Source organism: Ictalurus furcatus, chromosome 22 (genome assembly GCF_023375685.1).
Source record: "Ictalurus furcatus strain D&B chromosome 22, Billie_1.0, whole genome shotgun sequence".
Taxonomy (NCBI): Eukaryota; Metazoa; Chordata; class Actinopteri; order Siluriformes; family Ictaluridae; genus Ictalurus; species Ictalurus furcatus.
Genome location: NC_071276.1, coordinates 4,443,500 through 4,579,473, shown reverse-complemented (window position 1 = coordinate 4,579,473; position 135,974 = coordinate 4,443,500). Strand labels below are relative to the sequence as shown.

The 135,974-nt window shown below is 40.0% G+C and overlaps 4 protein-coding genes across 8 annotated transcripts in view; 3 read left to right on the top strand and 1 right to left on the bottom strand.

Moving 5' to 3' along the window:
* The first annotated feature begins 39,067 nt into the window (after positions 1–39,067).
* Positions 39,068–50,290, top strand: carnmt1 (carnosine N-methyltransferase 1). 3 transcript variants are annotated; one of them, XM_053610512.1, is made up of 9 exons: positions 39,191–39,279; positions 40,167–40,222; positions 40,697–40,907; positions 41,053–41,219; positions 41,756–41,896; positions 42,352–42,530; positions 42,814–42,927; positions 46,916–47,019; positions 47,115–50,289. In XM_053610512.1, exons 3-9 carry the CDS (start codon positions 40,812–40,814, stop codon positions 47,307–47,309), a joined length of 996 nt encoding a protein of 331 aa, XP_053466487.1. In that variant the 5' UTR covers positions 39,191–39,279; positions 40,167–40,222; positions 40,697–40,811; the 3' UTR covers positions 47,310–50,289. The 3 variants fall into 3 exon arrangements, with proteins under 3 accessions (XP_053466485.1, XP_053466487.1, XP_053466488.1); XM_053610510.1 differs by lacking the exon at positions 40,167–40,222 and having other exon boundaries at positions 39,068–39,279; positions 47,115–50,290; XM_053610513.1 differs by lacking the exon at positions 39,191–39,279 and having other exon boundaries at positions 40,171–40,222; positions 47,115–50,290.
* A 1,428-nt stretch (positions 50,291–51,718) lies between these two features.
* On the top strand, positions 51,719–56,734 carry wu:fa19b12 (uncharacterized protein LOC560551 homolog). 2 transcript variants are annotated; one of them, XM_053653773.1, is made up of 2 exons: positions 51,719–52,397; positions 55,178–56,734. In XM_053653773.1, exons 1-2 carry the CDS (start codon positions 51,966–51,968, stop codon positions 55,337–55,339), a joined length of 594 nt encoding a protein of 197 aa, XP_053509748.1. In that variant the 5' UTR covers positions 51,719–51,965; the 3' UTR covers positions 55,340–56,734. The 2 variants fall into 2 exon arrangements, with proteins under 2 accessions (XP_053509748.1, XP_053509749.1); XM_053653774.1 differs by having other exon boundaries at positions 51,724–52,373.
* A 6-nt stretch (positions 56,735–56,740) lies between these two features.
* trpm6 (transient receptor potential cation channel, subfamily M, member 6) lies at positions 56,741–95,451 on the top strand. Its single transcript, XM_053653766.1, has 40 exons — positions 56,741–57,281; positions 59,387–59,566; positions 63,408–63,487; positions 63,594–63,632; positions 63,806–63,980; positions 64,072–64,285; positions 64,836–64,960; positions 65,387–65,558; positions 67,004–67,178; positions 69,066–69,189; positions 71,147–71,219; positions 71,345–71,436; positions 71,519–71,653; positions 72,149–72,205; positions 72,380–72,520; positions 73,509–73,616; positions 75,439–75,704; positions 75,955–76,183; positions 77,002–77,157; positions 77,525–77,650; positions 77,954–78,082; positions 79,514–79,765; positions 81,131–81,305; positions 82,026–82,140; positions 82,683–82,876; positions 85,040–85,172; positions 87,315–88,180; positions 89,548–89,624; positions 89,739–89,847; positions 89,962–90,008; positions 90,217–90,281; positions 90,447–90,472; positions 90,578–90,628; positions 90,755–90,820; positions 91,074–91,363; positions 92,358–92,440; positions 92,647–92,852; positions 92,954–93,005; positions 93,846–93,955; positions 94,609–95,451. Exons 1-40 carry the CDS (start codon positions 57,279–57,281, stop codon positions 94,668–94,670), a joined length of 5,778 nt encoding a protein of 1,925 aa, XP_053509741.1. The 5' UTR covers positions 56,741–57,278; the 3' UTR covers positions 94,671–95,451.
* Positions 95,452–100,159: 4,708 nt separating this feature from the next.
* rorb (RAR-related orphan receptor B) overlaps positions 100,160–135,974 on the bottom strand; it is a 39,473-nt gene continuing 3,658 nt past the window's right edge. Inside the window, exons 2-10 of one of the 2 annotated variants that reach the window (XM_053653768.1) lie at positions 115,167–115,252; positions 112,603–112,744; positions 111,294–111,683; positions 109,792–109,913; positions 105,396–105,528; positions 104,724–104,831; positions 104,509–104,619; positions 103,859–103,971; positions 100,160–102,993 (exon numbers count right to left, since the gene is read on the bottom strand). In XM_053653768.1, the coding sequence (XP_053509743.1) occupies positions 102,835–102,993; positions 103,859–103,971; positions 104,509–104,619; positions 104,724–104,831; positions 105,396–105,528; positions 109,792–109,913; positions 111,294–111,683; positions 112,603–112,744; positions 115,167–115,252 (1,364 nt within the window). In that variant the 3' untranslated portion in view covers positions 100,160–102,834. Of the gene's footprint in view, positions 102,994–103,858; positions 103,972–104,508; positions 104,620–104,723; positions 104,832–105,395; positions 105,529–109,791; positions 109,914–111,293; positions 111,684–112,602; positions 112,745–115,166; positions 115,615–135,974 lie in introns of those variants that run through there. The other variant, XM_053653767.1, reaches the window with a different exon arrangement.

Here is a 135,974-nt window from a genome sequence, read left to right as displayed (position 1 = left end):
ATAGGAATTCACAGGTCAGAGTTCACCAAGCTTGGAACGCAGTGAAATGCAAAAACGTCTTCACATGAAGCTTGCGTTTCCAGTCTCCAGCATTCACTTGCGTATGAAAGCTTCTTCACAAAGCAATCTGGTGTAAAATGATTTAAAGTATTTTTGGGGCACATTTCCTTCAAAAACTGCTTCACTGCATCTTCAGTGGATCTGATGCATGAAGACTCTTATGATCATTCTTACAGCCGACAACAGAACACTTACAAAGCTGAGACATTCTTCTTATCACTGTAGCTGCTCCAGCGCGGACTGAGTGTAGCTCACTCAGAGGAGGATCTATGCTAATAGGGCAGAGTCCCTGGGCGGGGCTTGTTCCAATGTTACATCACATTAGGGCAAAAATGAAAAGGGCTCCTTTTGAGACACTGTTTATGATTTATTGGGAATATAAAAAAAGGAGTGGGTAGATTTTTTACCATTGTAGAGTGGTTGTGTACACACAATGCAGACACAGATTTATGTTCAAACACCATTTAAAAGTGAATTTTGCATAATAGGTCTTCTTTAAGATTGTGAGAGGTTATGACAGGTAAGACAGTGAGCGAGGTAACAGTGAAAGAAATACAATTGTACCCTTTTACATTTTTAGACCTTCAGGGTCTGTGAGATGGATTGGATTGCAGTACATATGGTCACGAGCTGCTGCTTTCGGTTAGTGAAGATGAATGAAAATATGTTTTCTTTTTTATAGAGAAACATTTTAAAATGATTGTGATAATTTGCACCATTATTCTTTTTAAAAGGACACCCCTACAAACTCATTTATTCTTTCATTTTTACTTCTGCTTATTCTGGCAGCCACAGATTCTCTTCCTGTGGGATCCCCCAAGCCATCTGTGAAATATAATCTCTCTAGAGAATCATAGGTCTGCCTGGGGGGTCTCTGTCCTGTGGGACATGCTTTATATAGTTCTACCAGGGGATGACCTTGTAAGATGCCCAAATCACCTCAACTGGCTGCTCTTGATTTGGAGGAGCAGCATCTCTAAGACTCCAAGATAATCCTGGACTGCTGAGATCTCATGGAGAGTAACTCAAGAGAGTACTGCTTCACAACCATAAACCTGTAAAGTGACTATAACACTGCTGCCATTGGCTTGATGTGTTTGTTAACTCACACAAGTCAACACTTCCCCACACTTGCTCAGCAGAGATTGTCCATGGCCTCATCTCCTCCTCAGAACATCTTTGAGGTAAAAAAAATTTTTTTCCGTTGTCCGGCTAAACTCCTCCCATGCCTGAGCTTTTGCTTCTGCATCTGCTATTGCTCCAGCCCTGCTTGCTCTTTAAACAAGTTAGGAGAGCACTATATGAGCATTGATTGGAAGTCCTTCTTCAGCTTGACAGCTTCCAATCACCAGTGGTGTCCACCAAGGCATTGTAACATTATCACCATGGCAAGCACTGTTCCAGCCACATCTTCTTGTTGCTGCCTTTATGATTGAGCATTTGCATGTGGTCCAATCAGACTAAATGTTCCCAACCGTATTTCATACATATGAGGGAGCCTTTTGTACGTTGCTGTTAATATGTCTTTCACTCAAACATTTGCCACTTCAGAGCAACCTAGAAGGCTAACCAGGTAAAGCTGGCCAGTTCCCTCTGCAATTAATCCAATTCACCACCAAGTGGTGATCAGTTGACAGCTTTGGCACTCTCTTTACTTTAGTGCCCAACACATTTGGCCTCAAGTATGATGATATAATCACCAAATCTATCATTGAACTTTGGTCCACAGTGCTTTGATGAATCTTTTGTTTTTTTTAAAAAAAAGTTTGCTATTGACAAACCATGACTTGCACAGAGGTCTAACATTTCACTGTATGCCTTCAGATTTGGGAGGCTGCTCCTCCCAATCACAGTCTTCCTAGTATCTCCATAATTCCCCTGATGAGCAAAAGTCCACCACTGGCACTATGGAGTCAGTAGAAGGTACCATCCAGGGACTGATGAGTATCCCCACACCTGCCTGAGGTTTATCTCCTGTGGGAACTCCTTGAAGTATAAGAGAGACCTCCTCCAATCAATACATTGACTACCAGAACCCTTACTGTGTGTGGATGTAAGGCGGACTACATGCAACCCTTTCACCGTGACAAGGTCTCGGTCCATGAAGGGAACCCCCTAAACATGCGCATAATTTTCATCTGACTTCACACACACACACATTAGTACTCTTTATTGGTGATCATTGTAAACCAGGGCTTCATTCTGATATGCAAACCTTTGTACTCAATTGTATGTTTTTGCACACAGTTTAAGCAAAGTATCAAAAGTATCATCTTTATCAAATAACAATCACCAACCAAACACGAAAGAGACTCATTTTGTGTGTAAAATGGTTCCCTGCCCCTTATTCACAACCAACTACAGAGTGCATCATGGGTATTCTGTATCCTCTAGGGTACAGAATTTGGACGGTAACCTGTTGCAGTGAAACAAGTTCTCTGGATATTGTCCACTATGTTTTTAGACATGGCTACAAAATAACAAGGCTCCCATAACAGTGCACTAAATAGAGAATAGGGTGAGATTTTGTTACATTATGCAACATTTTCTTGTCATTGTTTACTGCATCTTCTCTTTATCAATATGCTCAGAGAAAAGAAAAGAAGCTCCACTTGTATGAGCATTACAATGGTGTAGATGAGTGTATGAAGGAGGAGGCAAGCCAATTTGGCCGATACATCAAATAAAACAGTGAACACAAGCTAATCTATTGAAGGTGAACAAAAAGTCTGTGCATGAGGTAGCAGAGATAGAGATATAAAGCCCTGGAGAATGCTTTGGCACACAGAAAATGTTTACTCTGCTGAGGTGGAACAGAACAGGAAGCTGGAGACAAATGGTTTGGCACTGGGACACAAAGCTGAATAGGGCTGTGTGTGTGTGTGATTTCAGCAGTGCTGTTTGATCAGTGTGTACCTGTGTTTGAGTGAGTACTAAACTCATATAGCTGCATTAAATTTCTGTGAGCAGAACCAACCTCTTCTCATTAAGTCTTATACCTGTTACAGCACATATGTTCCAATCTCATTCACTCTCACTCTCTCTCTCACACACAAACCTAATCTCTCAAGCAAACATCAGTTATGACAAGACATTTGGGTTGTGTAAATCACTGCCTTCATACACTTAGCTGACTTTTGTAGTTATGAATCAATATAGAATTATACAGTATAAATATGCACAGGGCTCATTGGTATAAAGTGACTAGCAAGCTAAGGACTCCATCTCTTTCAAGGTGAAAAAACATCTAAGGGTCCTGGTGTTTTTTCTTGTTTGTTTGTTTGTTCAAGAAAATTGCTAGCAAGGCTACCATGTGGTGAAAAAGAAAAGTGTTCTCTCTATCATTCTGAGATTGCAAGTTTGAATCCTGCCAACTCCACAGCCAGGAACCAAGGGAGCAAAGCTGGCCAATTGGAGGGATACCAGCCAATTGTGGCCATCTGTGAGCTCATGTATGTGGAAGAGGGTAAATGGTGTTTCCCTCCAAGTGTGTTACACTAACCTGTGATGCAGCTTGAGTAGCAGTTTGAAAAAAAAATGCAGTTGGTTAGCTTTACATGTCTCAGAGGAAGCATGAATCAGCCTTCAACCTTCCCAATTGGTAGCTGGTGCATGATGGGGGCGAGCTGGGTAGAGGCTGGGAATTGGCAAGGGTACAATTCAGGGAGAAAATGTGGGCTATAGAGCCTTTTGGGCTTATGATCTACTGGATCATGTGATGCATACAGTACACTGTAATCATGATAACATTACTACCAGTCCCAGTGTCACGATTTTCCCTTGAGACAGCGCTGCAGCTTGCAGCGTGCTCGGAAAGCCGGAGTGCGCGTGTGCACGAGCCAGGTGCGCGAGCGCTCAGCAAACGCACACTTTTCGATTGTTGGTGACTGTGACTTTGTTTACCATGGACACGTGCGTTTGTTTTGATTATGTTCTGTCTCCGCCCCGTTTAGTCATTGGTTGTTGTCCGAAGGTGTCTACATTGGTTTCAGCTGTCTGTATTTACCCATGATTACGTTTGTGATATAAACCCCTCGTTCCCTGTGCACTTTGCGCAGTATTGAGTATAACACTTTACCTAGCCCTCGTTGCCTCGTTGCCTCATTGCGCTTCCCGCCTAGCCCAGTTAATGCCTGTTTGCAAATGGCCCGACCCATTGCCTGTTTTTGACTACGTCTCTGTATCACGTTTTGGATTTGTCTGCCTGCCTCCTTAATAAAATGCCTTTATCTGCATTTGCATCCGTACTCAACTCCATTAGATCCTGGAACGTTACACCTAGCCAGTACCAGCTAACTGACTAGCCAACTTACTATCTAGATTAACTGCATCCCCAATTTTGAAAAAGTTGGGACAGTATGAAAAATGCTAATAAAAATAAAGAGGAGTGAACTGGAAATGTACTTTGACTTGTATATAAACATAAAATGTATAAAGACAAGGTATTTGAGGTTTTACCTAATCAACTGCATAGTTTTTTGAAGATAAATGTTTATTTTGAAGTTCATGCATGCAACATGTTCCAAAAATAGTTGGGACAGGGGCGATTTAGGACTAATAGCGATGTAGAAGTTGAAATAAGAAGGTGATGTGAAACAGGTGAGGCAATCGTCTAATCATAGTATATAAGAAGCCTCCAAAAAAAGCCTAGTCCTTCAAGGATGGGTTGAGGCTCGCCAGTCTGCCAACAGATGCATCAGCGAATAATCCAACACTTTGAGAACAACATCCCCCAAAGACAAATAGGTAGGATTTTGGGGGATTTAATCTTCTACAGTGCACAATATAATTAAAAGATTCAAGGAATCTGGTCACATCTCGGTGCGTAAAGGGTGAGGCTGAAAACCACTTCTGAATGCGCTTGATCTCCGATCCCTCAGAGGTCACTGTCTTAAAAACCGTCATGAGTCTATAATGGATATCCTGACATGGGCTCGGGAATACTTTGGTAAACCTTTGTCAGTCGACGCCATTCGCCGCTGCATCCACAGATGCAAGTTAAGGCTTTATTGTTGCTGAGTTTTCCGGGTTATTCCGTATCCCAGTTTTTAGTCTTCTACCTGCTACTCTGTCATACAACTGATAGAGCTTATAGAATTACTTCCTCTTACCTTCTCAGCAGGTGGAGTCTCGTGCCGCTGGGCTCGAGAACCCTTGAAGTCCTTTCTCTTTCTCTGAAGAAGTTGGTAACAAAAGGAATTCACTCTTAAAGTAAGGTATACGAATCATCCTTTATATGGACTTCGGTTTATTAAAGAACAAAAGGATTACAAATATCTTAACTCAGAATATAAAGAGAAATAAAGAACAACCGTAGACTACGCAGAGTCTGATAATGGTTTTCTTTTTAGAAGAAATTAAAATGAGTAAGTCTTCACCCGAGGAAATGGCAACTAAACACTTGCCTTTCCTTGATATTTATAAATTTTTTGAGTGTGGTCCTGTGCGCTAAGGTCCAGGTTACTGCACAAAACCACCATGCCTTCTTTAAGGTCACAGATTGGGGTTGCATGTTCTAGCTTTGAAGTTACCTGTAGAGAAACATGATGCATACCCTTATTTGGGCTTAACAGAGAGACACACTGGACAGGAGATTTTGGTATAGAGCTCTAATTTTGAAGTTGTGTGCAGAAAACAAGATGTATGCTTTTACTTGGTCTGTTTCAGTTTTATTTCTAGGCGCCCTGGCGCCTTTTCTAATTCATCTACGTGTGTATGCAGAAAACAGGATGCATGCTTTTACTTGGTCCATCTCAGTTTTATTTCTAAGCGCCCTAGCGCCTTTTTTAATTCATCTACATGTTTAGTAAAGGCAGAGGGTCTGGGTTCTGTATTACAATCACGAGTGGCTCTTTTTATTTCTTCTGTGTACCTTTGCCCATATCTCTGATTTAGTTGCCTAATGCCTTCGACTATCCTGTATTTAGCACGGTCCTTCAATCTCTCAGCTTCAGCTCTCATTTGATTCAAAACACCTAATATGCTATCACATTCTTTCTCTAAACGTTCATGTTTTAATATCAGCTTTTCAGTTCTCTTCACATCCAGCGTGTCGAGTTGTAAATCTCGCAGGTCTTGCTGGAGGGGCTGAACATTAAGAACAGATTTCTTAGCGGCCCCCGAACCAGAAGATTTTCCAGTCCGTCTTCGTTGCTGGGTACTTAGGGAACGGCTTGAGCCCTTTCTTTTTCTTGGCCCTCTTTTTCTCCTGACGCGGTTGTGTTTCCCCTGGCTGTCAAGGTTGAGGTTCTTTACATACTTTAATCATAACTCAGTTAAATCATAATCACATAACATAATACATCAGCTTGTATTTTACACTTAAGCAAGAAATAACGGTAGGGCTGAGGCTACATAATCCTGAGATCTAAATCTCGTACAACACTATGCAAAGCAGAAGCCATACATCAACACTGTCCAGAAGCTCTGCCCACTTCTCTGGGCTCGGTCTCATCTGAGATGTTTTGTGGTCCGACGAGTCAACATTTCAAATAGTTTTTGGACAAAACAGCCGTCTTGTTCTCCAGGCCAAAGAGGAAAAGAACCATCCAAGCTGTTATCAGTGTCAGGTCCAAAAGCCAACATCTGCCATGGTATGGGGGCGTGTCAGGGGCGTGTCGTGTTTGCATGGGTAACTTGCACATCTGTGAGGGCAGCATTAATGCAGAAAGATATGTACACATTTTGCAGCAACATGTGCTGCCATCCAGAGCAGAACACCAAACCACATTCTGCCTGGATTACAAGAGCATGGTTGTGTAAATAGAGAGTGCAGGTGCTAGCATGGCCTGCCTGCAGTCCTGACCTGTCTCCCACTGAGAATGTGTGGCGCATTATGAAGCGCAAAATAAGGCATGCATAATGGATGAATGGGGGAAAATTCCGCTTGCTAAACTTAACCAACTAGTGTCTTCACTCAGCGTCCAAACGCTTAATAAGTGTTATTAAAAGAAAAGTTGATGTTACACAGAGGTAAACAGTCGACTGTCCCAACTTTTTTCGAGTGTGTTACAGTCATCAGATTTGAAATTATTGTATATTTTAAAAAATAAATTAAATTCACAAAGTTAAGCATCAAATAATGTGTTCATAATGAGTTTTGTATATAGTACAGGGTGAATTGAATTTTAAAATTACTAATTTTGTTTTTTTTGCATTTTCCATACCATCCCAACTTTTTCAGAATTGGGGTTGTAGAATTATTACTAGCAGTAATACAGTAAATATTAAATAAAGATCTGGCAACAAGGGGGTTTGCTTTCACTGTAGCTGTGGAGGAAGAAAATCAAGAGAATTTAAGCTGCGCATGCGACTTGATGGTACACAACCACAATTAAAGTCAGATGTCACATTGCAACATTCGGCTGAATATTCCCCAAAAATGTTTTCACTTATATTACAATGTTAATGTTATGGAATATTGGGGGTTTTTTTGTTTTGTTTTTTTTTGCTTGCCACTGAGCTGCAACCTGATTGGTCAGAAGGTTAAAAAAGTGCTTGATGTCACTTTTCTGACATGTTTAACTAGTTAATCTCTGGACATGTGTCCAACTTTGGAAGCTTCGCTATAAACAAAAATGCGAAAAAAAAAACCCAAACAAACAAAAAAAACACTGGTTGCGTTTGGAATTCAGTGTAAAATGTGAGCTGTCTGGTTAAGGTTTAAATTTGGGGGCATTGTTTTCAAACTATATAGGCGGGGGCCTGCTTTGTTTTTGCTGTCTTTGTGGAAACCAACTGATTGTTGGAGAATGTGGAACAACTTGTAAACATCCGAATGTTTGTTTGGTTAGTGGTTGGTCAAGGTCAGGGTTTAGGCAAATTCATGCCAGTGTTTAACTACAGTATAATTCAGTGGTATGTAAACTGAGACTGTGTGTGTGTGTGTGTGTGTGTGTGTGTGTGTGTGTGTGCTGTTTGAGTTCCCTTTTCAGAGGTAGTGAACCTGCTCCAGCCCCCAGCTTGGTCTGATATTGTACACCTGAAAGTGAATTACACACACACACACACACACACACACACACACACACACACACACACAAACAATATAAGGTTCATTTTCCACAGGAAACCGGGAGGTCATACGGGGGGGTTGGGCAGGGGTCAAGTCACACCGTGTCCTCAGACCTCATCTCTGACCTTACACCTCCCTGTCAGGCATAGGAGCCAGAGAAGATCAATTACCTGATCCACCCATTGTGACAGAAAGATAACTGGCTTAACCCATTACATTCACTTTGACAATACGTGCACAATAAGTCACTTACAATACGTGCAAACCTTTTGGAATCTGTAACGATACATAATCTGAAAGACAAGAGGACAAGTCTTTTGTCTACACTTGACTCTTCTACACCTGTATAGTGTAATGATTTATAATCCCACTATCCGGTGTCGGTTCCTTTTTAGTTTGGTTTCTCTCAAAGTTTCTTCCTCATGCCATCTCAGGGAGTTTTTTTCCCCCCCTTGCCACTGCAATCTCTGGCTTGCTCATCAAACACATCCAGATTTCTGTAAGACAATGCTAATTGTTAAAGTCACTATACAAATAAATTGAATTAATAAGGACGAGGAGTTTTTTTCCTGTAGACTAAGCAGAGTTTGTGTTTATGACTATGCATATATTTTCACATAAGTTAATAGTACAGTGTAAAATCATTCTTTGTCTTTGTTATTTTAATATTCCCATATGCATATTGCAACTGTGACACAAGGGCTCTTGGTTTCTTATTCTTTATCCAGTAAAAATATGTATTTATTTAATATATTACATATAAGGTCAGAATAAAAAAAATCTAGTTTATAATAGACATGCCAGGTGCCTGTACTGAACTGTGCACATTGAAGGACCAAATTTCCACAGATGTACGTCGCTGACATCTAGTGGTAAACACACACAAGTCACTGCAACCTACCTTCAGCACCTTCACCACAGGCACTCCAAGCAAAAGTACAGCATCAGGATGGATCAGAGAGAGAGAGAGAGAGAGAGAGAGAGAGAGAGAGAGAGAGAGAGATCATTATGTACATTGTGATCAGACTGCAAACAGAAATCTTGCTCTACCTTCAAATGAACAAAATAATTACTTTGCATTGCATTTTATAAAATCTATTTAAAATTATTTTAAAATCAGCAAGGCAAGCATGTACTGTATCTGTGCTTCACATTGTTGAATTTACAGCTACTGAATTTCACCTTCCCAAATGCACTTGACTGCTTGTGCTTTTATGTCAGTAGTGGTGTAAACCTTGGAGTTCTGGCATGGAAACCTTCTGCATTAAGTACACACCTTACTGTGCTCACTGAAACCTCAGTGCCTGTTGCCACCAAGACTTGCTGCAGATCTTTTGCAGTCACTCAAGGGTTTTTCACAACCTGCCTTCTCAGAAATCTGGTTGCAGTCACTGATTGCTTCCTTTCGCTTCCCCATCCAGGTATTTCATACATTTTCTGCCCCTAGCCAGGTCAAGTATTTCATGTGTTCCAGCTCAAGCACACCTGGTGCAACTAATGAAGCCCTTGATTAGTTGCATGAGGTGTGCTTGAGACAACACCTGGTTTGCATATTTGTGCTGTTGGGAGGGATTCTATTCAGGGGGTTGAATGATTTTGAAACTGGAGAAGTCACTATAAGTTGCAGTTTCAGTTGAATTTGGGGAAACCACTTACTTTTATTTGATTTGTTAATTGCAAACAGCTGAAAGTCTGTAAATTTTGACAGTAAACCTGATTTGCAATGGGGGCTGAATAATTTTTTATTGCAACTGTACTATATTGTTAAAATGGGGCCAAAACACAGATTTATGCAGTCCTTTGCCCCTGTTGAACTTGTTGCAATAGCAAAGTCACCAAAAATAGAAAATGTTAGATTTAGATAGAATTGATTAGTCTTGTGTTATAATGTGTAAAATGCAAATTTCCAATAAAAATTCTATGAGTATTCTCTTAACTGCAAAAAAAAAAAAAAAATTTTTTTTGATTAGTCTTAAACACTAATCCACAAATACATTACAACACAGTGAAATTCTTCTTTTTTTCCCCCGCATATCCCAGCATGTCAGGAAGTTGGGGTCAGAGCGCAGGGTCAGCCATGATACAGCGCCCCTAGAGTAGAGAGGGTTAAGGGCCTTGCTCAAGAGCCCAACAGTGGCAGCTCGGCAGTGCTGGGGCACCTTCCGATCAGAAACCCAGAGCCTCAACCACCAAGCCACCACTGCCCCATTAGAATCCCATTAGTTTTATTACCTGGTGAGTGAAATCTTTATTTTCACTATGTCAAGTGTTCTGCAAAAAGTGCTTACAAATGGAGTATTAATGATGATCAGTCTTATTATCACAGACAGTCTGTGGTGCGTGACTGCATTTTTTTTTTTTGCCATCTGGCCTCCAACAGCAGAAAGTTTGGAAACCCATGTCTAAAACAAAAAGGAAAAGGATTGTGATACATTCTTATTTACCAATAGTAAATAAAGTAAACTAACCGGCATGTTATAAGTTGAGATTTCAGTGTCTCTGTTTCAATTTGCATTATCATATCCTCATAAATTCTTTTATACCATGGCTAATTCAGACAAAATCAAATATTTACACCCATTTGAACACAATATATGTAAAACACCATGCTTTGTTATGGAGTTTACATGTTGGCATGTTATCTGTCCGTTTTAGACCCAGTTATCTTATACAATAACCATGCATGTCAGTGTCAATATAGTGACAGAAGGTGAAGCAACTGCTACAAACATCCTTGCATTAGCGCTGGGACGGGGTTGTGGGGGAAGGTAACGTAATATCCATATAAAATCTGCCAGAGAAAGTTGTGTGTAGTTTAGGCTTCGATTACAACAATATCTTTTTTATACAATGACATTCTTAAATTAAATCGTATGAACTTGTACATCATGAATTTGTGAGCTGAGCATGACCAGTCCAATAAACGTAATGAGTATATGCACGTGGTGCGTCGGCCAGCCGTGGTCCTACTGTGGTCCCTTTCAGACCAGGTAGAATTAAAATTAAATAGTGACCTAAAAATTATTAAACATCTTGAACACTGAATAGTCAATATGGTGTACATACATTTAGATATTTTTTTGTTTTAGAATCATATATCACATCATGTCATATAATTTATCATACAAACATTTTATACTGTTTACTGGGACAAAGCCAGGACAGGACAAAACACTGTCTTATAGTGTCCTCTGAAAATATTGGAACAGCAAGGCCAATTCTATTCTTTTTGCTATACACTGAAGAAATTTGAGTTTGAGATCAACAGATGAATATGGGACGACAGCTCAGTACTTCAGCTTTCATTTCCCGATGTTTACATATGTGTAAAACTCTTAATATTTGGTTGCATATCCCTTGTACGCAATAACGGCATCAAGCATATGACTCACTGACATCACCAAACTGTTGCATTCTTCTTTTGTGATGCTTTTTGTACTGCAGTGTCTTTCAGTTGTTTGTTTTGGGGGGTTTCTCCCTTCAGTCTCCTCTTGAGGAGGTGAAATGCTGCTCATTTGGGTTAAGGTCTTGTGTCTAACTTGGCCAGTATAAAACCTTCTACCTGATGAAGTCCTTTGTTGAGTTGGCAGTGTGTTTCAGATCATTGTCTTGCTGCATGATAAAGTTCCTCAAAATTAGTTTGGACTCATGGCTTGACTGTGGTCTTATGCTGAAGCAAGACTGGACAAAAATGTTTTAAGTGGTTTACATGCACACTTTTCATTAATTATTGTGCTTAACATCTTTTGCCAGTAATAGAAATATAGGAAATACTGAACACCTCAATTATCCAGTAATTTACAATTATAAGATCAAATATAAGGAAATAGATCACAGTTAATAGTAAGATACCATTTTGTGACTGAAAAAGGGTAGAAATGATATTTCGTGTGAATGCCCTCCTGTACTGAAGTCAATTCACTGTAGCATTTTTAAGAAATATGAATTTGTATATGGAGGTCAGTATAGTGACTAAAGCTGCAATACCTAATATATATACTCAGCAAAACAAGAAATATCCTCTCACATTCAAATGCTTTTATTTCCAAGAAATTTCAACAAATAAATATTTGTATTAACATAAAAACATTCAACAACTGAGAAATAAACTAACAAGTTTTACAGACATTTGATGAACGAAATGGAATAGTGAGTTACTGAACAAAGAGGGGGTCAATATTTAAAATAACATTCAGTATCTGGTGGCCACCAGCTGCTTTAAGTACTACAGTGCATCTCATCCTCATGGACTGCACCAGATTTGTCAGTTCTTGCTGTGAGATGTTACTCCACTCTTCCACCAAGGCATTTGCAAGTTCTCGATCATGTCTGAGGGGGACACACACTTACATGTAATTTTCCAATCAGCTGTCCTTCCTGTTTCCCTGTAGCACTGTCTTAGGTGTCTAACATTACAGACATCGCAGTTTATTGCTCTGGTCACATCTGCAGTCCTCATGCCTCCCTGCAACAGGCCTATGGCATGTTCATGCAGGGGAGCAGGAACCCTAGGCATCTTTCTTCTGGTGTTTTTCATAGTCAGTAGAAAAGTCTTTTTAGTGTCCTAAGTTCTTGTAACTGTGAACTTAATTGCCTACCACCTGTTAGTGTCTTAAGGACTGTTCCACAGGCGCATGTGCAATAATTGTTTAAAGATCTGTAAAGCTTATTTGGATTTTGCAAAATTATCTTTAAACTACGTCTCCTGAAAAAGGGACTTTTTTTTTGCTGAGTACAGTGTATAATATAATACAGTATATAAATTGATGTATATGCACTGTATACGTATACAGTGCCCCCCAAAAATAGTGTATTTGGACTTTTAAGCCACACTTCACTGCATTAGAAAACAACATGTCAAACCAAACCATTTCCAAAATCGATTGTTTAAAAATATTTTTGTAATAGATATACTGTCCAAGATTAGACAAAAAGGTATTTGGACACTCAACAGTGGCTTCATTAAAGATCACAGTTACAATGGTTTAGTATTCTGCAGGTAGCTTCTGCCTAAAGAGTAGACTATCACCATCCTCATTACGTTATTCTTATGCGGATTCAGGTGTGTCATCAATATGTTACTCAGTTGTTATTATTCATATGCTCAGTGATTAGGTTTAGGTTTTACAGTGTACTGAAAATTTTGATAAATATGCAAGGGGAAATAAAGAAAATACTTTGCAAAAAATATTGATGTCCTTAACTTCAGGCTGATAAAATTTTCAGTTTGTTTTATTTATTTTAGCGAGCTGATAGAGAGTGTCCAGATCCAGATCTAGACGGGCACCTAGACACACAGAAGCGGTATTAGGCGGATATTGACGAATTGGATTCACACTTTAAGATCTTTTAAGAGTAACACACTATGGTTTATTAGTCAAAAAGTCAAAAAGAAGTATAAGAGCTGAGGAGTGCAAACACACACACTCTCGTACAGTCAAGGGCAGGCATGTAGACATAACACACACACACACTCTCTGTCTCTCTCTCTCACACACACATAACATTATAACTTTATAAGAATAATAAAAAGGAGTATTAAGATATTATAAGCGTAATATCTTATAATAATAAAATATATACTCTTTATAAAATACTCTTTATAAAAAGTAGTAGGATATGTAGGATAGTAGAAGGGTAATATAATGATATTATTCTTGTCTTGCAAGGAAGGCCTTAATTTTAAGAGAAAACCATGAGGAGCCATTTATAAGGGTAGCTGAGTCAAGCTGACCCCGAGAGATAAGAGTGAGACCAAGGTCTCTCTAAATTGTTTTGTCTCTCTCCACTTTTGAACCTAATTGTAAATTGGAAAGGCCTCTTTCAGAACCTAATGGTAAATTGGAAAGGCCTCTTTCAAAACCTAATGGTAATGTAGATGAGCTCTTTTTTAACCCTATTGGTATTGATATCATAGTCTTTCTGAAATATATTGATTATCTACTGTGTAAATACAGTATAAATACTGGAGCTTGAGCTCCGGGTGTCAGATCACTTCTGAGAATTCTCATCGGTGTGGATCTCGTGTGGTGGAACGGAACCAATAAATCTGGACCCTTGCTTCTTCTCACTCACGGCTGGCGTCTCTTTTCTATCTCCAACTGGGTTCGGAGATGTGAGTATTTGCTTCTATGTTGAATTTTAAGTGTTTTTGGGTAATAGGCTAAATTTGAGCCAGGATTTGGCCACCCAGATGGGACTGGGCTAAGACCCGTACGTCTGTAATCTCTCCCATGGGACTTCACTCTCTAAGGCAACAGATAGGCCGTGTAGGAAAAAGGCACTGCAGACGCCTGTTATTTCAAAGCTCTGTTTTAGTGATCTGTTGTCACGAGTGGGAAGCCCCGGGGTGGGAAGAAAGACTAAGTTGGTCTCCAAAAGAACCTTGAGTGAGTGAGAAAAGGTAAGAGAAGTGTGAACTGATATGTGATTGTATAAGGGTTATGTATAAGGTGTATAAGGTTGTTTAATGAAATTGTATATGTGTTGTGTGAGTGAAAGTCCTGCAATACCGCTGGTTAAAAATTCCAGGGCTGGATAGGAAGCAGGTGGATATGAGGCCTCAAACCCCAGATACCGGCTACTAGAGGTGGTGGCTGCATTGGTGGGGACCCCTAATACCGCTGGATTGAGTCTAGGTCTGGATAGAGAAGGGTATAAATCCTGGGCCCAGGTCTGGGTCACGCAACTCAGGGAAAGGACCCGTCAAGAGAAGCGTGCCCGGTGTATGAATGTGTATTAACAAATGTGTGTGTGATAATATAGATAGGTGTAACAGTGTGTGAATATAATATTGGTGTGAGAGCTTGCATGTGTGTGTGATAAACTCCAAAAATTAGTTTTGGAGAGAAGTGTGAGTGAGTGTGTGTTCTTTTCTGTGCAGGCCTGCTTCTGTGTGAAAGGAAAAAAAAAAGAAAAAAAAAAAACTATGTGTGTGCTCTTCAGATTGAGATGGGTAACACAGAACGTTGTGCGATATTTCTGCTTTTTCATTGAATGTTTTTAATTTGGTACAGACTTTGTGTGAGTCCATTTGGACCTTTCATTTATATTCCATAAATTAAGTTATAATAAAGGGTTTCTCTTTTATGATGTGTGAGCAGAGAGATAAAAAAAGGAATAGTTTTCTGTAGGCCTAAAAGGAGGTCTTAGCCCAGATTATAGAATACATGGTTTGGTTTGTCATTCACACATACAGCCTTATAATCTCAATAGCTCAATTGTAGTCAGCTTGCTCTTTCAGCAGCCTTTGGCTTGTGGATCGTTCTATGAGAGATAAAAAGTAGTCGACACAGAGTGTTTCTTTTTTGTCTATATTGCTCATTTCATTCAGTACCTTGTCTATAAATCCTGCAGAGATGTTAGGTATAATATTTGTAGTATTTTAGTAACTATTGTTATATAACTTGAAGTTAGTAAGTTATAAAAAATTGTGTCAACAATTATGGTAATTAAGTACATAACACTTAAATTCCTTTTAAATAATGTGGAAAATCTAGTTGGAACAACATGATTTTTATGAGTAATCAAGTTAAAAACTTGTGTTTATTATACAGATTATTAAATGAGTTTTAATTGAATACATTTGACTGTAGAGGAAAAGGTGATTTCTCCAACTCAGTGTGGTTCGCTGGTTGAAATTAATTTAAAGTTGATGTTACACCACGGCCAGCAGAGGGCGCTGTGGCACGGCTCCGGACTGGTCACATGACTGTTTTGTTTTCATTCGCTTTCTGCCTGGAGTTCTAGTTTCTGTTTTGAGTTTGTGCTTGATTTAACCCAGGTGTATTTGGTTTTGATTAATTATGTTGGGTATTTAAACCCCTCGGGTCTATGCGCACGTTGCGCGATATTATTTGTAGTTAGAATACCTGTGTGAGAAGGATCAGTCTGAACGGTGTAGCGTCTATGTTTAGCATGCTAAGCGGTCTTTGTTTTCATGTCCTGCTTTCTGCCTCGACTCTAGTCCCATGTTTTCTCGTTAACTCTGGATAGACCGCGTTCCCGTGTTTGTTTGTTTGTGTCATTGATTTATTAATAAAGACAGTGCTCCTGCACTTACTTCCTGTCTCTCCCTCTGTTTCGTAACCGTTGTCATAACTCAAAAATGATTGGTGTTTTGCAAAACAGTCTGTGTGGTTCGCCTGAAAGAGTTTTATGTGTGTTTATTGTTTGTTTAGTATTATGGTGTTACTGTGTGTGTTCCAAGTTATGAGGGAGGGTCTCCGTCCGGCCGGCTCCTCAGTCTCCTGGCATGACACCAGACTGGATTGAGACTGTGTTGGGCGGATTGTATACAGTTCCATATTTAGATTGTGTACACTGCTGCTCAGAAGCATGCGCGCCGGAGCTCCAAATCATTCTTTTAATTTTAATTTGAATTCCGTGTGTTTCCCTGTTTGGAAACTGAATGAAAGTGTTTTGAGTTCCATGATGACGTTCATCTAAAACACAGAGCGCGCAAGAGAGGGAGAGAGCGCGTGCGAGAGATTTTTTTCCCCTTTTTACTTCCCCTTTTTACAATCTTTTAGTTATCAAATTTCACACTACACATTAAAGTCAAGGTGACTCTCTCTCTCTCTCTCTCTCTCTCTCTCTCTCTCTCTCTCTCTATATATATATATATATATATATATATGCTTAAACATATTTCTGTTAAAATTAAAATCAATCAGTATTTTTTGATGTTATCAGTCCGGAGAGAACTTCAATGGCAGTTTATGTGTTGTGCCACGTTGTTTCTTCTGCACAGGCATATCGACATCTTTGCCTGACTAATGATAAAATTGATCAGCTGACATTTGAACCTGTTCCTTGTGAGTGATGTACTTAACAAATTAATTTTTTTAAAAAACCCTGAAAAGTAAAACAGACCCGAGGTTACAGTCTCTACCTGATCACAAGGACCAATGTGGTCCGTATCAGGCTAGGTCACATCCTCCCTGTTGAGATAATGTTGAGCCTAATCATTTGGTTTTAGAGAGCACTGTACCTTCACAGCAGTAATAAATGTAAGTAAGTCCAGTGAACTGACTCGCTAACAAGAGCTGGAATAACCATAACTAATTTGTGTATCTGTGATTCCTATACGGGTACGTGTCTATACATTGTTAAGCAGTGTAAGTGTGAGTTCTTCTGGAGTGTGGTATTCATGTTGCATAATGATGAATAATTTCTGCATATTTTCTCTTTAAATGCTGGTTATGTCCAGTGATGAGTAATTAGTAAGATCAGATGGCAGTAGTAGTCTGCACATTTTAAACTCTCTGTAAGGTGTTGTACGCCTGTTACAGATGTGATATCTGAGTCCGTAACATTAGAATAAGGTGGTGATTACTTAATGTGGAATTCGGGTTTTGCAGGGAGTACGAGTATCTGGATTAGGCAGCCTTGCATAATGGTTCCTTTTGCTGACATGTTGTGCTGATGTGAGTTTGTGAGTTAGTTTAATTACAGTCTGTTTGCAACAGTGTAGTTTGAAGTGATTTGTTTCTTTTCTGAATCGTAGATTGGTGAATAGAATAAAGTAGTTGTGTAAATATACAAATATATATATATATGTGTGTGTGTATATGTATATATATACTATACGGTGTGCTATGGATATGTCATACGAAGTATACGAGTTAGTATACGAGTTGCAATATTTAAATAATACAAAGCAGTGGTCACAAACTCGAGGAATGGAGCATATACTGCACAGTGAATTGATAAATCGTTATACGGTAGCTGTGACTGAGCTGAGAACTGGATGCAGGTGTGTGTGATCTGGGAATTGCAGTCCATGGCAGCCAGCCATGTTTGTGGACCGCAGTGCAGGATGGGAAATGTGGTTTGTGACATGAGTAGATTTAACACTACCTTAATATGGTCAAATACGGTTTAAATGAAATGGATACATTTATAGGAGGAATCTTATGCCTCTTTTTATTAGTTCTGTATTATTGGGATTATCACTCGTTAGCACAGGTGGGATATTAATATGTTAGGTTAGTGTACACCACAAATAGTCCTAGACTAAAGGAATTTTGTTTTCCTTTCTCAATATCCTTCTGGTGAATGAAAATCAGGAAGGGATAAGAATGTATCTTCGCCAGTTGGGTTTGTATTTTTAAAGTCAACAGACTAGAACTCTTTTACAGATTAACTAAACATGAGAGTGGAATACCCCTTTATGAGAGGTGCTATTCGTTTGATTAGAGAAGTTGAGATTACTTTATTAATTTTTAAATGATTTGATAGACCAACATTATTTGATCTCTGCAGCAATATTTCCTGATCCACTGTGTCGAGAGCCTTTTATAAATCGACAGACAGGGAAGTGCAGAAGGTACCGTGACATTGTTTTAGGACTTTCAAAACAGCGGTTGTGCTGATATGTTTATATGACCTTAGACTTTTTGCAGACTGATAACATGTCTTTGCAAACTGATAACATAGAAATGGCTTTCTAAAAGGGACATAGGACAGGAGGCTTTGGGATTTGACTGTAATGATCTAATATATTGGGATTTCCCTGGTTTAATAAGAAAAAAGTTGATTTCCAAATTTCTGGTATAACCCCGTTGTCTAATGAAAGATTAAAATGATAAGTTAAAAGAGATGAAATAATATCAGCTGCTAAAATTCAAAAATACAGATTCCACACAATCAGGGTTTTGTGATTTGTTTATATCGAACAATTTGAGTGCTCTGTAGACATCAGAAGTCTTGATACGTTAAAAACTGAACTCCTCATTTTGAATTGTTTTTGAATGGCTTTCTGCATTATTAAAATCAGTGTACAGTAAATCACTTGATAAGTATTCACCGTTTTAATAGGCCTAGATCTGGGGCATAAATTGAACATTTAATGATGGGTTTTGCAGTTGTGTTCCCAGTTGTCTGTCTCCGGTTTCCAAAGTGGGCAGTGATGATGCCACCCCTCATCCTGAACGCGCTAACATACCTGGCACATTATGGGCTACATAAGGTTGAAGCACGGCAAGTAACATATACACTGTAATAAGCTAAAGTGAAGTATAGTCATCCTGTGTCCTGTAAACAATATCCTCGATCCTCAGAAAAGGATGAAGGAACATGCCCACTTAGTCTAGCATTATTACAGCAAGCTGTAATACCAACTGCGATAAGTTCTGCAATACAACCAACCCACCCAGTAACCAATGTTTAAGGCTGGAAGAGGATGGTATTTTACACAAAAGTTACGCAGTCAACTAACTAGTCATCCCAGTAGCTCCATTATTTATAGTATGTTGTATATAGAATATATATATAAGATGTCCCAACTGTAACCCATTCCATTCCACGTGATATTATTATTGATCAACGCTTTTTCCAAGTGACTGCATGTGAAAGCTCGAGGCCGTTACTCCCCTTAACATTCCTAGATCAGTAGTACACCTGGAAGCGTCTCCTTCGGGGGCTGTGGGCTCCCCTGCGGTGTACTCCTCTGAGGTCATAGACTCCCTTGCACGCTCCCAAGGCCGACAGGACATGATTGGGGTCATCCTCCGCCCCATAAAAGCACAACAAATGTTCCTGGACGTTATCAAGTATGGTCTGCAGTGGATCACTGATTGCTCTCTACAGGACAAAATCCTGAGATCTGGGTGTTCTTTGGACAAGCCTGACATTGAATGGACTTATGCTCTGCACCTGTACTATGGCTGGCAAACATCAACAAAGACTTTATCTTATATGTGGCGGGGGGGGGGGGGGGCTCTGGGGGGCGCTGGGGGGGTCCCGGCTCAGGAGTGTGGGGCGCTTACAGGGCTGTAGTTTATGTATTGAAAACATTGGATTTGGTGGCACAAGGATTGCCAGCACTGTGCGTGCCGCCACTGGAGATGCTCTCTTAGTGCAGATCACTGGGAAAATTGCTCTCACACATCGATCTTACATTCATCACACCAGGTCATTTCTATTTTGAAAGAACAGGATATGGGGATATGGGGTTAATCTATGTGCCACCCAAAATGAAATTCTTAAACCTATTAGTGTGCCTAACACACCAACTGTAGTGTTGTAGTGCCTAATTAATTCTGTGGAGCCAGTCACTGAGAACACTCACGATTGCCTAGGCAAAATTCATATTTCCTGGGGCTTAAAAGTTTTGGGTCTGAAATTTCACAAACATTATGAACACCCTGTTCTGCCCAAGTGGTTGGATTAAAAGCTAGCACTACAGAGTGCAACCTGGTTAAGGGTAGAATTGCTAATATATAAATATATAGATAAATACTGACGTTTAGGCCCATGGATTGTGTCGTCTGTTTGGAATTGTTTGAATGCAATGCGGTTTTAGAAAAAGCGTTGGAATGCCACTTACCGAGCAAATAGTTTAACTGAATTCTAATTGTACCTTCTGCACTTTGCACTGTATGAATTTCAGATGCCCATGGTTTTAACCAGTGTGTGAGGGGGAAGGTAGAGGAATGATCTCTGTACTTACAGGCAACGGTGGAGGATAATCTGAGTGTGATATTTGTGCTCGAAAATTTCTTTCTTGACCAGGGATAGGTCCTTGGCATACCATCTCAAGTTAACGTAATTTGTGCTGATACTAAATATATTTTGGTAGATGCTCTACCTCTTGCACTAATGACCTATCGCATGCAGACTAACAGCAATATGTATCTAACACCGCATGAAATGCTTATGGGTCGACCCATGTCTGTGTCTGTTCCTTATGAAGGACTGTCACTGGAGTAATTGCAGATGGATCAAAAACATATATGAGACAACTAACTGTTATGTATGAAGCTATCTATTCACAGGAAAAGAGCTGGGTGCATTGTCATGGGTGAGGCGGTACCACCTCAACGGGGGGAGGTGTTCACCCGGAGGAGGGAGACCAGGAGCTGAAGCTGACTACGAGAACTACAAGGCAGCAGCGGACTACAAGAACATGCGACCCCCGATCCCCGGAGGATGCTCGATCCTCAGCAGCCACTTGCCAGTATCCCTTTGTCAGGTCCAGGGTGGATATGAAGCGGGCCCTCCCCAGCCGTTCCACTAGGTCGTCCACTTGAGGGAGGGGATAGCTGTCAAATTCTGAGACCTGGTTCAGCTTCCGGAAGTCATTGCACAGCCGCATACTTCCATCGGGTTTCAGAACGACCATGATGGGGTTGGACCAGGGGCTATTGGACTCTTCGATTATGTTGTCTCGCAGCATTTGGCCAACCTCCTCCTCTATAGCCTGACACAACTGGTGCACCACGAAATTAAGACCCCGCCGGGAGTAGCGGTGCAGCAGCTATCAGCGGTGCAGCAGCTCATCAATCAATGAGTCAGGGTTTAAAAGCAGTGACTGATTTTTACTTCAGGTGATGAGACAGAGACTGCTGATGTGGATGATGTTGATAATCAAAGCGATAATGAACATTTCATATTGTAACCCTACAATTCCGTATAACCTGTTTTTTTTCCTACTCAATTAGAATACATATATTTCTTAATTTGGGGCACACAGTGGCTTAGTGGTTAGTACGTTCGCCTCACAGGTCCGGGGTTCGATTCCCGCCAGGGCCATGTGTGTGCGGAGTTTGCATGTTCTCCCTGTGCTGCGGGGTTTCCTCCAGGTACTCCGATTTCCTCCCCCAGTCCAAAGACATGCATGGTAGGCTGATTGGTGTGTCTAAAGTGTCCATAGTGTATGAATGGGTGTGTGTGAGTGTGTATGTGATTGTGCCCTGCGATGGACTGGCACCCTGTCCAGGGTGTACCTCGCCTGGTGCTCAATGCTCCCTGGGAGTGGCTCCAGGTTCCCCCGCGACCCTGAAGAAGGAGTCAGCGGTAGAAGATGGATGGATGTTATTTCTTAATTTCATTAAAAAAAGTTTTGACTCTATATGACCCACTCTACCGTTTTGGCTTTCCTCGTGTACACTTTGGCATCTGAGACCAAAAAAACCTGAGTAGCTGATGGCGAAATCACAGTACGGTTTAGCCAATCAGGGAAGGGCTTCACAAAGAAAAAGTGTTGTAACTTGTCACATCCAAATCTAACTACACATCACAGAAACACCCAATGATGGCTAACAAAGAAAGGCATGATGGGATGAGTGGACACGCAGTGTACCTCACTTTGAGATGTTTACTGGCTTTGAGACTGAATTAAGTTTCAAACACTGTGATTAGTAAAGCCAACTCCACTTATTACTCCTTACTATACTATAAGATCTGCTTAATTTATTTGCAAATCCAATATGTGTGTGTGTGTGTGACTCAAATATACACCATATACATATACAGTAGCCCCGAAAAGTATTTGGATATGCTGTTCAATATTAGACAAAAAAGTATATGGACACTCAACCGTGGCTTCATTAAATATCACAGTTAAAGTGGTTTAATGCAGGTAGCTTCTGCCTAAAGAATAGATAATCACATCATCATTATGTTCTTCTTATGCAGATTCAGGTGTGTCATCAACATGTTGCTCAGTGCACTTTATCCAGTGTCTCCCAGAAGAGGATGAATTCAGAGGCTTGTTCCCCCTGAAAGTTTAGGTTTTACAGTGTACTGTGAATATTTGGATGAATAAAATGCTTTGTAAAAAATAGTGATGTCCTTAACTTCAGGCTGATAAAAAAGTTCCAGTATATAGACAAAAAATTTTTTTTGAAGAAATGTGAACACAAGTGACTAAAATGTATCTAAGATATTGTGAAATTTATTTCTGAAATTTATTTTGGTGGCTGAAATCAACAGCAAATTAGGCTTTTGTAATTTTTTGTTCTAAACTTTTTAACTCCATAGAATTAAATGGTCTAAATGAAGTCAGTGCAATTAGGATAGACAAATGGAAAGATCACATAACAGAGATGAATTAGAAATGACTGTACTACACATTCAGAATTGCAATGAATTACTGACACCTTTCTGAAATGTCAATAAAATATTGATCATGGTATTAAGATGTGAGTTATTTGTGAACCTCATAGTAAAGTGTTAGCAATACAGCTTCCGGATGTGTGTTTTATATATGTACTTTTATTTTTTGATTAGTGGATCCAGTCTTCATCATGAACACCTGGTTGTTTAGTTTCACCCCTTCCAACCACCGGGGCAGTGATTAACACCTGAATATTCTCTTGTGTACGTATGCTGAGACCTTTACCAAAAAAGTCATATGACCTCAACCACATAGTACTTAGTACGTAAAAATTACTACGTACCGAGAACGCTTGTACGGTTCGGAGCTACAGTGGGGGAAACAAGTACTGAACACGTCAACATTTTTTTTAGTAAATATATTTCCAGTGAGGTTATTCACATGTAATTTTCACCAGACATCAGTTGTAGCGAGTTTAGCCAGCAGTGGGCGGAGCACAGACAGACACGAGACCATTTAAGTGGTAAACGAAGTGAATTTATTTACTGAGCGTGAAAGTGTGTGCATGCGCTAGTGGCCCCTAGGGGGAAAGTGCTCGAGTGCCGGGGTCATTCGTGGGCGGTAGGTGCCGCGCTGGAGGTTTTCCGAGTGCCTGGAGTCGGGTTCGGTCCTTCAGCCTCGTCACGGAGACAGCCAAGGGGTGGAGCCTTCGGTCATGTTCGAGCTTCTCTGCAAAAAACACAACAGACATTAGTCAGAGCATCGGGAAAGTCCTCTCTCCCTTTGCTAGTGGAGGATCGGCCTTTTATACTCTCCCTTCGTCTGTTGGATGGTGGAGAGTAGACGCGCTGCTTATCGGCCGCCAGCCATGTGTATTTTGGCGGCTCTGCCCCGCCACCACACGCTCACCAGCTGTCCAAAACATTGTGGGTGCTGAAGCGGAGCTATCTCTTCAGCACCCCAGCGGCAGTCGTGGGAGGAGCGCTCTTTCCTTTTTGTGCGACAGCCGCCGGTCTGTCGCCACAGTACCCCCCCACTCAGCTCCGAGCCTACTGCCGCTGTATGTCGGGCCCACAGTGCATCCCGTCGTGAGAGGCCATCTGCGTTCCCATGTTGGGCTCCCGAGAGTGCTGGACCTGGAGAGAGAAATATTGTAATGCAAGGAACCATCGTGTTACCCTGGCATTGGTGTCCTTGGCTTTGGCCATCCACTGCAAGGAAGGGTGGTCCGTCACGAGCGTGAAGTGCCGACCGGCCAGGTAGTAACGGAGTTCCTCGATGGCCCATTTTATCGCTAGTGCCTCTTTTTCCACGGCAGAATATTTCCTCTCAGTGGGTGACAGCTTCCTACTGATGTAGAAGACCGGGTGTTCTTCTCCGTTGAAGGTCTGCGAGAGGACAGTGCCCAGCCAGGTCTCGGATGCGTCGGTGTGCACGGAGAAGGGGAGGGTGAAGTCCGGGTTACGCATGCACTGGGTCGCTGGTGAGAGCCTCCTTTAGGGCTTGGAATGCCTGCTCCGCCTCCATAGACCATTTCCGCAGACTTGGTTCAGCTTCCGCAAGTCATTGCAAAGCCGCATACTTCTGTCCGGCTCTGGCACGACGACAATGGGGCAGGACCAGGGGCTGTTGGACTCCTCTATGATGTGGTCCTGCAGCATTCGGTCAACCTCCTCCTCGATAGCCTTGGGACGGGCCTCTGGGACACGGTAGGGCCGCTGTCTTACTACTACTCCTGGACGGGTCTTGATCTCGTGGTGGACCAGCTGCGTCATTCCTGGGGAGGTAGAAAACACATCAGTGAATTGGTCCATCAACTCTGTTAGCTCCTATCTTTGTGCAGGGGTAAGATCTTCCCCCAATTCTACCAAGGTACCCTTGCCGTGATCTGTGCCTAGGGCCGCGAACGCCGACACTACTGGCGCCGGTTCTATCCACTTCTTCAGCAGATTCACGTGGTAGAGCTTTGCCTCTGCTCGCTTACCAGGGTGCTGCAGGCTGTAGTTGACGGTGCCTTTCCGCTCGAGGACTGTGTACGGACCCTGCCACCATGCCAGGAACTTGCAGGAGCTACTGGGCACTAGTAGGAGTACCCGATCGCCAAGTTGGAATCCCCGAGCCTGCGTTGGACGGTTGTACACCCTTTTCTGTTCTTGCTGGGCGGCTCACATATGCTCCTGAACGATCGGGGTCACCCGGTCAATCTTCTCCTGCATCTCCTGCACGTAGTCGATGACCGATTGGAACGGGGACGGTTGTTCCTCCCATGCTTCGTGGGCCACGTCCAGCAGTCCTCGAGGTTGCCGTCCAAAGAGGAGCTCGAAGGGGGTGAAGTCTGTGGATGCTTGGGGACACTCCCGAACAGCGAAGAGCACGTAGGGGAGGAGGAGGTCCCAGTTCCTTCCTTCCTTGCCTACCACCCGGTATAACATCTGCTTTAGCGTCTGGTTGAACCTTTTGGCAAGTCCATCAATTTGCGAGTGGTAGACAGACGTCTTGAGGTATTCCACCTGGAACAGCCGACACAGATCAGACGTTAGTTTGGACACAAAAGGCGTACCTTGGTCGGTCAGAATGTCCTTTGGGATCCCCACACGACTGAACAGGAGTACTAGTTCTCTGGCGATGTTGCGGGAGGTGGCTTTGCGTAGTGGCATCACCTCAGGGTACCAGGTGGCGTAGTCCAGGATGACAAGTATGTACTTGTGGCCCCAGGTGGACTTAGGGAGTGGCCCTACAAGGTCCATGCCGATCTTTTTGAATGGGACGCTTATGATGGGAAGAGGGATCAGGGGCGCCAGCGGGGGCTTCCTGGGGGCGGTACGCTGACACTGAGGGTACCGTTGACAGAAGTCCCGGACCTTTGTGTCCATCCCCACCAGATAAAGCGGTCCTTCAGTTTTTCCCCAGTGTTTTGGGTCCCCAGGTGGCCCCCGAGCAGATGGGCATGGGCCAGGTGCATCAGCGTTTGGGTTCGGTTCTTGGGGACTACCAGGAGGTCCATGTTTTCCCCTCTGTGATGGGTCCGGTGGTATAGCAGGCCTCCCCTGACTAAAGAGTAGGAGGTGGGGAGCCTGTGTTCTAGGTTTTGGTTGACCCCCTCAATCTGACGCACCTGGGCCCAGCAATGCTTCAGGCGGTCATCCTCTTTCTGCTCCTGGCCGAAGTTCCCCTGCCGGTTCACCTGTTGAAATACAGACAAGAATGGGTTAGGGGGTGTGTGCAGCTCACCTTCGGCCGGGGCATTCTCCCCGCCCCGGGCCATGTAGGCCGGCCAGTCTGGGGCCTCCTTCTTTCGCTGGGCTGGTTTTGGCAGGTCTGGAGTGTGGCAGCCCCCTCCAGCCAACCCGGAGTTTTGACTCTCCTTCAGCTTCCACCGATCCGGTTTCATCAGCATGGCCTCCTCCTTGGGTGTCCCGTAGGCAGTGCGGTTTCGGATGACCTCTTTTCATTCGGCAGCAGGCTGGCGGTCGGGCCAACGTGGTGGCCCCCTTCCGGGCAGGCTATGGGGTCGCTGCCCATCCCTGCTGAACTCCAAGAGGGACAGGATGAGTTCTAGGGCAGTTAGCAGCTCCTTGGGGGTCCCAGGCACTCGTATTCCCATGGCCTGGCGTTCTGGGGGTGGCAGAGCTCTCAGGAACCGATCCATGGCCACTTTTTCTGCCACCTCAGTGGCGGTGCACTGGTCAGGGTGGAGCCAACATTTGGTAAGGCACAGGAGGGTGTCCATCTGTCCACGGGGCTTGACCCCCGGCCGGTAGCTCCACCTGTGGAACTCTGCCGCTGCCTGGTGGGAAGTTCAGCCACACCATGCCAGGCTCCCCTTCTTTGCCTCTCTGTCGTCCGCCGCGTCCTCCGGAGAGAGGGTGTAGTATGCGATGCTTGCCTCTCCGGAGAGCAAAGGACCAATGATGTGTGGTCCGGCTTCCATGCCCCAGCCTTCTCTGTGGGTGACCCGTTCGAAGGCCTCGAGGTAGGTCTCAATATCATCTTCTAGGGTCAGGTGGGGGAGAAGGTGCCGGGTCAAGGCAGGGTCCCGGAGAGGTGGGGCCGCTTTCAGGGCCGGCAGCTCCTGGGTAGCGACTCGCAGGCTTTGGGCGAGCTGCTGTGTCGTGGCCTGCTGCTGGAGGCTAGTGTCCATGAGACGCTGTAGCATGGGGTCCATGTTAACTATATCCATACACACTCACACACACTTTTTTTCCCGTATGGTTTTTCTTGTTTTGTTTTTTTTGTTATGTTTTTTTTCAGTGTGGGTTTCTTCTGTTGTTTTTCTTTTTTCAGTGTGGGTTTCTTCTGCGTTTTTTTTTTTAAAGTGGGTGTGTCTGTGCTCAATGCCCGCATCCTCCACCAGTGTAGCGAGTTTAGCCAGCAGTGGGCAGAGCACAGACAGACACGAGGCCGAAGTGAATTTATTTACTGAGTGTGAAAGCGTGTGTGTGCAGGAGTGGTCCCTAGTGTGAAAGTGCTCGAGTGCCGGGGTCGTCCATGGGCGGTAAGTGCGGCGCTGGAGGTTTTCCGAGTGCCTGCTGGATTGTGGCGAGCAGACGTGCTGCTTATCGGCTGCCAGCCGTGTGTATGTTGGCGCCACACGCTTGCCGGCTGTCCAAAACATTGGGGGTGCTGAAGCGGAGCTGTCTCTTCAGCACCCCAGTGGCAGTCGCGGGAGGAGCGCTCTTTCCTTTTTGTGCGACAGCCGCTGGTCTGTCGGCACACAGTATTAACTCAAAAAATCTGCAAATAGCAAATAGAATTCACAACATTAAAGTCCATAAATAAAGTTATATGTAATAAAGTGGAATGACACAGGAAATAAGTATTGAAGACACTAACAAAAAGCAGTTCTCCAAGGCAAGGTAAGGCAAGGAACCAGCTGAAATCCGTAAGTCGTTGGAAAGTAATTACACCTCCTGTCTGTGCAAATTAATATCAGCTGGGTTTATAAAAAGGCTTTTTGTTACCAAGGTGTCTCACAAGAAACATCTCATGATGAGCAAAGAGCTCTCCCAAGACCTTCACAACCTTACTGCTGCGAAACATATTGATGGAATCGGATATAGACATATTTCTAAACTTCTGAATCTTCCAGTAAGCACCATTGGGGGCATTATGTACAAGTGGAAGCAACATCACTCCATCATCAATGCACAGAAGCAAGATTTCTGACCAGGGAATCAGACGAATAGTCAGAAGAGAATGAGACATGGGTGGAGCTTCCAGCAGGACAATGATCCAAAGCATACAGCAAAGGAAACTCTCAATTGGTTTCAGAGAAAAAAATCAAGGTGTTAGAATGGCTCAGTCAATCACCTGACTTAAATCCAATTAAACAAGATTTCAAGACAATATGTTTAGAAGAATGGGCTAAAATCCCACCTGAATACTGTGGCCGATTAATTTCTTCATACAGAAAGCATCTTGAAGTTGTCATTACAGTATTAAATAAATTTCAGTTAGCGTGTTCAATACTTTTTTCCAGTGTCATTACTCTTTGTTACACATAACTTAATTTACGGACTTTAATGTTTGGATTTCTTGAGTTAATAATATATGTCTGGTGAAAATTTCATGTGAATAGCCTCATTGGAAATATAGTTACTGAAAAAGATTTTGACACGTTCAATACTTATTTCCCCCACTATGCAGTTTCTGACTTCAGCCGGAGCCACAATTTTCTGGCCTCCAACACTGTGATGGACTCCAGATTTCTCTCTTCACTTTCTTTTTTCTCCCACCATGATAAGAGGATTCATGCCATTTCCTGACTGAGCGTTCCTGGAGAACTGCTAGCTAGAATTGCTACTTCCTCTCCTGACGAATAAAATCCTTTGATCCACCCATTCGGCTACACCAGAATTCCTTCACAGAATCAGAGCTAACAGTACTTACAAGCCAGAAGGTACCTCCTCCATAGCCTATCAGTGGCATAGATGCCAGCATGAATCCATTCTGATGGCCCCAGGTCTGAGCTCCATCAATGAGAAGCACGAGGACAACATGTATTTCACTGAGCTAGGAAACCAGAATGCCAGAAACCAGAAAAGAACCAACAGCTGAGCCACACTTTTCATTGTTGGCTCTGGCAGCTTATGGCTAGAGTTTAACATCTAGCAGCTCACAGACACAACCAGCAATCTTCAAATCAGCCATAACAGGAGCTCTATGGTGAGATCCTTGGTTAATATGTCAGGCACTGATAAAAAATTTTGCTCTGAGGTCCACTGTTCTAGTATCGAGTTCAGCCATACTGATGACTGTATATTAGGGATGCACCGAAATCAAAATTCTTGGCCGAAGCCGAAACCGAATATAATGAAAAACTTGGCCAAAAGCCGAAGGCCAAATACCGAACACGTTTTTTTTGCATTTTTTCCATTTATTTTACCATTTTTTTCACCATTGCATAAATTAAATAGTCAAAATGTGCTTTTTACTATTTTGTCTTGCTTTTCAAAGAAAAAAATCAATTACAAAAACTACAATTTCAAAATATTTATTTAAAACAACATTTTTTTTCATTCTATCAAGTATAGGCTACAACAAGGCACAATATAACTTTAAATAAATAAATGAGTAAAATAAAAATATTTTGATGTTGTCATCTTTGAGCCCCCCTTGAATAGCCAATGTTAGGCCTATAACTGACTACTGAAAGAATGGAACACTCTGTAGCCTACAACAAAAACGTGCATTAAAAGGTGCATTGACAAGAGTGCAAAAAATGGTTATAATCGGTTATATACGGCTGATTATATTGGGGATATATACGGCTCGCGTCCCTGTACACCTCACGGAGTATTATAGTAGATATAGGATAGTTAGATACATTGTTAATATTATGTACCGTGATAGATTTAGTTAGTTTAAACTATAGATTAGTTAATTTAGTCCCCGCTGGTTTTTCTGCTCCCAGTCCATAGTACTAGTTCACGGTTCTTGTTTTTTTTGTTGTGACCCTGTTTTCTGTGACCGTTGACTTTGATTCCTGGTTTTCCTCCGTTTATGCCTGTTTGCCGATCACCCGACCCTTTGCCTGTCTTGACCACGTTTTTTAGATTACGATTTGGATTTGTCTGCCTGCCCTTAAATAAATACGTCTTTACCTGCTTCCGTACTCTACTCCCTTACGTCTCGTGACGTGACAGAATACTCCGGAACAGAAACAAAACAAACACACGTCCACGCAAGTTTACTGTCCACAGTAAACATCCGAAGAGCACGTAGATCGTGCATGCGCGCGCCCCCTCATCGAGGTCGTGAAATTCGCGCGTCTCACTCTGGTTGCTAGGCTATTTTGTCGCGTCATCAAACACGTCATTGTTTGGTCAAATTTATTCGGCCTTTTCACTTATTCGGCCGAACACCGAAAATGTTTTTTTTTTGCTATTTTCAGCCGAATAATTTCGGTTGCCGAACATTCGGTGCATACCTACTGTATAGCAAGGGATTACAATATCAGCACACATCATACCATCAATAGAGTAACACAGATCGGCCAAGTGGTCCTACTAGATCTGAGCCAATGTTCCAGTGTCCCATGAAGGCTCACAGGCCACCCCGGAGCTACAGGCACTTAGAGCCAAGCTGCCGAGGCCCCAAACATTACCCACATTGGAAAAACCACCCAGAGCCCATCAGTAAGAAGCAGGGGAATGCTAGCAGGCACTTGGCAAGTAAGTTCCAGAAACCATAGTGACGTTTACATTAAGTTACAGTAAATACTTTAACACTGTCCTTGACTTTGTACATCCAGGTGTTAAACACTGCCCCTAGCAGTTATCTGGGGTTCACTAAACTACAGGTTCCTTGGATTCAAGAGGTATCCGTTGCTTCTCTGAAAATAAAATACAATTTTAATATAGTAAGGTGATCATGTACAAGCTTAAATATTTGCTTCTAAATATTCATGTTTGACATGGCCAGAGGTAATGCATTTACTTTTCTAACCCACAACTGACACACAGTCTACTATAGCAGTCATGACTTAGTGAGAGGAAAAATTTACATTTAGTAACTCATTGTACTGTTTTAAACTTTCCTTCCATCTCGTTGTACTCCGTCTTCAGGATACTGTAAGCTTCCGGCTGTTGCTCCCTCTCCTAAAACACAGCCATGAAGCAGAAGAGGTTCAAACATGAGTACTTAATTTTCACATTTACTGTACAATGGGCCACTTGAATTCAATAAAAAAAAAGCAACCTAGCAACTTGAACTAAAAATGCAACTTTTGTTCAAGTATATACTGTATACAGTATTTTTTTTTTTAATTTCTAATAGTATTTTCTGTCTCGGCGAACTCTTCCTCTAACTTCTGCACTGAGCATTTGCAGTGTGTTCACCTGGGACATCAGGTTAAATTTTAAAAAGCAGTACTATAGCATTCAAAGCTTGATGAGAGGAGAAGCTTACCATTGGTAATTGATCATGCTGTTTTAATGTGTGTTCATACTGTTACTTTAGGATGCTGTAAGCCTCCCCTGCTCGCTCATGATCCTAAAACACAGCTATAGATAAAATAAAAAGAAGCAGACTTAATGTTTACAACATGTTATGTTTACTTTTTGAAAATGTGTATTAAACAGATGCTGTATATGTATGTAACAATCCACAAAACTCAAATTTACAGTCACAGCTCATGACACGAGAGGGCATAAAATAAGCAGTATTGTATGACAAAGATACTTTATTACGCAGTCTGCTGAATATATTGTTCAATACACAGGAGCATTACATTTCAGAGCCTTGTATTGAACACCACAAAATGGCATATTGTTACATTAGGTTTTGTACACGTTAACCGTTTTCATAATCCAGGACTTTTAACGACTCATACAGTGCAGAAAACAATAAAATCCAAGCAGGGGCTCTGGCCGAGTCAGCATAAACATCATGACTCCTCAGATTATTTCCCTTACCTGCTTTATCACGCCACATGTTATGTCTGCCTCATAGAGCATTTCCTCCAGCTGCCGCACTCTGCCTCTCAGTTTGTGCACATGGTACATCAGGTCTGCCTTTTCCTTCTCCAGCTGAGCGTTGGACTCCAGCAGTTGCTCATGTGTTGCCACAGCTTCAGCAAGAGTGGCCTGGAATTTTAACAACCAAAGCTTGTTGATTTTATTTATTCTACACACACATTGAGACACTTCTGAGGAGTTGACTCATCAGAACAGACTCGTCAGAACAGACTTAAAATGTTTCGATAAAATGTCCCCAAAATGGTGACTAAACAAGAATCAAAACACACACACACACACACACACACACACACACACGCAGATACATGCACACACAGACACACGCACACGCGCACACACACACACACGCACACACAAACACACACACACACACACACACACAGTTCACAATAGCAGTTGTGGTTACATGAGAAGAAAAACTTAGCATTAGTGACCTCAGGATGTTGTGAGCCTCCCGCTGTCGCTCACACTCCTAAAACACAGCCATGGAGTAGGAGAGTTTTAAACTTTAGTGCTTAAGGTTCACATCTACAATAAGCCTCTTTAATTCCAATTTTTATAAATATATATTAAACAGATGCTGTCATGCAATTAGATATTTGGTTTTATTATTATTATCATGCTCTGATTTTTCAGATCTAAAACTAAAAATTTACACATTAGGCAGAGATGGCAATAAATAAATAAAGGTTAGCCATAGCATTTTTATCATTTTCATCACTCATACAGTGGTGCTTGAAAGCTTAGAATTTTCTATATTTCGGCATAAATATGATCAACATTATCAGATTTTCACACAAGTCCTAAAAGTACATAAAGAGAACCCAGTTAAACAACTGAGGCAAAAATATTATACTTGGTCATTTATTTATGGAGGAAAATGATCCAATATTGCACATTGCAAATATGTGAACCTTTGCGTTCAGTATCTGGTCTGACCCCCTCGTGCAGCAATAACTGAAACTAAATTTTTGCGGTAACTGTTGATCAGTCCTACACATCGGCTTAGAGGAATTTTAGCTCATTCCACAGTACAGAACAGCTTCAACTCCGGGATGTTGCTGGGTTTACTCACATGAACTGCTTGCTTCAGGTCCTTCTACAACATTTCTATTGGATTAAGGTCAGGACTTTGACTTGGCCATTCCAAAACATTAACTTTATTCTTCTTTAACCGTTCTTTGTTAGAACGACTCGTGTGCTTAGGGTTGTTGTCTTGCTGCATGACCTACTTTCTCTTGAGATTCAGATCAAAGACAGATGTCCTGACTTTTTCCTTTAGAAATCGATGGTATAATTCAGAATTCATAGTTCCATCAATGATGGCAAATCGTCCTGGCCCAGGTGCAGCAAAACAGGCCCAAACCATGACACTACCACCACCATGTTTCACAAACGGGTTTCTTATGCTGGAATGCAGTGTTTTCCTTTATCCAAACATAAACTTCTCATTGAAACCAATAAGTTCTATTTTGGTCTCATCCGTCCACAAAACATTTTTCCAAAAACCTTCTGGTTTGTCCACATGATCTTTAGCAAATGCAGATAGGCAGCAATGTTCTTTTGGAGAACAGTGACTTTCTCCTTGCAACCCTACGATGCACACCTTTGTTGTTCAGTGTTCTCCTGATGGTGGAATCATGAACATTAATATTAGCCAATGTGAGAGAGGTCTTTAGTTGCTAAAGAAGTTACCCTGAGTTCCTTTGTGACCTCGTGGACTATTACACGTCTTGCTCTTGGAGTGATTTTTGTTGGTCAACCACCCTTGGGGAGGGTAACAATGGTGTTGAATTTCCTTCATTTGTACACAATCTGATTGTGGATTGGTGGAGTTCAAATTCTTTAATGATGATTTTGTAACCTTTTCCAACCTGATGAGCATCAACAACCCTTTTTCTGAGATTCACAAAAAATCTCCTTTGTTCGTGTCATGATACACTTCCACAAACATGTGTTGTGAAGATCAGACTTTGATAGATCTCTGTCCTTCAAATAAAACAAGGTGCTCACTCACACCAGATTGTCATCCCATTGACTGAAAACCCCAGACTCAACTTTCACCATCAAATGAACTGCTAATCCTAGAGGTTCACATACTTTTGTCATATATATGCAGAAATACAGAAAATTCTAAAGGGTTCACAAACTTGCAAGCACCCATGTATATATGAACAGACAAATTAATCAAGGGCTACAGAGATAACAGGTGAGTACAATCAGAATATACTCCAATTACATGGGTGGAGAAAGGGGCAGAGATGAGACTAGAATCACAACAAAACACCACATGTCAATATAAACCAACAGTCACGTGGAGGAAGATCAAAATACAACCAGTGTAATAACATAGTGAGAGGAAAAAAACTACTACTCTCTGCTCTCATCTCATTGTAGTACTCTCATCTCAGTAGATGAGAGTAGTAGCTAAATGGTCACATCTACAATAAATAAATTAGCATCTTATACTAAAAATATCTATATATTTTTTTACATCCTCACATTATTTCTAAAGGAACTGCTTATTGCAAGGATTTTCACAGTTACCCTCCTTATCTTGTCAAAGATCCTGCGTCTCTCAGAGAGCTCTTCCTCCAGCTGCTGCACTGAGTCTCGTAGCGTGCTCATCTGCGCCATTATGTCGGACTTCTCAATCATAAACAGATGCACGTTCAACAACCAAAACTTTTTAACTCATCACTCATCAAAACAGCTTCAAATGTTTTATGGACAAAATGTCACCAAAAAAGCTGACTAAGCTAGAATGAATACATGAGTTTAACATAAACCTGCCTTTATTTACCTATTAAAGGTACATATTTTACTTAAGGGGAACGTCTGCCCTTAATTTAAATACACTGATAAAAAAAATCAGTGTACTAGGAGCAGGTGTAAAAGAATAAAGGTGTTGAGAGCACGGGCGTCTGTCTAAACATGAACCGATACACCAAAACTCAGTTTCAGCAACAGCTAACATTATCTGTCATTTTAGTCAAAGTAATGTAAGCATAAGTAGCTAATGTACTGAAAATATACTGGTATACTGCAGTTAACATTTACACTCAACACAACCTACATTCCATGTTGATCATCTGGCTCTGATACCTGCAGTAAGCTACCCATCTGAATGGAGTTCTTTTATCCTCTGCTCATTCTCTCAGTGGAGTTTATTTAAAAAAGGAGAGACTGTCTGATCTTACCAAGCTACTTTCAGTGTTAGCTAAGGTCATACAGTCAATAGTAAATTATTATTATTATGAAATTTGGCTAGTGTTAGCTGCTTTGGTTAATGCCATCACTTTGTTCACTCATGGTGATTTGCTAGTTATAATATCAGTATAATGAGCTAGCTTAGACATCAAAAAGGCTTGTTGTGTTGTGGTGTGTTTGGTGAGTACCTGAGGGACAGCGCTGTCAGTCTGTTTGACACTGACTCCATCCACATCAGACATCAAGCCTGGATCCAGCAAAGAATCTACTAAAGGGAGCTGGGTCTGTGCTGGATCTAAATACAAACCAGTAGCAAAACATCACATCACCATGCAGTCAGCGCAGTCTCTATTACACACATTAATTACTTCTGCTACACTTTACATTTCATACCCTCACAAGTTTCCAGCTCAGATCCTTCCGGAGCTCTTTTTTTACACAGAAAATCAAACTTTGGTTAAATGCACTCTGATATTAAAGAACTGAAAAAAACTCTACTTAAGTGAAATATGGCTTATATAAAAACAGAGAGAATTAAACTGTAAGGAGAGAGAGAGAGAGAGAGAGAGAGAGAGAGATGGTGTACCCTCTGTGATAGTTGTGTACGCGGGCTCCGCTGTTCTCTCTCCATCGCCACGCTTCCTAATATAATAATAAACTCCTGCGGCCGCGGCTGCAGCTCCAGCCGTATACAGCAGGGGGCGCGGTGGAAGATCTGCCACCTGAGAGCGAGCGAAATTCATTAAACGCTGCATTGTAGCTCTGAACTCGGTTAAAACCACGTGTCCATTAGAAAATTCAAATCAACAGAAACTCCGCCTACTGTTCTTCACCTCATTACAGTGGCTTCTTCTGTTGTTCTGTTGTCATAGTGACAGAACTCACTCCAGAACATGCTCAAGTTCCCTCGTCATCATCATCCATTCTTCAGAACAGGAAAGTGCTGAAATGTCCAGCAGACGCCTTCACCATAATCATCCAATTATAAATGATGTAAATCTGCTCTTTTTATAATGTTCATAAGCCCAGACTGCAACAATTCATTTCATTATTGATCATAATGATACTCTCCTACTGTCTCTAAACTGACTATTAGCTGTCATATAACTACACGAACACAATCACATCTAGAGTCATAATATATAGATTATCTATGTATATTACAACTATCAGTGCTATAGTATAAAGCTTCTTGTCCACCTAAATGCATTAAATTGACATATTTTCATTTGGCCTAACTGAAAACAAACACCAAATGCATGTCAAATTATTACTGTGTTTACTTAACAGCATAAGAATGGAATCCATTTTCTTATATTGTTGACATTACACTGAAAACATGTTTTTATTTCCCCAACAAAAAGCATTGTATTCTTTTTAATTCTTTAAATTAATAACTGAACTATTTATTTCATTATAATATATTTATTTTCAAGCAAACAAAAAGTGTATATTATGCTATAATATAATACTATAATATACAGTTGCAATCAAAATGATTAAACTCCCATTGCAAATCAGGTTTATTGTCAAAATTTACATTCTTACTGTTTGCAATGAACAAATCAAACAAAAGCAATTGAAATAGTTCAACACAATTAATGCTTCAAGTGGTTTCGACTATCACAAATCATAAACACAGTCGTGGATCATCCAGGTAATGACACACGGTATTAAGAATCAAGGGTATGTAAACTTTTGAATGGGGTAATTTTTATAAACTCAGCTATTGTCTTGTGGACTATATGTAAACATCTGTTATGTGAAATAGTTTATTCAGGACAGAACTAAATAAAAAAACATGGGATTTTTATGATCAATCTTATTTTGTTAAAAGTATTAAGATTTTGTAGATTCTGCAAGTGGTATGTAAACTTATGACCACAACAGTATGTTCTCTATATGTCTTTTCTTTGCAAAATGTAAATATATTTGTTTGACTTATTTTGTTATTTGTTAATAAATATTCATATTGTATTTTTTTTTTAATTGTTCATAAAAGTCCTTGATGTTTTTAAGTGGTTGAATTTATTTGTGTGTGTGTGTGTGTGTGTGTGTTGGTAGCTGGGTCTGGGTGTGTGTGAGAGAATTTGTTTTGTCTTTAAATATACTGTAAATATATTTATTTGTTATTTTGTTGTTTTTAAAAGTGTGTTAATAAATGTTCATATTGTAGTCTGTTTGTTAATGTTTAATAAAAGCCCTTAATCTTATTAAATTGTTGAATTTGTGTTTCCCTGTTAAAATTAAGTATATTTAGCAGTTTCTGGGCCACATCTGGCCCGGGGACCAAGCCGACTCTCAGCCAGATCTGTCTTACAGCGTCTGGGTCAGACCCGGGCCACATAAAACAATATGTCACTTTACAGTGTGAGGGCCAGTTTTGGGCCAGAGACCCAGGCATATACTGGGCCAGAACTAAAGCAAGTATGTGGCTCACGAGTGAGCCAGACAAATTTTGCTATCTGGGATATGTCTGTTCCCCGGAAACAGAAATGATTCCGGGGAACAGACGCAGAAACAGACACAGAAAAAGAAACAGAAATGTTCACGTCTCAAGTCTTCGTGTTTGAGTCGTTCATTCATCCCGGGATCGCCCCATATTCTGAATGCAGTGGGGCTGTGACGTGATGAACGAACGACTCGAACCCGAAGACTCGAGACGTTAACTAATCAATTCCGTTTCCTGTACAGAACCTATGAGGATGCGTGGTCAAAAATGAACGAATCACTCTCTGAGACAACTCGTTGTGCCCGAATCATATCAAAGATTTGTTCAAAATAAACAAATCATTCATGAACGACACCTCAGTAGTGTATTGTAGTATAGTACAGTGGTTTTCAAAGTGGTGGCCGTGGCCCCCTAGGGGGCCACCAGGAGGCGCCCGGGGCGCCTCAACAATTTGGGTTGAAAAAAAAATTCTCACTCAGACAACCACACACACACACACAATCAATTCCTAATGTAATGTAAAGATGTAAGAAGTAATTATTAATAAAGAAAAAAGGGGGATATATTCAGAAGTCTGTATTTTTTATGTGTTTTAAAGACATCTTGCAAAAGGGGGGCCTCAGTCAAATGTTAATACCATTTGGGGGGCCTTGCCCTGGAAAAGTTTGGGAACCCCTGGTATAGTACATAGAATAATACTTCTATACAGAGACACTTCAAGACTCGTCTTATACCTGAAAAGAGACATGGTCATTTTATAACTGTATAAAAAGAGTTTTAGTCGAATGCAGCACTATTATTATTAGTAGTATAGTAGCAGTATCAAGACTCGTCTTATACCTGAAAAGAGACATGGTCATTTTAAAACTGTATAAAAAGAGTTTTAGTCGAATGCAGTAGTAGTAGTATCACCTAAAAGACCAGACCCTCTCTTTTTTTTCTTCTTCAACATATCAGGCGCATGGTGGCTTAGTGGTTAGCATGTTCGCCTCATGCTGCCAGGGTTGGGGTTTCGATTCCCGCGGCTCTGTGTTTGCAGAGTTTGCATGTTCTCCCCGTGCTGCGGGGGTTTCCTCCGGGTACTCCGGTTTCCGCCCCCAGTCCAAAGACATGCATGGTAGGCTGATTGGCATGTCTAAAGTGTCCGTAGTGTATGAATGAGTGTGTGTGTGTGATTGTGTGCCCTGCGATGGATTGGCACCCTGTCCAGGGTGTACCCTGCCTTGTGCCTGATGCTTCCTGGGATAGGCTCCAGGTTCCCCGTGACCCTGAAAAGGATAAGCGGTATAGAAGATGGATGGAACATATCAGTTTGCTATGACATCCACCTGTTCAGGTATCACTGAGAGTAGCCACGCAATGTGTTTTAAATTCTGGGAAAGGGCTATACAGTAGAATATTATTTAATTATTATTTTAAAAAAAAGTTTTTTAAAGGATTTGAACCTGTTATTCACACTGACTGACTGTAACACGAATATTCGGGATGTATTTCTGAGGTCAGTCCATAGCGCCGCACATCGATGGTCTCTGATATTGATTATAAGAGTCTGCTCTGTTGATCCGTCTGCAATGGCCGACAGCAGCATGGGCACTGAATCTGCAGACCCAAACCGAGAGGAACCCTATCTGTACCGAGGGAGAATCAAATATTCCCCGGAGGAAGACGCGAGACTGGAAAGACAACACTTCTGGAAAATTATCAACGCATTTAGATATTACAGGTAGCTCATTCGCCATGTTGTTTACCCCTCAAGTCCTTGCTAGGCTGTTAGCTGGCAGGCTAAACAAAGGAAAACGTCACTTTGTCTATATTTATACTAGTAATAAAAAAATCACTCGTTAATTTGATCAAATGTTGGGAATATCTGCGAATATTTTAGCCGCTTGAAATGTACGGACTCGCCTCATGTTTAGCTTGAAACCGCGAATAGCTCAGAGTACCGTTTCCTCTGGCTGCATCCCAAACGGCTCCACTCTCCCTATTCAGGTGCACTATTTAGGCTCTAAGCTAATGACTTGTGCAGCCTACCTAGTGGACTTTATGAGTAATAGAGTTTAATTTGTGATCCAGTTTAGTTTAAGTTTGAAGTAAGCTAGCTTTTTGAACTAGTTAGTAAGAATGAACTTTATAATAATATAGGAAAACATACAGTTAATAATAATAATAACGTTCTTGTTAGTTAAGCTTCATTTTGCGTAAAAAGGTTAAACGAAGTGTTATAATATAATAAACAACCATAAGCACGTCGCCGTTGAATGCTCAGTTGATTAATTCCCACGGTACCAGCTCTGAAAGTAGTTCCAGCTGCAAGGCAACTCACAAGTTTATATTAATGCGCTTTTTCTAATACTTTATCATTTCTATAGTAACAGGAAATTCGCAGGGACTTTTATGGCACGATTTAAAGCCAATAATAAAGAAATAGACATAAAAACCTGTTGTTAATTAACAAAGGTAAAAATAATCATCATTGGAATGGTGAACCTTTCCATAAGGAGACCTTTATTTAACATTTTATGGAAGGAGTCTCCGGTGTCAGCACTTTGTAACAGTCAGTAAGTTTTCCACCATGGGAAAGTCTTTTATTTTTGTCTTTTCAACTTTTAGGGAGAGGAAAAAAAAGAGAGGCTGGTGAGGGAACAACTGTTCATAGCTGCTATAAAGTAAGCGGTAACAGGAACTAACTTGTCTCCTGGATTTTTCACAACAGTTATAAAACATGGCATGTCTTTCATTAATGAATAAATAAATTGTAATTGTTGGTAAATCACTGTGGTATTAGAGGAATAAAACCGTGCAAGATATGCTGTTATAGGAAAATAATCAGCTTTGTTGGGGGTAACAGTAACTCCTCCTTGCGTCAGTCCTTATCACACTACCCTGCTGTTGATTATTTTCTTGTAACAGCATGCCCTGTGGGTGTGGGTTGGAAGAGATATGTCTTATGAGGTGAACGTGTAATGATTTCGGCTTTCACTGTGCATAGTGCTGGTAACTACAGTAGTCCATCACTTGTTAAATTAGCCTCATATGTTGAGTGCAAACCTCAGATCCTAGACATGTCTTAACCTATTTCCATAATTTTGCCATCTGTGTGTGTGTGTCTCTCTCTCTCTCTCTCTCTCTCTCTGAACCAGGACCCATGTTGAGGAGCGGTTGAAACGGTGCGAGAGGCAGTTCCGCAGTCTTCCTCGCCGCCATCAGCAGCTCCTCTCCGGCTTCCTGGATAAGCTGGCTGAGATCCGCCGCTGCATGGAGTGTAACCACGAAGTCCTGCAGGCCATCGTCCAGAACTGCACGCACATGTTCGAGAACATGGAGTATGACGAGGATGTAGGTGAATCCCAAGTAAGATTTCAGTTACATAACGACTTCAACTTCAGCAGATACTCATCACTGCTTTCATACGTGTTATTTTGAACGGGATGCTCGAAGCAGGCATTTAGTTTATCCTTTTTCTTTTGCTCTGCTGAACGTTATTTCCTGTTGGAAGGACAACATGAGGAGAGCCGGGCCATGTTCCACGTTCGACATGGACAAGCTGAAGTCCACCATTAAGCAGTTTGTGCGGGACTGGAGTGAAGCAGGCAAAGCGGAGAGAGATTCCTGCTACATGCCCATCATTGAGGAGATACAAAAACAGTTTCCTCCCGAAAAGTGGTGCGTTTATGATTTTTACATGCGCAAACATGGCATTGCCAGCCAGCTCACACTACAGCAAACGTCATGATCCGGTGTATCACAATGCATTACCAGTGGATCAGATTAATATAGTACAACTTAAATTAAAATGCCTTATCTTGCCTCTTAACCAGAAACCATAGTTGGTAATGTTGTTAAACTTATTTATGAAAGTTTTTAATGTCATATATATATATATATATATATATATATATATATATATATATATATATATATATATATATATATATATATATATATGCTGCTGCTGTTGAGTGAAAATGAAAATCCAGTCAGAGTTTAACGTATGACGCGAAGGCAGAATATTGCAGGTGTTTTGGGGGTGTAAGCACAATGTAATGCATCAGAGGCATTATTCGGATGTCCTCACCTTCCCGAGGATTTGCGCAGTCAACAGAGAGTCGTCAGGATTCAGACGTGCTATCTCTTGATGCGGAATCGTATTTGAGAAATCAGAATTCTCAAATCCAAGCTGACGAATCATTTCACCACAGTGACGTCTCCGAGGTGAGGGTGCTGGTTCCTGGAGCTGGTCTGGGCCGTCTAGCCTGGGAAATCGCCTGCCTCGGTTACTCCTGCCAGGGGAATGAGTGGAGCTTCTTCATGCTTTTCTCCTCCAACTTCGTCCTTAACAGGTACAAAGGTGTCAGACAAACCTTGAGGTGATGCTGTTATCAGAATAGGAGTGGACCAGATGATAGTCTGTTTTATAAATCTGTTATACCAGTGATGGTGAGTTCTTAATTTTGATTGGTCAGAGGGTGGGTCATTACAGTTCCAGCTATAAGGCAAATCACAGGTTTATATGAATGTTCATGATCTAATAAATTATAATTTCTATAATAATAACTTACACAAGGACTTCCATGGTGGGTGCTCCATAGAAATGGATAAAAACAGAAACAAAGGTAAAGCTGTAACTATAAGTTTTCTTCAATGTAAAAAATTCTTTAATGCTTTGTGCTTTCTCAAGAGCATGATCTAGACCCTGACAAAAAAAAATCTGACAGATTCAGGCTCCTTGTCTTGTTACCTGAGGAAATGAGCAAACTTGAAGTGAGACTGACCCTGAACTCTCCCATATGCTCAGGTGCGAGGAGGAGAATGCTATGACCTTGTATCCTTGGATTCACCAGTTCAGCAACAACAAGATGTCTGGAGACCAGACGAGAGCTGTGACCTTCCCGGATATTAACCCCCACAGTCTCCCGCCCGATTCCGACTTCTCCATGACTGCCGGTGATTTCCTGGAAGTCTATACGGAGTCGAGTGAGTCGTAAATTCACAGTAACTGTGTAATGCAGTGTTGCCTTTAACATGGTATCTACTAAGCCTTCATGCTTTTAAACTGTAACTTTAAAAAAAAAAAAAAAAAAATCATGTAGGATATTTTAAAGGATGTTTTTTTTTCTTTTTGTTTTTCAAGATTTTTTTTCTTGTGATTATGTATCAGTATATCCTAATAGCGTAACATTGGTGGCATAATTATTTCAATTATATTTAATTGCATTCACGTTAGAGATTTTAAAAAATATATAATTTTTTTCATCAGACACGTGGGATTGCGTCGCCACCTGCTTCTTCATCGACACCGCCCACAACGTCCTTGAATATATAGAGACCATCTGGAATATTCTCAAACCTGGTGGAGTGTGGATCAATCTGGGTGAGTTCCAGTTGACTTCAGTATTATATCTCGAACTTTAAAAGGTTTTTATTAATCTTATCAATAATAATTTAAAGCTTCCCGAGCTGCGTGGTGCTGGTTTTTATATGTGTATGCAGAGGTGGATAAATCATAAATTCATTAGCTAGCTCATAGGGTTAAAAGTTAAAAGCTCCTTGAGCCCGGGCTACTGATTTTTGATCTAGTTAATATGCAGAATAAAATATTTACTCATTGTACGTACATAGTGTAGAGCAGTGGTCACCAACCCTGTATCTGGAGATCTACATTTCTAAAGACTTTGGCTTCAACCATAATCGTGCCCACCTGACCATCTAATCACTGCCTTAAGAAGTTCTTGATCAACTAAAATAGATGTGTTAGATTTTGGTTGGAGATGAAATAGGGCTGGAAGATATGGCCAAAATGTATATCACGATATATTTCTTAATTTCGGTCGATACGATATGACTTCGATATCGATATGAACAATATAAATCCTCAGAAAAACTGCCAAGGACGCCCACAACGGATGTCTGTACCTTCAAACTTCTGTAAAATGAATTCGCCAAGTCTATGAAACCTCCTCCTATAAAACTATATAATAATTTAGAAATAAAAACGGCACAAATAAATTAATGTTTACCTTTTTATTTGGATTTAACCTTCATACAAACAAGAAATTTGAAATCACCATCAAATAAACATGAAACTCTCACCTTTGTCAATATTAATATCTTTAACTTTAAACTACAACATAGGCTGATTATTTTATTCTTATAGATTGAAATAAAAGTGCTTCAGCCAGGATTAAAAAAAAAAAAAGAAAAATGCTCAGAGTTGCTGAAGAAAACAGAAAGTGTGAGCAATAACAAGAACACGTTGCTGGGGCAGGGACATTGTTGGGGGTTGATGACACCCTATGACAGGCTCTAGAAGGTTTCTGGCAAGAAATACAAGCTGGTCTACATTATCTGGCTTCAAAGATGCCCTTTTACATGTGACAATGTTGCCACCTGTACTAAAAACCCTCTCTGAGGGGGAGCTTGTGGCTTGAATACACAAGTAATGTTTTGCCAGTTGTCCTACTCTGGGGAAGTTCTTATGAGAGACTTTCCACCAATCCAGAGAATTTGAGTCATTGTCAGCATTTGGAGACAGAAGGTAGTTGCTGAGCTCCCTCTCAACTGCCTGCTGTACACTCAAGCCTTCTGTGTTGGTAGTGGTGGACCTGTTTGAAAAAAGCTAGCCAGAGACCGCTTTGTTTTCTTGGCTGGTGTCACTGCTGCAGAAGCATCTCCCATGGCTTCTTCTCTGGACTCCTCTTCCCTTACCACAACAGCTCTCTCTCCCTTCAGCATCTCCAACACAGCTTTCTCTTTGATGTATTCTCTCTTCTCCTCCTGAGTGTACTGAAGTTTGAATCTTGGGTCAACGAGGCATGCCATGTCAAGTAGATCACCCATGGTTGGGTCATCATACTTTTCATTCAGGTATCCCATCACTGTTGTCTTTATGGTCCTGGTGAGGTCTGTGTCATCCTCTGCTTCCTTCACGATGGAGGTGTTGAAGAGATCATCACTGAAGCATCACTGGTTTTAGGAATGACACACTGACATAGGACTCACCGGACAAGGCATCCGTGAATTCGAGGAGCGGGCTTAGAGCTGCATCTATAGACTCTAAAACGTCCACATCTTGCCAAGTAGGAACCAGCGACCTGGTCTTCTTGTCTTTTGAGAGGACCTCTGTGATGGCCCTTTTCTGCTCCAGAACCCGCTTCACCATTTGTTGACAGGAGCCCCATCTTGTTGGGGTTTCACTGATGAGCTTGTGCTTTGGCAAGTGATACTCCTCCTGAGCAGCTGCAAGGTCCTGTTTCTTCTTCCAGGAGTAGGAGAAGGCAGCCACCACCTTTTTACAGACTCCAACTGCTCTGTCCACTCGCTTGTCTTGGTGAACTTTCTATGTACACAGAGAGAGAAAAAAATATTGCAATATATAGTTCTCATTTGTATTTTAACTATAAAATTTGATTTATTTATATTATTCTTAAATCAAAGTCACAATTCTTCTGCTTATGTACATTTTGTTGTTTTTATTTCACACCTGATTTGGCAAAGTAAACATCTGTTTCCATGCCAGTAAAACACCTTTGAATTTAATTGATAGAACTGCTGTGTGTATAAATCCATACAAATATGTATGTCTTGACTAAAGAATAAATGAATAGCCTATTCAGTCACTTAAATTGGGGGAATGAAATCACCTACTCAAAATTATAAGCCTACTAAGTAATATCTAGTGTCTGGGTTTGGGATCCATAGTCATAGCTTACACAACACAGAGCACCTCAACTCAAGTGTTTTATTTATCAAATAAATGCACATTATAACACATAACACATGCTCAATGAAATTCTTATGACATGGCATGCAACAACCACACAGCAAGCATAAAATTCTGTGAATATAAACATACTATAAACAAATATAAAGAATATAAAAATAGCTATCAAAAACATACAAGCACTGATAAGCTACGTTTAGCTTAGGCCTATTTTGTGTTAAGCATATCGCCTATTTGTTACTGCAATGATTGTAGTAATATATTCTCATACCATAAGCAGAATAACTTAACACATTACTCAAATGTATATTAACTGTGTATAACTTACCAATAGCAGAGTTCAATCGGTGCCCGAAGCATTGTAGTCTTGTCCATCTGTTCAACTCCGCGGCTTTGATGATATTGGTCCCACTATCTGTGGTGATGCAGACCTGGCGGTCCTCGCTGAGCCCCCAAGAGGCGAGCGCATCCGTAAGTCCGGCTGCAATTGCTTTGCCCGTGTGATCCTCGGGAAAGTAAACCGTCTGGAGGCATAAGCTGACAAGCTTCCAATCTTGGTCAATAAAGTGGACTGTCAGGCTCAAGTATGGTTCCAAGGTTCGGCTTGACCACAGGTCAGCTGTGGTCGCAAAATATGTCACTGACTTCAGTTTCTGCTCCACCCTTTCCCTAACTTCACCGTAAAGTGTAGGTATAGCTGTGCAGGAAAAATATTTCCGGCCAGGGAGCTCGTATCTGGGGTTGATGACTGACATCGTTTTCCTGAAGCCCACATTTTCTACCGTACTAAACGGCATCATGTCCTTAGCCAAAAAGTTTGTGACAGCCTTAGTAATGTCTTTATATCGTTTAGACTGCTTGGCATAAGGCATGAATGCAGCCATCTGTGTTTGCTGCATCGGTTTCTCTTTTGACACAGCTGGGGATGGGGATGGGCGTGGCGGTGATATTTCAGAGACAGGTTGGCTTAAACCTTTATGATGCCTCATCTTCTGACTCTCAGAATATTCTATCGGGTGGAACTGCTTCAGATGGTGGAACAGATTTGATGTGTTCCCGCTGCTAGGTGGCACCACTCTCCGGCACATTTTGCAGCGCGCTGAAACCTGAAGTTTGTCAGAGCTTAGATAGCCAAACCACTTCCATACCACTGAATAAGTCTTTCCTCTCTTATCAACTATTTCATCTGCTTTCTCTTCACTTGTGGAAGCTCGCTCAGTCACATTTGTATTGCGGTCAGGGGTACTCATTTTGTAGCTAAAACTTGCCACGTTGGAGCTTAGCCTAACACTGCCGAATGCTGGCTGCATGCCTGTGGTGTACGTCATCACGCACGTAGCCAATTGTGTTCTGCTCTTTCTGCTCGGCTTGAATACAACGAACTGATGCCTGCGTCATGAACGTCAGTCAGTGACTAATGTTTTTATGTATGTCGAAATATCGGAAATGTGTTTAAAAACCAGATCACCGTTATTGAAAAAATTTATATCGCAATATATATTGATATTGAATTATTGTCCAGGCCTAAGATGAAACCTGCAGGAAGGTGGATCTCCAGGAACAGGGTTGGTGACCATTGGTGTAGTCAAATATCTATGCGTTGTTTAAAAAGTGCTGAATGAAACTTGTCCTTGAACAGGGCCTCTTCTGTACCACTTCGAGAACATGGCCAACGAACTGTCCATCGAGCTTAGCTACGAGGAAATGAAGGACGCCATCTTGAAATGCGGCTTTCAGCTTGAGGTACGACCGCAATACAAACCAGTGAGCTGCATGTAAACATCTGATACGTTGTCTGTAAGTGTAAAATGTTTTCGTTGATTTTCCCGTCTCGCTAGGTGGAGAGAGAGTCCGTGCTCACTACGTACACGGAGAACGAGCGCTCTATGCTCAAGTACTTGTACGACTGTGTGTTCTTCGTGGCGCGGAAACCTGCTGCGCTGCACTCCAACTCCCACTGTAAAGACAAAAAGACGGGTAACTGTAAAGACGGCGAGCTAAACAACTCTGTACAGAAAACTACAACAACGTGACCTCAAAGACCAGGGCCTTCAGACATTTAGCCATTTTAATATCTCGAATATTGGATTAGACCCTGTTCCCTTTTGCACGTTTCTTTGTGTTTCAGTACCTTAAAAAAAAACACACCTTTGTCAACTTCGCCTCAGGATGCAGGTTACTCGTGGCCACTGATATTACAAGAGAATGAAGCTGATAGCCTGGAGAGAGAGATATATATATATACTGCTCCCGGTCACTTATGTCTCTTTCTGGTGTGTTTGGGATTTGAACTTCTGATGGGAGATGTCCTGATTGGCTGCTCGTTTGCTTGACCTCATTTGATGGGAATTGAGATGAGGGGAAATGGTGAGACCAAGTCGACAAGAGTGTGTTAAACAGCATTGGGACACCAAAACAAAATCCATGAAGGACATCTGGGTACTGTATGTAAGCAGCAATTATAGCATTGATCTAGGATACATTGATCAAACCATCTAAGTAAGACTGCTTTTTACTCAGTAATGCTGTACTTTGTCAGTTTACCACACCTTCTTTAAGACAATAATGGATAAAAAAAATATATGCTTTGAAGTTTGAGTTTCAACCCAGTAAGTGTACATCTTGGTACTGTATATAAATCAGCACATTTAGCACACAAGGCCTGGCCTTTATACGTTACACATCGCAGCTAACCTTACACTTTATGTTAAAGCAACTCGCTATTGCAGCTGATTTCCCAGTGTGAACACTTTACTGATAAACTAGCGTATGAATGCAGTGCATTACAGGAACACACCACAATCCACTGGCCACTGACATTATGCTTTATGTGCCCTGTATCTGTAGATCTACCTTTCAAAAAACTTTAGCTCCAACCATAATGGTGCCCACCTGACCATCTGATCACTGCCTTAAGACGTTCTTGATCAACTAAAATCAACTAAAATCAACTCTAAGGGTGCTTTAACATTTACAGAATTTAGTCAGTTTGAACGGAACCCTGGTACAGTTCTTTAGGCAGGTGAGAATTGCACTATGGTGTGGACTAATATACGTTATATGGCCAAAAGTATGTCCACCAGACTCATATGTGCTTTTGAGAGCATCCTGTTCCAGATTTATTCCCACCTTTGCTGTTATAATAAGCTCCACTCTTCTGGGAAAGCTTTCAACTAGATTTTGGAGCGTGGCTGCGGGGACTTATGTTCATTCAGCCACACAAGCATTAGTGAGGCCAGGTGCTGATGTTGGGTGAGGAGGTCTGGGTTCCAGTTAATCCCAAAGGTGTTCAGTGGGGTTGAGGTCAGGGCTCTGTGCAGAACACTCGAGTTCTTCTACTGCAACCTTGGCAAACCATGTCTTTATGGAGCTTGCATTGTGCACGTGGGCATTGCATCATGCAGGAACGGATTTGGGCCTCGTAGTTCCATTGAAATGAAATTTTAACGCTACAGCATACAAAGACATTCTAAATAGTTGTGTGCTTTCAACTTTGTGGCAACAGTTTGGGGAAGAACCGTATATCGGTGTGATGGTCAGTCAAACATGTATATGTATTTTGGGTGGTTTGCAGCTTTTTTTTTGTAGATGTAAGCTGCTAAACTGAGCCAAAGGACAGAGCTGTGGTGCTGCAGAAATTTGGTCTGATGGTCACAAAAAAAAAAACCCAGAATATAAATGTGATACACAAAATGTTTTAAAGTAGTTATTGCATAATTATCAAATGAGTTATAGAGCACCAGCTATGTATTCTTTGTTCTGGGGTGATTTTTGTGATTTGTACTTGCACTTGGTAAAGGGTTGATGACCTTTTTCCATTGCTGTATTTCTGACCAATGAAGGAAAGATTTTTTACATGGATTTATATTTTGAGCCCTATGTGTCAGTCAGCCAGTTACTGAACCATATATCAAATTCACTCTGATTCACACTTATGAGTCTTTTCAACAAACTTTTAGATAATTCTGTATAAATGGGCAGGTGGGTCGATATAAATGGGCAGGCGTATCGGTCCACACCCGAGTCTGTTCTCACTGAGGAGGAAGACGTATCAGGGCTCCGTTGTGTATGTGAAAGAAACCAAACTAAAATAACACCCATGAAAGTGTTAGAATGCTGGTGATGTGTTGAGAGCTTTCTTAAAATCGTGGACGTTTATGTGCGAACACTAATGAGACATGAACGTCCATGAAACACAGCATGAAAGCTTAATGTAACTGTTAGATGTCCACACAGTGCTTCAGTATTTTATAACCTCAGTGATTCACTTACCGTTGATCTGAACAATCTCACCTAAAATCTCATTATTGTGTTGATTTAATTATTTTTTTTTACTGATCTTCAGACAGGAGGGTATTCAGAGCTGCTCCACATTGCAAGAGGAAACTCAGCCAAATATGTTGTAATTTTAGTTATTTATTTTTCACATTTCTGTTAATTTGACCACTGGATGATTATTGCCTTGAGAATATTTTGTCTGTCTAAATTGGAAACAGTTTACACAGAACTAAGGACATAAGTTGTTTTAAACTTACTGTAGAATTGTCTTTTTTTTATTATTATTACAATAAAGGCATTTTCTTTCTTTTCCAAAATGTGAAATAAATGATTGAATGCTGTCGTGTGAAGATATATATTAATAAAATGATTATTATTATTATTATTATTATTCCTAGCACAGTTGCAAAAGACTCATCTTTAATAAAGACAAAGCTGTTACAAGCAGGATTTACTATACAATACACAAAATGCATACTGTATAGAGAAATTCTATACCTTATAAAACACTTTTTGTTGAAAGTTTCAAAACTTACTGTAGCCTCCAGTCGAAATGTGGAAACTACAAGGAGCCCCATGGAGATGAATTTGTTTTGGCAAGTTATGTATTTGTAAATCACTACTTGCAAATATATAGCGCATATATTGTACAAATAGCTAAAATAATAATAATAATAATAATAATTCATGCCCAGCAGAAATATGGTCAAGTGGTCAATAACCAGAGATTAACGCTCTATTTGGCTTGGTTTAACAAGAGGAGGTGGAATAATGCAATTCTTACTTCTTTAAAACGACCATTAGAAATGACCCCAGTTAATGTATACTATATCCTGACTTGTTGGTAAAGATGGCATTATATCCTGTGAGAAAAGAGATTTTGTGCTTTTTCTTTGGTATAAAGCCACTCCAGGAAAAAGTCTTTTCTATCATCTTTCGCCAAAACCCAAGTAAAAATATACGTACAAATTGATCATAATTACTACAGATGTCCTCCAGGAATATTACGTAACACATACAGTGCCCTCCACTAATATTGGCACCGTTGGTAAATATGAGCAAAGAAGGCTGTGAAAAAATTGTCTTTATTGTTTAACCCTTTGATCCTTTGTTTAAAAAATCACAAAAATACTCTGCTCTCATGGAAATCAAACAATTGCAAACAAAACACAGGTTTATCCAAAAAATTAAAAAATCTGTTAAATATATGTGTGCAACAATTGTTGGCACCCTTTTAGTCAATACTTTGTGCTATCTCCCTTTGCCAAGCTAACAGTTCTGAGTCTTCTCCTATAATGCCTGATGAGGTTGGAGAATACATGGCGAGGGATCTGAGAGCGTTCCTCCATACAGAATCTCTCCAGATCCTTCAAATTTCGAGGTCCATGCTGTTGGACTCTCCTCTTCAGTTCACCCCACAGGTTTTCTATGGGTTTCGAGTCAGGAGACTGGGATGGTCATGGCAGGACTTTGATTTTGTGGCCAGTAAACCATTTTTGTGTTGATTTTGATGTATGTTTTGGATCATTGTCCTGCTGGAAGATCCACCCACGGCCCATTTGAAGCTTTCTGGCAGAGACAGTAAGGTTTTCATTTAATATCTGTTGATATTTGATAGAGTCCATGATGCCATGTATCCTAACAAAATGTCCAGGTCCTCTGGCAGAAAAACAGCCCCAAAACATTAAAGACCCACCACCATATTTAACCGTGGACATGAGATACATTTCCAAATGGCTACCTCTCTGTGTGCAACATAGATCTCTATCCTATTTGAAGTTCCAGTAGTGTCTGGCAAACTGAATAAGCTTGAGATTGTTTTTGGATGAGAGTAGAGGCTTTTCTCTTGAAACCCTTCCAAACAACTTGTGGTGATCTAGGTGACTTCAGATTGTAGTTTTGGAGACTTTCTGAACCCAAGACACAACTAACTTCTGCAGGATAAGCGGTATAGAAAATGGATGGATGGATAATAATAATAATAATAATAATAATAATAATAATAATAATAATAATATTAATAATAATGTCTTCCTGTCACGTTTGCACTAACAAACGCTCACAGGAATTTTGGAAATACAGCACCAACAACCAAATTAGCAACAGAATCACTAAATAATTTTTTATTATTATTTTTTTTAAAAAAAAGTAGGCTATTTTAATATAGACATGCGTTCAAGATGGTGTTTTCCTTTTAAAATACCGTCACACGTTGTTGTTATTATTGCTGTGGTTATTCGGTCTTCCGTACACACGGGGGCGCTGCGCTCAGTTCTAACGTGTGATTTGAGTCTGAACAAGTTGATGTGAAGTTGCAGTGTGCACGCAGTTCCTTAGTGTTTAACCCGGATTTCTTTCATTTAAATTAACAAATAAGAGCTGTAGAACTTTCCAGAGGCCTCTTGCACGTGATGACAAAGCGGAGAGCCGAGAGCTCGTCACTTCACGAGGTTCCTCGGAATAAGATGAAATGTCGTTCTGTGTGTGATGCAGAGCCCGAGCCGGAGGCAGTGCACGCGCCGGAGGTAGAGCACGCGCCGGAGGTAGAGCACGCGCTGCACGCCGCCTCTCCGCCTGCACTCTTCACCACTGTAATCGGGGAGCGGTGCAGAAAGAGACCGAGATGCTGTGAGGATCATGAGCAGCGCGACAGGACAGGGACACCGGAGGACAGCCTGAGTAACGCTACAGACAGCGTGAATAAGGAGACCGGGGATGTGTGCGTTTCTGTAAACTTCCGAGGCGCGAGCGGTTCGCGCACGTGCGAGATGGCGTCCAAAAAACGAGCAAGCGGGTCAAAACCGGAAGAGCGCGCAAAGGTGGCGACCTTACACAATGTTTTGGTAACAAAATATGAAGGTTTTTCTAATTCGCCGATGCGTCAGGTCACACTTTCCACCTCGCGGTGGCGCTGGAGTTTTAATTCGAGCTGGGTTTTTTTTGTGTGTGGAAGGAATACAACAGTATTGCAAATGTGCAGTAAAAGGAAACAATCAGCCACCTGGTTGTGTGAATGTAGCGATGTGGACACACTCAGTACGTTTACATGGACAACAATAATCCGATATTAACCCGATTAAGACAATACTCGGATTAAGGATCTAGCATGTAAACCGTATTATTGATTACCTTAATCTGACTAAAGTAATACTCGAAGTAAACACAAATCGAATTAAGACGTGTGGAGTATTGCTGTTTCAGTCACGTTATCAAAGTGTATTAGAGACATGTACAGACCTTAATCACACTATTAACGTTATGTGGGAGTTTTCACCGCATTGTGCGACAGGACATGTACACACACTTCAGCACTCAACCGTCTGCCAGCACACGAGAGCACGGCTGCGTCCCAAACCGCGTACTTACCTGCTACAGTATATAGTAGGCAGATACACGTATTTCAGCTACTATATAGTAGATAAGTACGCGGTTTTGGACACAGCCCACGTCTTCAAGCAGTCGTATGTTTGCACGTATAGCATGACAAATAATTAACTGCACTTGAAACTTTCATAAAATTAAAAATGAAACACCCAAAACTGTATACGGTACCATAACGAAGACCAACTGTACATCGAGACATGAAATTCTGGAGGGAATGTCGGACGGCGTGGCGTAGGGACGTAATGACGTGCGCTGTTAATCGATCTATGTTCTATAACATGTAAAATGGGAACATGAAAGGCGTATTCTAAACGTGACTCATGTAAACACCTTAATCACAATATTATCTTATTCAGAATAAGGTCAATAATTAGATTACTGCTGTCCATGTAAACGTAGTCACTGTTATAATCCTGAAGCTGGTTATTTTCCTATAACGGCAAGAGGTTTAACATTTTTAATTAATCCGAGATCCACATGTTATACTTCTTTAAAATTTATCCATTTACAGATACATTTAATGTTGTGGATCTGCTAAACAAATTCCTGTTATCACATGCTACAAACAGCCATTTTGTTTTTATTTATTTATTTATTTATTTAAACCCCTCTTCAATTTAATAAGATAACTAAAACAAAACAAACTCCTTTGTCCTGGAAACCTTCTCATTGTGGGCGAACTGTTAAGGTGCCTTGATACCGGAGACTCCTTCCATAAATGTTAGACATCTTGTACAGAAGGAAAACCTCTATATCAAAAATATATATATTACTTATATATATCCTGTTTCTTAAATGTGTCACTTTTTAATTCAGTACATTATTCGCATCATGTTACGTAGATTGTTGGCTACACAAGATCCTGCGAGTGAGTTGTTTCTATAGTGACAATCACTTCTTGGAACAAGCGCATTGATCTAAGGGACCTAGTCTAAATGTCTGTTTATATCTGGTCAGTGCTAAAGTACAGACAGAACTAAAAAGTAAGAAGAGTGTTTTGTGAGGTATCTTTTCATGTTCATCTTTTGTTAGCGACTGTGATGAGTGATATATATTCTTCCTTCTTAAAACAGTGAAATTTTCTGTCAGTGTTATAGATTTTACAGGCGAATATGTCTATCATAATTGATCTAAACTATTTGCGTATAAACAGTATAACTCATTTAAATGTAAAGAAGTGCTGAATTTCCCGACTATGAATTCCACGTCGAGGGGGCTCTCTCTTCGTTTTTTTCTTAACACAACACCTTCTGACCAATCAGAAACGCGAATTAAACAGTGCTGTGGTATTGTGTAGAAAGAAGATTTAAGGTTATTTGTAAACTTAATTGTGGTAGCTTTGTGGTTCGTTCTCAGCAGTGTTTACATCAAAGCGTTGTGCAATACGTTCCCGTCTGACAAGTAGTTGCACGTTCTTAGGCTAGTTCTGCGACTTTTATTTATTGTCATGATGTTTCATGCTGTAATGCTTTTTTTTTTATTTCTTCCCCCCTGCCTAAAAGTGAACTAGTGTCACACTTTAATACTGAATGAAAACAGTTTAAGCACTCTTAGGGGTAATTTTTAAACCTTCGGATACATCTTAAATCTTGAAAAAGACAACAGTAAGGAATAAAACAGTTGTGAGTGTGCTGTTCTAGCAAACTAATCAATGGTGGGATGTTGGACAGACAAAAAGTGGAGTTTTAATCCTCTTGTACCACAGCAATTTGCCATCGAGTCCCATTTATTATTAATTACAGAATGACATGTCATCCCCCCCCACCAGCCTTTTTTTCTTTCTTTTGAAGAGAATTAAAAATAATTTTTTTTAAAAATGCAGCTAGTAAACTCCTCTGTCTTTGACTTTCCCATGGTGGAAAACCTAAAGTAATGGCTTTACGCTGACAACGGAGACTCGTTTCAAAAATATTAAATAAGCAATTCCTTTCAGAAATCTTGGCGATATCAATAAAAACACGTTGGGGTTTTTTTTTCTTTTCTTTACATAGTCTGTTTATTATTAGGTTTAAATCACGCAGAGCATATAGAAAAGATAAAGTAAAACTGGTTTATCTTGCAGAGCTGTTATAGAATGTTACTCAACACTTTCTGACCAATCAGAATTGAGAATTAAACAGCGCCGTTGGTATAAATAATGATTTTGTTGACTTTAAACATGACATGATTGTGGGTTGTTAGTGATGTTGAGCATTGCCTATTTCATGACATTAATTGCATTATGCCTGTGCTGTTACAGGTCACGCGTCCTGACGAGGACGAGCTTTGTTCGTTTAACTCCTTCCAGTTCTGGAGAACTCCCCTGCCTGCGTTAGATCTGTCGCTCCTGGATAGTCCGTCCACATCCGAGCTCAGTGAGGACAGTTCTCTCAAAGACACCACGGAAGAAATGGAGACATGATGCAGCAATATGTCTCTCCACGATATGTTATAAACTCTGGTGTAATGTCACCTTGCAAAAAAAAAAAAACTAGCGGGAATACCGTGTACTATTTTTTTTTTTTTTCTCTCCTTCATGCATAATGCATATTTCTAAGCTGTTTCTAAGACTATAAAATGCGTAATTTAATGTCATTGTTAAAGCAAAAACCTGGTTACTTAATGTTTCTTCATGGGTCAGTGTTTCAATATTTCTGTTTTGCTCAGAATGCATTTAGGTGAATGTTTATTCTGTCATTAAGTTTCCAAGTTTATGAGCAGAAGATTGTGAATTCAGATCCCAGGACTGCCATAAAAACCATGGTTGGATTTTCATACAGTAAGCTTCAAGAACAAAACGTTTGATGAAACCTTTCATTAATTAACCAGTTATGAGGGTCAGTGTCATGGTGGATCCGGATCCTGTGATGGATACACTGGGCATGAGTCAGGACTTCATCTTGGATGGGACACTGGTCCTTTTCAGATCACGTATCATGGGGCAGTTCATCTCAGCTAATCGATCTACCGGCATGTTTTTTTGGGAGGCGTGAGGAAACTGGAGAACTTGGAGTAAACCCACAGAGACATGCAGAATTCCACACAGACGGTAACCCGAAGGTCAGGACTTGTTGTGAGGTGCCACCCTTGCTGAAGCCAAATGTACACGTTTCTATTATTTGTTAACCTTCGTTAACCTTCGTAACCTACGTTAACCTTGTAACTCAAATAATGTTTGCTTTACAGGAATAGATTTGTTTTTCTTCCAAGGACAGTTGTCAGTGTCAGAAATGATTTATTCTCAGAAAGTAAACACTGCTACAATGCTTATTTTTAGCGGAATTGTCTCATACAGAGTGACGAGGGTAAACCCAGTATAAAGGAAACCAGCATGTCTTGGGTAATCGACTACATTTTGGGTTTTGGAGAGGATTTTTCGCCGCACTGTTGCTTCAGCCCTCAGCTGCTCAGCTCTGTTCTTAGATCGGATTCTGCCTCATTTCCAGGTTGCTTTCGAAGCACCTGCAGAATGAATACTTGTAAATGCGAGGTCTGTGAAATCTGACAAATAAGATTTTGTTTCCTCCCTTGTTTCTTTCAGTAAACCTGCTATCTGATTTTCTTTATCATCGTGACATGTAACAATTCAGATTGTACGTCTTGTTGTATTAAATGTCTGGGGGGTTTTTGTTGTTGTTTTTTTTTTTTTTAATTTTATTTTTTAAAACTTTTCTATCGTAAAGACTGTCCGTGTTGAGCTTGTGATTTGTTCTCTTGCTCTTAAGAGAAGGTATCTTTAAAAAAATAAATAAATATTAAACCATACCATTTAGTCTGTCAACTGCAGCTGCAATAAAATGTGAACTTTATTCTTATGCTGCTCTACTTGTGTGTTTAAGCTCATACCTTTTAATTTTTTTTTTTTAATCTTAAAAAAAAGTCTCTCAGTTATCATCGCCTACCGTCACTCCACCATCCAGAACTCTGACATCATAGCAGTGATGTCATGACAGTTTGTGATCAGGAAAGACACACACAATCAGCTCCTGGCTTTAAATGGAGCTTATTACAAGCTGGTCACGACTTGAGCACCAATCCGCTAATCCAACTAATGTTTAATGATTCCCAAATAGTAATGCTGATCTCATATAAAATCCCTTTGCACAACTAAAGCCCTTAAGTGTTTTGCTCACGCAGCTGTTTATTACAATTGGCAGCACTTTCAAAATGAAATAAAATAACCTCGAGACTGCCAAGGTGTTGGGTCAACCTCCAAAGACCTTTGCTCTAAGCGAAGGAGGAAAACGGAAGTGTGAGGTTTGCTGTTTTCTTGTCCTCCACTGAGTGATAAACCAGTGATAAACCAGGCATGGAGACCATCACACCTTCGTAGCAAACCTGCTTAGTAAACTGTGTCTAATATGGTAAGCTGCATTTTTATTATTTGCTTTTCCAATGAATATTAGTTTCATGCTAGAGTTGTGTGTATTGAGACTCTTATTAGAACTGTTTGCATCACCTTACCTCCTCATACACATGCACAAAGTTTAAAATAATTTAAAAAACGAACAAACATTGTTTTCTTGGTCAAAAGTTGTAGAATGTTGATTCTGCAGTTTTGCAATGAAATGTTATTTACCAAACTGAACAAGTATGATCACTGTTACTATAAATAATAATTTATAGTAACAATTAAATTAAATGCTGAAGAGTTTGTCAAGTTTAGTTATTACAAATAAAATCATACTGTGTTGTGTACTTTTGTGTTATTGCAATTGATCAAAACTTGATTGGCCATATAACTATAGACTACATTAAAACATTTAGCATTCATTTACAAAATACTGTTCTCATGGGGAATATTTGTATTTGAAATTAGACTTGTAGTCTATGATTATTGAATTAGAAAAATTGTAGGGTCAACATTCCTAGCGAACAGCATTACACTATTAGGACATTTAAGGGTTCCTCGGTTGTTCTCCATATGGTTAATGGTTGTGGATTTCGTAAAAACTTTCTATATGGAACCCATGATAAAAACGAAGGCTCTCTGTTTTAGGGTTCTATATAGATTTGCTAGCAAACTTTTTTGTTGTTGTTGTTGTTGTTGTATCTACATCCCAAATGCCCAAAGGGTGAGTGGGGTTCATTGTAGTATTTGTCACGTATTATTTGTCAAATCCTACATGTAAAATACTCTAAAGTAGAGGTTTTTAACACATGATAAATAGATTTGTCTGTTTACTGTTCAAAATAAACAAATATCATTTTCATGTTTATTTCAGACAATATAACTTTCAAAAAAGGACCAAAATGATATCAGTTGTAATATCTCAATTCATTAAGTCTGTAGAAAATATATTAAGTGTATTATTTTTATCATGCAGTAAAGAACCTGCACCTACTTTGCTTAAACATATTCTTAAGTGGGTGCGTAAACTAACAACGACTAATATGCTTGGGTCTTTGAGCTTCTTCTTTGTGCCACAAATGTGTCCATTTTTCAAGTAATTTTGTCGTGTTTTGTAAAATATTTTATATTCCCATATTCATTTACTTCTTTTACAAATGACGCCACACTGTCAACCATTTTTGAAGTCCTATATGCACATGCCCACATGGTCAGTTGGTATAAATTTCCTAGCAGGGCTAAATGGCCTTTCAAAGATAACAAAAATTAATTAATATAATTAAAAATTATTTCGGCAGATTATTTGTAATTAACAAATGTCTTAAATCTGTTTATTTTGGGCTTTGTGGAACTTACTGTAGAAAAACACGATGGTATGAAGAAGTGAGGCTGGGACTGATTACTTTCTAGCACAGACTGTACACTCATACAGCCTATCCAGTGACAATAAAATAGCCATGAAGATTTTAGCTTCATTTGGACTAATATTGTATATTTCCGTCTGCTTTGCTGACATGTCTGTCTATCAGCGGTGACTGAGGTGGTGTGTGTGAAATGTGGTCATGGGTGTAATGAACACAAATGATGTGGATTATTTACTCTACATATAATAATGTATTACTTTTTTTGGTTTGTTTGTTTTTTTTTACACCCAAAATCCCTTTGGAGGAGAAACTATATAGAATAAGCAAACACTGTCCATTCAACGTACAAATTACTCAAAAGGGCAGACTGGACTGTAAGTTTGTTTGTTTTGTACACTTTGTTTGTGTGTTACAACTTTTCTGTTTGCCATGTTTGGTATTAGGAGTAAAGCACAGTGTGTACTAGTAATATTACTAGTGTAACTAGTAGGCCTACGAATGTTAGTACTGTAGTATATGATTTGGGGCACAGCAATGAGCAGGTTTGTTTATTGTCACGCTTTATTGCTGATCTTCACCTTTCCACCACTTGTCCTTTTGACCCCAAGTCATCTACATTCAGTAGGGCTGGGAACGTTCAGTCAGTCATGCAGGAATGTTTTTGTTTTCTTTAAGATATATGTTAAAAGCCTGCAGACTTCTTATGAGGGCGACTAAGTGCTCCTGATAAACAAATACCGTGTTTTTGTATTAGACACAACACCGCTTTAGGATCACCTCAGCACAGGCTCCAGCAGAGTGTCCAGTTCCCTCAGAGCTTCAGAGCCACGCCCACTACCCCTCAGCGCGAGCTCGCTGGGAACTCAGAGCGCGAGTGCCGTGGTCGCGTGAGGAGATGTCTGAACGCGCGCGCACACACACTGTCAAGATGGAGGTGAGAAAACAATTTAAATTAAATGAAAGAACAGCTTTGGTTATGACTCTTTAAGCGTGTCTAGCTCAACTAAAGTGCTTAGGACATCTGTTTAAAAAAAAAAAAAAAAGTTTCATTTTGAATCCTCCGGTGAGCCTGGTCTCAGCTTTACGCCCGTAATTTACTGCTTTTATTTTTTTTAGAGTCAGAGCAGTTCTGCTTTCTGACATTTATACCGCAACATTCAGCGTACACAGTACTGTTATTATGGGTCCTCTATTGGTAGTCAGCTTTTTCAGACATTGTTTGTGCTCCTGAGATAAGGGCTGTCTCCAGACACCATTTCCAATGCTAAATTTAGCTAGCTGGCTAAATAGCTAGCAATTTCTTTTTTCAGCAAGAGCCAAACTTCTTAAAAGCCTAAAACCAAATTTTTGTCCATTAAAAACCTCATATATAAAAGAAACGGATCCAAATGCTTACTAAAAATATAATTCAGCCATGCATCTTTAGTACACTGGAATAAAGTTGGTTTGGTTGGAGGTTCGATATTCGCGGATATGAGGAAATTAAGGGACCGTCTCTAAAGTTACATACCACATTGTTATACACGTTTCTAACTTCAATAGTATTCCAAGGGAATGACTTACAGTCATATAACCAACTGTACAGTGTTCATATAGGTGTCAGGTATGAGAAACACCTTTTAGATTTGTGATATTTATCAAAATAAACTATTAAATCATATATAAATATTGTCATGTATTTCATTACTGAATAGGGCTCATACACAAAATATACCATTATTTAAAGCTCAATAGCATTTGAAGGGAATGACGTACAGTCACAAAACCAACTGGAAAGTGTTCATCTAGGTGTCAGGTATGATGCACACCTTTTTATCTTGTAATAAACTCTGACACAGTTCATATGAATTGTGGAGCAGAATGTTGATTTGGTTCAGTCTTGTAAGAACCCTGGAGTGTACCTAGACAGCAAACCAGAATGGAACGGGTAAATCGAGGCTACACAGAGGAAGGGTCAGAGCAAACTGTACTTTATGTGGAGGCTCAGGCTCTTCAGTGTTTGTTCAGTGTAGATTATGCAAATAGTGTATTGAATATGATTAATGGATTTAGATGTATGTGTTTTGTTTGTTTGTATGTATGGCTGCTGTGGTGAAACAATCTCCACGGACAATAAAAAAACATTACCTTATCTTGTCTTATGTAGATGGCAAAAGAAGTTGTTGGTGTGTTTCCAAATATCCCTTGCCATTTGACTATAAACTCATTCAAGGAGCATTTTTTTGGTTCATGCATTGTACGGTTAAATATCAAAAATCTAAAAAGTGTTTCTCATACCTGACACCTAGATGAACACTTTCCAGTTGGTTATATGACTGTAAGTCATTCCCTTCAAATGCTATTGAAGTTAGAAACGTGTATAACAATGTCGTATGTAACTTTAGATACGGTCCCTTAATTTCCTCATATCCAACAGCAGCAACGGAGGCACACATAACTTAAATGGAGGAGAAATATTTCTCCCAGCAGCAGAAAACTATAAACAAAAACATGACAAATCTGTCAGCAAGCGTACAAGAAATTATTGTGTAAGTGTTCATAAAAAGTGACGTGACAGTTGGGGAAAGTTTATTCAAATATCGTTGTGCCAGTACAGAGAAGAATCTTAATGCATGTCTTCCTATATTTCTTGAGCATTCCTCGAGCCTTCAAGTGCCTTCAGGGAGGTGGGGACCTGTCTGTGGACTTGTACACGAGGAACAGTCTTTTAAATATGATTGGGCAGCTAATGTTAAGGGAATGCAGTAATGGGGTGATGTGGGAGAACCTTGGGAGATTGAAAACCAAGTATTCAGCTGCATTCTGGATCAGTTGCAGGGGTCTGATTGAGTGTTTGCCAGTATCGAGTTTCAGTAGTCCAATGTTGAGAGGACAAGAGACTGAATAAGCACTTGATTGATTGGCTTTTGAGGCCAGTGGTTGGAACCTCCTGGTGTAAAGCAGAAGAGCAGAGAATGATAAGTGGTTGGCCACAATCAAATCAAGGTTGTGTTGATGGGCCGAACGCTCCAAGCCAAACTCCTGCAAAGAAGTCACACTGTCCCGAGCAGGCACAGGTTGACTTTAACAGAATGATACTTGTCTGCTTATCTTTCAGTAAGTCTGAGTTACCCAGGAGATCATTGGACCCAGTAATGGTGTAAGTGGTCTCCCAGGCCACCAGAGACTCACAGTTAGCTTGTGTCAGGACAATGACCCAATCCCCAGGCTGAAATTTGTTGGTTGAATCTGCCTGTCTCTATCTCTACCCTTCTTGTGCTGATCTTGTACCAAGAGTCCAATTTTTCCAATGTCCTTACATTTGTTGAATGACAGACAGTCATGGCCACTAGGCTTCCTTGGAAATGTCAAGCAGTCATAGCAGCTTAGGTTGAAGTCTTGGTTGAATTGGGTGCCAATAATGTGGAGCTTATAGGCTAAATATCATGCTGTAGTCATGCTTCTGGAAGTAGTCTTCATACGTGCTATGCTTGAGTCAGTGAGGCAGTCTAAATCTTCAATGTCTGGCTTTTTTTTGGCGACTCTGACTTGAAAGCATGAGGAAGAGCATCATACCCCACCATGCAGATCTTAATTTTCTGATGCTGAATAATTTACCAATTGATATGGCTTAGTGTAATTATTGCCCTTCCAGCGCGACCCTGCCTCAGCTGCATGTGCATTTGTTGACATTAATCGAGCTGTCCAGAGAGGCATCGTGGCTGCTGTCCTTAGTGCTGATTCTGTACCTCTGTGGATTTGGTTGTGGCAATACCTCCATGAAGCCATAGGTCTTTCTGTAGATGGTGACTCTGAGCAATGTTGGTGTATACCAGTATTGTTTTGCATTTAATTGTGATGATCCTATTTAATAAAAGGATTAAAAATGTATTATAAAAATATACATTTGTAACAGGAATTATAGTGTTTTCATTGTGCAGTTATGAAAACAGGAGATGTTCATTTGAAGAAGATTTGATGGTTCAGTAAAGTAAAGCCTGCAATGCAAGAGTCTGAGAGACAGGGCAGAACATTTTATGAGCTAAAACTATGAACCCAAATGAGGTGTTTTCACAAATCACCAGCATGTGGGAAGTATGTTTGCCACTGTAGACCTGTTACATAAACATAACTAAAGCTGTAGGAGAGATGGAAAGCCAGTTAAAAGAAGTCTGAAGAAAATATGAAAAAGAAAATGGGGGTATACCCTCAGTATATCTACAGGATGTTATACATTTTGTCTCAGTTAAATTAGGAATCATTAATAGTCATATTTCATACCAAATCAATTAGCATGGCCGTTTATGTAGTATTATGAATAATGTATTTATGAATTCAGAAAGGAGTAAGAAAAAACTTGTATACACATGACATATATGGTCAAAAGTATATAGACAGCTGATCATCACACCCATATGTGGATCTTCCTCAAACTGTTGCCACAAGGTTTGAAATGCACAATTGTCTAGAATGTCTTTGTATGATGTAACATGCAGTTCCTTTCATTTGAACTAAGAGGCCCAAACCTGCTCCGGCATGACAGTGTCCCTGCGCACAAAGCGAGCTCTATGACTAAGACACGGTTTGCCAAGGTTGGAGTGGAAGAAGTCAAGTAACCTGCATGGAAGAGGTTATTATAACAGCAAAGGGGGACTAAATGTAGAACAGGATGTTCAACAAGCACATATGGGTGTGATTGCTCAGGTGTCCTCATGCTTTTGGCCAGATATTGTATAAAGTGAGTAAAGTAGCACTGCCATTTAGATCACCTTTATTAACCCGCTTTCTTATTCCAGTCCGGAAAGTCGTGGATCCAGACGACTTTTTATAAAAGGGAGTGTGTGAAGTTTTTAGCTGTATCGAGGGACCACCACAGGTATGTTTCGTGTTTGTGTGGTTTATTTGACAGCTTGTTGAAATTGTTTTACATTTTAATTGAAGCCTTTCCTGCTTTTTTATTTTATTTTATTTTTTTATTTCAGGTGTTTCCCTGTTTGCCATGTTTGCCAAAACCTAGTCAGGTATTAACCATATGATTGGTATTATTATAATTTTTTTTAATTTCCAGGAGTACAGTACAATTTGATGATTTCTGTGGTGATTTTATTTACAAGCATGCGGTTGCTTTATTCTATTTGTGTTTTAAAGTTTTGTATATAAAGTATGTACAGATTTCCATCTGTTGTTCTCTCAGGTGCTGCTGTGGGAGGCTGATCGGTGAGCATTCAGAGCTCGACTCCAGTTCTTGGCTCTGTCCGTCTGGGGAAGAAGAAGTGTGGTGTGTTGTTCAGCATACCAAAACCAGCCCCACTGATGCATTCGGCTCCATCGACTTCCAGGGAAGCAACAAGTGTTACTGCCGTGCGAAGGTTCGCTAAGTGGAGGAATCACGTTGTGTGATTGTGTGATCTCTTGACAGTTCATTTGTGACTTACGACTAAATATTGTTTTTCCCCGCAGTATGTGCGGCTGTCCTGCGATGCTAAACCTGAGGAGCTTTGCCATTTAATGCTGCGTGAGTGGAACATGGCTCAGCCCAAGCTGCTCATATCAGTGCATGGAGGAACAGACAACTTTCCCTTACCCCCAAGAGTGGGCCAGGTGTTCAGCAAGGGCCTCATCAGGGCTGCAGAGACAGCAGGAGCCTGGATTTTCACTGATGGCTTCAATACAGGTTTGTGTGTGTGCATGCGTGCGTGTGTGTGAAGGCGTACGGTGGCTTAGTGGTTAGCATGTTCGCCTCACACCTCCATGGTTGGGGGTTCGATTCCCACCGTGGCCCTCTGTGTGCGGAGTTTGCATGTTCTCCCCGTGCTGCAGGGTACTCCGGTTTCCTCCCCAAAGTCTTTCATGTCTTTCCTCCCCAAAGACATGCCTGTTAGGTGGATTGGCGTTTCCAAAGTGTACGACGTATGAATTCGTGGGTGTATGAATTACTGCGCCCGGGGGCCATCGGGCCATCTTCAGTCGTCTTGACTCGGTCTTGCCACTGGATCATGGTGATCACCGGCAAGTGAGAGTGAGGCCGATGCTGCGCAAGTCTTCCTCACTATAATCCAATTCACAAGCAAGTCAAGTTTGTGTTCTCCATAATGGAGGCAGAAATGGAAACTTCGGACTTCGTCGAAATTGACAGATGAACCCTGTGTGTGTGTGCTTGTTTGTTTTTCTTAATTTCATTTATGTGTATGTAATTGAATTAATTTTATCTTTCCTTTACTTAGGGGTATCGATGTATGTTGGAGATGCTGTGAAAGCCTACGGTACGCATGAGCGCAGGAGGAGAACTGTGATTGGTATCACGCCGTGGGGGCTTATTGAGAACCACACTGACCTCATAGGACGAGACGTAAGTTTTTTACAATCTCATAATTACCTCATAACAGCGATGCTGGGAGATGATAATAATTGAAATTCTGTTTGATAATCAGATTTTCAGAAATGTAATTAGGAATTTCTAGGAACTGGGAAGATCAGCGATAGGGTGGTGTAATGTAACCCGACAAGAAGTAGAGTTACTGTTACCACCCTGAAGTAGATTATTTTCCTATAACAGCATCCCAAAATGCTTTATTCATCTTATACTACAGCAATTTGCAAGTCTTTTTTACTTGTTAAAGAATATCATTGGTGATAATTCATGTTATGATGCAATACTGTTCTTCCAGTAAAACACGATACATTAGTGTACACCTTAAACATAATTCACAATGATCTCCAGCAAAATTATGACAATTTTCACTCTGTGTATTATTACACCCCTGTGGCGCACCAGGTCCTGAGGCACTACCAGACTCTGGGGAATCCACTGAGTAAGCGCTCCAGTCTTAATGGCATGCACTCGCACTTCCTGTTAGTGGACGATGGAACTCTGGGAAAATCTGGAGGCCAGCAGGAGCTGCGGAGAAAGTTGGAGAGGCATATTCAACGGCAGAGGATCCACCCCAGTGAGTGTGTGTGTGTGTGTGTGTGTGCGTGTGCGCGTGTGTGCACGTGCATGTGTTTTAAAAGGAGACTACTCTGTTAGCGGGTTGCTTAAGGGTTTATTGGATAATTAATGGCTCTTAGTTTCCAAAAGAGTTCTACTTGGAACCCTTTATAATAGGGAAACAGTTCGAACCATTAATCACCTCAGCAAGGGTAACTCTTAAGGGTTCAAAATTTTCTAAGTGTGAGGAAGAACACTAAATCCACCGGCAGTGGATACAACACAGTGAGTGTTCGTATGAATAGGATAAAACATCCCTTAAGCTGTGGATTCTTAAGAATCCAGATGTTGCTTAAGATTAAGATATTCATTAACCGAGAATCCTCAACAGTGAGTCTGTGTGTTAGGGATTTAACCTGAATACGAATACATTATTCCGCATGAACAGATAACGCGTTCTAAACTGAAACAAGTACAGATATGAAAAGGAGACTCACTATTCTGGGGGGTTTTATTGTCAAAGGTTTGCCAGGAAGGTTCACAAGGCATCTGGTTGAGACTAGAGGTGTGCATCGGAACTGGGACGCTAACTTTTCCAGCCTTTTGCTGCCCCTGTCCCAACTTTTTTGAGACGTATTGCGACCATCAAATTCAAAATTACCTTATATTTTTTCTGTAAAACCGTACCCATGTTCTATTGTGAATAACATATGGGTTTATGAGATTTGCAAAATCACTGAATTCTGTTTTTAATTGACATTTTACACAGTGTCCCAACTTTCTTGGAATTGGGGTTGTATGTGGGCAGGCACTGTATAAACATACAGGATTGAAAAAAGCAGTACTGTGAGTATTGTTGGGTTAAATTGAAATGCAGTTTTGGATATTTGGAGCACTAAACAGATACAGATACAGGTACAGTGTGTGTTAAGAATGGGTTGCTGGTGTAATGTACGTCTTTTTTGATAACACTTTGAACTCGTCACGTAGGAGAGAAGGACTTAAAAAAAACCTAGTCCAACTTGAAAGTATTCGTTCATTAAAGTTTTGTTTGCAAGATAATTCCGGCTGTAGGTTTTATCTAACAATAGCTAGCATTACCATATAGCTGCGCTAATCTGAAACTTGGGCACAACTCCTCGTAACCTTTAATAGAACTGAAGGAGGGATCAGGTGTTATTCAGATAAAATAATCAGAATTTCCTACATTGAGTTTATTTCCTTGGATACACTGTGAGTTCACGTAATCAGCTTTAGTTGGAGGAAAATCTCCTAAAATTCCCAGACCAATGTGAATGTTTTTACCCAGACAGAAAGTGGTAATTATTGGTGCTTATTTCCATGTGAAGTGAATGCAGGATTATATTGTTGTTTAAATTGTATGTGTTTGGAATATGTATGTATTTTTGTCTGATATGTTTGCATGCATGCATGTATGTATGTATTTTTATTTTTTCTTCCCAGGACTGGTTCAGAGAGTTCCCCTGGTGTGTGTGGTCGTTGAGGGGGGTCCTGCAGTGCTCTCCACAGTGCTGGATTATGTGAGCAGGTCTCCTCCTGTGCCCGTCATTGTGTTTGAGGGCACCGGCCGTGCTGCAGACCTGCTGTCTCTCATCCACAAACAGACAGCAGAGGACAGGTGGGGTTCAGAAAATATCACACTTTGAACCATAAGTCAGATTAACATAACTATGTCTTAGATATGTAGTAGGTATTTTACAAACCGGGAATATTTGTAAAGGTCCAGTTATAGAACAGTTATAAAACCACACGGTCTTTCGGAGGAAACGTTAAACTGAGGTCCCGACTCTCTGTGGTCATTAAAAAAATCCCCCATTGGTCCTTCACTATCATGGCCCCCAAATAATCTCCATCTCTGAACTGGCTACATCACTCTCCTCTCCTCTCCACCAATAGCTGGTGTGTGGTGGGCGTTCTGGTGCACTATGGCTGCCGTCGCATCATCCAGGTGGATGCTACACACTGGTGGTGGTTGAGGAGATCCCCCCCAATCATATGTAAAGTGCTTTGAGTATCTAGAAAAGTGCTATATAAATGTAAGGAATTATTATTATATAAAATTTACCAAGTTGGGCTGATAAATGAACTCAAAGGTTGGTTTACTTTGACTGATATACTATACTGTTATAAAACAAACACAGTCTGTCATGTTTTAGTATAAAATTTAATAAATTATCAAACAATAATCAACAGTTAGGGAAATTTCTGTCTAATATCCTGCATTTATATATATATATATATATATATATATATATATATATATATATATATATATATATATATACACACACACATGTTCATATATATGTATATATGAACATGTGTACAGTGGCAGTGAAAAAAAAACCCCTGAGATATGAGTTTACTACTACAGTTTAAGAGGAGACAAGATTTAGATTAATTTTCTCTAAAATTCAGAAAAGCAATTGATGTGAAAATGGTTGTTTATAACAAATTGTTGTTTATACCTGTATTTTCTCCCTGAGGGATGCAGCTCAAATTTCTGCATGTTATGCAATCCTGCCGGCAGGATAGCCAGTCTGATGGGGTCATAACATGTAATGGGCTGAAATTTCCAGAAAAATTTCCGGTCTGCAAATGCATGGGGAAAACATCTGCAATGAAAATAGTTTTTTCATTTTTTTGTTTGTATTTCAATTAAAAACATTTGTGGATTTTTAAAAAATATATAAAAAAAATTATTTGCATTGTCCAGGACAGTAGCCTGCATCACTGATTTGTGAAATGTTACAGTATCACTGTATATTACATTTGAATTAATTGTCCCATTTTGTTTACTGAGTTTATTTGAAGTACATAATGTAGAACTGTATCTATACAGGCACCAATGCTTTGTTTGGTCTTTGGAAAATATCCACCCTGAACTGCTTGCATAATAATCTTTAAAATGAACATGTGGTCTTTATTATTATATAATAAAAATTCAGAGTTTACTTTTTTTTTTTAGTTCAAGCTTCTTTCCCAGACATGTTGGTCTATTTTCACTTGGCTTAATAGTTTCCTACATTACCCTCAATGCCATCTAGCTATCATTTGATAGGGGTTCAGTAAGATTTACCCTTCGGTTCGTCTCAGTCTAAAGAGAAGGATGCAGCAGCTTTTCAGTCCTTTAGTCTGTTTGCTTTGCTCTAAGAGATCGGCTTCCAAAGCCTCAACATTCATGCTAATACCGCCGTCAGGGTCATCACACTCGTCAACTAATAGATTACTAACATGCCGAGTCGAGTCTCTGCCGTCAAATAGCTGCATTGCATTCTGGGATTTTGAGTCCAGCATTTGCTGGAGCTTTCTCAAGCTGTTCCCAATTACTTGAACCTTACCTAAAAAATGTAAACATATTTTTTCATAAGTATCCACTTCATATCATCATAATTGCTTTTAAGAGAAACTCATTACACAAGCCCAGTCAGTGGAAACCGAGCGATGCGAACCTTTGACCGTTCACTTTCCCTGAAATGGATAAATGTTTATTTATGTTCACTAGGGAGCTGGATGTGAATATAAAGGAGGATTTCCTGCAACGCATTGAGAATGTATTTGGTGTGGCGAGAACGAAGGCGTATCAGTTCTTCACCCTGCTTAAACATTGCATGGAGCACAGAGATGCGGTGAGTAACCAGGAAATGGACCTTTTAACTATTCATTTCTTCACAAAGTTTAAATGTGTTAGGAAGTACGTAAAAAAAAAAATAACTGTGAAAATGGAGCATTGGGCAAGATTTGTCAAAAAGAATAAAAGTTTAGGTCACATTTTCTCTTTGAGCCCACCCACATTCCCAACTATGTGCACAAAGCTTCGCCCTCAGAACCTTGCTTGTGGTGGCGAGAGTTAGCATGCTAAGTATCCATCCGTTTTCCTGGAGCCTATCCCAGGGAACTCGGGGCCGGAGGTGGGGGACACCCTGGATGGGGTGCCAACCCATCGCAGGGCACAATCACACACACGTTCACACACCCAATTTTAAAACGCATATCTTTGGACTGTGGGAGGAAACCGGAGCACCTGGAGGAAACCCCCAAAGCACTGGGAGAATATGCAAACTCCACTCACACAGGGCACAGATTACAACCCGTCCCGAACCTGACACCTTGGCACTCACAATTCTGTATCTTTACATCTTATACATAAGGTTAGACATACAGTTAAATGGAGGGTAGACCTGCAGATACTAGGAAATAATTACAAAGCAACTTTTTAGTTTCGCTCAATCTAAGAATATATTTAAAATTCAGACAAGTCCATGTTTAGCTGATTTTTGAGTTTTTGAATAGTTGTCGACTAACAATGCATAAGGGTTTAGTGTGTCCATAAGTAAATTGAAGGTTTTTTTTTCTTTTCTACCTTTTCTGCTGCTCTGAATCGTTTCTCTTTATCTGTATAACTTATCTCAACATATAATATCTCCCCTGATTATCATTAGCAAACTCCAGTGCTCTCATTACGACCTGGTGGTCTCTTTCTCTCTCTTTGTGTTCCTTCTCGTGTTCTCTCTTGTTGTGTCTGCATGTTGGATATCTCGCCAGGTGCATCTGCGTCATCGTACTTACTGTCCTTTTTCTTCTCTGTGTCTCTCACTAGCACTACAGGGTTAAATATTTAATAGTATAGTTTTGAAAACCTCTAATCCGTGTGAAGTCCTAATGGACCCGATGTGTTCTGTGAGTGGAACGTTCAAGAATGAAATGAATTCAAAAGCTCTATGGATGTATAACAGGCAGAAAATGAATGCACATGTTTATGTAATGATGGAAAGTTTACGTTCACAAAATAAATCTGTGATGGATCACGAAAGACTTGAAAACTAGAATATGTACCAAAGCTACCGGATTGCTGTTCTGTGTAGTTTTGGCGACTCCTTGGCCTTATTTTAATCATGTCTCATGTTTCATCATCTTATCACATGTTTCAGTCTAACAGTTTATTTTTGCTTTATCGTTGTTTTTGCCTTTTCACATCCTCCCATCACTCTCTACCTGTGTGTTTGTTGGTAAATAGTAGCTGTCTGTGTCAGCTTTGAATGCAGTTCTCTGGTGTCTATGGCTTTGGATCATATGCATCAGTCTCACAGCCCAAACAATGACTGAGAAAATTGTTGACTTACAAACAGTGGATAGAAAACACATTATCTGTGTGTGTTTATGGTGCGTTTTGTAATGTGTGTATTCATATTCATCCATCCAGCCATGCTGTAGGATTTGTGAATAGAAAATGGTCAAATTCAGCCCCGTGTGCGTTGCGTTGTGTTCATTCATTTTTCATTACGGAACGATATGCATATGAGATGCGCAACTAAAAACGAAAATAAAAGTCAAATTTCTGTCCTTGTTTTTCCATTTTTGTTTCAAAACTTAAAAAGAAAAAGAGCTCTGTTATTTTATTGTTATTTTTTTTTTGCTCAGCATGTCCAATCTACCTTCAGAACCCTAAAGCGTTGTTTGGACTTGTTTTTAAAGAGAGTTTTTGCAGGCTAACAGCTTGGAAAAACCATAACATTGTACTACACTTATATTATTTATAAGTTTTGGCATGCGTTTACATTAACTGACCTGTGTTTTTCATTTCAGATCACCATTTTTGACTCGGAATCAGAGGACCACTTGGAAGCAGATGTGGCTATTTTGACAGCTTCACTAAGAGGTATTGGAAACACAGTTCAGTTCTCAAAAGAACACCACTTTCGCTCAACTGTGCAAACATAGTCTTAGTGTATATGGTTTTAACTGTTCATCTTTATGTTAACCCGTGATGCATTCTGTTACCAGGCACACCAGCAGAGAAATTAAGCATTACACTGGCATGGGACAGAGCTGATATTGCTCAGCAACATGTACTGGTGTATGGACACGACTGGAAGGTGCGGTATGACATATAATATAATGTAATAGCGTGATGTGATAAGGGTTGTGCTAGTGCAGTGCTGTGGTGGTGTGTTTAAGGTGGGGGCCCTGGAGCATGCCATGCTGAACGCTTTGCTGATGGACCGTGTCAGTTTTGTGAAGCTGCTCATTGAGAACGGCGTGACCATGAAGCACTTCCTGACAGTATCTCGCCTGGAGGAGCTCTATAACATGGTAACATGTCAGATACATTTCGGTTGCTTTTACTTATTCTGTAGGGGTTCCATCGGCCAATCAACTAGCTGACCAATACGTTCACAGAAGTTGTCGTCGTGGAGTTATTGACTATTTAGTGTGGTGCAAGAATTCAGTGGTTATTTGTTAGTCTTAAAATCTTTCATCCTAGATGAAGCAAATCTACCGTTTTCTGCTCACTCGGTAGTTTTGATAATAAAATCCTTGCAGTGTAGCGTAAGGAATTCAGTCGTGACCAGAGCTGTGCATTGCTGTAGCATTTGGTACACCAACAATCCCAATTAACTAGTGTAGAGCGATGAATGTCATCTGACTAATGCAGATCCAGACTTGTTTTCAGACACCACTGATGTCAGACTTGAACATGATGTTTCAAATCTCATGATGAGATGTTCTACAGATACAGAAGCTGTGCTTTTACTCTCAACATCAAATCCAGATCTATTCATTACAAATTGTTTCTTCCCTTCACAGCAGCACCAAGGCTCCTCAGATCACTTCTTACGCCATATCATTGAGGATTCCAAAAAGGTAGGAGTTCAATAAAACATCAGTTAAAGCTACCTTCAGTGTATTTCAGAAATGTTGTCCCAGGATACTAACATGACTTGTATACTTGTGATGCCAAATTTAGTACGAGTGATTATTACCTTGTTTAGAGATCACCACTAAATGTTATTTATTTTGCCTGTGTGTCATCTGTAGTGTCGACTTCCTGGGAGATATAAGATCACTCTGATTGATATCGGCATGGTGATTGAATATTTGATAGGAGGAGCTTATCAGAGCACATACAGGAGCAAGAGCTTCAAAGCTGAATATAACAGAATTCATAGTGAACTGAAGGTCTGTCCATAAACAACACATCACTCTACGTACAACCTACTTAACCTACTCAACCTTCATTAATAGATAAGTTATGCACACTTAGTAAGGACATTTGTAATGGCAGACATTCCCTCTGTAACCTTCTCAGGAGTTCTGATAGGTTACACTGGTAACCTTACATTCTGTTTCACCTCTCTTAACTTTTAGGGTGGCGTTTCAACACCGGGATACTAACCCAATTATATATAACCCAATTTCTTAGAGATTTGACCCTTTCTAGGAGTCTTTGCTGCCCAGCGAATTGGAAATCAGCTTCAGTCTTTTGGACACTCCTCCGTGAGCTCTCTCTCTCTGTCTCTCTCTGTGACTTCTATTCCAACATCTGATGCTCAGCCGTTCGTTCTCTTTAAGATAGATTACAAGCTCTTGTCCTGGTATTTTGCTCTCAGCATCATCCATCATTATTACAGGTAGCATCCTTCATAGGCTGTGGCGCTTTGCTTATCTCTGATTCCCAACTAGCATTTAGACTCACTAAATGAGTTTGCAAGGATGTACCTTCCGTACATTGAAGGTTCAAATCCTGATAATGCCACAGCGAGCCATGGCTGGGAGTCCAAGAGAGCAAAATTGGTCGTGCTGTCAGGGAGCGAGGGGTGGCATATGCTCTCTCCCATATCACTCACAGCGACACTAGCCAGTCATGTGCATCTGTGAGCTCATGCATGCAAAAAAAGATTTATAAGCACAATTTATCATTAAACTCTACAGTGCTTTGACCCTTATAGATTTGTTTTCAGGTGCACTTAAATTACGTAAATTACATACATCGTATTTACAGGTATTGTTTGCCATTATAACCCCACGTTTGACTGTTTCGATTACCACATATCCAGATATTTCACATATCATGAATATCAGGGTTATATAGTCATCCATGTTATAATTCATAACATGCCATAGATGTAATAGAACTGTTTTATTGAGCTGTTGCCATGTTGGCTAGGAAGGCAGTCAGGAGCATTCAGCATCCAGAAGGACTGGCGAAGAGCCAGCTGAGTCAAATGAACCACATCCTCAATTCTACAGAACCGCACATCCTTACAGACGCACGGTCAGTCAAAAAAACATAAAATAAATAATAAATCCTCACTGTGAATCACAGGCATAATAATCAAATATATATTTTTTTAATTAAGTCAATGAAACAATCACTTAATTTGTTTGTTTGTTGTAATGCGTGACAAGAAAAAGTCTGAGAAAATAAAAAATACTTCTACCTTGTCTGGAACTACAACCCCAATTTCAAAAAAGTTGGGACAGTATGGAAAATGCAAAAAAAAAAAAAATGCCGATGCTGATAATAGCTTGGCTGGTCCTTTTCCTCTTTGGCCTGGAGAATACGACGGCTGTATTGTCCAAAAACTATTTGAAATGTCGACTCGTCAGACCACAAAACACGATTCTACTGTGCTACTGTCCATCTCAGATGAGACCGAGCCCAGAGAAGTGGGCGGAGCTTCTGGACAGTGTTTATGTACGGCTTCTGCTTTGCATAGTAAAGCCTTAACTTGCATCTGTGGATGCAGCGACGAATGGTGTCGACTAACAAAGGTTTACCAAAGTATTCCTGAGCCCATATCAGGATATCCATTGCAGACTCGTGACGGTTTTTAAGAGAGTGATGTCTGAGGGATCAGAGATCACGGGCATTCAGAAGCGGTTTTTGGAAGTGGTTTTCGGCCTGGCCCTTTACGCACCGAGATTTGAACGGATTCCTTGAATCTTTTAGTTATATTGTGTGCCGTAGAAGGTGAAATGTCCGAAATCCTACCAATTTGTCTTTGGGGAATGTTGTTTTCAAAGTGTTGGATTATTTGCTGATGCATCTATAGGCAGATTGGTGAGCCTTGACCCATCCTTTCTCTTGAAGGACTAGGCTTTTTTTTTGGAGGCTCCTTATATACTATAATTAGATGATGTCCTCACCTGTTTCACATCACCTTCTTATTTCAACATGTTACATTACTATTAGTCCTAAATTGCCCCTGTCCCAACTTTTTTGGAGCGTGTTGCATGCATCAATTTCAAAATAAACGTTTATTTTCAAAAAACTATGCAGTTGTATAGGTAAAATACCTTGTCTTTATAAGTTTTTGTTTAAATACAAGTCACATCACTTTACAAACCACTCCTCTTTGTTTTTGTTAGCATTTTCCATACTGTCCCAACTTTTTTGGAGTTGGGGTTGTATAATAATTACCTGATGACACAGACAGATGGGCTGAAGGTCTGGGTCTAAACCATGGTAGGTACAGGGCCTAACACTGGCACAGGATCAGGAACTGGGAAAAACACCAAGGCATGAGGAATAGCAGAGACTAATACATCACAGATTGATCAAAATTGATCAATGGGATTGAGGTCAGAGCTCTGTGCAAGCCACTCAAGATCTTCCCACCAAGCTTGGCAAAGCATGTCTTCATGGAGTTTGCTTTGCACACAGTGGCATTGTCATGCTGGAATATTTTGGGGTCTCTTTGTTCCAGTGAATGGAAATCTTAAATCTCCAGTAGAAGACATTCTAGAAAATGTCTGCAGTGTTCTTCAAACCTTGTAGCAACCATCTGGGGGAAGGCCCACATATGGTTGTGATGGTCAGGTGTCCACATACATTTGGCCATGTAGTGTAGTTCTGGGTTCAGGGTTCTGGAGCTCCAGGGTGGGTTACTACAGTAGGTACAATTTCAGGTTGTGGGTATTGGGAAACTGGCAGAGATGCTCAAACAACAATGAGTGTGACTATTAACATCCGATAAGCCATTTCAGAGGTCAGAGATCATCAGTGTAGTAGGGGAAGCAGAGACCAGTGCAGGCAGAGGTACTGCATAAATAAAAGTTCTTCATATGTATGTATTTTTTCTTTTATGCTCTAGATGAAATCAGAATCTGTGCCCAATAATGTGGAGGAAGAGGAGGCAGAGCTGGGCGGCTCATCCCTGTTTGCCTATAGTTTCAATGACCTGTTTGTGTGGGCAGTATTGAAGCGGCGGCAGCAGTTGGCACTCTTTCTGTGGCAGCATGGCGTGCAGGCCATGGCCAGAGCTGTGGTGGCATGCAGGCTGTACCAGGCCATGGCCAGCGAAGCTAAGGAAAGCAACATGGATGACAGCATTATCGACGAGCTCAGGAAATATTCTCTGTCAGTCTCTGCTTTTTTTTTTTTTTTTACACTGTATACCAATGTAAAATAAATATACTGGTTTGTTGGATATTTAGGAGAGATTTATAAATGAACCATGCTCAAAGTAAATATTGCCAAGGCTGTCACAGTTTTAACTTTGAAGAATGTGGCATTAAGACACAAGGTGTGATTAAAATCTGAAGATTGATTTGACTGTTCCCTCAAATCAAATCAAAAGTGCTATGTCTGTGTGTATCTTTTCTTCAAGAGAGTTTGGCCAGCTTGCTGTGGATCTACTGGACAAGGCCTTCAAGGAGAATGAGCGCATGGCCATGAAGCTGCTGACCTGGGAGATGACAGATTGGAGCAACTTCACCTGTCTGCAGATGGCAGTGGCCTCGGGCCACGTTCCCTTCGTGGTTCACTCATGTACCCAGATGCTCCTCACCGACTTGTGGATGGGCCGCTTGAACATGAGGAAGAACTCCTGGTTAAAGGTGTTGACTATGGTGTTGGTCTTTGAATGTATTCTTGTCTTAAGTCTATGATGTTCTTTATGGTCGGACATGAAGGATTAGTAGTATCATAAAAGCTAATGTAACATACAAACTTCTCTGCACACACTCTTTTGTTGGCCTTTGGGTTCAGAATATTAATAAAATAATTAGTGAGGAAAATGATCAACTGTAAAGAACAAGGTGAACATTGTAGAGACAGAAATTAAATACCAAATGGTACCTTTCCTTGTCACTGGGGAGGTACCCTTAATGGTACATCATTTGTACCTTTAGTGTGTGTCTTTTACCTGGTAAAGTGAATGTAGTGTACCTTTAAAAATTATTTACGGTACATAACTTGACATTAAGAACCACTCTTGTACCTTTAATTGGCTTTTAAAGTAATGTTTTAAAGGTACACTAAGTAAAAGATGCACACTAAAGATGCAAAAGATGGTCAGAAAGGTATAGTTGGTAACCTGTTTTTTAACAGAAAGTGTAGCATACCAAACTCATCAACAAATGATTGTTTATTGGAGAATGAATGTAGATGAAAATCCAAATTCCACAATATCAGTGCTAACCTCTTTGTCAGTATAAATGCGTTTTAGTGCTCTTTTCCAATGAACAAACGAATTGTACACATTTATTGGACATACTTATTATTCACAGCTCTACTAAAGACAAGGACTGTTATCAATTTTTGTATTTTTAAAGTCTGCTACTGTCCTATAAAAAAATGATAGAGACATTTTCAATGCAAAATATTTTGTTTGTGCCATTAGAGAGTCAAAATGATTCCATTTCTTTGAGCACAGATCATTGTGGCTATCCTGCTCCCTGTGGGCATCCAGATGCTGGAGTTTAAGAGCAAGGCTGAGATGTCCCATGTGCCTCAGAGTCAAGAGGCCCTGCAGTTTGGAAGGGACACTGAGAGCTTAGGAGAGCCAGAAACTGAAGACGTGATGCAAGCGGTGGGAGAAACATCTCATAATTGTTTTTCACTCTTCTCGTAAAGAGTAGGGGTATAATCCCAGTGTCCTGGCGAAACTCCCCCCACTGGCCTTTATCTATCATGGCCCCCTAATAATCCCCAATCCCTGAATTGGCTTCATCACTCTCCTCTCCTCTCCACCAATAGCTGGTGTGTGGTGGGTGTTCTAGTGCACTATGGGTGTCGTTGCATCATCCAGGTGGATGCTACACACTGGCGGTGGTTGAGGAGACCCCCCCGTGTGCCTAAAAAAGCGCTTTATAAATCTAAGGAATTATTATTATTATTATTATTATTATTAATTATTGATTGCTACATATGTGGTGGTGGTTTGCTCTATTCTGAAGAATGAGAGTGATGCAGAGAGAGGGAGGAGCCATGTTAAGCACAGGCTCGTTGTATGGTGGCTACCATGGTCCAGGACGCTCTATGACTTTTACAATGCGCCTGTGGTCAAATTCTGGGTCCACACAGTAAGTCTCCTACTTCTTACCTAAGATAACTCCTCTCTCTCGCTCTCTCTCTCTCTTGCTCTCTCTCTCTCTCACTTTCACTTTTTGTTCTGCCTGTCTATATTCTATATTTGTATTTCTAATATTTGTCATATTCCACTTCTTTATCCCAGTTATATACCCTAGGTCCATCTTCTGTCTTCTTCTTTTTCTCTCTTTTTCTGAACCACACTGTTGATCTATGTCTACATCTTTTATCTTACCCTTCCCCTTTTTCTTGGTCTGTGTCTCTGAGTTTCAGTGTTTGTTGTGTGTTGTTTGTAGATGTCCTACCTGACGTTCCTTGCGCTTTTCTCCTACACGGTGTTGGTGAAAATGGAGCCAAGACCCAGTGTCCCAGAATGGCTGGTCTTTGTCTACATCTCATCCACAGCTGTAGACAAGATCAGGGAGGTGAGTCTGAAGCAGAATGCTTCATTATTACCTTTAGGTGGCTGGGATTATTATTGTTCCATTCGCATGCTTTTACACACACTGTGTTCTACAAGAAAAAGTAGCCGATATGGCCATCTCGACATTGTTGGTGATATTATGCCTCCTTGGTGGTCTGTCTGTAGTTCTTCCACAGCCTATGAGGCATGCTTCTCTCATCACGGTTCTCACTGTGCTACAATTAGGGCAAGGCTTTGTACTGTAAGTGCTTTGATCATGTCCATCATTCAACATCACCGGGGCTTGGAAGAACAAACAGCTTGCAAATTAGAGGCTACAGGAGAAAGTGGAAACAAGGTCACGGTCATGTGGTGATGACTTTGCTATTAGCACATTGCCAGAAAATGAGGATGATGGAAAACTTTACTAGTTTTTGAATGTAAGGGAGTACAACTTAGGATTATAAGGTCTGACAATCTGACTATTATTTGATGTTTTGATCCTCAAAAAGTTCAGTTCAGGTACAACCTTCTAACTTTATATCCTTTATACATTTATTTTTACGGTGTGAAACATCTCAGACACATTCACCGACATGCGACATATAACAGAATAAAACGTGATGGTTTTAATTGTTTGAATTCATTTCATTATTTCTCTCTATTTCTTATTTTATTTTCATTATTATCAGCGCTACCTTTAAAAAAAAAAAGCACTCAGTGGGAATGAAATGTGTTTTACTCTTCTGGCTTCCTTCGGTGTCCCAAGCTGTTAAAAAATAAACTGAAGGCCCACTTTATCTGTTTTGCTGGAATCAAAGGTCTTCTCTTATCTCGATACCAGTTTTCCCCAAGGGACTGTTTTTCTACTTACGTCTGTATGTCTCGGAGGTGTAAATTAGCAGCGGTGCTAATCATTCACCCAACGCGATTGTTTACAGTGCGCTTAAAACGTGACAATCACCGAGGCTGTTCAAACTAAAATATGCACAAGTCCGATTTTATTGTGAGAAAAGCACCGAGAAGTTACGAGAAAATGAAACATTGATCTTGTGGGCTGGAACAGTTTAGCTACATTTCAAGCTGCTTGTCAATGTTTGATGACATTTTTCATTCCATAACGTCAGACACATAAAGACACCTGTTGACCAAAGAGAGAGAGAGAGAAAAAAAGCTTTTACAGTCTTCCCTGCCCCAAAAGCACACTTGGTTTGATTCTCAGGCTAGAAAATGCATTTGGAATTTTATTTATTGGTGCTCGTAATGTAACATAAAACAGCACATTTTTTAAATTGTAAATTGCAGCTTTTCAGCTAGCTCTCAGTCACAGACACACGCACACGCTCAGCTCACTGTCAAGAGAAAACATATAGACATTGGAAGTAAACTACAGACCCTAAAAAAACCTGCCGAATGTTTTCTACCCTGTGAAAATGTACTCTCTGTTATCCAGGTGTCTGTGTCTGAGCCAAAACAGTTCAGCAAAAAGCTGAAAATGTGGTTCAGCGAATACTGGAACATGAATGACTTTGTCGCCATCATTCTGTTTTTCACGGGCATGGTGCTGCGCTGGCAGACTGGTCTAATTCACACAGCGGGGCGCATCACTTACTGCCTGGACATCATTTTTTGGTTTGTGCGTTTACTAGACCTGTTGGCCATTAACCAGCAAGCCGGACCCTACCTCATCATGATTTCCAACATGGTATGTTTTCATTTTTCATTTCACTGATACTGTCCCAAAGGACAATTTTGACATGCACCAAAAGACACCATCAGTACACATTTTTTTGGTACCTCATCTAGCTAATGAATGCAGTTAATTTCAAATCAACTAGCTATTATTATAAAGAATGAATAATCCTAGTAGCGTAAGTGCGGAAGCATGGATGTGACGTGTGTGTGTGGGTTTCATGGCTATTATTTAAACAGCTAAATAAAATGGCTAAATAATAAGTCATTTACTCATTATCAGGGATGCACCGAAATGAAAATTCTTGGCCAAAGCCGAAACCAAACACGTTTTTTCGCATTTTTTTCCATTTATTTTACCATTTTTTTCACCATTGCATAAATTAAATAGTCAAAATGTGCTTTTTACTGTTTTGTCTTGCTTTTCAAAGAAAATAATCCATTACAAAAACTACAATTTCAAAATATTTATTTAACACTGAACATTTTTTTTTCATTCCAGCAGGCATAGGCTACCAACAAGGCACAGTATAACTTTAAATAAATAAAGGAGTAAAATAAAAATATTTTGATGTGGTCATCTTTGAGCCCCCCTTGAATAGCCGATGTTAGGCCTATAACTGACTGCTGGAAGAATGTAACACTCTGTAGCCGACAACAAAAAAGTGCATTAAAAAGTGCATTGACAAGAGTGCAAAAAATGGTTCTATTTGGTTCTATATGGCTGATTATATTGGGGATATATACCGCTCGCGTCCCTGTACACCTCGCGGAGTATTATAGTAGATATAGTATAGTTAGATACGTTGTTAATGTTGTCAACATCTGTAGAGCATGTGCTTGTGCACGTAGCTCGTGCATGCGCGCGCCCCCTCATCGCTCTGAGCACGCTGCCGGAAGTGGAGGTCGTGAAATTCGCGCGTCTCACTCTGGTTGCTAGGCTATTTGGTCGCGTCATCAAACACGTCATTGTTCGGTCAAATTTATTCGGCCTTTTCACTTATTCAACCGAACATCGAAAGTGCCTTTTTTTTTGCTATTTCCGGCCGAATAATTTCGGTTGACGAACATCCGGTGCATCCCTACTCATTATCGGTATCAGTATGGGCAAGTACCAACAATCGTACTTTTATCTGTACCTCCCATGAAAAAACTGAGTGAATTTTTTTTTTTAGTATGGTCAGGTTTTCTTTCATGCAATAGCTTTTGCGTTCTTCTTGCAGCTATGGTAAGGCAGTTATGTTGTAGCAGAATAAGAATTTGATTCACTGTAGATGACATTTATTAGTGTGCATGAACTGAACTGGGTAAATTGTTCATTTACATGCACATGTAAATTTCACTGATGTGTGTATTTGTGCGTGTGGGGATGTTACAGATGAAGAACATGTTCTACATTGTAGTCATCATGGGCATTGTGCTGGTGAGTTTCGGCACACCTCGGTGGGCCATCCTAAAGCCACATGAGGAACCATCCTGGAACCTGCTGAAGGATGTGCTCTTCCAGCCCTACTTCATGATGTTTGGGGAGGTCTATGCTACTGAAATTAATCGTGGGTACCAGAAATAAAGACATACTTGCTGTGAGAGAAATAAAGAAGGACATACATACATACATACATACATACATACGTACGTACGTACAGACTGACTCACTCACTGACTGACAGACTGACTCACTCACTGACTGACTGACTGACTGAATGACTCACTGACTGACTGACTGACTGACTGACTGACTCACTCACTGACTGACTGACTCGCTGACTGACTGACTGACTGACTGACTCACTAACTGACTCACTGAACCACTGACTCACTGAGTCACTGACTGACTCACTCACTGACCGACTGACTGACTCACTTACTCAGCTGGTTGGAGCCTACACCTCTTCAAAGCCATGGGCAATATCATCAGTCGATCCCAAGCCTACTTTGAAGCACGTTCTGTTTAAACACAGTGACATTCATTAATTTATTCATTAATATTATTTAATATAGACATTATTTAGGGATTTCTAAATTTTTCACTATTATATATAAATTAAGAGATGCCCACTGACAGTATGTTAGAGACATCTAGGTAATCAAGCTTTGCTGTATTGTGTGTCATGTAGTAGAATTCATTATGGACATAGCAAGGATCACATTTTTTTTTGCATGTGTTTACAGATTGATTCCATCATCATGAAAAGTGAAATGGATGATTTTTCTGAGGTGGCAGGACTGAATTGACTGTGTTACCCTGGTTTTTATTGTTTTGTTTTTTACAGCCTGTGAAGAAGATCCAGAATGTCCTCCCGGTTCATTCCTCAACCCACCGCTGCAGGCCGTCTACCTGTTCATGCAGTACATCATCATGGTCAACCTCCTTATCGCCTTCTACAAGTATGCACCAGTTTTACATACAGTGGCTTGCAGAAGCAACCCAAACCCCCCAGCCCCCCCCGGAATTTATCAGACTTGTCTGAATAACAAATGATAAGTACACGCATTCGTCTTGTCAGTATTTTTTACTGAAAACTCATCTTCTCTTACAGTGAATAGTCAAAATTAATTATTGGTCAGCAAGTATTTCAATGAAAATACAAAACTGATGGAAAAAAAAAGAAAAAAAAAATGCTGCTTGCGAAAGTATTCAATCCCCCAGGTTTTCTTGCCTTAACTTCAAGTTCAAGTGGCTTTATTCTCATTTCAACCATATACAGGTGCATCTCAAAAAATTAGAATATCATGGAAAAGTCCCCCCCCCCCAGTTTAATTTAAAAAGTGGAACTTTCATATATTCTAGATTCATTACGCACAAAGTGAATATTTCAAGCCTAATTGATCTAAATTAGCCAGATTTTAGTATTTTATCTTTGTCAGATTTGGACTGAAAATGTTGAAACACACCGGTCATCTCTTTGTGTATGTTTTTCACCCCACAGTCATGTTTATGTCCACATGAAGAACATATCCAACCAGCTGTGGAGGTATAACCGCTACCATTACATCATGACCTTTCACAAAAAGCCGTTCCTGCCTCCGCCTTTGATCATCCTGAGCCAAATGGCCTTGTGTGTGAATGCAGTCTGGCAGAAACATAGACGGACATCCGCAAATGACAGAGGCTCTGGCCTTAGTGAGTGTGTGTGTGTGTGTGTGTGTGTGCATGTTTGTATATCTTGCAAATGTCCCCACAAGGATAGGAATATCTGACAGTTTTGACCTTGTAGGCTGGTCCCCATGAGGAAAACTAAAAGTCCCAGAGGGTTTCTTTTGGTTACAGAGGTTCAATTCAATTCAATTCAGTTTTATTTGTATAGCGCTTTTTACAATAGACATTGTCTCAAAGCAGCTTTACAGAAATATCAACACAGTATACAGATATTAAAGGTGTGAATTTATCCCAACTGAGCAAGCCACTGAGTGGCGACGGTGGCAAGGAAAAACTCTCTAAGATGTTTTAAGAGGAAGAAACCTTGAGAGGAACCCGACTCAGAAGGGAACCCATCCTCATCTGGGTAACAACAGTTGGTGTGAAAAAGTTCATTATGGATTTATATGAAGTCTGTATGGCCTTAGGAGCAGCCGTAGTCCCAGCAGTCTGGAATTAGAGAAGATTTGAGCTCCATCCAGAGGCAGAAAGGATCTGGATCTCTAGTATCTCCATAAATTCGTGTGGGGCTCGGCAAAAGGAGAGAGGGAGAAAAAAGATTATTATGACTGCGAAGTAGTAGAACAGAATCTAGTCAGGGTAGGCTTGACTAAACAAATACGTTTTAAGCCTAGACTTAAACACTGAGACTGTGTCTGAGTCCCGAACACTAATTGGAAGACTGTTCCATAACAGTGGGGCTCTATAAGCGAAGGCTCTTCCCCCTGCTGTAGCCTTCACTATTCGAGGTACCGTCAAATAGCCTGCATCTTTTGATCTAAGTAGGCGTGGCGGATCATATAAAACCAAAAGGTCGCTTAGATATTGTGGCGCGAGACCGTTTAGTGCTTTATAGGTTAATAAAAGTATTTTATAGTTAATGCGAGATTTTACTGGGAGCCAATGCAATACTGATAATATCGGGGTGATATGGTCGTATCTTCTAGTTCTAGTTAGGACTCTAGCAGCTGCATTCTGGACTAACTGGAGTTTGTTTATGCTCCTACTGGAACATCCAGACAGTAAGGCATTACAGTAATCTAATCTAGAGGTGACGAATGCATGAACTAGTATTTCCGCATCATGTAGTGACAATATGTTTCTTATTTTAGAAATATTTCTGAGATGAAAGAAGACTATCCTAGTAATATAATCTACGTGAGCATCAAATGATAGGCTGGAGTCAATAATCACTCCAAGGTCTTTAACTGCTGCACATGATGAAACAGAAAGTCCATCCAGAGTAACCATGTGATCAGAAAGATTACTTCTAGCTACACGTGGGCCTAATAAAAGTATTTCTGTTTTATCAGAATTAAGTAGAAGGAAGTTAGTTAACATCCAACGTCTAATGTCCTTTACACAATCCTCAACTTTACTAAGCTTCTGTCTGTCCTCTGGCTTCGCTGAAACATACAACTGTGTATCATCAGCATAACAGTAGAAGATAATTCCATGTTTACGAATAATTTGACCTAGGGGTAGCATATATAAAGTAAAGAGCAGTGGGCCTAAAACAGAACCCTGTGGAACTCCAAAAGTAACCTCAGTACGCATGGAGAAATCACCATTTACATCTACGAACTGATAACGATCGGTCAGATAAGACCTGAGCCAGGAGAGGACTGTTCCCTTAATACCAACAACATTTTCTAATCTATCAAGGAGAATAGTGTGATCTATAGTATCAAAAGCTGCACTAAGGTCGAGTAACACAAGCAGCGAGACACAACCCTGATCGTAGGTCAGTAGAAGGTCATTTACTACTTTAACTAACGCGGTCTCTGTGCTATGATGAGGTCTAAATCCTGACTGATACATTTCATGAATGTTATTCCTATCTAAGTACGAGCATAACTGCTTTGCTACAACCTTTTCTAAAATCTTAGAGATGAAGGGGAGATTAAGGTTAGACTTAGATTTAGTTGTAACACAGCATTAATTAGCTGCTTTAGTCATTTTTTTTGAGTAGAAGGTCCTCATAAAGATTGTAAGACAAACATACCATTAAGCTTGTTAGAGTGCATTGGTGCTCATTTTATAGTAGCCATATCACAAATATGAACAGACTGATCCTTTAAATGTGCCTAATGAGCTTTTTACATTATCCACTCTTATACCTATTGAATATCTCTCTCTCTCTTCCAGAACTGTTCTTGGCTCCTGATGATCTGAAGAAGCTACTTGAATTTGAGGAAAGATGCGTGGCTGGCTATTTCCGTGACAAACACGAGAGCCGGCACTGCAGCCAGCTCAACCGGATCCGCCTTGCTGCCGACAAGTGCGTTTCCCCCCGAGCCGTCAGCACCAACTTGACACAATTCAGTTATTTACCTTAAACATATAGACGTATTTTTACTTAAAACATTTACGTGTCAAAGCGGTAGGTGACCTACAGAGGACCCAGGACAGGATCTGTGACCTCTGGGTTAGAGTCTCAGCTTAGAGAGCTGTAGGTCAATGATAATGTGGCAAGCTACTGTAGCTAAAAGCTTTAAAAAGAAAAAAAAAGTTCATCAGTGTTTGCGTGAACCACATAGATGATATATAATGTCCCTTCACATGGTCAAATTTGGACCTTTTCAACTATACAGTATAAAGTTATGAAAAATAATTGTGTTTTAGATACGTACAAAAGGAAACATAGATTAGGAGATCTAGCAAAGTCTACCAAATCTGATCACCCCCAAAGTCACATTTAAGTTTACAGAAAGATGCCCAGACTCCCTTTACATTTATAAACATTACAGAATTCAAATTTCTAAGAATTATTGAAGTTTAATCTCTTTATGCTAATATTTGTGGGGAAATAATCGCTGATTTCTTCTCTAGCTGCGTTTACATGGACAACAATAATCCACTCTTAATCCGATTAAGACCATACTCCAATTAAGAAACTACCATGTAAACAGCAATTTTTACTTACCTTAATCTAATTAAGGTCATAATCGAAGTAAGCAATAATCTAATTAAGACAGGTGGAGTACTCCTGTTTTAGTCGCATTATGGACGTGTAGTAGTGACATGTAAACACCTTAATCACATTATGAATGTTGTGTGGGAGTTTATACCGCATTTTGCGACAGGACACGATCACACACGGCAGTTTTACGTTTTACGGCGAACAAGAGAGTTCGGCTGTGTCCCAAATCGCGTACTTTCCTACTATAGGCCTGTAGTGGGGAAAAATACATGTATCTCGGCTATATAGACGGTAACTACGCGATTTGGGACACACCCACCGCTTCAAGCAGTTGTTTATTAGCACGTATAGCATGACAAATAATTAAGTGCACTTAAAGCGTTCGTAAAAAAAATAAATAAAAACACCCAAAACTGTATACGGTACCATAACGAAGACGAACTGTATGTTGATACGTGAAATTCTGGAGGGACGTCGGACGGCGTGGCGCGGTGACGTAATGACGCAGGCTGTTAATCTAATTATGTTCTAAAACATGTAAAACGGGAACATGACAGGAGTATCCTAAAAGCGACTCATGTGAACACCTTAATCACATTATTATCTTACTCAGAGTAAGGTTAATAATTAGATTACTGCTGTCCATGTAAACATAGTCACTGTCTTCTGTTTTGCTGATTAATATTAATTTAATAGTATCTTTTGGTAACACTACACTACCTCGACCTCACCTTGAACCTACAATCACAGACTTGGTGATTCATTTATGCTCAATAATTTACATAACTAGGTTTTTACAAAGCATTTATTCCACATTATCACAACTAATAATGCATTTATTAGTCATTTTTCACATAACAGATCCCTTAATTCATCCTAAATAAACCGCTTACAAGTGTCTAATTTGGGCTGTATTGAACAAAGAACAAGACCTCAACTAACCCTTAACATTTGTCCCTTAAAATAAAGTGTTACCTGTCTTCTTACTACAAGTAGGTAATTTAAAGATTTTAAAACTTCATGTGCTGTCATCTGTACAGACCATGTAAGCGCTCTTCTCTGTTTTCATTATGATGTGATGGCACAGTAGCATTGCGGACAATTTAACAGCCGGAATCTGATTCTAATCTGAATTGATTGTGTTTATGCCCACATGAGAGCAATTCACTTCTGGGAGCACTGAGTTTGCGCACTTCCTTTTTCCATGGTATACACTGTGCTCACAAGTCGAGGTGCAATTCATGGCACCTTGCGCTCACTTTTAAATCACCACGCTAGTCATGCTCAAGTCAGTTGCCCTCGCACTCTGTATTAAAGATACTGTTTAAACGTTATAACATCTTAAACAAAACTCTAGCAGCACATGGCAACCTACATAAATGGAGCTAAATAAAATGTATGTTACTATATCTGTTGGCATTGGTATCGACAAGTACCAAAAACATATACTCATACTTTTCTTTGAGAAAAAAAAAGGTTGTGTATGTGTGTGTCCATCAGGGCAGAGGAGATGATGGGTACATTAGCCGAAGTATCTGAGAAGGTCCAGTTCATCCAGGAGAGCCTGCAGACACTGGACGCTCATCTCGGCCAGCTGCAGGACCTGTCTGCTCTTGCTGTGGACACCCTTAACCTCCTTTCGGCATCTGAAAACAGGCAGCAGGAAACTGTCCACCTTTGTCCCAGCCCCCGAATCGCAGCTATGTCCTATTCGCAGCTATCTTCCATTGGTGGGAATGTTGCTTCGAGCCACATCCCTCCATCGCAGAAGGCTTATTGCAGCAATCCACCCTCCCTGTTGCGTGGCCTTGCCCATGGCAAGTCGTGCAACTCTTTAGAGCTTCCATCAGGGGGCACGGGCAGCTTTTTTGACAGCAAGCTCAAGTGGGTGCTGGGAAATTTGGAGGTGGAGCACAGCGGTCCAAGACAGAGACTTGGCGGAGACTCGTCCGTAGGATTCCGTCTCTCGCATGGATCTCTGTCAAATTTGTGGTCAGACCTGCATGAATCACCTGGGCAGTCATGTGCCAGCTCTCTCACCACAGTCTGGGATCATGAGCCACATCATCTGCCCAGCCAGGAGGAGTCCATGGAGGAGGAGGAGGAAGAGGACGAGGATGACGATGTGTTTATTGACACTAGACCTAAGAAGAACAGTGTGCTGGGCATTGTGAATCCAGCTTTCTGTGGTGATAGTGAATTAGCCATGCCAAAACAAGGCCATTTTGGCAGGAAGTTTATTTTAGAGAGAGACCTGGGACATAGCCGCTCACTCTCTGCTAGTGCGGAGACGTTGGCCACGCCCACAAAAAGGCACAGTGTTCCAGGAGAACCCATACCACCACATCCAGGCCAGAAGGACAGAGGTATTGTGTCTTTATTTGACATTATAAAGGTCTTTAGAATTCTACAGTCTGTTAAAAAAAAAACCTGACCTGTTGTTCATTAACAAATAAAAGAAGTCATTGTTTACAAATTGCTGAATTCTGGGTGGTCATAGCGCCACACCACTCTGTCGCAGATTATTCTTTACGATATTATATGTGAGGATCCATGTGAAGAAGTTTAATAGTGGAATTACAATGGTTCATGTTCAACATTCCATCCATCCATCCATTTTCTGTACTACTTATCCTACATGAGGTTGGCACCTTTCCCAGGGATGAAGCGGGGGACATACTAGATGGGGTGTCAGCCCATCATAAGGCACAATCACACATCACGCACAATTTGGAAACGCCAATCAGTCTACAATGTATGTCTTTGGACTCAGGGAGTGAACTGGAGTACCTGGTGGAAACCCCTGAAGCACGGAGAGAACATGCAAGCTCCACACACACAGGGCGGAGGCGGGAATCGAACCCCCAAAGCCAGAGGTGCGAAGCAAATGTGTTAACCACTAAGTCACTGTGCCCCAACCCCCCAGTCATCATTACAAAATCCATCATTAGACTTAGGTAGACAAATACAGCATTTTTAATCCAAAGGCAAGAGCGCATATACAACAAAGACATGCAAGTCCAATAAAATTCTCACAGGACCACGACTCAGAAGTCATGCAGTAATTTGATAACAGACAGTAACATATTTAAAGCTATGAGTTGAATTGTAAAGGTATGATCATGACAACACAACAGGTGTTTAGTTTTGGTGATTGGCACCTGGCCAGAATTTTGAGGTGTGGTAGTTCAAGTCAAGTAAAGTGAGTGTTCCATTTATTGTCTTGCTAACTGACACGCTAAACTCATTTTAAACAGATTCATTTTAAGGTTGACTCTTAGTATTCAAAGCCTGGAATCAGTGAATCGACTCTTTTGGGGACAAGCTTCGACGTGAACCCAAAAGCAGGATGGCGACTTGATACTCGAGAGATATTAAAAATATACTGTATATTGTGTATGCTAAGAAACATTATGCTACCACAGAAACACTGCGTAATGCACATGCTTCGATTAGTCTCATAGACTAATCAATAATTCCAGACCACGTTTCATTGTCATACATATTACTAACGTTTTGGCCAAAGTATCAAGAAATAATGTTTTATGATAGACCAACAGTGTAGTTTTCTTTGTTTCTGCCATTTTCATCAAATGCATTTGTAGTCTATGTGACGTGAAGTAGCGCTGTACAGCATGATTCATAAGCAGTCCAGCTAATCGAAAATGGAATTTGTTGCCAAATACTGAAGTAGTTTATGTTTATTTAAGTTTATTTATCTTGTCACTGACAGATCTCTATAAAATCTTCGAAAGAAAGCGATCGTTTAGCCGGAAGTGTGTCAAAATCAAAGAAGGAGAAGCAACCGATGTAAGAAAAGCCATTTTTAAAAAATGATATATACTGTATATATTTATATATCTGTGCCTTAAACCACTTTATTTCCATACCATCATAAACTGTGCCGTAACGTTGGCTACACAGGTGAGAAGATTGGAAAGGGATTCGAGCCGGCGGAGCAGACGGAAAGGGAAGGGAATGGCTGGACGTAAATTCCGATCATCTGGCAGTCTTAGTCATCTTTCTCAGCTCAGTACGTTCATTACTTATTTATATCTACAGTAGTATAATGCAAAACCAGAACGAATGCAGTGACCTTGAGTCATGCAGTCATTTTATTTTAAAATGTCATTGTGTTCATTTTTAGATTTCGATCACGTGGATTTCTTACAGAAATCATTCACTTTGGGTCAGGTGAGATTTAAAAATAAACTTTTTTTTTAGCATATCCTGCTTAATATTTGTGGTGAACACGAACAATGATATTCACACTCCCACTTGGACAAAGACACTTTTTATCAGAAGGATGCTGAAATAAGGGAAGGGATTTTAATTAGTTGACGTTAATTATGTTTTTATTAGTTGACATTTTAATAACTGATGATAAGATTATCTCCACCAGAACACAAGAAGCCCCAGCCAGTCAGTATCGAACAGCTGGGCGCGCTCAGTCAGCCGTCGTTCCTCGTAAGTCGCGCATCACAAAAATGCACACACACTATTACTCACATTACTGCTGTGTGTTTTTTTTTTCATATTACATTTTTTACACGTTGAAATTTTGATTTAATCTTCAATCAGACCTAATTGATCTTACTAAAATGTATATAATTGTTTGTGTGTGTTGTGCAGAGTACAGAGCTGGGTAGCAGTTGAACGTAAGTATTCATCTTTAGAATTATTATTTCAATAATCATAGTGTTTGAAAGTCACATCCTCTTTGTCTTTGTTCCGATTTGCTGAACTGTCTGCTGCTGTTTCAGCTCGAACTTCTGTGTTCAAGTCAACGGAAGATTTGGACCCACATTACTCGGGCAAGTTTGGCTCGGCTTACGCCGTATTTATTTTTCCATGCCTGGCTGTCAGTTAAAAGAGGCCCTCTGTGACTCATGGTCTTAGTATGTGATCTAGACTGACTTTTGTTTGCTATGATTTTGCAGCTATGGAAAGGAACAACCTGATGAGATTGGCACACACGATACCATTCACACCGGTGTCCCTGCTGGGTGAGTTACACGATACTGTTTACCCGAGAAAATGCACTGATCTGTTATTGGACTTTATATTCAACCACAGCACTGTTGTTTTCTTCAATTTGATTGGTCTGTTTGTTGTTGTTTTTTAAAAAAAATAAAAAATCGGTCTCACTAGTGGATTCAAACGATTAAATTCTTTTAAGAGAATCTTCACCGTGCTCCTTAAGTCCTTCATTCTTTGGTAGGTATTAACGTTGAATTGGTATCTTTCCTGGCTGTCTAGGAGGAGAGGAGGTGTACATCTACGCTCTGGAGGAGTCGGAACCGGACTCCATGCTCTCCAGCACCTCCTCGTGGTGTAAGAGAGGTCATGCGTCTGTGGTGCAGCCCGTGTCGGACCAGGGAGCGCTGGATGGTGGGCTACGCAATGCTCAGTGGGTGCTGTGCACCTGGGCCGAGGAAGACGTGCTCAGACCCGGCTGTGTGTACGTGGTCAAGTCCTTCCGTGAAGAGGTGGTGCACACGTGGCAGACCGAGTTCCCCAACAACACCGCCCTTCATCTCTGCTTAAGGGTAACAACAACTGTTCAGATTATGATGTATTATCCATATTATTCATTATTATCCATCCATCATGTCATATGACACATGTTTCTGACAGTTCTATGTACTGCCCTGAGTTTAAAAAAACAAACAAAAAAACTTCCCTTAGTTTAATGTTTCCTCTTCAAAAAAAAAAGTTGTTACCTAAGAATGTGTGTGATTGTGGCATTATTAGTTTAATTCGGTCCCATTATATTCTCATTTTCTGTTCTATTCTGCCGTAATGTATTCTTAAGTTTTATATTCATTTTATATTTCTCTTTCTATTTTATTGTATTCTGTCATATTCTATTCTATTCTATTCTAATAAAATGTTCTATTCAAATTTGTCATATTCTACTTTGTCGTATTCCCTTCTATTCTCTTATAATGTATTCTATTATTGTCATAATTACCTATTTTATTCTGCCATTCTCTCTTCTATTCTATGCCTGTATTTTAGTCTATTCTGTCTTAATGTATGCTATTTTGGCATATTCTGTTCTATTCTGTTCATAATGTATGGTGTTCTATTCTGTCATGTTCCCCTCTATTCTTTTGTATTCTATTATATTGTCATAATTATCTATTCTATTCTGACATTCTATAATATTCTGCCATGTAATATTCTATACTGTGATAATGCTTTCTGTTTTATTCTGTAATAATGTATTCTCTTCGGTGATTATATTTTCTGTCATAATATATTCTATTCTATTCTATATTTTATTCTATATATATATATTTTTATCCACAATGTCTCTTGCTCTGTTCTGTTCTGTTATGTTGTGTTTTATACTATTCTAGTCTTCTAGTCTATTCTATATTGTACGGTCCTGTTATGTTTTCCTGTTTCTGTCCATAATGCAGTCTGTTTTATTCTGATCTGTCATTCAGTTCTGTTATGCTCTGCTCGTTTGTATTCTATTGTTTCATTATGCATTTTATATTGTTTTGTATTCTATCTCGTGCTCTATTCTTTTAGGAAATCCAGCAGCAGAGAGCAGCCCAAAAGCTCACGCAGGTCTTCAATCAAGTCAAGCCCAGATCTATTGCTCATTCGCCCAGGTTAGTTAAAACACTGCAGGAGTATGCATGTGTGGGTGCTTATAGAGTCCATATGTAAATAAAAACGTGCCTTCATTTAAATAATATAAAAAATAAATAACAAGTAATCTTATTGACTAATAGCCAAGGATTTTATTTTATTTTTTAAAGAGGCTTTATACTGAAATAATGACACTTTGTGTGCACGTATGTGTGTGTGTATTTAGGTTTCTGGATGTGTCCCTGCTATTCTGGCAGTCTAAAGGCCAGTGGCTTACCATCGAGAAGAGTATGAGCGGTGACTACATGAAGTACAACAATAAAACAGGAGAAGAAATCACACCCTCTTGTGGCCCGGAAGAGACAGTGTTGGCTTTCTCACACTGGACTTACGAGTATACAGGCAGAGAGCTGCTGGTACTTGACTTGCAAGGTCTATATATTGTCTTTATTTATATGTACTTGTCTCTATATACACAATTCCTGTCATGATGTTAAACATGAATGTTCTATTAATGCTTTGGCTTTGCTCAGGTGTGGGGATGGAGCTGACAGAGCCCTCTGTGATCAGAGCGGTCGATAAAAGGTTAGTTTTCCGAGAAGAGATATTGTGCAACTTAAGTAGAATATGCTACGCAGACGTTCATTTTTAGCCATCTTTCAATATTTAACCAATCAGCTCACACAACTACAGGGTGTCCGAAAAGTCAACTTTTAAAAGAAAGTTAATAACGATTGTTTATAACCGCTATGCCATAAGTGAGAACAGGAAATAAACTGACACACAGATGTTCCACGACATTAAATGTAACTATAAATGAATAGATAGCATGTCATTTTCCTGTCAGTTGGGCTGAGGCACAAAATAAGGGTTCTTTTGACCAATGTGAAACAAGAAGAGAGCAAACAGAAACCAGGTATCAACATCTGATTCCAAAACCAATAAGGACTTGGCGAAAGGCATAAATCACAAAAGGAAAGGCAGCGTCATACACAAGAAGGCTTTCCGGAACAACAAGGGTGCAGAACATATATGAATGAGAGGCAAAAACACTGTAAAGCTTCAGCCAAAGCTCTAGGCCAGGGGTGTCCAATCTTATCTGGAAAGTACCGGTGCTTGGTTGGAATGAAAACCTGCACCCACAGCCCTTTGCGGATAAGATTGGGCACCCCTGCTCCAGGCCATGTGCTTTTATATTGTGCAAACAGGAATTGGGTAAAGAGGACATAGCTAGAGCTCTGGTGATGGTGCCCTCTGGTGGTTTGGATGGGAACTGTCCGGCCTGGGTGTTAAATTTAATCAAATTGCCATGGAAGCACATGCTGTTAAAGAAAAATAATCCAGTTTCTTTCTTATCTGTAGCCTTCAGCTGAAATCTGATTTTCTTGTGTGTATGGTGGATAAGTATGATGGTTGTTTTTGTAGCTCATTCAGGGATTTGCCGTTTGGCTCAACCATTTTGGATGAGGACGCAGTCCGGAGCTTTGTACACAAACATACCTGCAACTCGTGCTGCGAGAAACTTGGACTTACAGGTGAGCACTTGTTCTCTCTCTCTCTCTCTCTCTCTCTCTCTCTCGCTCACTCAGCCGGTGTGTCTGAACTACTGAACTAGTGTCATGTAGTGAATAATACAACAGCAAACTCCGAATCAAACAAGTATAAAACTTCATTTTGTTAAACCAGAAGGTGAGAAAACAACAACAACAACAACAACAACAACAACATAAAAAAAGAAAAGCTTAATGAGCTGGAAATCATTGCATCAGCATGACTACAAAAGCACGCAACGTGGAGGCGGGGCTTCCAATGTTTGGCATGTTGAGAGCTGTCTTTGATTACATATTTAATAGCCCTTTGTGCGTTCACTTTGATTAGATATTAATCGTTCTCTCAAAGATGAGACGAGTCGACAGTCTCGTATCGAGAGAGCGCTCTTTTCAGAAGTGCGGGAGACAAAAACAAATAAACACACACAAAAAAAATCCAGAGTACTTTTTCAGCGGTTCATACATGCTTTTTTTTCTTTTCTTTTCAAGAAGCACACTGAATCAAAACAAATTATTCATTATAAATCTTTGTATTGGATCTCATATATTGTCATTCATTTATTCATGCCTATTATGTTTTGTGTGTGTGTGTGTGTGTGTGTGTGTGTGTGTGTGTGTGTGTGTGTTTGGCTCATCAGATATGCGGAACAGCAGCAATCATCACAAGCCAGTCTCTGAAGAGTATATCAGCACAGTTTGACCTTTGCCCCAGACTTCTTTTTTTTTTCTTTCTTTTAACCATAATGCGAAGAAACACAAAGCACTCCATGTCATATTGTTCATGCCCCCTTTTTTTTTTTTACACAAACTCTGACTTCGGCCATGTGTTCATTACTCATATGAAAGCTTGAAGGACTCTGTTAATATCAACGGGAAAGATTTGTACAAATATCCTACAACGTTGTGGCAGTCTAGATTTTCTAAAACATTTCATGAGTGTACAGAAACAGAAACTGCACATAAACTGTTGATTTGAGGAGCCAATATTGCTTTTCTGTTAAAAAACTTAAAAGTTATCAGTAATAAGCTGATGATATGATCATCTGATCCATCTGCATTTCTAAACATTAACCGATGCTCTGTGTCTGCATGATTTTACGTATTGCTATGCTGCTACATGATTGGCTGATCGGATAAGTGCATGCATGAGCGGACGTGCAGGTGTTCCTATTAAAGTGGCCAGTAAGTGTGTATACCCTTAATAGTGTGAATACAAAACACAAGGAAATATCAACAACGTTCATGGTTTAAGCTTGAATAAAAACGAGCCAGAGGTTGTGTCCATAAAATTGTCTTTAATTCTTTTCCCCCACAAAGAAATGTCTACAAAAGCGATAAAATATCCTTTAACAAAAGTCCTTTTGCCTGCTATGTACAACTCGGAGGAGACAATTCAAGAGCTCGATTACATTTGCACACATTTTATTCCACAAAGCTGTGGTTAAACCCCATAAAACACACACATTCACACAATCGGTCATTTTGCACTCAAATGCTTCACACTTCTTATTTTCATACACACACACACACACACACACACTTGGCAAGTTACCCTGTTCCTCCTGCCCTCACCCGTCCCTGTGTCTTTGCAGCCTTGTGTCACCAAGGCTGCGTCATTCGAAATGACAAACCGTTTGTCGTCTTTTGAATTCCCCGCTTTGATTGGTCCCCAAGTAAATGATGCATTCTTTATATTTACTCCTTAAGCGCCATTTAGCTTCATTGCACCCCAGCTATGGCACGTCAAGAGAAGAAAAAAAAAAATACAAATGAGCAGCACTTTCTAATTCATAAATTGATCACTGATTTTAAAACAAACACAAAAGAGATGTTTTCTGATGCAGGATGTTGCACGTCCAGGGGTGTACAAACATATATATGAACGTGTAACATGTTTCTTCATGTTGGGGCATCTGTAGTGTGCAGTGACAGAAAAAAAAGTTGTTATGGGCAAATATCACATTGAAAGGTGATTACAACTGTAAAAAAAAAACACCACAGTTGCTTTGATTTGTGCTGAAACAATTCCGAGTACTTTCCAAAAGTCCATGTCCAAGAACTGTTTATATTTCAAATACGTTATTAAATAAACAAACTGTTATTCAAGAGTACATTATTTAAACTTGAAGATTTAGCTAGTTTAGCATGTGTCATGCAATTCAAATTAGTGCAATGCTAGCTGGCGTCATCTCAACAAATAACATGAGTTCAAATGAGAAAATAATGTGATGTGATGTTATGTTATCAATTCTGGTCCATCCGAATACGCAGTCATTGGTCGGTTAGTAATCAGATTAACGTGCTACAGAGACCAAGTTATGTGTAATGTTGTGGAACGTTCTAGATCCAGTTATATGTTATAGCAGACTCTCTCTCTCTTTCTCTCGCTCGAACTGAATAATAATATTTTTAAAAATGCAGCTTTATCTCTGACTTATACAAAGCATTAAAACTGGAGACTCCTTCCATAAACACCAATCAAGTCCGTGTGCAGCCGGGAATAACGTCACAGCTACTCGAGACTTCAACAACGCCGCAGTATACATTTCTATAAAAATTACGTTAGTAAAGATTCTCAGCAGTTTTAACACAGAAACAGGGACAAACGCATTGAAAATAATAATAATAAAAATGAACATCTGATATTGACTGGATATTAATAAGAAAAACGACGGCTATAATGAATATTCAGGCAGCCTGATTTTGATGGCTTAAGTATGATAAAATAGAAACAGTTCTTAGTAGCACGCTTATGACTTTTGGTTCCTGTAGTACACTACGCTTCATTTTAGTCGTTAAAGTATGTAGGATTATCGAAGAAGAACAAACAAAACTGCCTTGTTTGAGGCTTTTAAGTCCTTCATAAAACTATTTAAGTGCCTGTTAGGTTCTTCAGTTCAGATGAAAATGCATATATATATGTGTGTGACGATAGACTGAACAGGGTAATATGTATTCAATCGTATTATATAACATCCACAACAACACCCCACCCCAACCCCCGACCCCTGACCCCAACAGTATCACGCTATCAAACACAAAAGCCCAACCGTTTTTTTCTTCTTCTTCTTCTTCCCCCCGTTCCATTGCCATGAAACAGCATGCAAGGATATCCGAACAACAGGCTAGGACTTAATATAATATCAAAATCAGGATAATAACAAAATAAAAATAATCTTACAATGCAAATGGGACAGAAAGTCAGTGTCCGGTTATTGCTACAGTTACCTAAAACAGTGTTAAACAGTTCTCTTACAGTGTGACTGCTCCTAAACCGTGAAAAAAAAAAAACACCTTCATCGCCTTCTTCATTTACTGAGCGTCGAAATGGATCTGGAGCTTATTCATCATAATCATACACTCTATAAATAAACTAACTTACATAGAGATCATAGGAAAAGCATAATAATAATAATAATAATAATAATAATAATAATTACAGCATTCTTTTTTTTCAACCTCTCTTTTCTGTTTCAAGTGCTTTCATCATTTTTATCAGTATTTACAGGCTTCTGGGCCTTTCACGAGTAGGGCCTAATAATTTTGAGTATTTAACCTGTCAGCAGTATGCATGCACACACACACACACACACACACGCACACATGCCAAAACCTTGTCTGGGTAGGTCTCATTTCAGGCAGTATCAGAAATCTTAAAGATTATAGATTCTTTTTTTTCTTGAAAATGTCCATTTTCTTTTCTTTTCTTTTCTTTTTTTTTTAAAATAGGAGTCTCTTTCTTATTGAAAATAACAAGTCCCTGAGATGGATGCTTTCAGGTCGCATCCAGATGTGATTGTCTTGAATAAGAAAAAAAGTCAAGCGCTTAGAGAAAACCCACCGAAGCACATTACTGAGGGAACATCAGCTATCTGTTGTAGAACATTTCAGCATGTGAAGTGTGTGTGTGTATCCTCAGCACTGTACTACCTTCAGCGCGTAATCCGTAAGTGCTGTCTTATTCATTCGTTCCATCGTTTTCATCTAAATTTACTGATTGCACGACGCACTAGTATCCGCTTACAGTGTGAATGAAACAGCGTTGCAGCCGCCAAAACCTGGAAATTGGTGCTATGGCTTTGTGGCTTGTTCTAAACAGGTTGAAGCCAATATCAGTAATCGTATACAGTGGTGCTTGAATGTTTGTGAACCCTTTAGAAGTCTGTATATTGCTGCATAAATATGACCTAGAACATAATTAGACTGTCACACAAGTCCTAAAAGTAGATAAAGAGAACCCAGTTAAACAAATGAGACAAAAATATTATACTTGGTCATTTATTTATTGAGGAAAATGATTGAATATTACAGATCTGTGTAAAAAAAAAAAAAAAAGTATGTGAACCTTTGCGTTCAGTATGTGGTGTGACCCCCTTGTGCAACAATAACTGCAGATAAACATTTGGGGTAACTGTTGATCAGTCCTGCACATCGGCTCGGAGGAGTTTTATCCCATTCCTCAGTACAGAACAGCTTCAACTCTGGGATGTTGGTGGGTTTCATCACATGACCTGCTTGCTTCAGGTTCTTCTACAACATTTCTATTGGATTAAGGTCAGGACTTTGACTTGGCCGTTCCAAAACATTCACTTAATTCTTATTTAACCACTCTTTGGTAGAACGACTTGTTCTTTAGGGTTGTTGTCTTGCTGCATGACCTACTTTCCCTTGAGATTCAGTTCACAGACAGATGTCCTGACATTTTCCTTTAGAAAACGCTGGTGTAATTCAGAATTCATTGTTCCGTCAATGAGGGCAAATCGTCCTGGCACAGGTGCAGCAAAACAGACCCAAACCATGACACTACCACCACCATGTTTCACAGATGTGATAAGGTTCTTATGCTGGAATGCAATGTTTTCCTTTTTCCAAACGTAACGGTTCTCATTTTAATCAAAAATTCTACTTTGTTCTCATCTGTCCACAAAACATTTTTTAATAGCTTTCTAGCTTGTCCATGTGATTTTTAGCAAACTGCAGGCAGGCAGCAATGTTCTTTAGGAGAGCAGTGGCTTTCTCCTTGCAATCCTTCCATGCACACCAATGTTGTTCAGTGTTCTCCTGATGGTGGACTCATGAACATTAACATTAGCCAATGTGAGAAAGGCATTTAGTTGCTTAGAAGTTACCCTGGATTCCTTTATGACCTCGCAGACTATTACACATCTTTCTCTTGGAGTGATCTTAGTTGGTCGATCACTCCCGGGGAGGGTAACAATAGTCTTGAATTTATTCCAATTGTACACAGTCTGTCTGACTGTGGATTGGTGGAGTCCAAACTCTTTAGAGATGGTTTTCTAACCTTTTCCAGCGTGATGAGCATCAACACCTCTTTTTTTCTGAGGTCCTCAGATATCTTTGTTCATGCCATGATACACTTCCACAGTCAAGTGTTGTGAAGATCAGACTCTGATAGATCCCTGTTCTTTAAATAAATCAGGGTGCTCACTCACACCTGATCGTTATCCCATTGATGGAAAACACCTGACTCTAATTTCACCTTCAAATTAACTGCAAATCCTAGAGGTTGACATACTTTTGCCAATCACAGATATGTAATATTGGATCATTTTCCTTAATAAATAAATGACCAAGTATAATATTGTTGTCTCATTTGTTTAATTGAGATCTCTTGATCTACTTTTAGGACTTGTGAGAAAATCTGTTTTTGGTCATATAATTCAGATATATAGAACAAACTTTCAAGCACCACTGTATGTAAGGAATAAACAAAAAACACAACAGGGTGTGCAGTTATAAGAAAATATTCAACTACAGGGTTTTTTCCACTTACACCGCAGCAATTTCCCAGTGCTACCCATTTTAGATTCATTTAAGCAGTGGGTCTCTTAAGTGGTGTCCATGAAGCACAGCCAGTTATTATATTTAGGGGTCCAAGCACCAAAGTAAACTCAGACCTATTGTGTTCTAGTAGTGGAAAGTTCAGGAATAGAAAGCTCTGTGGCTTGAAATATTTCAATAATGTTCATGAAATAAACCCATGCTCAAGGGGTCAGTGGAATTGATTTTACAGTTAAAGGGGCCTCTGGCTACAAAAAATATAGAGTGCATTACGTTTAACGTTGTGAAACTTCCACAAAACAACATTACGTTATAGCAGCTATAATGTTGATGCTTTTTAACCTCAAAATCCTGGGAATTGGTGTTATGGCTTTTTGGTCTTCCACAGGTTAAACTATAGAACTGTGGAAGGGAAATTTATTTCAAATCGCCATCGAGTGGTGTGAGATTGCTTTTTAAAAAAATTTTTTTTTAAACTTTTGATCCTTAGAGGTACGTGTGAATAAAGGGGGTTATCGTGAAATTGCTTTTGCCTGAGAGAAATATCAATATTGTAAACTACGCAAGTATACAGATGACACCCGGACCTGCTTAGTTTTGTAGTACTGGAATTGTAAAAAATGAATAATACAAAGCTACATGATTGTCAAAGCTACAATATTGCTACTGCAGAGCGTCTGTAAGACAGCCAGGCTACAGAATATCATTTGAGGTTCGAAACATCTATGTACAAAAGACTCAACAAGCATGGCGTTAAGTTTCATTTGAAATGCCTGGAATGATGTGGCTTTCCAAAGCGGTCAGTCACTTTTTTGTAACGTTGCAAGTCAAGATTGTGGCATTCCCCAACCCCCCAAACCCTAAAAAGTGTAGAATGTTTTACCTTTTTGTTTTTAGGAGTATAATTATGACCAAATTAACATGAGCTTTGTTGACAATACTTTTGATTTGGATGCAAATGAAATAATTGCCTACTTTCCATCCTCTACTTAGCAACTGATGATCAGTTTAACAAGTTATTGAACTGATTATTTACAGACAGCTACTATATATTTAGCAAGCTAGTTAAGTGACTATCTGTGGAGCTTTTAAAAGGCATCCATTATTTCCATTTAGCTTGCAAATGTGACAGCCTACTAGCCTTAATTAAAAACAACAACAACAAATAATTAATAGTGTGTCCTCATTGCTGCGTTTCCTCAACAGCACGGGCAAATTTTACTCTGTAAAATTATAATACAATAATACAAATAAATAAACGATTTATTGGTCTGCGTCACTGCTAGGCTTATCTTGAATTTTAATTGAAATCCTCAGCTTAATCAGTTGTATGAATAAAATTGTGTAACGATTTTACAGACACTATTCTTCAGATTTTCTTTTGAACGTGGTGATATTTATTTTGCATTTGAACTTCCTGCATTTTTTTTAGGGAGCCTGACACATTAAGTTCACTTAGCTGTCAGTGATAAGTTGGTGGACAAATGCTAACGTCATTAGCTTGCCCAATGGGCAAGTAAACGCTCCCGTGTGCTGCCCAGTCCCATGATTTGAGTGATTGAAAACCTAATTGACTGGTGGTAGCTAATGTACTGTAATATTATATTGATTGCTAGTTAGTTAGTTAAGTGTGCTAATACATACTGAGAGAAAAGAACTCCTTATCCTCTCCTGATAAAGTTTAGGATGTAACACGTTGTGTTTGCTACCAAGACAAAAAGAGTTTCGTTTGAAAAAGTTACTAGCTACCTTTTGGTCATGTTAGTTGTTCCTTTTGTTGGATAAATGGCTTTTACTTGTGATAGTAGGCAGTTCCTCTAGCTACAGAAGTGTTGCTTGCAAAAAGACATTAATGCTAAATACTACAATGAGATCAGGTTTTCCATGACAGTACGCCTAGTGTTCAAATTAAGAACTTTTTAGTAGCAGGACAACTGTTATTTTACTTTTTAAATAGCTCACAGGTCACAGTTTGGACATCCTGCTGGGCAAATACTGTACTGCGTCTTTAAAGGGAACATTTACAAAGCTTAAAGCGGCATTACGCGTGGCAATGATGATCAGAAGATCTTCATATGAGCTAGTGTGATTTGCTTATCTGTTTTCTGCTTCATAAATAAAAATTATTTAAACTGCAGATGCAGATCTGCAGTTTTTTTTCTTCTTTTTTTACTGGATATTACCAAGGGCCTGTCATAAACTGATCTTGACTGAATGATTACTGCTTATTGACATTATTGCAGCGCTGACTGATGACGTGATGTTCAACCATAAGCATTTGCAAAATATATCTCTCTATATATCTTCTTATGGAAAAAGATCAATAATCAATTACTGTTCTTTTCTTTAAAAAAAAAAAGAAAAAAAAGAAAAAATCATTTACATTTCTGTAGTTTCTAAACATTTTTGTAGCATCTATACATATCTACATGGCCCAGACAAGGCTTTTTTTTTTTTAAACGTACCCAAAGTGAAATTGTCTCTAGTATAGTTTGACAGGTCTCTCTCAAATTATGTACATGTAAAACTACAAAAGAAAAGAAAAACAGATTTACACAAAGTACCGGCCTGTCGGGTTCCCGCTTATAAATTATGACTAGAATATAAACAGAATGTGGTTTAATACTGGAATATATCAGAACTAGGGAGTTACTAAATTATGTGATCCTCTTTGTCTGACCCTTGTGACCCTTGTCCCCCTTTTTCATATCACATTTCTGTAGATAAAGGTCAAATCAACTTACCGAATTAAATGAGAGCTTATTAAATGATTGCTCTAAAGCCTGTACATTTCTGGTCAGATCCTCACTAACAGGCGCATATGTACATTCTTTTGACTGAATCGGTGAAACTGAAGTCGAATGCTTGAAGTGCTGGACATTCCTGAAGTTTTGTCATTATATTGTTGCTTCAGGTTGCTGTACGCCAACATTGCCATGTTGTCGAGGTGACCTAGTTAGCTCCGCCTCTTCTGCCTCAGTGGCTCAGCCCCCTGGAAGTTCTGCCATTGTGCTCCTGTCCCTTCATTAAATTAAAAAAAAAAAAAAAAAAAAAAGCGTTTGTCACTTGGACATGACACTGGCCGCGTCAGGATTGAAAAGCTCCTTGTAAAGTGGAGGGAAGAGCATGTTGACTGTTTCAGGGTGTAACTGCTGGAAGGCCTGAAGCTCCTCTGTGTGCAGGGTGCACAGTGCCGCTAGCGTGGGGATCCGACCAATCAGCTGTAAAGAAGGGACATCGTTATAGTAATCTGCTTTCACAACAAGACAGTACTATACTAGCAGACAGAGAGAAAAAAACCCCAGACCTTTTTAACACAAAGTGCTTTGCAAGGGTCAGAGGTTATGTGAACACGACACCACCGTGCTAACAGCATAAATAATAACACATGCAGTGGTTGAGCCATGACTTATAATAGTGTCTTCTTCTTCTTTTTAATTTTTTTTTAATTATTGTTTTTTATTGAAGTTTGTGAATTCACAGGACAAAGTTCACCAAGATAAAGAAACTACTGCCAGAAACAAATGCCCGTTTGCTGTAAAGTAAATAAAAAGAATACATTTTACAGTTAAACAGTACATGCTGGAAACTTGGTTTTACTCAAAACTTATTGAAACCTGTGTGAAAAGAAAGCACAGAACAAAATTTTGCTTACTGGCAATCCTGTGAACTACTCTTTCACGTATTCGAATATCTTTCTGCTCTTATCACATGGGTTATTTTACTGAATGTTAATATGAATGAAGTTATCTAGTTAATTATCCATTCTTTAATTCTTTAGAATTTGATGCTTACTTTTATTTTCTTCTTCTTCTTCCACACTGTTAAGTGCTAACTCAAACTAACAGCATGGTGGAAACCTGTGTAGTTTGCTGTTTAATTGTGAAAATGGCTGCGGTGCCAATATATTCCTTGAGGGATTTCCCAAGCTCAGTTTCGACTAGAACAAGTGTAATGTCTGTTTGGTTTCAGTGAGTGATTCTCAAACCACCGGTTGGGACAGAGCAAAAATGTGGACTGTTTGAAAAACCACTGGTTTAAAACCATCAGCGATGGTGAACGGTGGAGAATTTAACGCGGTGGTACCTTAGTCAATGCGTCCTCGTCCATGTGGTTCTTCTGCATTATGTGCTGGAGGGCCAAGTATATTTTCTCTTGCAGCTTCTGGACTTTCCTTGGTTCCATTAGCCAAGGTCGATCTGAGGAAACACCCAGTTGTTTTTTATCAACTTCTCTTCTCAGATCATAAAGTACTTTATCCATGACCTTCATTAAATCATCTTCAGTATGCACTTCAGTAAGCAGTGTCCAGAACCTATCCCAGGAACACTGGGAGTGAGGCTTGAATACACCCTGAATGGGACGCCAGTCTATCACGAGGCACCATGTACACAAATTCACACCTACAGGCAATTTAATGGCACCAATCTACCAACTGGCTTGATTTTGGGAGGTGGGAGGAAACCAGAGGACCCGGAGGAAACCCAGGCAGACCTGAGCTTAGGATTGAACCAAGACTCTGGAGCTGTGAGGCGGTAACCTTTCCGACCTTTTCCACTCAGTGTTTCCTAAGAAAGTTCTTCAATTGCCTAATGCAAATTTTAAGAACGTTAAAAGCTACACCACTGGCTACACCATCATTTGGACTGATGACACTTAAGGCTAGCCAATCAGGGACGGTCTCCACATTCATCCATTCTGAGCTGACCTCCAAACCTTTAAGCAGGAAGACTGACCTGTGGAGATGAGAACGGCTGCGGAGAACAACGCGATCTCCTCTTCCGTCAGCTGCAGAGAGCACAGACTCTTGGCAAAGTCGAACATGGCGCTGACGAGATCGTCGCAGCCTACAGGAGAGAGAAGAGCAAACACTGAGGTGAGACCCATGCAGGCTGAAAAAAACCCCAAAACCCCCAGAAACGATTAAAAGCATGAAAGGAATTGGACGTACCGAGCGCTTTGAACATCTGAATGCTGCCGTATTTGCCCTCGAACAGAACCGTGTTGTTGAGAGGGTTAAACGCTCTGCACATTCTTACCAACACCACCTCCAGACAACCTGAGAGACACAGATTAGAGCTTATTACTCATTAACATCACTTTACATCCTCTTTAATACTGTTACGTGTATATATATATATATATATATATATATACACGTCCCACAATACATATGTGTGTAATTGTTGAAATGGTGAAGTTTTCCGTGAGGAGACATTTATTTAAAGGATGTAGCAAAGCATGTTAATAATAATCTGAGGTTAAAGGAGTACCAACATTTTTGGATTAACTGTTCTTTTAACCATTTAATCTCCCAGGATCCATGAGCAGACCCAGGTTAGCATCCCCTCACCCTCTAAAATACATACTTCTCCTGTTAAGTTTACTGCAGTTACTGAATAATTCATAGCTTTTACAGAATAATATGCTTTCAAACTATGGGAGTTTTGATATTTATGACATTTCACTTTGTTTCTCTCTATAATTTAAGACAAAGTGCTACATATTTGCCAGATGTTAGACTCAGACAGCTGTGTAAGTGGTATAAAAAAAAAGCACAAATGTGTATAATTTTATTTGGAATCTAAATAAGTTTGATGGGTTGGAGGGTGAAGGTTCAGACCTGATTTGAGCAGCAGTATCTGGTCGTTCTGACACAGTTCCATGAAGCCGGCGATGCGTTTGGCGAACTCCACCACATACTGAATGGCGTGAGTGATCTGAATTGCACACTGTTGCCACAGCGCCTCTCGTGACTACACACACACAAACACACACACAAACACATATACACACAGCATTGGTTATTATCTATTGTCTTTTATCAAGTTCTATAATGAAGATTTTACATTAAACACAAAATATAATAAAACATGTGAAAGTAAGTGTTTTATTAAAGAGCATCTGTGATGCTCTTTTACACTTTAAAGTGTCACTCAAATATGAAATTTGTATAATGCACTTCAAGAGAGAGAGACAGAGGCTGGTGAGGAAACAATCCATAATATTAACCGTAACAAGAAATGAACAAAAATTCAACGTGTCATTCTTTCATGAATAAAAATCATTGGCAAGTTGCTCTAGTATACATTTACTTCATGCTGTTATTAGGAAATATAAATAACGTTTAGGGTGGTAACAGTAACTCCACTCCGGTCACTGATTATTTTCCTAAAACAGCATGCGCCCAAGCGTGTTATCTTATGAGCAGTGTTTCCAGTGATGTACTGAAAATGTGTACAGTACATTGTGGACATAAGCAATATAACAAGAAACATTACATTACAAAAACTTAACACAAAAACAAAAAGGCATCCCAGTGTTTTTCACTGAAAATATACCTCTATTAACAAAAAATTTTTTAAAAATCAAAATGTTACAACATTTGTAGGAGTATCATTGCGTGAGACAGGAACCTAAAGCATGAGGCAAAATGATTAGTTAGTTTTAGTTTTAAAAAAGACATTTTGCAGTGTATATAAAATGTCAAGAGGAATTCCAACTAAGAGGAAACGGTTATAAATGAGAAAATATTTTTAAAAAAAGGGAGCGAGAGAGAGAGAGAGAGAGATGAAAACATTTAAAGTGATATCATTTCGAATTCTTTACCTGTAAACACACTCAATGTCTTGGTGGTGGTAGAAATTATGTTTTTGTCCTGAGTGCACAAATGTTTGTACATTTGCATATAGTTTCCCCCAAAAACGGATTATTAAAACTTAGATCGCAATTTTGGAAAATTTTTAACTATTTTTTTTTCCCAGTGAGTGTTTAGTCTCATTGTCCAAATAATTACAGGCTGCAGCATAATATCGTTTCTGAGGTTGCTTTATATATTACACTTTTTAAAAAATCCAATAAATAAAAATCCTGATTCCTTTAGGCTGAATCAGGGATTTTACAGATCTTTAATTGAACGTATGATACTCGGTTTGAAAAAAAAATCCTTTTGCTCACCAGAGGAAACTGCAACAAAAGGAAAAGTTTGTGAAGTTTTTCCATTTATCAAACATCTAGAAGACGAAGCTAAAAATGCTCGTGTCAGCAAATTGCTTTTGCACGATCCGCAGCTCTCTCTCTGCGTACTGAATCTTCATGAACGCTGTTTCAAAGGGCTGCTCGATAATTACCCATAATCCATTTGATACAGGGAAAATGAGAAGAGCTTGTGATATGTCTCCTGCCTTTGGCCTCCTCTCTTTTTCTCTCTCTCGCTCTCAGTAACAGAGAATAAATTGGTTGTTGTATAAGACGAGTTTTGTAAACTGCGTCATCTCAGGAGTCATGGGGTTATGTTAGAGAAAGAGTCTGTGTAAGTTGTAGGACAAAACAGAATTTGAATATGAGCCCAAATAATGTGTTATGCACAATATCTTGTATACTGAAATATATAAAAATCTACACTTTGTACGGCAATAACATCTCGAATCAACTTCACAGCTCGTCATGTTACTGAGAACCTGACAAGCACAAAGGTCCTCTGTCTGGAATATCTTCCTGTCAATAAACTTCCCCTTACGGAAAACTTCAGCATTAGACATTTTAACTGTTACAAATAAAATGTTTTTAATCCCTTTACTGTCAAGTGTTAGATAATGTTCTTGGTCCGTCTGTGGAGCCTGTCGAAGCTGCTGTTATAGAAAACACCTTCTGACCAATCAGAATGAAATTGTCTCCAAGGCATAGCTGCATTGTCGCTCTGTGCAGTGCCCTCTGGTGGTTCCACCCGGTCCGCTACGTAAAGCAGACGGCTTTAAAATCTGTTTCTGTGTTGCTACAGCAGTTTCAGTATATCAGTACAGGTATTAACAGTGCACTATGTCACTAAAATTGTAAGAACTCCTCACTGGACTGTGATGCCCCTCCTGGTCAGCAGGGGGCGCCACTCTCCAGACTCATGCTGAACTCTGCTACTCATTAGGCCTGATTTGTTACATCTGGGTTTTCCCTATTTAAGCAGCCTTGGCCGACACCTCATTGCTCAGTCTTGAGCCAGTGTGGCTTGCTGCCAGGCCCTTGGGTCAGTTTGCGGTTCTTCCCCCACCCCTTATTGTTGCTCTTTTTGTCAGTAAAGACTATTGTGGATTACCTCTGTCTCATTGGATTTTGCTGCCTCTGCTCTTGGATTCATTACTTGGGAAATAGCTCTGCCAGTAAACTCAGTGACTTTGTACATGAGAGACCTGGATTTGATTCCCACCTAAGACAGCCTTGTTACAAAAATACGTGACACTACTGTGATCTTGCAGTGATTAAAATGGCTAATTTTTAGGAATCAGAGTCATATTTATCCACACTGGAGTACCTAGACAGGAGGGAGTGGATCAAAGTTGAGTTTTCCATGACCTACAGTGCATCCGGAAAGTATTCACAGCGCTTCACTTTTTCCACATTTTATATTATGTTACAGCCTTATTCCAAAATGGATTAGATTCATTATTTTCCTCAAAATTCTACAAACAATACCCCATGATGACGACGTGAAAGAAGTTTGTTTGAAATCTTTGCAAATTTATTAAAAATAAAAAAACAAAAAAAGCACATGTACATAAGTATTCACAGCCTTTGCCATGACACTCAAAATTGAGCTCAGGTGCATCCTGGTTCCACTGATCATCCTTGAGATGTTTCTACAATTTGATTGGAGTCCACCTGTGGTAAATTCAGTTGATTGGACATGATTTGGAAAGGCACACACCTGACTATATAAGGTCCCACAGTTAACAATGCATGTCAGAGCACAAACCAAGCCATGAAGTCCAAGGAACTGTCTGTAGACCTCCGAGACAGGATTGTATCGAGGCACAGATCTGGGGAAGGGTACAGAAACATTTCTGCAGCATTGAAGGTCCCAATGAGCACAGTGGCTTCCATCATCCGTAAATGGAATAAGTCTGGAACCAGCAGGACTCTTCCTAGAGCTGGCCGCCCGGCCAAACTAAGCAATCGGGGAAGAAGGGCCTTAGTCAGGGAGGTGACCAAAAACCCGGTGGTCACTCTGACAGAGCTCCAGCGTGTCTCTGTGGAGAGAGGAGAACCTTCCAGAAGAACAACCATCTCTGCAGCACTCCACCAATCAGGCCTGTATGGTAGAGTGGCCATACGGAAGCCACTCCTCAGTAAAAGGCACATGATAGCCCGCCTGGAGTTTGCCAAAAGGCACCTGAAGGACTCTCAGACCAAAGATTAAACAAAGATTGAATTCTTTGGCCTGAATGGCAAGCGTCATGTCTGGAGGAAACCAGGCACCACTCATCACCTGGCCAATACCATCCCTACAGTGAAGCATGGTGGTGGCAGCATCATGCTGTGGGGATGTTTTTCAGCGGCAGGAACTGGTAGACGAGTCAGGATCGAGAGAAAGATGAATGCAGCAATGTACAGAGACATCCTTGATGAAAACCTGCTCCAGAGTGCTCTGGACCTCAGACTGGGTGAAGGTTCATCTTCCAACAGGACAATGACCCTAAGCACACAGCCAAGATAACGAAGGAGTGGCTACAGGACAACTCTGTGAATGTCTTTGAGTGGCCCAGCCAGAGCCCAGACTTGAACCCCATTGAACATCTCTGGAGAGATCTGAAAATGGCTGTGCACCGACGTTCCCCATCCAACCTGATGGATCTTGAGAGGTCCTGCAAAGAAGAATGCAAGAAACTGCCCAAAAATAGGTGTGCCAAGCTTGTAGCATCATACTCAAAAAGACTTGAGGCTGTAATTGGTGCCAAAGGTGCTTCAACAAAGTATTGAGCAAAGGCTGTGAATACTTATGTACATGTGCTTTTTTTGTTTTTTATTTTTAATAAATTTGCAAAGATTTCAAACAAACTTCTTTCACATTGTCATTATGGGGTATTGTTTGTAGAATTTTGAGGAAAATAATGAAGCAAAATGAATTTAATCCATTTTGGAATAAGGCTGTATCATAACAAAATGTGGAAAAAGTGAAGTGCTGTAAATACTTTCCGGATGCACTGTATAAGATGAGCAAGAAAATAAAATCAGACAAATTTCCTCACCTTGCTTTGGTACATCTTGACCTCCTCATACGAGTGTGTCTGCCAGGAGAGCTGCTGCAGCTCTTCGCCCGTGTACTGGCACGTCTCCAGATGAGACTTTATTATGTTCTGTGCAATTCGGTCTGGAGAAAAGAGAGACAGATCCCAACTCATTTGTTTCTTATTAGTGGGAAAATGAAGACCTGCTTTATGGCTTGGGGTAAGTGAAAATAGACATCTGTCACAAAGAAGCTTCACAGAAATCCAGATGTGGATGTAGATTTTGGTCCCTAATGAACAAGCCAGAGGCAACAGCGTCAAGGAAAAACTCCCTGAGACAACATGAGATGAGCACACGACAGTATTTATCATTACAGCAGCTGTGCTTAAGTACAAATCTACAGCATCCAAGTGAGATTATTCACTGAAGCAAGGCTGAGATTAACACTATATTGGCCAGTTGTGTGTTCATGTACAGATGTTACACCTACATAATAAACCATTAGGTTTATAACAACAGTCCAATAAAGCACTTAAATTGGATTGCATTGGGAATTATTGACTGTTCTATTATTTCTCCCCTTAAGTGATCCACAGAATGCTTTTACGAATATCACTGTCATCTTCAGCTTAAAAAAAAATAAATCTGATCATTGTTTGGAGGCCCTGATTTAAGTGCGTGTATTTAAGAAGAACATATAACACCTGTAATGCACTGGAATGCACTTTGGATGTTTCTACCAAAAAGAACAAAATAAAGAGATTTTGCAAGTGCAATGCAGTTTTGCAAGTGCAATGCAGTTTACTCGGCCTGAAAGGCACTTCAGGAACAGATCGTGTGCGTGCAAAATTAATACAGCTGAAGGGCAGGTATTACATTTGCTTAAGTTTGTTTGCACTAAACGGCACATTTATTAACGGCACTTTACTTAATAACAAGAACATTTATTGAAATTATGCCCCGTGCCCCGAGATAATTTCTCAGAATGTTTTTGAAAATGACACTGTGGTAAAGTTGCTTTTTGTTAGATTTTCATTCATATTCTCATATCCGATACCAACGACGTTTAAACAGAGACTTTGAAAAAGTTTTCACTCGCATTTACCTTACTAACTTAATTACTTGCATTAACTTACTTACCTTACTAACAAAATGCACACTCATGTCTGCACGCTATATTTTATGTTCACGTCACCTTTCCAACTATTTTTCATCGCATCTGCCTGCCTTTAATAAGCATTAAACTTGAACTTAAGTTGGAGTCTTCTGGGAGATCCAAGCTATTCTGCAGCACTTGATATAAGCACAGAAAACCTGGAGTACTTGTGTGAAGAATTTCCAAAGATACATCCCTAAGCTGTCAACTTGTAGTACATCCATTATATTCATTTGATTGGATAGCTCCAAGTAGCAAGCTTTTAACCAAGTGAATTGATTCATTCTGATCCTCCTAACTTGGAAGAAACGATTAATGAAAATTTTCCAAACTATAAAAAGCAGAATCAGTGAGGCTGTGTCATACCAAGCTCCCCCATAGAAATTCCAGGTGCTAGCTGGCTGTCCTGGTACGAGTTGTAGGGGAAGAGGTCGGGCACAGGCGTCAGGTCGTACACAGGCTCCTGTTTGATGGGCTTCATGCCCGCCATGTCCAGTCCGGACTGGTCTGGGCTCGGCTGAGTTGAGTCCATGCTGTAGTAGGCAGCAGGTGCGCCGTTGGCATGCGTCTTGGCCATGTCAATGACGTGTCCGTTGGTGTAGGCACCACCCAGGTCGTGCCCAAGAGTGCTCAGACTGGACGAGTAAACGTCGCCCGTCTGCTGCTGCCGCTGTTCCTGCAGCCTCTGCTGGTGCTTCTGTACCTCGGCATACAGCGAGTCACGCTGCTTCTTCGACATGCGGCCAAACTTTACCGCTGAAGAGAATGAAATAGAAGAGGAAGAATGTAAGAATCTGCTAGATTAAAAAAAAGCTGAGGTCTGATCAGCTGTGCCCACAAGACATGGTCAAAAAGGTTAATGGCATGAAAGTTGCCATTTAAAGGTTGGTTAACTGAAAGCTAGGCTTTTCCAATAAATCCAGAGCCAAGCAGTTTCCACTTGTCTAATCTATCGATCTTGGTCTTCAAACAAATGTAGGTGCGGCTCTTGTTTCCTGCAGCCACATCGGCCCTTTGCTGATAAAAGCAAGGACCTGTTTTGTACTTCTACTACTACTGTTAATAATAATCTCTCTGGGGAAAAAATGTGTTACATCCGCCAATAAGGCTGCCATTGTGTTGCTTTTACAGTACATATGTTTTGTCTGTTTCAATGGAAGCCTGGAGCATTCTTCCCCTCAGTGTGGTTCTTTATGTAGGTGAGAAGGACACAGCAGTCACACTCGGGTGTGGACCAAAACAACACGTGGTCTCAGGCTGCTTCCGAGTGAACTGAATTGCAGTGAGAACGTGATTTGAATCTGAACATGACGTGTACCTGGATAAATGTAACTTGCATGAAATGCATGAAATCGATGGCCGATTGCTTTTTGTGCTTCATGTCCAAAAAGAACACAAGACTGGCATAGTAGATCTCTGTAGATGACAATTGTAGGGTGCATTGGGCCAAATCTGTGAGCTGTTATAAAAACACTGGCACGTGAATTTTGAATGACCGGCAAAATTATTGGACTTCAACCCCAAAGAAAACCTGTGGGAATATCAGGAACAGCAGTTCAATAGAAACACCACTGACGTGACTGATATGATTGGTGTTATTATGGAATGAGGAAGGCACTGTATTGCACACTTCTATTAGTATTACTAGGAATAGTGATGGAAGTGACTGCCTCACCATCACGTGACATGCCCAGAGCGAGACACTTTTGCAGACGGCAGTGCTGGCAGCGGTTACGGTTGGTTCTGTCGATCAGGCAGTTGCGCTGCCGAGGGCATGAGTATGAGGCGTTGTTCTGTTGACTTCTCCTGAAAAAACCCTGCGGTGCAACACGAGACAATAAAGATGCGTCTTCAAAACAATCTTAAACCTGAGTAACGAGCATTGTTAAGCTGTATTTAAGTGCATTTGAGATAAATGATGCCTCTTCTGGCTAAATTTGAAGGCACCGACATTGTCAATCAGCTTGTTATTTTATTTAAGCTGAGACGACAGAGAGTGACACATGCACCGTGAACAATTTTAAAGGGAATCTGTGATGTACAACCCAAAAAAGTTGGGAGGGTGTGCAAAATGTAAATAAAGGTAAAGAAAAACAGAATACAGTGATTTGCAAATCTCATAAACCCGTATGTTATTCACAATAAAACATTGAAAACATATCAAATGTTTAAACTGAGGAAATGTACCATTTTAAGAAAAAAATATAGAAATTTTTTATTTGATAGCTGCATCTCAAAAAAGTTGGGACAGGGGAAACAAAAGGCTGGAAAAGTAAGTGTTAGTAAAAAGAAACCGCTGGAGGTTGGGAACAGGTCAGTAACATGATTGGGTATAAAAAGAGTATCTTAGAGAGGTGGAATCTTTCAGAAGTAAAGATGGGCAGAGGATCGGTAATCTGTGAAAAACTGCGTCTACAATTTGTGGAACAATTTCCGAATAATGTTCCTCAACGTAAAATTGCGAAGACTATGAATATCTCATCATCTACAGTACATAATATCATCCAAAGATTCTGAAAGTCTGGAGAAATCTCTGTGCGCAAGGGACAAGGGTGAAAATCAATATTGCATGCCTGTGATCTTAGGGTCCTCAGGCGGCACTACATTAAAAACAGGCAGGATTCTGTAATGGAAATCACTGCATGGGCTCAGAAACACCTCCAGAACTCATTGTCTGTGAACACAGTTCACCGTGCCATCCACAAACGCTGGTTAAAGCTCTATCATGCAAAGGAGAAGCCATATGTGAACATGATCCAGAAATGCCGCCGTCTTCTCTGGGCCAAAGCTCATTTAAAATGGACTGAGGCAAAGTGGAAAACTGTTCTTTAGTCAGACAAATCGAAATGTGAAATTCTTTTTGGAAACCGTGGACGTCGCGTCCTCTAAACTGAAGAGGACTAAAGAGGACTAAAGAGGAGAGGGACCATCCGGCTTTTTATCAGCGCTCAGTTCAAAAGCCTGCATCGCAGATGGTATGGGGTGCATTTGTGCCTATGGAATGGGCAACTTGCACATCTGGAAAGGCATCAATGCTGAAAGGTATATACAGGTTTTAGAGCAACATCTGCTTCCATCCAGATTCCATCCCATCTTTACTTCTGAAAGACTCCGCCTCTCTAAGATACTCTTTTTATATCCAGTCATGTTACTAACCTGTTCCCAATTAACCTAATTAGTTGAAAAACGTTCCTCCAGCTGTTTCCTTTTACTAATACTTACTTTTCCAGCCTTTTGTTGCCCCCGTCCCAACTTTTTTGAGACATGTTGCGGTCATCAAATTCAAAATTGCCTTATTTTCTCCTTAATGGTACATTTCCTCAGTTTAAACATTTGAGATGTTTTCTATGTTCTATCATGAATAACATGTGGGTTTATGAGATTTGAAAATCACTGCGTTCTGTTTTTATTTACATTGTACACAGCGTCCCAACTTTTTTGGAATTGCGGTTGTGAAACCTATTAAGTATTAGGGCTGCACAATTATGACTAAAATGATAATACTGATTATTAGTCTCAATGAAATTGGATTTAATAAATCTTTCAATCAAAATAACGCTGGAATTTAACTTCATTGATGGAATAGCACTTTTAAATGCTAAATAAAAACAAAATTATAATATAACTACCTAACTAACTAACTAACTAACTAACTAACTGAATAAATCAGCACTAAATCACCACAGACCACAACCAAATATGGTTAAATATATGGACATAGAATTTATTTTAATACTGGATAATTCATTAATTTCTGCTCATCAATATCACATTTCCTTCTGTATATTTTCTTATTGAGCAACACAAATACCGCGATCAGGATTCTACTAAGAAGATTTTTGTTTAAAATACCACCTAATAAACAAACAACTTAAAACGTGTAGAAATTTGTGCATTATATACACTCAATGGCCTCTTTATTAGGAAAACTAATACAGCTGCTCATTCACGCAATGATCCAATCAGGCAATCATGTGGCAGCAGCAGCATAATGCATAAAATCCTGCAGATACTGGATAACTGGATAACGGAGCAGCTGTAAAACTGTTCCTAATCAACTGGACGGAGAGTAGATACACACACACACACAATACGTTAAACAAACAGTTCAAGTCTAGTACTAGTGTGAAGATAAGCACATATCTAGTGCTCATCTGATCTAAACTAAATAAAGATTTACGACCCTGGATTATCAGACCAGGGAAAACCAGCTGCTATAGAAAAACGATGCTTTCTCACCTTACACCCTTCACATGTGATGACCCCATAATGGATCCCTGAGGACTTGTCTCCACAGATTTTGCATGGTATGACTTCAATTTGGGCTGCCGAGAGAAAGAGAGAGAAAGGAGAAGGTGAGAGAGAGAGTGTTACACAATCGCTCGCAGTTAGATAAAGGCTGACATAATGAAGGGCCACTTCACATCCGAGACACTGCTTCTCTAATAATTTTGACACGGGTGGCCCTTTCAGAAAAGCTGTCAACACTGAAGCCCGCTGCGAGGAGAGGGAAGAATGAAAAGGTGCCTTGCGTTTGCTACACATGTGTACTCCGACCTCTTCAGCATGTGGCTGGAACAGACTGTTCCAGGAAAAAAAAAAAAAAAACAGAGGAAATACAAAGATTGTTTTTGCTCTTTGTTTGATGCTGTGGTTGGCTGTCTTTATTAAAAGAAATTAAACAGAGAAAAACCTCTTCACTTGTTATGTAATGGAGTACAGTACTGATGAAAGACAGAACTAATTTAAAGACAGCAGGAAAAAAAAACACTTTTTTTTTTTTTTACCTTTATAACACATCAGATCTTGGTTAGAGCTTATGTATAGGTATCTAGAAATTATATGTATTGTGATTTTCACGATTTGCTGACCAGAGAGCCATCAGTGTTTTAATCACTTTCAAATCGTCATTACCATTACATCGTCTTTGCTGCATAATCTATGTGTGCTTGAGCTTCACATCACGGACTGATGACCAGATATTCTTATCTTGAGCTTATGGTTCAAGTTGTCCAGGCCCTGAAGCAGCAAAGCACCCCCACACTATCACAACCACCACCATGCTTCACTGTTGGTATGATGTTCTTATTGTGGAACGCTCTGTTGCTTGACACCTGATGTAACGGGCCCCATGTCTTCTAAAAAGGTCCAGTTTCCAATCAGCCCACAGAAGATTATCTTCAAAGGTTCTGGGGTCATCAAGGTGTTTTTGGCAAATGTAAGACCAGCCTTTATGTTCCTCTCAATTAGCATTAGTTTTTGCCTTGCAGCTCTCCCATGGATACAATTTTTGTTGCTCAGTCTCTTTCTAATGGTAGAATCTTGAATGTTGAACTCATCTCAATCAGTAAGGCCTGCAGTTCCGTAGATGTTTGTCTGGGTTCTTTTGTGACTTCCTGGACGAGTCGTCAGCATGGTCTTGAAGGAATTTTGGATACCGACAACTTCTGGGAAGATTCACCACTGTTCCAAGTTGTCTCCATTTGGAGATAATGGCTCTTACTGTGGTTCGTTGGAGTCCCAGAGCCTTAGAAATAGCTTTGTAACCCTTTCCTGAATTATATATTTCAATAATGTTCTTTATCATCTGTTCTGGAATTAATTGCTTGCTGTGCTGCAAAGTGTGTGGCTTGTTGAGAACTTCACATTGCTGGAAATGTTCTATTTAAATGATGTTCACATTCAACAGGGCTAGCAGTAATCAAGCCTGTGTTTGTCTAGTCTAACTGAACTGATTAACTATTTGATTGAGCAACTAGTTAAAATTACTGTTCACACAGGGACAGTTGGTGTTCTTTTTTGATGATCTTTTTTAAAAGACCATTTAAAAACGATATTTTGTGTTTTGTTTGAAGATCTGAAACTATTAGTTGTGACAAATATGCAAACGTTGAAGAAATCCGAAAGGGGGAAAATACTTTTTTCAAGCATGAAAATGGAGTCAGCCAAAAGATTTCTAATGTGAAACGGGGGTAAGGGGCAGGATTTGCGGGGTGGCAATTGATATGGAAGAGTGCCAAAACACAAATGCAGCTGTCAATCATTTCATATTCATGTGCCGATTGGCTCATCTGCAGTTTTATTGGAGAATAATAATACTATGATAAAATATGAAGCGCCTTTTCAAAGTACCTGATGATTGGCAGGTATGCAAAATTCATATTTGATTGCAATTACTCACAATATGCACTATGGATGATTTATCATGCAACCCTGTTTTATAGTAAAGCGTACATTTTTTTTATTCATATCAGTAAGAGAAATATTGAAAACTACAGTTCCAATTAAAGTTACAGGACAGGCTTTCGCAATGACAAAAGAGATACACAATCCAGAACTGCGTCCTTATCTGAGATAGAATAATTGGAATTAAAATGAGGAGGAAAGAAGACTGGACCAAGTCAGAAGAATGGCATGACAGAGAGTGTGTGAGAGAGAGAGAGAGACAGAGAGACAGAGAGAGAGATGCATGCTGAGGCTGCATGCTCACTATAAAGAGATTAGCAACCCATTCTAATCCTAAATAATTTCTACACACGTTCTCTACACAGGCTTATCTGATGACTCTCAATTAATTTCTCTGCACATTCCACTGCACCAAAGAGGCTGCATCGCATGTTAAATAAAAAAATTAAAAAAACATCTACAAAACTGTTGACATTCTGAATTAGTTTCTTTACTTTCTGCCGGACCATGAGTAACCCAGCGTTCCTCTTTCAGATCACCTTAACTTTAACTAGTTCATTTAAAAGGGAAGGAAAAACAGAACAAGACGTTTTCTATAGTGTAGAAATGTCTAGAACTTTCAAACTGGAAACAGAGAAAAGTTTGGAAAAAAAAATCCCTGGACGCAAACGGGACAAAATAATTTCACTTACCGACGACATCCGATTTCATTTTCTCCCTAAAGCACTGCGGACACACCTGCACACACATACACATGCGCATGTGCGTGTGTGTCAGCGCACGGATGTGTCCTATAATCTGTGTCTGTGAATACATGCTCAGAGTAGCTGGTGTGTGTGTGTGTGTGTGTGTGTACAGTGCCCATATTTATACCCCAGGTGTACTAATTTTTTTTTTTTAAATATCACTGGGAATATACTTCAAATATATTTTTCTCATATGAAGCCATAGGGGTGCCAATAATTGTTGCACACCTATATTTTAAAGATTTCTTTTTGATTAACCTGTGTTTTGTTTGAAATTGTTTGATATCCATGAGAGCAGAGTATTTTTGTGATTTTTTTTTTTAAACAAAAGACAATTTCCTTCTTTGCTGATATTTACCAAGGGTGCCAATATTAGTGGAGTTCACTGTATGTTTTGCAGTGTCTCTCAACCACAAGTAAAGTTCCAGCATTTTATACTACAGCACTGTAGAATTCACTAATCTGAAGGCGTTGATTAATTTTCTATAACAGCAGCTTTGACAGTAGTTCCAACAGTAATTATAGGGTTAATTAATAATATGATAATACATTATCGTTTCTATAGTAACAGCTTATTCACAGGGACTGAATTTCGGATGATCCACATAATCTAAGACTGATGATAAACGGCATGAACGAGAAACATAATTGATATGGTGAAGTTTTGAAAGGAGATGTTACTTTACATGGAAGGAGACGCTGGAATCAGCGCTTTACACTCAGAAAGAAAAAACGAGAGACCAGTATCTGATTACTAACTGATTTGATTGATTTGGCAAGTAGCTATTCAGAAATTTATTAAAGCCAGACACTCGCAAATCAATAATCTTGGTAAGCAAACAACACTGATCATTTTAGTCCTTTATTCGGGATGACACCTCAGATCTTCAACATCCCAAACCGTACAGCTTCTTTGCACAATGCTTATTGTTGCCCCAAAACTTTATATTCGAGTTCAAACACGATTAGTGCTGCAATCAAAACAAAAACAAACAGAACCACAATTAAATCAGTTAAAACAAATGTGGTAAATGGTCTGCACTTATATAGAGCTTTTTTAACCTTAGTGGTTCCAAAGCGCTTTACACTGGTTCTCATTCACCCATTCACACACACACACACACATTCACACACCAATGGTAGCAGAGCTGCCATGCAAGGCGTTAACTTGCCATCGGGAGCAACTTGGGGTTCAGTGTCTTGCTCAAGGACACTTCGGCATGTGGAGTCACATTCAATTCAATTCAATTCAATTTTATTTGTATAGCGCTTTTTACAATAGACATTGTCTCAAAGCAGCTTTACAGAAATATCAACATGGTATACAGATATTAAAGGTGCGAATTTATCCCAACTGAGCAAGCCACTGAGTGGCGACGGTGGCAAGGAAAAACTCCCTAAGATGTTTTAAGAGGAAGAAACCTTGAGAGGAACCCGACTCAGAAGGGAACCCATCCTCATCTGGGTAACAACAGATAGTGTGAAAAAGTTCATTATGGATTTATATGAAGTCTGTATGGCCTTAGGAGCAGCCGTAGTCCCAGCAGTCTGGAATTAGAGAAGATTTGAGCTCCATCCAGAGGCAGAAAGGATCTGGATCTCTAGTCACATGGGCCGGGAATCGAACCGTCAACCCTACAATTAGTCCCCTAAAGCACTTGGTAAGGTTGCCTGCAATGCTGTGAAACCGCTGAAAGTATTCAATAACATATCCATGGCCACTTGTATAACCATTTTTTTCTGCCATCACTGTTTTCCACAATCCAAGCGTCAGACTGAATCGTCAGTACTAACATATTCTTCATTCTCTAGTAGCCTTGTAATTAACTGCATGTTAAGTTCAACTTAGCATGCAGTTAAATACAAGGCTAGTAGAGAATTAGTACTGACGATTCAATCTGACACTACGTCACTGGCTGATGGGGCTGTAGTCAAGACCACATTTGTCAAGTCCATGACAAGGCCAAGACCAGGACTAGCAGAGACCGAGTCAAGACTGAATCGAAAAGTGGTCAAGGCCAAGTCAATGTCGAGACCGAAAACCATCAGATCCTTCATCAAAGTCTTTACTTCCATTAGTTGTCTTCATTCATGCATTGCACCAATGATTAGGCTGTTTTCTAGAAGAAGGAATTACTCAAACGTTGTGCATTTGAAAAAACAGCACAAATATTTTTCCCAAACTCTCAGTCAAGACCAAGACCATATTAAGTGAGACCACTGCCTGAGACTACAGTATACAGAAAACATCTCAAAACCAGATTCAAGTCCTACAGGCATGAGTAGGAGAATCCTAGGAATATGACCATGAACACCTCAGACCACTTTCTGTCATACTGATCATGTAGAGATAATTTTTTGTTTGACGTGCTGCATGTGTGCAAAAATATTTTGCCAGAGCATCAAGATGAAGTCTCTTTACCTCCCTCTCCCTCTCTCCCTCTCACTCGAGCCACATATGATTTTATGGAGATGCCAGTGATCCTGACCCTTTCTGCTCTCCGGACCTGCCTGATCCATCATCATATTTTGGATGGAGCTCTCATCAACTGGAGGCTACAGCCTGGAGATTGATTAGGATGGTACTGCTTGAAGTACCATGGAAATGGTTTTGGACCTCAATTCCACGTGGACATTCACGCTGTGGTTGCTGGGACTACTGTTGCTGCAATGGCCTTGGGACTGCAATTACCACATGCAGGTCTGCACTCGGGTCTCCTTTAGTGAACAGTGAACTAGTTCAACAAACAGACTTCATATAAACACCATAATGAACTTTCTTTTACTTTCACACTATCCGTCGTTACCCAGATGAGGACGGGTTCCCTTCTGAGTCTGGTTCCTCTCAATTCAATTCAATTCAATTCAATTTTATTTGTATAGCGCTTTTTACAATAGACATTGTCTCAAAGCAGCTTTACAGAAATATCAACATGGTATACAGATATTAAAGGTGCGAATTTATCCCAACTGAGCAAGCCACTGAGTGGCGACGGTGGCAAGGAAAAACTCCCTAAGATGTTTTAAGAGGAAGAAACCTTGAGAGGAACCCGACTCAGAAGGGAACCCATCCTCATCTGGGTAACAACAGATAGTGTGAAAAAGTTCATTATGGATTTATATGAAGTCTGTATGGCCTTAGGAGCAGCCGTAGTCCCAGCAGTCTGGAATTAGAGAAGATTCGAGCTCCATCCAGAGGCAGAAAGGATCTGGATCTCTAGTATCTCCATAAATTCATGTGGGGCTCGGCGAAAGGAGAGAGGGAGAAAAAAGATTATTATGACTGCGAAGTAGTAGAACAGAATCTAGTCAGGGTAGGCTTGAGTAAACAAATACGTTTTAAGCCTAGACTTAAACACTGAGACTGTGTCTGAGTCCCGAACACTAATAGGAAGACTGTTCCATAACTGTGGGGCTCTATAAGAGAAAGCTCTTCCCCCTGCTGTAGCCTTCACTATTCGAGGTACCGTCAAATAGCCTGCATCTTTTGATCTAAGTAGGCGTGGCGGATTATATAAAACCAAAAGGTCGCTTAGATATTGTGGCGCAAGACCATTTAGTGCTTTATAGGTTAATAAAAGTATTTTATAGTTAATGCGAGATTTTACTGGGAGCCAATGCAGTATTGATAATATCGGTGTGATATGGTCGTACCTTCTAGTTCTAGTTAGGACTCTAGCAGCTGCATTCTGGACTAACTGGAGCTTATTTATATTCCTACTGGAACATCCAGACAGTAAGGCATTACAGTAATCTAATCTAGAGGTGACGAATGCATGAACTAGTATTTCCGCATCATGTAGTGACAATATGTTTCTTATGACAATATGAAATATTTCTGAGATGAAAGAAGGCTATCCTAGTAATATTATCTACATGAGCATCAAATGATAGGCTGGAGTCAATAATCACTCCAAGGTCTTTAACTGCTGCACATGATGAAACAGAAAGACCATCCAGAGTAACCATGTGATCAGAAAGATTACTTCTAGCTACACGTGGGCCTCAAGGTTTCTTCCTCATATCATCTCAGGGAGTTTTTCCCTCACCACCGTCGCCACCGTCTCGCTCAATAGGGATAAATTCACACACTTAAAATCTCTATCCTGTGTTCATATGTTTCTGTAAAGCTGCTTTGAGACAATGTCCGTTGTTAAAAGCGCTATACGAATCAAATTGAATTGAATTGAACTGAATGGAGAGATGCACTCAGAATATAGGTTATTGTCTTATCACAGGTTACGTCAAATAAAAACACTTTTGAACAGCCATAAAGCGAAGGTGTTATAGAAAAGACAGGGTTGTGTGCGGATCAGGTTTGGCACACACATAACTGCAAATACGACTTATGCAAAACAGATAAACTTGCAAACAAAAGTAAAATGTATGGTTGATAATCAGGACATTGGTTATGGATATGTATTTAAATGTATGCTTTGGTGTGCACTTGTATTTATTTTAGACTAGAATTTTTATTATTATCATTTATTTATTTATTTTTTACTAGAATCAGTCATTTTGTGTCCAATAACTATAACCGATGTCAGTTCTGTATTGCTGTCTGCCATCAAGGAGCACTGGCCCAGTTTGCCTAGCACCGGAGCCAAACTGGGTCAAACAATGTAACTGAATGGAGAAGACACACACACACACACAAAACACTGCAGTCTTGTGTAAAATGATGTCAAGTCCAAACTGTCCATACGCAGGTCTATTTTTATCCTCCTAAAAGCAGGACAGTCAGGCATCTGTCAGCACTCAGTGATGATGTAAACTTTCAGTCTATAAGCAGAAAGTTTATTCACAGTCCCCTCCAAAAACTATTGGAACAGCAAGGCCAAATCATTTGTGCTATACACCAAAGACATTTGGGCTTAGGATCAAAAGATGGATATGAAATGAGAGTTTAGGGTTTCCTGGTTCTGGTGGAACAGATAAGTCTTGAAGTAAATTAAAGTAAATAACACTTCTTATTTGGTTGCATATCCCTTTCTTGCAGTAACTGCATCAAGCCTGCGACTCATTGACATCACCAACCTGTTGGTTTCTTCTTTTGTGATGCTTTCTCAAGCTTTTCCCAAAGCCTCTTTCAGTTGTTGTTTGTTTCGGGGGGTTTCTCCTCTTCAGTCTCCCCTTTAGGAGGTGCTCAATTGGGTTAAGGTCTGGAGACTGATTTGGCCAGTCTAAAATCTTCCACATTTCCCCCCCGATCAAGTTCTTTGATGAATTGGCAGTGTATTTTGGATCATTGTCTTGCTGCATGATAAAGTTCCTCCCAATTTATTTGGATGCATTTCTCTGTAAATTGGCAGACAAAATGGTCCTGTAAACTTCTGAATTCATTCTGTGACTTCCATCATGAGTTCCATCATCAATAAAAATTATAAGCAGCCATGCAAGCCTAAGCCATGACACTACATCCACCATGTTTCACAGATCAGCTTGATTTAGATCTTTTCTTTCTCCACACTTTGGTCTTTCCATCACTTTGGTAGAGGTTCATCTTGGTTCCAGAACTTTTGTGCCTCATCTCTATAAATTCCAATCTGGCTTTCTGATTCTTACTGCTGATGAGTGGTTTGCATCTTGTGGTATGGCCTCTATATTTCTGGTCTCCATATCTGCTTTGAATGTTGGACTGTGATTCTTTCACCCCTGCCCTGTGGAGGCTGTTGGTGATGTCACTGACTGTTGTCTTTGGGTTTTTCTTCACAGCTCTCACAACGTTTGTGTCATCAGCTGTTGTTGTTTTCGTTTTGCCGACCAATTCGGTGTCTATTATTCAGTACACCAGTGGGTTTTTTTTTTTCCATTTTCAGGATATTCCAAATTGTTGTATTGGCTATGCCCAATGTTTGTGAAATGCCTCGGATTGTTTTTTCCACCTTTTCTCAGTTTCAAAATGGCTTGCTTTTCTCCCATAGACAGCTCTCTGATCTTCATGTTGGCTTATCCTTTTTTAACAACAAATGCAAACTGAAGCTAAAACCAAGCTAGTTGAGCTATTTATTTATATTTATTCATTTATATTTATTGAGCTATTTATTGTTTAAACAATTAGTCTAACAGGACACACCTGGGTAAAAAGAAATGCCGGTCAGTAACATGTTCCAATATATTATCTCACCTACAAATTGGGAAATAAAAGGTGAAATTCTAACCTCTCTTCCTATATTCATCTTTTGATCTCAAGCCCAAATATCTTCAGTCTACAGCAAAAACAATTGAATTGGCCTTGCCGCTGAAACGGTTTCGGAGGGGACCAAACGGTTTTGGAAAACAAAGAAACCGCCATTTTGTTTAACCCTGGCCAGGCGTGTTACGTAGATTGTTTCTCAAATCTCTTTGAAATCAGTTTGTAGGATGAGTGTGGTAGTGGGATGCTGAAGAGCGTGAAGACGCTCTGTAGGTGTGTGTGTGTATGTGCGCATTAGAATGGCCAGAGGCTCTACATGCGTAGGCCTGTCATAAAAAATAAGGAGATGTCCGTGTCTGTGCCCCGGTTGCCAGGACGACCAGCGCCTCCCTGGGGTTTGTGGGTAGGAAGCGCGTATAGTCGGCCTGTCACTGCGATCATCCATGCCACTGTCACGTTCAGGCAGGATGTGATGTCAGAACGCCCCCCCCCCCCCAACCCTCAGAATGTTTCATCAGTAATGTTTAATCCCTGCTTTTAGTATAACACACACACACACACACACACACACACACACAGGCAAATATCTTAAAAATCACACAGTAAATAAATCTTTAGGTGATAACATTTGGGGCAAAAGGTCACATAGTGCTTCATTTCATGCAATTTATTATATGATAGATATTAAATAAACAGATAATAGTAGCTGGCAATTGTAATATAATTCAGAACACAAATCAAAAAATCAGCTTGTTTATTAACATGTTAATTAATTGATTTATCTTCGCCATCAGCCCACACACACACACACACACCAGGATTGCTCGTTTTTAACAATCATATCTATGAACATAACTACACAGATGTTCATGAAAAACACAGATTTTGGAGGCTGTGAAGTAGCAAAATACGCAGTGACGCTGCTGTGTGTTGGTGTGTATAAAGACACGTCTGCATGTGTTAAGGCCTATTAGCCATGAGGGCCTCTTTACCTCTAGATTACGTAAGACAGGGAATGCAGTGCTGGCGATTCCATGCTTAATTCAGCTTAGCCGAGGACATTAGCATACTGCAGTTTAATGTGCATGTGGTACAGGCACGGCCTGAATTTCAGGGAGTTGCTAAATAAAAAGACATGGTTTGCTTTGTATGTATGTGTGTGTGTGTGTGTGTGTGTGTGTGTGTGTGTGTGCATGAGGAGGAGGGAGGAAGCATGTGGACTGTAGTAATTGAATCCTAATGACAAGGTGCACATTAATGTCTCTGGAGAATGATTTCCTCTCTATAGATTTATTTAATTAGAATCGTTAAAGTGGCTAGGAGTACCTCAACTTAAGAACGAACACACACACATATACACACACACACAAAACCACACAACCTGTGCCATATTAAGCCTTAAGAAAGCATCTCCGCCATGATGTAATGCTAAAACGAATGATTAGCACATTAATAATAATTATAATCATTAGCTATTTGTTATTATTAGCATTCTGAGAACAACGCAAGCCTCGAGGGTGAATATTAAAGTATACAAAGCTTTTTAGTATGCAAGTCCACATTTTGAAAAATGGATTTGATACTGAAGCTTGCATTAAAACATTAAAAATCCTTTGAACTTGAGCACAGTTTCTCAGGAATCTTTATGAGCTTAATTCCAGTGTTGTGTTATTTGGCTGTTTGCCTGTTGACATGCTAAAGCTGTGTATGAATATTCTAATCGGAGGCTCAGATTTGCGCTGTGTAGGCGAGGGATTATTTCCACTACATGTGCGTGCATGCACACACACACACACACACACACAAAGAAACACATATGAACAAACATCCAATGTTTTGACTCCATGTTTCTGGTTGAGGGGCATCGTGTCACTGATAAAACTGTACTCTTGACTTACAACACTTTGGTGGCAGATGTGTGTGTGTGTGTGTGTGTATGAATGAACTGCCCAAATGCCACAACAGTGAACAGTTATAAAGATACAGTAAAGACTTCTGGATGAAATGTTGATGTAGCTATACAGATAGCAGGATTCCAGGCACACAATGCCCATAAGGCTCTGCAGGCTGCGATCCATTCTGATCAGTTTAAAAGTTCCTCGGACCCTTATGCGAAGCGAGTTCATAAGCCACACCCTCTCTCAACAATCTCTCTCTCATGGCAAACGGCATGTGCAATCGGGAACTCAAGCAGACTTAATGATTTATAATTGACTTTAATGAACCGAACTATGCTTATTCGAAAGTATTTCAAAACTGCTTATCGTTATTTAGTTGAAACAAAGACATATTTAAATCGAATAGTCAAGCAGAATTAATAAGGTCAAATTTACAAAACATCAAACTCCTTTGTTTTTTTTTCTGTGCGCTCTACTCCCTCCAACGTCTCCACCCTTCACAATGAGAACTCTTAAGGGTCCCTCTGTGGGCTCGAAACTCATGCGCTTGAACATCAATTTGTCAAGTTGAAACTTATGTTGTTTCCCCCCCCCACATAATCACTGAAACATATGTAAACGAATGCACGAACAAGCGTTGTCATTTAATCTTGAACAAACTTCCCCATGTTTTTGTTTACTTACGGCTGTTCAATATATTTTTCTTATATTAAGTCAATGTTTACACCGGGAAAGTTACTTGTATTCAGTATTGAGTTATGCAGCTGCTTGAGAAAGATTTAACCCCTGATCTTAGACATGCAAATACAACGGTTTCTCTTTCCTTTGCTGACTTTATGGAAATTCCGTAAATCTGGCTAAACATTTGTAAAGAAGTGCTCCATGTGTGCCAGGTGAATGGTCTGGAGATTGCAGAGACCGTGTCAAACCCGCTAGATGATGGAGTGTAGAAAGTAGTACACTTTGATTGGTGGTTGTACAAATATGACCGAGAGGCCCCAGATTGGACTGGCATGTGGTGCTCATGCATGTTTAAGATCTTTTGCCTTGGGGTAGGATTCAAAGACATACGCTTAGGGTGGTCAGATATGGATGATGGATCTTCAGGCATTACCAGTATTTAGATTATGAGTGTGGTGAAATCTGTGAGACATTCATATGGGGTTAAAATAAATAGATTTATGATCCACAAATAAATGTAGTGAGATTGACAAAAATGAAACAAATTCACAAACGCATTTAATGAGATCCACAAATTTATGTTAGTAGTCATATTGCACCGAACGCGCATATTAGGAAGGCTCTCCATGATGGTCGATCAGGTGGAATGATGACAGGAGAGTGGTTCTAATCATCTAATAACATCACTGTAGCGACATCCAAAAGGATTTAATTTTATTTATTTTCCTGAAACTACTAACATATATTTGTGGATCTCATTCAATGCATTTGTGAATGAGGTTTAATTTAAAATCTCACTACTTTTATTTGTGGATTGTAATCTCTTTATTTGGTATTATGAAACAATTCTAACCCCATACGTTCAGGCTGCTCCAAAGTCAGATAACATAGGCTATCAAGGTTCGTATAGGATTACTAAATGGGATAAAAGTTAACACATATGATGAGATTCAACCCAATTGATCTTTTGCTCTGAAAGCTGCTGGAACGACGTTTTCCAACAGACATTCAGCTTCATAGCCATCACATACATAGCACAGCTATCTTATTGCTAGAGCCATTATAAATGGTCAGTGTCCTAGAATAAAAACCATGCTGTAAAATAAAATCACAGTTAGACTGGTGCACCATCAAAATCCAGCCCTCTGGAGGGTCGAACCCTTTGCAGCGTTAGCTCTATGCACAACCCTCGGAAAATGTTGGCACCTTGAGAAAATGACGGCCAAATTTTAATATGCAGTTCCACAGGTCACCAGCAGAGCCATCGCTTCAGTCAGTTAGTACAACCCTGCCCCCTGGCTAACACCTGTGTACAGAGACCGCCTGGCATTGTGGGTAATTGTCGATGAGGCTGGGGGCATTCCCCTGCTGGCCTGGCATCATCTGCGCCCGACTGCAGCACTGAGCTGTGATTGGCTACTTCACTAAGCTAACAGAAGGCTGTCTATGGCTGGAGTCCAGTATACGATATGCAAATGCAAATGTAGGGGCTCGTTACTGTTTATTACACCGTTCATATGCTGATATACAGTGCATAGTCATTCCTTCCATCCTTCCTGATAGTGGACTCAGACTTTTGGACGTGACTATGTGTTTCATAAGATAAACAAGCAGTAAGCTGAATATTATTTTGTGAAAGTGAAAACTCTACACTTGCCTCATCTAACTGTGGCGGGCGAAGGAGAGCCCCACTATTGATATCAGCTGTTCAACAAATGTTAATCTTCGTAAATTTCTGTAGAAATATCATTGACCTTTTTAAATCTTTTGCTATTTGACAGATATAAGCCAACATTTCAATTGATTTGACTGCCTTTCATGATGTTGTGCTTACTGCCCCATTTCCCTCTATAGAGTTATAAAGTGCTAATAGAGGCCAGTTGGGGCAGGAACCACGCTACCCCATACTCGCACTATGAACATTTACAGAACTGGATGTAGAGCGGACAGGACATTTAACGACAGGGTTTCCAAGTGTGGCTAGTTTAAAAAAAAAATTCTCACCGGCCAGCAAGAGCTTGTTTTCTAGGAAATAATTCGTATTCAATCGAAAATAAGCTGAAGTGTAAGTGCAGACAGTGCGTCCATGATGTACACAAATATTTCTACTGAAAGATACATCGCGAAGATTTGGTGAAGGAAAAGGGGATCAATGTCTGTACATCACAAATGCGTGTACAGCACAGTGACCTTTTACGACGTCTTGATATTTTGCGCTAGTGTCAGTTGGTCATCCATCATACGCTGGATAACTGTATGTTGTCAAAAATCAACTGCCCCTTACAGGGTTATTCTAGAAATTCACTAAATACTAGCTTAATTGTCATATCCTTTTAACTGAAATTCATTTGAGGTTGTGTCAAAGGCTATGTGGTCCTGCCTCACTGTAATATATAGTCACTATGTGGTCCTGCCTCACTGAAATATATAGTCACTATGTGGTCCTGCCTCACTGAAATATATAGTCACTATGTGGTCCTGCCTCACTGAAATATATAGTCACTATGTGGTCCTGCCTCACTGTAATATATAGTCACTATGTGGTCCTGTCTCACTGTAATATATAGTCACTATGTGGTCCTGCCTCACTGAAATATATAGTCACTATGTGGTCCTGTCTCACTGTAATATATAGTCACTATGTGGTCCTGCCTCACTGAAATATATAGTCACTATGTGGTCCTGCCTCACTGAAATATATAGTCACTATGTGGTCCTGCCTCACTGTAATATATAGTCACTATGTGGTCCTGTCTCACTGTAATATATAGTCACTATGTGGTCCTGTCTCACTGTAATATATAGTCACTATGTGGTCCTGCCTCACTGTAATATATAGTCACTATGTGGTCCTGCCTCACTGAAATATATAGTCACTATGTGGTCCTGCCTCACTGTAATATATAGTCACTATGTGGTCCTGTCTCACTGTAATATATAGTCACTATGTGGTCCTGCCTCACTGAAATATATAGTCACTATGTGGTCCTGCCTCAGTGTAATATATAGTCACTATGTGGTCCTGCCTCAGTGTAATATATAGTCACTATGTGGTCCTGCCTCACTGTTATATATAGTCACTATGTGGTCCTGCCTCAGTGTAATATATAGTCACTATGTGGTCCTGTCTCACTGTAATATATAGTCACTATGTGGTCCTGCCTCACTGTTATATATAGTCACTATGTGGTCCTGCCTCAGTGTAATATATAGTCACTATGTGGTCCTGCCTCAGTGTAATATATAGTCACTATGTGGTCCTGCCTCACTGTTATATATAGTCACTATGTGGTCCTGCCTCAGTGTAATATATAGTCACTATGTGGTCCTGCCTCAGTGTAATATATAGCTCTACAGAGTGTGTGCGCGTGTGTGTGTTTGTAGTGATGGTGGGGGGTTAAACTGTTTAAGTAGGTTAGTAAGACACTTGCCTCGGGGTGGTACAACAGTGTCGTAACTGGCTGTTTGTGGGACAGCATCTTCTCTCTCTCTTTCTCACACACACACACACACACACACACACACACAACTTGAAAACTGACACATTTGAAAGAAATCTTTTGGCTCATTTATTTTTCTAACCAAAAACTAGTGTGTGGGGGAAAAAAGGGCAGTTTTTGTCATAGAGACCATCCAAGTTCAAAACTGTCCCATATTCTAATTATAACGAGGCATTTGGTCCCCACAGAAAAATGAATATTACATAATACTCCGTATTGGTCCAGCAAAAGAAAGACTCCATACATTCATTAACAAATGATACTCAGCGTGAACTATTATCCAATATTAGGAAGACAATGACAGTTCTGTCCTTCTGTCTTTTTAAACTATCGTCGAAATCTCTGAAGGACACCTCCGGTTTTGTCCAAAATGAAGAAGATGGCTGTCTTTCGGCTCCCTCGCGATTTAATCGGTCTTTGTGAGAAGCACAAATGCTGGCAGACGTCCAACTTAACAGCCTCCTCTTAAGTGGAACAGGGTAGTGGTGATGTTTTAAAAATGTCGGTGATAATAATATTAACCACTTACTGGCACGTGCGTAAATACCAGAACACTAGAGCTTTTACGTTTAGATAAAGATTACTCTGAAAAACTGCGACTCGGCTGTTACTCCACACAACAGCAGCGTCATTTAACCCTTACCTCTATTTAACATTAACCCGTGAAGCCCTCGATGACGTCATCTGTCAAGCCGACACAGCGTCCCACAGCATTCAGCTACACGGCACATGTAATATGAATGACGCACGTGTGAAAAGAAGTGTCGAAACGTAACGAGGGACACCGAGGACTTACTTTCTTTTTTTCATTCTCTTTCTGCCTTTCCCGAATTTTTCTTTTTATGGTCTCATCATTTTATTCCTCCCTTTCCTGTTCATTATTTTTCTTTTTCATTTCTTTGCAGTCTTTTTCTTGCACGTTTATCCAAACGTTTATCCATTGTTTGTGTCTTTCTCTATTCCTTTTTCGTTTTGTTTGTTTTTTTTCCTCCTTCCCTCTTTTTTGTGTTTCTTTCTTCCTTCTTTCCTTTTTTATTTCTGCTTTCTTTCTTCTTTCGTTCTCCCTCTCGCTATTCATTTGGTTGTTTGTTTTTTTCTCCCTCTCTGTTAGTTTCTCTCTTTCTTTCTACACGGCTTTAGCTTTCTTTCTTATTTCTTCCTATATTTCTTTAGTTCTGTTTTGTTTGTTTCTTTCCTTCTTCTCTCGGTTTGTTTGTTTGTTTTTCTTTCTTTCTTTCTTCCGCCCTCTCTTTTTTGTTTATTTCCTCCTTCCTGTATTTCTTTTGTTTGTGTGTGTTTATTTGTTTGTTTGTTTGATTGATTGTTTCATTTTTCTTCCTCCCTCTGTGCCTTCCTTTCGGTTTTTCTCCATTCTTCACTGGTGTCATATTAAAGCATTAGGTGTTTAACATCACTGTTAGTTGCAGAATATCAACAATCAGCTGAGAATGCACCTGAACAAGGACCAGGTTTGCTGAAAGTGTGTGTGTGTGTGTGTGTGTGTGTGTGTGTGTGCGCGCAGATATCCATGTGTGTGTGTGTGTGTGCTTTCTCTCCCAGGGCAGAATGTTAATAGCTCGCCTCGGGCCACAATTTGATTCAAGATAACGAGGTTTTTCCCCAAAGTGGCCCCATGAGCCTGACGCAAAACGATCACAGACATCTCTTCACCCATGAGCTGTCTCTCTCTCTCTCTCACACTTTCTCACACACACACTCTCTCTCTCTCTCACACACACTCTCACACACACTCTCTCTCTCTCTCACATACACACACACACACACACTGGCCTTTCCTTACATTCTCATCTATCTTAGTTGCTCTATCACATCTTTGGCTCTCTTTCTCTTTCACACACATCCTTGTTCTATCTTAACACCCTTATCTACCGAGCGTTTCTCTAACATCTCGTTCTTCCACCTCTCCCTAGGCTCTGCTTATCTATCCCTTTCTCTCCCATCGTTCACACCCTTCTATGGAATCTATTTACGGATCTCACTTTCACGCAGACAAAAAAAAAAAAAAAACGCAAACGGACACACACCCTGGCTGAAAGCAGTTCACTTCGCAATTTACACTGTTCCATAACGTGATTATAGTGAAAAATGTCTACAACACACTCCATAACAGTAACTTCCATTAAATGCACAAAGAGATTTAGTCGTGTGTGTGTGTGTGTGTGTGTGTGTGTGTGTGTCAGGGATCTCACGTAATCATGAGTAGTATTGCAATGACTGGCAAGTCACATTTATGGAGTGTGTGTTAATGTAAAGCTAGCCTATAATGAAGCAAGTAAGATGAAGTTGCAGAGAGAGAGAGAGAGAGAGAGAGAGAGAGAGAGAGAGAGAGCACATGCAAGAGCTCAGGACATGATGCCTTGCATAAGTATTCACCCCTTTTACATTTTTTTGTTTGTTAAAACCTTGAACTAAAATGGACTTGATTACCACAGTGCCCATGGTGAAGCATGGTGGTGGTAGCATCATACTAAACATTACCCTTAGCCCCTTGATTGCTTGTCTGATTAATTCCCTGCTTACGCGGTCACTGAACTTTCGTGGACTGCCTCCTCTAGGCAGCTGTAAACGTGTCCATTCTCTCTCTTACTCTCAGCTTAATTTAACTCAATATAGCTTTGTTAGCGTGACCAAAACCGAGTTGGATTTTTCCAAACCAGGCATACTTGAGTTGGAGATAAATAAAAGTCTAGTGGCACAACATGATCGCTGTGCATGTCTATGTTCCTTCAAGTACAGCCCCCCTCTCTCCTTCTCTCTTCACTTGTTCTCAGCTACTCCTGTGGCACTGTGGAAACTTTAGACCGCTGCAGAAACTGTAGAGCACTCTGAGGTTAACACACAGCACAGGTATGCATTCTTCTGTATTTTTTCTATAGCTTGAAACAGCTCCCACAGGTGAAACCCATCCTCCCAGAGCATCACGGGTAAACAATCATGCATGTACAGCGTTGTATTAAAGCCTCCGTCATGCCCACTCACTAGACCAAACGGACACGCAAAAACGCTTTTCCTTTTCCTTTCTGAGCCTGACTCCCGTGGAAGTTGTACTGCAGGCAAACACTTGGCTACGCACCCTTGTTCAACAGAGTGGGAAACATATGCACACAAATACACAAAAATAAATATATTTAGTCAACTAATGTATGGTTAGCAGTGACCGAAGAAGCACATTATTGAGTTTGCCTTATACAGCCATTTCATGCAGAATCATATACCTTTGAGCATCCCTATGATCTCTGGCTAAAGATGGGAAAAAAGGCTCTCAAAAAGTGACTGGAGGCTGTTATAAAGGCAACGGGTGTCATACAAGAGAATTGGATTCAGAAAACGCAAGCTTTGGAAGTGGTATAATTGTGTTTTTAACTGTATTAATATTTTACATGTACTATATGACAATATTTCTAATGAAGAAATCAAACATTTTTGATCTCTGACACACTAAATATTCATAATTTCTTCTGTTGAAACTGAACAAAAGGAGAGAAAATAATTAACCCTTTAAGTTCCTATCTCACACTGAGACACGAAACATTTTTGTTGATTGATCCTGATTATACTGATTAAATAAGTGGCCGGTATTTTATAACGTGATCAAAAGTAATTTTGTGAGTTCTGGCTTTAAACTTTTACACAAATTAACTGTACTAATGCACATACAAAGCAATGTTTTAGATTTTTTACAAATCTCATTTAATATCTTGTATTTAAGTCTGGTTTGCTCAAAGTTTAAATGTGAGGCAACATTTACATGACAGCTCCATGTAGTTTATATTGTACTGCATTGCTTTACATTTCGGAGCCATATTTATCTAACGTGTGATACACCTTTGGCCTAGAATATGTGACTCCATACATTGAAATCAGTATCATCTATATCCAATGCCCTTGTCGTAACTCCACAGATCCTTGTAATATAATTTCATTGATTGTGCTATTAAATAAATAAAGAAAGAAAAATGTCAATAGAAAGAGAATTAGAAAAAATCTCCAGGGCATAAACTCTCACGACCTCACAGAGTTTCCCAAACTTTCTGCACTACATAGAAATCACCAATCAAGTTTCTTCCAAAATGCTACTGTCATTTTTACATGTCAATTAAAAATAAAGATTAGGCTTCATTCCTGAACGGATTTATGATTCATCCTTTCCTATAGGACCGAAGAGTCGAGTACTCGACCTGACTGACAGTACTCGATTTATTTTGGATTATCTAGTTCTACTGACCCACTGTTCCAGGCTGTATGTCCATAAATAACCAGATACTTGAATGGACTCGTGTGAAGTGTGTGTGTGTGTGTGTGTGTGTGTGATGATGACGATGATTATTGGTTGTGATGCAGAAATGCTGATGCCGTGGCGTTTAAAAGAAATAACGATCTATAGTAAAGTCCCTGTTTACACACTAATGCTGCAGCGCTGATCAGTGCTTAAATTCTTTCACAATGAGCAAGTGCATTACCTAAACACTGTAAGTCTTAATCAGTGAGAATCAACAAAGTTCAAATATCAATGCAGCTCAGGCCTTCTTTCTAATTGTATAGATTTTTGTCTGATATGGTCTACAGTAGCTGTACTGCCCAACAGAGACGGGTTTAGATTATGTTTCGGCCTTCGGTGTTTGGTGGAAACAGACAAAGAGGGCTGAAATAGAGGTTTCTCACTCTAGAGGAAACTTTGGAGAAAGAGAAAAGCTTGCTCATTTTCCCCCTGCAATTATTTCCAAATATCTCTTTGTATCTCTTTCTTTCTCCTCATATGCTTTCTTCCTCTCTCTCTTTCTCTCTCTATTTCTCTCTCTATTTCTGTGTGTGTGTGTGTGTGTGTGTGTGTGTTTGTGTGTGTGTGTATAAGCATTACATCCTGGTGAAATGGAGAAAGGCTTTTGGAAGGCACTCGGTTCTCGAGTTACTAGATCGGATGCTGTGTCAGTGTACTTTGAATCAATCTGGCAACCAGAGAAAGCTGTTCCTCTAGAACACTGCGAGTCTCCTACAACACACTGAAAACGCTGCAGTGTGACTGACAGGCAAAAACTTAACTGGGGAATACTGTTCAGGTTCTCTCACATGCAAACACACCTCACAAATGTAAATATGCGAACGCAACACCACTTGCTAAAAAGAGAGTCTTATGATACATACAGAACATGTAGACTACATCTTCCTGCACAACTCACAGCACGATGTAATATATCTAGAGGTGCAACAACTAATCGAGAAAATCAGTAATAATTGATTATGAAAATCATTGTCAACGAATGTTATTATCGTTTATTTGGTTATTAGGTATTATTTGGTCTGTTTACGGTCTAGTGTTTGAATTTTAGAAGGGTAGTATCCTCTCAAAGGGAACACTAGCGGTTTTTTTTACTAACAGGAAGTATGAGCTGTTTCCCTTTTGACAGCAAATGATGTCAAACGCATGTAATGTGAGGACGCTAGCTTTAAGAATGCCCAGAGTCACCGAAACTCTGAAGAAGACTGTAACCTGCAACATAGACAGATAAATTTATATGTCTATGACCTGCAAACTTTACAAAGCGGAGCTCATGTAGCACGGAAGCACAACAGTGATGCACGAGCAAAAACTTATGTTTATATCCAAAATGCTCCACTGTGTGCAAGGGGTTGGGGAAATTGCTTAAAGGGTTTAGTTTAATTCAAGTTTATTATCGTTATATGCCGTATTTGCGTGCGTGCAGTGTAAATTCTGTTGTTTATTATAACAGGAGCGATCTGTAATCTGTGATCCACGTTGCTCCTCACTCGCAATATAGATGCAGTGATAAACAGTGGGAGCGCAACTAAGATCTGTAATGTTAAATTAAGATCAAAGTAAACATAAGTAAAACATTATGCCTGAAGGCAGTGAGTAACAG

Coding starts and splice junctions, on each gene's coding strand:
- trpm6 (XM_053653766.1), top strand. Junction 85,173..87,314: donor ATCCGCCTTGCTGCCGACAA/GTGCGTTTCCCC, acceptor TGTGTCCATCAG/GGCAGAGGAGATGATGGGTA. Junction 90,629..90,754: donor TTTGGACCCACATTACTCGG/GCAAGTTTGGCT, acceptor ATGATTTTGCAG/CTATGGAAAGGAACAACCTG.
- wu:fa19b12 (XM_053653773.1), top strand. CDS start 51,966: ATGACAAAGCGGAGAGCCGAGAGCTCGTCACTTCACGAGGTTCCTCGG. Junction 52,398..55,177: donor CGACCTTACACAATGTTTTG/GTAACAAAATAT, acceptor GTGCTGTTACAG/GTCACGCGTCCTGACGAGGA.
- carnmt1 (XM_053610510.1), top strand. CDS start 39,128: ATGGCCGACAGCAGCATGGGCACTGAATCTGCAGACCCAAACCGAGAG. Junction 41,897..42,351: donor TCCAACTTCGTCCTTAACAG/GTACAAAGGTGT, acceptor CCATATGCTCAG/GTGCGAGGAGGAGAATGCTA. Junction 47,020..47,114: donor AATGCGGCTTTCAGCTTGAG/GTACGACCGCAA, acceptor CCGTCTCGCTAG/GTGGAGAGAGAGTCCGTGCT.